Raw genomic sequence first — 144,179 nt, 5'->3', positions numbered from 1 at the left:
GCATTGAGCTAGATTCAAAAAAGATAACCATTAAAAAATATGGCCTTGTATACTGGGGAAAATAGATGCAAAAACATACCCACATAATCTCCTAAACTGTAGCAAGAAGCAACTAAGAGAAGGCACAGGTTGCCATGTTTACAAAGATACGTGAAGTTTGAAGAAAGCTCAGATAAATAAATGTGGAAGATAAACTAAAAGTTAGCTAGGCACTAAAATAATGTCAAGTAGAAATATAATGCAAGTCACATATGTCACTTAAAATTTTCTGGTAGCCACTTTTAAAAGAGTGAAAAGAAACATTAATTTTAATAATAATTTTACTTAATCCGATATATTCAGTATATTATCATTTCAATGTGTATTTGATATTTAACAAATGTAATGAGATAATTTACATGATTTTTCGTACAAAATCTTCAAAATCCAGTGCGTTTTAGAATTACAGCATGTCTTAATTCAGTCTAGCCACAACTCAGGTATTGGATAGCTGCCTGTCGCTAGAGACTACCCTCATTTGGACAGCACGCCTATAGAACTGGCAAACCAATCTCTAATGACTGAAAACCAATCGGTTTTCAGGGGCTAGAGTGAAGGAAGAGATGAACTGTAAAGGGGCATAAGGAAAAATCTAGGTGTTCTATATTGATTATAGTGGTGGTTTCACGGGTGCAAAACCCATTTAATTGCACACTTTTAACTGGATGCAGCTTGCTGTGCATACATTTTGCCTCAATAAGTTGATTTTTTTTAAGTCAGCCAGACAATAAAGATGAAAAGACTGTTCAACATATTTAACACTTTCAATTGACCTGCCCCAGCTGGTACTGACTTTTATTCCCCTGTGAGAGAACCAGTTTCACCCTGCCCCAACCATGTCATCATTTTCAATTTCTTTGCTAAATTGGTAGCTGACAAGTGGCATTTTATTGTCTTGATTTACATTTATTAAATAATAAATGGGGATTTTCATGTTTATCGAACATTTACATTTTTCCACGTTATGTCTAGGCTCATACCTTCGTGATGTTTATAGTAAATACCTGAAAGAAAGAAAGAAGGGAATGAAGGAAGGAAAGGAAGGAGAATAGAAAGGAGGGAGGAAGGGAGGGGGAAGGAAGGATGATTACAATGTCATTACTATAGGTACATTCATGAGTACCTATAGTATGTGTGACACCAGTTATAACCTGAGAAGACATATGAAATGGATAAAAATCACTGCTCCAAATGTAGAATTCCCCCCACCCAACACACACACACACACACACACACACACACACACAACCCATGAGCACTAGAAAAAACAAGTGGGTTAATGTTACCACAGATCATATAATAAAGGATTAAATACCACAAAGCTAGGGATGATTTGTTCATCACTCTAATAAATTAGAAATGAGGCATGTTGACTATGCACGCCAGTACAGTCTGATTCCATGTGTCCAACCTCTCCCTGCTTCTGTCACCACCTCCCTCAACATTCCAACACGTCGGCAAACATATCTGACCCCTTCAGGTATGGTTGGCAGTTCTTGGGTACTCTTCCGGGCTATGTTTTGTTTGTCATCCTAACGTCCATCCCTCTACATGGTTCTCGTTTCAGCAAACTGAAGCCTCAGCTCTCACTAAATGACCATCTCAATATTCTTGAAGAGACTATTCGGAGGCTGCTTCCCCTTCCACCTTTGGAAAAACTCAAAGATGAAGGCGAAACAGATAAGGACAAGGAGCACATCCATGTACGTGGGGGTGAGGCCTGAGTAAAATCAAGAACTACAGTGGGACTCTACTCTCCCGCTGGAGCCTGACACTCATGCTCACTTTGGATTTCAGTTTCTCTACGAACGATCCATGGATGCTCTGGGAAGGCTGCTGAGGACCATGATGTGGGATAATGTGAAAGCGGAGGACTGTCAAGAAATGTTCAATGTGAGTAGGGCCACTGCTCAAACTGATTCCCACATCCCCTCATCTGTGCTGCAAGGTGACACTCCAGACTCTACCTCATCCTCTTCCCAGGGAGATGTCCAGCCTGACCCATTTAACCCACCACATAGGGCCAGTCCTCTTAAAATTGTTTGTGGGAGGTGAGCACCGTTACAGAAGAGGCAGAGACAGCAGGAGCCAGAGAATGAGAATGAGTGAATATGAGGAGTGCTAAGGAAAGGACATTTATTCTTTGACCAACAGCTTCTCCGAATGTGGCTTGTTTCACAAAAAGACTGGGAAAGAGAAAGAGCCTTCCAGATCACCGCACAAGTGCTGACAAATGATGTGGAGGTAAGTAATCCCCAGCAGTGAATAGATTTCATCCTTTGCTGACAGTAGGGATCAGCTGAGGCCTCTGGAATCCCAAACTTAGGCATGATGGATCTCCAGTCCCAGAATGGAGTGCTTTCCAGAGAAGCACCTGAGAGGTGTCGCCTGACCCCAGAGTGAGGCAAGGACACTAGGATTAAACTATCTGGCTGCCTTTACATGCTTGCCGGCTCACTTTTCCACTGCCCTTGAAGGGAAAGTCCAAGATTCAATTTCATTCTAAGGACCTTTAGGGGGAAAATAAGAGACTTCATCTCCAGTGTTGTTGGGAATATCCTGGGATGTCAAGCCTCCCCATCACCTTGCGCCCCATCTCCTTTATCCTCCAGGCTCCAGAACACTTTAAGATCGGCTCACTCCTCGGCCTCCTGGCTCCTCACTCCTGTGACACCCTGCCCACCATCCGTCAAGCAGCTGCCAGCTCCACGATTGGTCTGTTCTGTATAAAAGGTGAGGGAAAGATGAGAAACCCACAAATGAAGAGCAGATACCTGTTTTCTTTTGTTCTCGGTTTTCCTCTTTGTTCATCGATGTCTCTCTGTCCCTCTCTTTCCGCTGTTCAGTCGTTTCGGCATTCTAATGCATTAATTATGTATAGGATTTGTCTCTCTTTTGGATCTTTTTTCCCCAATAGCTCTGTTTTTTGCTATTTTTAGAAATAAAGATAATGACACAGATGCATTATAAAGGTCCATTGGGGTAGGTGAAAATGTTTTGAGAGTGTCCAGTTTAAATCACTGAGCACTTAGGCGTATTAGCAATGCTTCTTCTATCACAAGGTTTTCTTCAGGAAGAAATAGCACTATTACTAAAGTTCTCTAAGAGAGACAACTTTGTGGAGGTTTTTCCAGCTTCCAGAACAGAAACTCTGCTCTCCAAGTACATGTGGAGTGTCAATATCAGGAAACATAAGGAATTTTAAAACCTCAATCTCGGGCTGAAACCAACAAGCAGGGCCTCAGGTCCAGGTTCAACCAGCAGTGGCTTCACAGAGGATGGCCTTGCACTGCACATGCGCAGTTCTGTACAGCCCAGGCGTGGCCAGGAACATGGGTCTAAGTTTTAATTATTTTTTTAAATGTACATCCAAATTAGTTAGCATATAATGCAACAATGATTTCAGGAGTATATTCCTTAGTGCCCCTTACCCATTTAGCCCATCCCCCCTCCCACAAAAAATCATATGACAAAAAGATGAAAATAAGGGAAGGGAAACAAAAATAATATAAAAACCGGGAGGGGGACAAAACAGAAGAGATTCATAAATATGGAGAACAAACTGAGGGTTACTTGCGGGGTTGTGGGTCTAAGTTTTCATGCCATCTCACACCTGTGTTCCACTCTCTTTCTTTTAAGTACTCAGAAAATGTTTATTAAACACTTTCCATGTTTCAAGCATTTCTCTGATGCTGGAGACACAGAGATACTACAACTGTAAAATTCACATAAAAAATGTGTTAAAACTAAAAGGTGGGATTTGGCTTGGGGGAGGAGGGGTGGTTAGTCAGTGGAGAAGAAAAAATAATGTTCAACAGAGTCAAACTAGGTATGAAAGTCCCTTGGGGTATGGGAAGATAATTCACTAAGGATATTGCTTGTACCAAGCCACAAAATAAAAAATGAGTTAAGGAGGTAAGAACTAAGAGGCCATCCCAGGAAGAGAAGAAACGTACCAGAGAGGAACCTCGTAGGAAGATAGGAATTTCAACTCTATTATTGTTCTACCTATTCTTCCTTTAGTGTACTTTATTTTCCTGAAACATGCAAAATTCAGGTTCTCAAGTATTCTTTGTTAATAAAAAAAAAAATCCCATACTTCATTATTTACTTTAACTCTTTTCCTCAATGGATCGAATAAGCATGGCAGAGAGAAGGAATATGATTATGAAACACCCGTTGAATACAAGTAACAAGTGTGATGCTAAATTAAATGCCCATTTAATAATCAGTTTTGAGATGAAGAGACCTGAAGTTAAGAAACATAGCCATCCGCCGTGCGCCTGGATGGCTCAGTTGGCTAAGTGTATGACTCTTGATTTCGGCTCAGGTTATGATCTCATGGTTCATGGGATCAAGCCCCACATTGGGCTCTGCACTGACAGTGGGGAGCCTGCTTGGGATTCTCTCTCCCTCACTTTCTGCCCCTCTCATTCTCTCTCTCTCTCAAAATAAATAAACTTCAAAAAACTTTTCAAAAAAAGAAAGAAATGTACCCATTCCAGCAAGTAGTGGAGCTGGGCTGTGAGCTCAGGTCTGTCTGACTCCAAAGTCCATGTGTGTTCTGTTGGGCTGGGATGCCTGCCACAAAATGGTTTAGGTGGTAGTTTCCACAATTACTATACATTCAAACAACAAGCAGAAAATCGTTACTGCTTAGGTCTGGGTTTATAAATTGATTCCAACAATCATTTACAGAGTTGCTGATGTTTTTATTGCAATAGTTACCTTTCCATTTTCCCCAAAGTGGCTGGCTGCAAAATGGAACTCCAACAGAGAGAGCAGCATAGCAGAGTAGTCAGAGCCTAGGCACCGAAGTCAGACAGACCAGGGTTCAAATTCTGACTCTGCTATTTTTAGTCGCTAGATAACCATGGCCAAATGACTTTATACCTTTCTGTCTCATCTTTCTCATCTGCAAAAACAGGAGTGTCTACCTCAGATGATGTTTATGAGTAATAGATGAGATCATTGTATGCAGAGTATTTAGCATGGTACTAAACCACCTGTACATGTTTGCTTTTATGCCTGCCCTTTCAATATGGCCAACCTCTTCAACCCCATCAGGTCTTTAAACTCTTGCATATGTCCCCCCTTGTGGATTTTAGGCATTCACCCAGAGGTGGAAAGACTGCAGGATTTGCAGGAAGGGCTGCAGTGTGATGATGTGCAGGGCCAGATCAAGATTTCTTCCAAAATAGCAAAGGTAATAGATATGGAGGACCGGCCAAGGGATGTAAAGATAGTTCTGGGTTGATTTCCAAATAAGTAAGCTGTGTATGCCCCACCACCAAGGAGAGCAGTGATCTAGCCATTCTTTTAGGCTATCATGCATTAACCCTGGGTGCATGCGCCCAGTCAACACCTGCTGCTTATATTTCATTCTCTGAGAAATATTGTGAACCAAGATTCTTCAGGGTAAGGGAGGCAGTGGAGTGGAGTAGAAGCAACAAGAGCTTTGGAGTCTATTGAACGCATTCTGTGTGCACTGCTTGAAACCCATTCTCCTCATCTTAAAAAGAAATGCATAACCTACCTCTCAGAGTTGTTCTGAGAATTGGTCAATGAATTCATTCATTTATTTAATCATTTATGCATTCGCCTACTATGTTCTGTGCACCTATCATATGCCAGACTTTGTTCTAGGCTCTAAGAATAGAAAAAGACAAAATGCCTGCCCTGGATGACCTTGTATCCTGGTGGATGGAGTCAGCCAAATAAATATGTCAGGTAGTGATAATTGAGAAAAATATAGTCAAGTAAGGGAATAGAGAGTAAGGGAGGGGCGATTTCCTAGAAAAGGCCACTGTGAAGGGGAGACCATGAAGACTGAGGGAAAAGAACATTCCAGGCAGAGGAGAAAGCAAGTACAGAGGCCCTGAGGTAGAGAAAGAAGGAGGTAGTGAGATCCAAGAGATAGCTCAGGAATGATTCAGTTGCCTTCCAGGTCTTGTTAAAGACTTTGACTTTTTTTTTTTTTTAGTTTATTTACTTATTTTGAGAGAGAGAGAGATAGCGCAAGTTGGGGAGGGGCAGAGAAAGAGTGAGGGAGACAGAGAATCTCAAGCAGACTCTGCACTGACAATGCAGACGTGGGGCTCAAACTCATGAACCTTGAGATCATGACCTGAGCCAAAACCAAGAGTCAGATGCTTAACCGACTGAGCCACCCAGATGCTCCAAAGACTTTGACTTTTACTCCAGTTGGAAATAAAAGCCAGCACAGGGTTTTGAGCATAAGTCGGGGCACTATGTCCAATTGTGCCAGATACGAAATGCACAAGGGCCTCTTCATGTGAGGCAGCATCATTCTTAATGTAAACATTGTAGATATTTATGTATTTTAAGGTAGTTATCCACAGATGGCAGCAAAAGGTCCAACAAAATCAGTCTTTATGACCATATACTTACAGAGAGAAGTGAACTGTCTTGAGGACAGGTGTCTTTTCCTAATTTGCACAAGCCCTGTATGGGCTAGGTGTGTTCCTGCAAGAAGGAACATGATCAGACTTCTATTTCAGAGGGTCATCTGGCTGCTGTGTTCATACTACAATACAGGCCAGCAGGAGTGAAATTAATGAGGTCAGTTTGGAGGAAACTACAAGGAGGTGGCTTGGACTAAAGTGACAGCAGCAGAAACAACAAGAAAGTGTCCAGAATAAGGGAGAGAGGCCAGTTGAGGGGCACGGAGGAAACATAGGTCAAATGCCTAAGAAAGTGTCTAATGCATGATAAGTACCCAAAAACATGAGTTCCCCTCCTTCCTTTCTTGCTAAACCATCATCCATACCAATATGAGGAAAAAACAGATAACCATTGAGTTTGGAGCCCAAGCAGGTATTTGGTGTTACATAGAACAGATGCGGCAGTCTGGTCCCTTGATCTTGGAACAAAAATGACTCAGAAACTGGTTGAGACATGCAACTATTCATGAAAAGGGACTCATTTCCTTTCAAGAACATTACTATTAAATATCAATCATCAGGTCACTTAATGCAGAGGGAAGTCAGTTGTAAAGAGTAATGTTTTCATACCTACAAACTCATAATCACAACCATCTTGCTTGGTTAAAGCCCCAGACAATGTTCCTGGAATTCATTCAAACTGCTAACTTTTCACCTGCCTGCCTGCCTTTTCATTAGGACTCATGCACGCATGCGTATGTGTTCACACACACACACACACACACACACACACATGCACACTCATACTCACACACTGCTATCACCCATTCTGTATAGTTCTTGTACTTAGAGACCAAATTGCAAAGTTTTTATTTTCTAGAACTTTTGACTACTCTTAATTTTGAAACATGAAAGAGTAAAAGACAGGGATTATAACAATTCATACTTTTATGGAAACTGTGAGGCACCTGTTATTCAGCATGGCACTTAGTACCTGGTGATAGACTTTCCTAAATTCCCAAGCCTTAGCTATTCTTTGGCATACCTAAGACATATTTCTGTGATATATGAACTGTATGCTGAAGTAATTTATATCATATAAATTGTTATACAAAATTTATACATTATTTTTCCCTTGTGGAGTACACTATAAGCTTGGAGAAGAAATTGCCTCAGGAGGCTTGGGTTTCAATAAATATAAAATGATAAAAGGGCAACTGTAGGAAAAGTTTACCTAGAGGTTGTAGGGTATTGTCTCTATCTGTTTTAGTAGTTTCTATAGTTCCAATCATGTGCTGTTTGGAAATTCCAGTGGTTTCCAATATCTTAAAACAAACAGTAGCAGCATGTTGTATGAAGTGAGGTGATTGATAACATGAATCTTTCTGGGTACATTCTCAGATTGTCAGTAAACTCATCCCAAATGAAGAAATTCTAATGTTCCTGGAGGAAACCCTGGATGGTCTGGAGACCCTTAACCCCACCTGTACAAAGGCCTGTGGCATATGGATGGTTGCTGCCCTGAAGGAGCAGGGAGCTGCTTTGGAAGAACAGGTGAACTGACAGCCAGTTTGACCATTGAGCAGAATTCTAACACTTCTGAAATGCCAAGTTGATTGCTACTTCCCAGTTTGTCCTCTGTTGGGAAATAAGCAAGAGCATGCATAGCCTCGGGAGGCCTCAGCAGAGACCCAACTTGTGTATTAACAACCAGGCTCATGTTGTCTCAGCCTGTCTCAATTGCCTCTCTAGTCTGTGATCAAAAAGTCTTTCTCAACTGTGACTCTTTGGCCAGAGACAGCAGCTCTGAACCAAGGGCATTTGGATTCTGGAAAACTGGACTGTTAGATCTATAAGGATGAGGGTGACTGTGTGGATCACCTTTGGGATGACCACTGAGGATCAGTAGAGTTTCTAATTCCACTGCCTCTCTTCAGGCTTCTCTTCCACACACCTTGGGGTTTGTTTTCTGGTAAGGAAGGTGTCATTGAAGAACTGATTGAGGGAAAGTCCTTAGTCCTTACTCCCAGCTGGAGAGTTAGGCAGAGTGAAAAGGATTTGAGCTCAGGAAGCTTGGTTAAGAGCTCCAAATGGGGATGCTCTAGCCTTTCTCTTGAGGTTGGAAACAAAATTCAGGCAATTCAAAGATTAATAAGGAGGAAGAGAATCTTTAACTCAATGAAGGCACCTCCTACAGGTGAAAGAAGTTATGGTCCCCATGTCCCGGAGTCAACCACCCTAAATTAAAGAATTCTCCAAAGTATGACCTTTAGAAATTATTTCTGTGCTAATTACTCTCCAATCAGTTTTTTAAAAATTTTACTGAGTGTGTACTATGTGGCAGGCATTATACTGGACATGGGAAGATCAAAGCTTCATAAATTTGGAATGTTGTTGTATTTGTGTGTTTGGCATTAAAAGGGAGCAATAGGGACCTAAATCCTCCCCTAATGGGACTCTGTGGTAATCATATTTGCCAGATATTTATGTTTAAAGAATTTTAATTCAGAGTAAATGTCATGTTTAACCTAAAAATATCTATCCAAAATAAACAAGAGAAATATCTACTAGAAGCAAAGCTACTAGCAGATAGATATGCCCTTCTCCACGTCAAAAATCCAAATGTATAATATCATTTCCTGCTGCCCACAGATTCACATCCAAATTTGGAAGGTGACCTTCAGTGTTCTCTCGGATCTGGCTTCATCTTTTCTGTCAAGTTATCTTCTCTTATCACCCTCATTTTCTCTGTGTTCCAAACTGGACCATTCTCTTGTTCCAGAAATGTTTTCCATATTTGCTTGGGCCCATGCTCTCATGCTAGTTTATATATATATATATATATATATATATATATATATATATATATATTTTTTTTTTTTTTTTAGAGCAGTTTTAGGCTCACAGCAAAATTGGGCATAGAGCCCTGTACCTCCTCTCCCCACACACATGTATCCTCCCTTACCATCAACATCCTACAACATGGTGGTACATTTGTTACAATCGATGAACCTACATCAACACATTATTATCACTCAAAGTCCACAGTTTCCCTTAAAGTTAACTGTTGGTATTGACAAACGTGTAATTGCACATATCCACCATTGCAGTAACATACAGAATACTTCCACTGCTCTAAAAATCTTTTGTGCTTCATCCATTATCATGCTTTTTTATTTTACATCTTTATCTATATTCTTCTTTGGGATGAGGATGACTTTCCCCACCATCCCCACCTTGCCTTTTGAAATTTCTATATATCCTTCAAGACCCACATCAGGTGTCCCTCCAAAGTGACCTCAGTTACTTCTGGGTTCCCTCACAATCTTGCGAACCTCTTGTGTACCATTTGCCATATACTGCCTGGCGCACAGGCCTTTGGATATATGGCTGGTATTCTTTCTTAGAACATTCATTCCTTTTGAGAAAGGGCTACATCATATTCCTCTTTGGTAAATCCCCCACAATGCCTAGCACAACACTTGGCATAATGCAGTCTTTCACTAAATATTTGCTACATTGACTTAGGAATAAATACCCAATATACCTACAGCCCTCGTGAGTAAGAGATAGGCCATGCATAGAATTAACTAGTGTTTCTAACATTATTATATAATTCATCAACTACCCATGATTAACATGCTGACTATATGTGTCCTAAGCCATATAGTAGAGGGAAAATGGCAATTTAATGTTTGATTTGGACTTTGTTTTTTTTTTAGCTGTTGGAGATCTTGAACATGATTTACTATCACATGCCAGTCCTCAGACAAAAGGAGGAAAGTTTTCAGTTTATGCTGGAAGCCATCTCTCAGATAGCCAGCTTTCACATGGATGCAGTTGTTGCTAACCTTTTACAGAAGCCTCTGCCCTTTGACAGGTAGATTCTAACTGAGCTCATTCCTTCTCCCAGGAAATGCTAATCCGCACTGAGGAAGAATTTGTGGTTTGAGAGAAAGAGAGTAAAAAGAAAGGTTGAGAACATCTCACCTAAATAATAAGTTCAAAAATGGTGTTTAAATCATAAATAATGTTTTTCCAAGTGTTTTTCATATACATATCCTCCTAATATGATAAGATTTCTTTTTTTAAAAAAATACATCATAGGAATAAGTGAATATTAGAAAATGAGTATTTCTCTTCTTTCTGGTTGCCTTGAATTTCACCTATGTGAGAGGTTTGTGCCTTAAAGGACATTAACAAACCTCAGTAACCCAAGTCCAGAATGCTGGACTGTTAAATAACACATCCTTATCATCTCCGGGCATGTTAGCATCGCCATCTGTCCTTGAAATTTTGATTAGTCATAATGTGGTTTTAGAGGGGAACAGATGAAAAAGCTCATATTCCAAAGAGTTGTTTCTTATCAGCTTCCTGGCTTACCACCCTAGGGACACAAGGACATTGTGGAAGGCTCTGGCTGAGAACACAGCCTCCAGCGGTAAGCTCTTGAGAGCCTTAACAGACAAACTTGAGAATGAATTAGAAGATGACGTAGCTGGGCTGGAGGCGATTTCAGTGAGTTGGACAACCCATCACATACCTGGAATTGTGTCCCACTCCATGGTCTGTCCCCACCTGGAACTTGGTGATGCAGCATTAATCATACTTCTTCCCCTCTTATACCCTGATTTTAAATCGGCTCCAGTTAATTGGAGTTAGTTGGACAAATATGGCAGCAATTTTGTCTGTGGCTGATCACTTTTAGAAGCAAATTTCTCATCCTCCCAAAGAAAATCTGTGGGTCTGTATTTACAAATTAGTCTTAAGATAGCCAGAGCACCCCTTTGAAAGACCTCAATGCTGGAAAAGATTTCATTTCACCTGACTGGTGCCCCCTAGAGTTTGGAGTTGCCGAACATAACAGTCCTGAGAGAGAAACATAGTATGAGCTGAGAAGTTTCCAAACAAATACACCCTCTTTTCTGGCATTTTTTGTGTTTTGTTTTGGTTTGGTTTGGTTTGGTTTGGTTTGGTTTCGTTTCGTTTCGTTTCGTTTCGTTTCGAGTATGAGTGCGGTCAACTTGGAAAGCAATCCTTTGGGGAGAAAACAACTTGAAGGTCAGACCAGGGAGATGTCCTTGGAGGACAGGAGCCTGCTTGACCATGAAGTCCTTTCTCCCCTCAGGCGGCCTGTGCTATGTATGAAGTGGTATCGGCAGGCACCCCTGTCACAAGCTTGTACCCGGAGGTGTTCACTCTTCTCCTGAAGTTGGTCAGCTGCACACTGGGCCAGAAAATGCCCACTTCCACCTTGAGCCGCAGGCGGCGGGTGATGCCACAGGGAGAACGGCAGCAGACCGCAGACCCCTGCAGGTAAATGGCCAGGCCAGAGGGCCTGCCAGAGCTGTCTGGACCCCAGACTCTAGACGAGGGGCTCTGTTAGTCAACGCCTATGCCTCCTGGCGTGGCCTCAACTACCCATGAGGCAACGAGTCTCCACACTGCCCTTGAGCCCTGTTGCTCTTCCTCCCTGAGCAGTACCCAGCACAGTTGCCCAGAATGGTCACATAACAACGAATAGCAGCTCTGTTTGCTTCCATAGAGAGCCTGTCCTGCTCCATTTGTTTTCTTTCTTTGAGACCCTTCAAAGCAAGCTGGAATTCTGGGATAGTCAACGCCACCAAGGAAAGAAGAAAAATAGAAATAAATACCATATTTTATTAAATTTAAGATATCACCAATTGAAGGAAGCAAAATTATTTTGTGCACTATTGAAAAAGAAAGAAAGAATCCTGATTAAGCCATGAATCAATGCTTTGTGATACTTTAAATTTTTTACTATGTATTTATTCAAAGAGCTCTTTGAGAATTATTAGGTGCACATTTTGATCCTACATCACAACGCTCTGTTTCTGTGCCCTTTTGCATAACTTTTCATTCCAATGTCAAATCCACCTTAGTTTTTTTTTTAATCTTTTTTTTTCACGTTTATTCATTCTGAGGAACAGAGTGTGAGTGGGGAGGGGTAGAGAGAGAGGGAGACACAGAATCCAAAGCAGGCTCCAGGCTCTGAGCTGTCAGCACAGAGCCCGACGCGGGGCTCGAACTCACAGACTGAGAGATCATGACCTGAGCTGAAGTCAGACGCTTAACAGACTGAGCTACCCGGGCACCCCTCAAATCCACTTTGTAAAGACATTTTAAACAACGGTTAGACCCAACACATGTAGTTCCAATAACACAATGTTGCCAAAATGACAACAGTATAAACAACCGTGCCTAAATCCATGCATGTTCGTGTGCACGCACTGGTAATAACAACTACACCACAACTGCTGTCTGGCCAACTGTCATAACACACTATCCATTGCAAGCCGCATCCTGCTTCTGAAGGGCTGTTTCAGAATCAGTGAAATACAGTATTTGGCACTTTCCATCTTTAGGGCTTTATTTTCTCATGAGAGGTTAACAAAATTTTGTGGCATTATTTACTGGTCCAAATCACCTCAGTGTCCCCTTTGGCCCCAAAACTGAAGTGTGAGATCAGGCTGTCTGGTTTTTTCCCTCACACAACATCCATTAATCCAGGGTGAAGCAGCCTTGTGGGGAACAGAAAGAGTGAACTTGGGATTCGCAACTCCCTGTATGGGGTTGACTTACTTTTGTGGTGCCCACTGTCTCCTTCAGGCTCTCAATCACAACTCTGAAGTGTGTGCAAGCCCAAGCCATGAAAGAGGGCCTTGCCAAGGAATCTGATGAGGGGGACAACTTATGGACCTTTCTCAGCAGCCCCAGTTCCCACCATGTAGGAGTATGTGCACTGGCCAGGTAATGTGTGGACATTCGAGAACTGGATACAAAGGAGAAAAATTAAAAACAGAGTAAAAACTGCCATGTAGGCAACTTTACTGGAAGCAATGGACTCACCAAGGATCTGTAGTCCAGGGGAAAAAAGAGGGAAGAAAGAGCAAAGGCAGATGGGAAGGGACGGTGGGAAGAGCCCAAATCCTTAGTGCTCTTTCATGGAACATTCCTTTTGAGATCATTTATTTCCCTGAGAGAGAAATAGACTAAAATCTCCTCCATTGTTTAGAAAGAAAAAAGTCTCTGCTACAATTGGAGCCTTGCATTTTCTAGGAGCATGGCGCTGTGGCAACATGGAGTCATACTAGACATCATGGAGCAACTGTTTGCATCTCTCACCTCCTCCTCGGAGAACTACCGGATAACCGGCACAGCTTTCTTCTCTGAGGCAAGAGAGAACAGTCATGTCACTGCCCAGCAGGCTCTCTGGGTCCCCTTGGGGGCATTTCTCTTAGGGTCAGCAGTTCAGTGGGAGCTGGAACCACAGAAGAGGGCCCTTCAGGAGAGCTTTGGTAGTACTGAGATTCAGCCGCCGCCAGAAATACAGTACCTGAGAAGGGAACGAGAGAGGAAAAAGAACTCACCCAAACCTCTTCCTTCACTCCAGTCTGCCGGCACCAACCTCCCAGGACAGAGAAGGGTGGACGATAGATATGACAGGGACAAAACAAAAAGTAACCAAGAACTATATTACTGTCCCCTCACACCCTGCCATAAAGGTTGTCCCAGACAACCCGGAGAAAGAACATTGCCAGTAACTCCCGTTTTCCTGTTTTTCCATTTAGATTAGAGACATCCTACTTAACTGGGTAGTGTGGTTCTCATCACCATGTAACCTTGGTCTGTGGGCTGCTCAAATAGAGAGATTCCTTTCTGCCAGACTTGCTGATTCACCTGAGGGCTTTCCCCCCTGCTCCAAGAGCAGCCGGGTGCTAGTCTTTAACTGTAGTTATGATGCACTTATCATTCTCCTGAAGAGAGGCCACTCCTTTAACTAAAGGGGTGAAGTGGTTGTTTTCAGCTCATGAAGGAGCCGATCCTTTGGAAGCATGGGAATCTACGGGAAGTGCTGATCCTGATGGATCAGAGTGCCTGGGACTCCAACGCCATTTTGAGGCAAATGGCCATCCGAGGGCTTGGTAATACAACTTCTGGAGCCCCTCACAAGGTAAAGGGAGTTGGGGTAGGTGCGGGGGACACTTAATCAGAGTTTAAAATAATTATTTACTAACCCACATCTCGTGCTTGTATAGCAATTAAGTAAAAATCCAAAAGAAATTGCTACAGTGGTATCTCTGGAGTTGAAGTGTATGTGACCCTAACAGAATTCCAGTTTCCTTGGGAGTCTCCTACCCTATTCTAGATGCACAGAGAGCAGTTTTCAAGATTACGAGACCTTATTTCCAAATAGGTGAAGAAGCATAAGCAGATGATACTGGAATCTATCATCAGAGGCCTATATCACCTGGCCCGCACCGAGGTTGTCTGTGAAAGCTTGAAGGCTCTAAAAAAGATCCTGGAGCTGCTCACAGACCGGGATGTGAGCTTCTACTTCAAAGAAATAGTGCTGCAAACTAGAACCTTCTTTGAAGACGTAAGTGAGTCTGTTCAGAATTCTGCCCTCCCAGGAGTGAGTGAACAGAAAGAGATTCAGGTGGTGCTGGTAGCAGGCAATGCTGGTGTCCCATCCATATTCCTTGGCCTTCCCCTGTGGTCACCCGCACACAGGTCACCTGCACAGAGGTCACTTGTACAGTTCTTATGCAGGCTGCTGGCTTCTTGCCTCTCTCTCGGCCTGCGGGTACTCTCTGGCCTGGGAATCAGGATTGCTCTGAGCAGGGTGGGCCAGACAAATGAGAACAAACAGGAAATAAACAATAAGAAACACAAGTTTGCAAATAAACTTCCCAGCTTCCTCACCCATCACAAGGATTGAGCTCCACTTGCCCATAAGGGCAATACCCTCACGTATATTCCCTTTCACAGCTTTCCTCTCTCTCCTGTGTCATTCCCAAAAATTACCACAGAACTCAACACAGAACAAAGGCCCCAGTAAAGACCTTGTCATCTCCAACACTCTTTTCCACATCAAGATTCAAAGGTTCAAAATGCTTGCGTGGTTCACTTCATCGAGGAGTCGGTATAAACTATAGCCAGTGGGCCAAATCCCGCCCCGAGCATCTTTTCATAAATTAGGTTTTATTCGGAGCACAGCCACGCTCACCGGTTACATATTGTCTACGGTTGCTTTCACACTTCATCTGCAGAGTTGATTAGCTGTTACAGAAACCATATGGCCCCCAAAGTCTAAATTAGTTACTGTCTGGCCCTTTACAGAAAGAACTTGCCAACCCCCAATCTAGTCAATAGCCTAGAAATAAATTTCAAAAAAGATCAGTTGGTGACCCTAGAACAGAGGAAAGTCATTTTCCTTTATACCTTCCAGAAAACTAGATTTTATTATTATTTTTGGCTTATTCACCGTCATCAGTGTAAAATCTCTTTCACCTCCAACTTATATCTGTTTTTTATAATCGAAAACTGTTTCCTCATGTTTGTTGTCAGAGGAGATGGAAAACTGCTGGTTTCCTCCTCTTAAACATTAAGGCTTGATTAAATTACCTTTCTACCTTCTAGTCTCCAGACTGAAAAGTCTTCATTTCCTTCATTATTCATAATAAACCTAATTTTTCAGCTCCTTAAATATTTTACAAGCCAGTGACTGTGTTGTATCTCTAGATGTGGCCTGCAGAGTATTGAATGCAACCTGAAGAAAAATTACCTCTCAGGTCTGATTTTTTTTATTTATCCACTCCAATTTTTTTTTTTTTAACTCTTGCCCTTTCCTCCTGACTCTTTGACAATCCGTTAACTGTATAGACTTCTGGATTTTAGTCTGTAATATATACCCACAGTCAATAATTCTCCAGTTTTGTATTTTTTAGTTTCCTTTGACAGCAGCTTTCTGCTTGTTTCCAGCTACCTTCTCCAATGTTACCAACATTACTTTTTAATTCTCATCTTGTCCTCAAAACTGCTTTCTTGGCTCCCACTCAATGTTGTATCTTCCAATGATGTATCTTCTGTAAAATAACAAAGATATTCTTTTCTCTTTTTTTTCCATTACACAGATCATTGATGACAATCTTCGACAACAAAGAGCTGAAGCAACCCCTTCAGGGCCCCCACCTGTTTGTTAGGTTCCCCAGGCTGTTGTTGGTCCAGTGATGATAATTCTCTTGGATCTGAGCCTGCAATAATCACCTATGAGTTTTGTGGTCAACATAATGTTTCTCAGGCTTATGCAAAAGAAAAAAAAAAAAACTAAAGTCTTGCTGGTTGTTAGGTTAGCACTTTCTCATCCTTAATAGGTATTAATTCCATCATATTTGTATAAAAGTGAAGTTTGATAAAACTTAGGTCTTAGTAATGCCATGCTATTTTTTTCTCTGGCAATGCTCTCTTCTCACAAATAAATTTATACTCTATGAAACCTTGCCCATGCAGTTTTAATCTATATATTAAGCATAAAATTCTATAATCTCCAAACTTCTTCCCCCCTCCATTTCTTTCAATATTTAAGCACTTTGTTGGAATTCTTAAAACATGGTGACACTTCAGTGAAGGGGCAGAACAGAAAATATGGCTGCCATGCCATGCTCCATTCCCTGCTTGCGCCCATCCCCGTCCCTGAGCAGCCACCTTACTCTCTATAACTCCACTCTCTCAACTTGAAACAAGGACACTAAACTCTAGGATCTTTCCCAGCACCTACAACAGGTTCATTGCTTCTTTTCTGCTTTTTCATCATCCAACTGGTTGATCATTCCTTAACCTATCATTAGGTCCTATTATTTGATTTGGGAAAATTTTAAAGATTTTGAAAAAAGTAAATACCTTTTTAGGTATTTTGTTATTCATTTGCTTTCTTTTTTCTAAAAAGAGACCTTTTAGGGAGCATAGCTGGTTCAGTCAGAAGAGCATGCAACTCTTGATCTCAGGGATATAAGTTCAAGCCCATGTTAAGTGTGGAGATTACTTGAAAAGAAAACCTTTAGGGGCACCTGGGTGGCTCAGTCAGTAAAGCGTCCAACTCTTGATTAGGTCATGATCTCACAGTTTGTGAGTTTGAGCCCCACATCGAGCTGTCATTGCAGAGCCTGCTTGGGATTCTCTGCCCCTCCCCAACCCTCTCTCTCCCTCTCTCTCTCAGAATAAATAAACTTAAAAAAAAATTTTTTTTTCTAGTACATCGAAATTTCTACTTCTTTTTCCATTATACAAGGTCACGTCTCATGTATTCATTTAACTTTTCTGGCCTTGTCCCAACCAGCCGTCTTTCTTTTTTCTGGAAGATCTTTATTAACTTCCTTTTTTCTGTCATTTTTGCTTCTGTGCCCACTTCTGATACATTCCATCTTGCCACCAAAATTAATACTTCTCTATCTTCTCCCCCTCATATTCGTGGGGATGCTTTTCAAAAGTTGGCCCTTGTTTATCGCTAATCCAAAATATAATATTCTGCTACTCAGAACAACTTTTCCCTTCATCACTCTGCCTTTATATGGGTATCTTAAACTACTTTTCTGGACCTGGGAGGAAAAAAAGAAGAACCTCCAGAAAATCCATCAGTGTTTGTTAGAGCTATGAACAATATCAGCAAGGTTTGGGGGATGATAGAAGACCATCTTTCTCCACCACCTCACCCTTTGGTTCTTAAAATCATTGTCTAACCATCCTGGACAACAAGCAAGGATGTTCCAGAACTTCTTATATGCAAGGGTAGGGCTAAGCACTATTTGTTTATTCTCTGTCTCTGAGACCAAGGATCTTCCGAGTTGCCTTTCATCATATTGGAAAGTATTTGGGACCTTGGAGAAGACCCTTAGGCCTTGGGCAATTTAGATTTGAAGCCCCATAAGTCTAGGCTAGTGGTGCAGTCGGGCTAATTTGTATAAAATACATAAGCAGGAACCCTTCCTGGCCTGTTTACCATCCCTGTGGTCATGTTTCCCCAGTAGCTACTCAACTGACAGAAACCAAGTCCCAGACCCATGGTCATTTAAACTCGTGGAGTGTGAGTGCAGAGCTTCTGGAAAAGAAAGAGTGTTCTTGGCACACATGAGGGCAGTGACTGGAGCGCACCAGTGCCCGGGGCACAGCCTCCCTCTGCTGAAGTGGGACAGGGCAGGGTGGGGGGTGGACAACGGCTGGGAATAGCCTGTGATGGGGACTCACCCATGACATGCATCTGTCGTCACAGGAGCAGGATGATGTGAGACTGACTGCCATCTTCTTATTTGAGAATCTGGCATCCCTAACAGGAAGAAGGTGGAAGATTTTTTTTGCGGAAGAAATAAAAAAGAGCATGATTTCATTCCTTCTCCACCTCTGGGATCCCAATCCCAAGATTGGAACTGTAAGTGGTGCTTGCACAGACACCCGCACCTCCACCCCACCCCTTTGACCCCCCACCCCTTGGCCAGAAGTGCCAGGAGAGCTGGTCGAGCTGGACCAGAAGCCAGATCTGAGGCCACCACTCCCAACTAGACCTGAAAACTGCTTCTCCAGCCCTAGGTTCTTTCTTGCCCTCTCTCTCAGATTGTTCTTCCATCCTTGAATCTGGGAAGGTGCCAGCATAGATCGTAAGCCCCTCACATTGCAGGCATCCACTACCACTCTCCCAGCCCTAGGCAGCACCCCACTCTTCCAGAAGACAATCCAGTATTCTGGACTGTGACTCAAAGAACTCTGTTTCTTAGGCTTGCCGTGATGTCCTGATCATCTGCATCCCTTTTCTGGGCCTTCAGGAACTCTATGGGGTGTTAGATCATCTCCTCGATGGTCAGGATCTACCAAGGGCCAGAGATTTCTACCGGCAACTCTGTGTGAAACTGGTGAGCATGCAGTAAATGCTGCCTGCAAAGCCATAGCCAAGAGTCCAGGCAAATCCCAGACAAGCAAACAACACAGCAAGGATCTCTGGCCAGAGTCAGAACTGTCTTGGAGGGACAGCAATGATTCTTGGTGTCCTGCCACATTACTCTCTGCTCTTTTCCAAGTCCTGACTGGGATCTGTTCTTCAAGATTCCTGAAACCCATCTGTTGATTAGTCCCAAAAGCCCCAGGACTTTTCTTTTTTATAAGTTTATTTATTTATTTATTTTGAGAGAGAGAGAGAGAGAGAGAGAGAGAGAGCATGCCTGTGGGAGGAGCAGAGAGAGAAGGAGAGAGAGAATCCCAAGTAGACTCTGTATGGGCAGCATGGAGCCTGATGCAGGGCTCGAACTTATGAACCATGAGATCACGACCTGAGCAGAAATCAAGAGTTGGATGCTTAACTGACTGAGCCACCCAGGTGCTCCTACCCGCCCACCCCCCCCTCCCCCAGTACTTTTCTGATTAAATTCAGGTTTGAAATGGCCAGAAGACATATCCCAGTAAAATAATGGCTCTGTGAGTGTTCACTGGTCTTTAGATTTCCTTTTGCAGGACCTAGAGGGTGCCAAATTTCACACAGAGTCACTTTCCCTCTTTGTCCTCTTTGTAAAATACATCTCTTTTAGGCAAAGAGAAACCAGGAAATCCTGTGGATCCTCCACACACACTCTTTCACCTTCTTCAGCAGCAACTGGGAGATGATCCGGAGTGCTGCTGTCAAACTCACAGGTGAGGGCACATCTGCACTCCCTACTCAGTTATGTTGCTCCTTCCCATCCACTTTTGCTTTGACTGGAAGCTACTCTAGCATGAACACAAGTATGACTGGTGTGACCAAAAAAGAAATGCCAGAAAGGAATTCATTTTACCTCTTGGAACATCTTCCCTCAAAGGAACCAACTTGTTCTCTTTTGCAAACATCTTCTGACTTCCCAACACCTCCTCTCCTCCTACTAGACCCTCCTCCCTACTGGGCCCTCATGCTTCTCTGGTTCCAAGTCATCACTCTTTCTTTTGCCTGAGTTTTTGCTCCCAGCCGGCTGCCACTGCCTAAATGGTTTCTTTTGCATTGTCCCTTAACATAAGCCATGGTAAACCTTTTAAGCTCAGTTGAAGCTGAGAGTTTTAAATTTTTTTTTTCAACGTTTATTTATTTTGGGGACAGAGAGAGACAGAGCATGAACGGGGGAGGGGCAGAGAGAGAGGGAGACACAGAATCGGAAACAGGCTCCAGGCTCTGAGCCATCAGCCCAGAGCCTGACGCGGGGCTCAAACTCCCAGACCGCGAGATCGTGACCTGACTGAAGTCGGACGCTTAACCGACTGCGCCACCCAGGCGCCCCGAAGCTGAGAGTTTTAGCAGCAACATGATAAAAGTGGAAAGTGTGTGGGTCAAGAGGCCAGCAGACCTTGGCTCTGCTCTGTGATGCTGGACAATTCACTTAAATTCTCTGTGTTGCCTTTTTGTCTGATCTATAAAATAAAAGAGGAAAGTAAGTGAATCCCTCAGGATCTTCTATCATGAAATTCTAAAATTTATCCTGAAGCCAGTTCCAACTAATCCAGCCCACTGTGAATGGGCCACCTGTAAGACTTAGTTAAAACATAAGGATTCCTTATTGGATCATGTATATGATCCCCCCAGCTACACTGTAAACTTTTTGAAGACAGGGATCATATCTTACACACGTTAGAAACCCTGACAACAACCGGCATGCCCTGCGAGGACACCGGGTGAACTTTCCCAAATGCACATTGGCCGAGGGACCACTTCCACACATGACACTTAACACCCAATAGACATTAGCCCAGCATCATTCTGGGGGCACAAAGGGAGTCATAGAGTTTGCTCATTCACTAGCCAGACCATTTAACTTCTGACCAGGAGCAGAGCCTAACCTGACCAGTTTTTCATGGCCTCTTCCTCTATAACGAAATTAGCACCTGTTTCTCCTGTTGATTTTAGATGCCATTGTTCTCAATCTGACCAACCAATATGTGCAGTTATTAGACAAAGAGCAACTGACCACACGTGAGTACCAACCCTAGTTTCTGCGCAGCCTGTTGTCAGAGAAATATCTGTGAGAAGGAGAAGTTAATTATGCACCAAGTTCCATGTGAGCCCAGAAACTGAAAATCATAGTACCTCATTATTGTCTCTAATGCTCCCTAGATCCTGGGATTTCTCCAGAGTATAAAGCAACCCCCAGCTCCAGCTCTTTGCAGGCATCATTCCCAACAGACCATTATTTTCTGATTGTCTATAAACCTACTGATCACAAGGTCAGGATCTCCTCTTCCCCTATGTCAGTGTTAAAATAGATCCTCACCTTGCAAATCCAAATCCTACCTGTTGGCATGGAATGTAAGCATGGACCCAGGGCTCTGCATAGAGCTAACCCTGAACAATGGAGCCTCACAGGGAGGCAGAGCTTGAGCCTTGGCTTTCCTCATTCACTGAACTTCGCTATTCTTTGTTTCAGGGCTCCAAGCACTTCGGCAAGACCCCTGTATCAGTGTCCAGAGAGCAGCCGAAGCTGCCTTGCAGACGCTCCTGAGGAGGTGTAGAGAGATAAGCATCCTTCTGTAAACCACCAGGAAATAAACTGCTAGGCTTTTTCTACAACTGACTCCTGTCTTCATCCTCACAACCTACAGACTTGCAGCATTTTGAGGATAGAGATGGCGCCTAGCATAGGGATCTTGGAGTAGTGATATATTCCTTACCCTCCATGGTCTCCCTGCCACCTTCCATTAGTAAAAAGTAAACCCCACAAATTCACTTGAGGGATAACCTGTGATTTCAGTAGTGACAGCCACATAGCTGGAATATTATGTCCCAGCAGATATCAAAAAATGACAGAACTGGAAACAATTCTGCTGCCATTAAGAAAAGGACTACTGTTATTGCCACACATAGCCCTGTTCTGTATTATCTCTGCCAGCCTTGAATTACTACCCACACGCTTTACTTTCTAAAAAGCAGTCTTACAATAAACTTGAACCTGTGTGTTCTTTCTCAGGTTGTAATTTTTGTGTCGAGGCTATGCCCGATACTTTTCTACAAAAGACCCATTCTGGCATTGTATTAAATCTCATGGTTTTCTTTCTGTCATCCCAGAGCACTCCTTCCTTTGAATAGCGTGTGTGTGTGTGTATGTGTGTGCATGTACGTGTGTGTGTGCATGCATGTGTTAATCTTCTTCACAGCATCTGAATCATAACTCCTGACCCTTTTTCACAATGCCTACATGAAAGGTTACATACATGAAATCATGTACACAACAAGAAGTTTCTAACACAGAGGCTGGTACTCATTGGACACGACCAAACCATCACGATCATTCATTAGCAACATTATTAAATTGATGCATCCCTTTCCAAATTCCTGTTACCTATATTCTAATCTCTTCCTCCTCAACCTCTTTGGGGAAGCATCTTTTGTTCCTACCGATCTCCTAGGGACCCTAGGAATTTTTTAGGTCAGATATTTTAGGCCAGAGTCCACTTATTCATTCATTTAACAAATATTTATTGAGTGCCTAAAATTTACAAGGCATTGTTATAGCTACTAGGGCTACGACTATGAACCAAAAAAATAGAAAATTTCTACCCTCTTGGAACTTATATGCTATGAACTCTGTGTCTAAATTCTAGAAGATGGAGCCAGCCTCCAAGATGGCCTCCAGCGATTCTTGTCTCTGATATTCATCTTGTCCCCTCTCACAATGAATAAAGATGACCTGTGCAATCAATACAATATTTCAGAAATTACAAAGTGTGATTTCCCAGGTGAGATCACACATGGTATTGAACTCTCTTGAGTCACTTACTCTGGGGGAATCCAGCTACCAAGTGAGGGGGATACTCAAACAGCCCCAAAAGAGTTCCATGTGGCAAAGAACTGATATCTGCTGCAAACAACCAGAGCTAACTTGCTAGCTATGTTAATGTGCAATCTTGGAAATAGATCCATGAGCCCTCCCCAGGTCTGAAGGTCTTCAGACGATTAAAACCTGAGCTGACACATTGACTGGATTATGAGATAAGATACAGAATGCCCAATTAAATTTGAATTTCAGGTGAACTATGAGTATTTTTTAGTAAAGTATGCCCTGATTACTACATGAGACATACTTATACTGAAAAAAAATATTTATTGTTTATTTAAAATTAAAATTTAACTGAGCATCTTGTATTTTTATTTACTAAATCTGGCAACCCTACTACAATCTCATAAGAGTCCTGAGCCAGAATCACTAAGCTGAACTCCTCCTGAATTCCTGAACCACAAAACCATATAGTATATCTTTGTTGTTTTAAGCCACTAAGTTTTGGGGTCATTGACTAAGCTCCAGGGGGTAAACATTACACAAAGAGTCCATGATACCACCGATGTTGTATGCAAATTTCTGTGTATAATTGTGTAGGTGCATTTTCAGGGTAATGGCTTTCATTAAATTCTTAATGAAGTCAGAAGCTGTTCCCAAGCATAACATATATGAAACAGAACAAGAAAAAGAAAATAAGAGGTATGGGTTTAGTCGACGTCTTTTGGCAGGTTATTTCAAGTCAAAAGACTTTTCAAAAGAGCACCGTCCACTAGAACTTTCTGCAGCGATGGAAACGTTCTATATCCACACTAATATGGTAGCCACTAGCCACATGTGTCAACTGAGCTCTTGAAATGCAGCTAGTCTATCTGAGGAATTAAATTTTTAATGTTAAGCTTAAGTAGCCATGTGTAGCTAGTAGCCACAGTATTGTACAAGACAGTTTTGAAACGTGGGGCAAAGAGTCAGAATTTGAGCAGGGCCACCTCGGAATTGTAGGATATTCTCAACATGAGTATAAACTCACTGACACAGGACTTTGTCTGATACTAATTTATATATCTCCACCACTATTCTCCATCCCACCTAGCATCCAACAAAGAGCCTTCCTCATCACTGATCGATAGAAATTAGGTAGAACATGGTACTGTAATAGTGTTGCATGATGACAAATGGTAGCTATGCTTACGGTGAGCAAAGCATAACATACAGACCGATTGAATCACTATGCTGTACACCTGAAACTAATAGAACATTGTGTGTCAACTGTACTTCAATCTAAAAAGAAAAGAAACTAGGTAGAACGGGCACATGAAACACACGTTGCCACTGAAACTTTATCTCTCTAAACCCTAATCTTAGGATTCTCTCTTGACAAGAATTCCCAACACATTTTTTCCTCACATCCCAGCAACTCTCCTTACAAGTTGTGTAACTTGGGGGAAAACATCTAACCTCTCTGTACTTCAATTTCCACATCTGTAAAATCAGGGTAATGATATCTACTTCAAGGTGCTATTGTGGGGATGAAGTGTATTAATGTATATGTAAAGCATTTAGAAACCTAGAATAGAATCATTGTTAAGTAAATGTTACCTATACAATATAAATGTTTTTTATTTTTATTTTTATTTTTTGGAGAGAGAGAGAGAGAGGGCACAAGTGAATGAGGGGTGGAGAGAGAGAGAGAGAGAGACAGAGAGAGAGAGAGAAGCAGGGCTTACCGGAGGTGGGGCTCAAGCTCACCCAAAGTGGGACTCAAATTCAGCATGAGGTCATGACTTGAAGTGAAGTCAGATGCTTAACGACTGAGCCACCCAGGTGCCCTATACAGTATAAGTATTAACAATATGAATAAATTTATCATTAGAATCACAAATGTTAATGTAAACTCAGCAACTGTCATATACAACTAACTGATTATACCACCTCCATGGGGCTGTGTTCCTGATCCTGTGAATGCTGCTGCCCTCCTTGGGGGGCTGAAAAAGAGGCGACCTCTCCATTCAGAAGATCCCAGCTCAGCAGCTGGCGCTCCTGCTGTGCCTGCCTCACAGTCCCTGCAGTTGAGCCACAGTCGGGTTGTGTGGCAGGAGAAACGTAGATCTCTTTGTTCTCCCCAATTATTTCTATTAAGCCCTCCCAACGACTACTCTTCCCTCTCAGAATTGCCACCAGCCCCCCCTGGAGGCCTCTCTTGACAGTCAGTCCTCCAATGGCCCTCTGTGGTTCACCTTTATGGTTCAAACGCAGGCATATCACCCAAGGGAGAAATACTTGTGGAGAGGTCTCAGGGAAATAGAGTTACAGAGGAAAAGCATATTCAAGTACTATTGAAGAAATCAACAGATTCCTCCTCCTGTTGCTTGCCTTACTATTATTTGTACATTTAATCATTTCTCAACTCATGTTTACTTTAGGATAGAGTGCTTCAGGGACTAGAACTGCTTTAAAGGGCTCAGGATCACTGTTTTGCAATTCTGTACCCTGCCCTTTGACCCCATAGTGAGAGCCAGGGCTCTGCTGGTAAATCAGGGACATTTAGCTTGGCTGACCTGGCTAAAACAGTTTTACCAGAAAAGAGAAGAACAAAGATCACAGATGGGAAGAAAGAAATAGGCTTCCAGGGAAAGAAGCCAGGAGGATTGCTTAATTGGAATTGTCCCTGCACAGCCCTAGTTTTAAAGCATAAAATACAAGACCAGGCACTTTTTCTGGAACCCTCAAGACACTCTGAGATTGTAACAAAGATTTTCTAATAGTGTTTTATTACTACTAGATTTAGTCTTCAATCCCACCATTATCCTTCAGATTACCTAAGTGTGTGACTAGAGAATGCACAGTCATCTGGATACAGTGGTAACCTGTGAGCTAATCGCGAGCTTTCTTCCAGGCCCCTGACAGAGAACAACTTTCTGATAAGCAATTTTGTATGGCTGCACTCTGGGAATGATCACTTGTTGAATTTCTCTTTCTTACTCATTTTTTACAGGTATCCCTAAAACTGGGACAATAGAAAACATGGATAGAGTCAAGAACAATATGAGAGAAAGACAATGGGATTCATTATGTGTGTGTGTGTGTGTGTGTGTGTGTGTGTGTAAACTTGCCAAGTCATGACATGAGAAATGGCATTTGCTTCTTCATTTTACTTTAAGTAAAAGTCAAACTTTATTTTCTCAACAAAACGTCCTTACTTATTTGTATTTCTTCTGGACAAACTGTCCTGGATTTTATTTATTGAATTATGTGGTTATCCTGAAAGCAAGATAAATTTGGAGAACACAATTTTATAAATACATGTGACTCATAGCTTCTTTTTCAATTTGGGAGCCACCAAAAAACATAAGATAAGGAATCCTTCTACATTACCTATCACTTCCTCCAAATAGTCTCAGAGGTAAATCCAGAGGATTAAATTGACCAATGCCCTAACACCTTCCTAAATGCACAGTGGTCAAAAAGAAGCTCTATCTTGGAGCTGGAGAGCCTGGAAAATTGCTTATTATTAGCCTGAAGGATAGGTTAATGAGGACTTGTTTTTCAGAGAGTAGGGGGGCAGTAGGAATTTATCTTTACCCTGATCCCAGTGGAATCATAAGAAAATCATTAATTACCTCACATCCAACGCTCAGAGGTTCTGCACAGGCCTGTGGATGAGGGTAGACAGGCTTATGGCAGGACTTGTGGCCTAGTCAGTTCCCAGTCTATAACATTCTGTAATGTTTTATTCTGTAAAAGAATAAAACCCTATCGGACTATAACAGAAATGTTTTATTAAGAAATAAAGATGGTTAAATAGCAGAGGGCCAAATGTTGAACGACAAATCAAGTTATACTGTATCTGGAAGATAGTGGGTAGCCAAAAGAAGTTGTTGATCAAGGTAGTGAAATGATAAAAGCTGTACTTTGGCATGTGATTAACAGAGTAGATAAACTGGTATATCAGATAGTAGTGATAGGCTTTTGGACTAAGGAAATATTATGATAATAAATGACAAGACCAATTACTAGTAAGAAGATTGAATTAGTCATCAAAAACCTGCCAACAAACAAAAGTCCAGGACAAGACAGCTTCACTGGTGAATTATACACAACACTTAAAGAAGAATTAATACCAATCCTTTCAAACTCTTCCAAAAAATAGAGAAAAGAAGGGAACACTTCCAAAATCATTTTATGAAGGCAGAATTACCCTGATACCAAATCCAGAAAGGAAGCCCCAAGAAAAGAAAATTACAGACCAATTTTCCTGATAAACATAGATGTGAAAATCTTCAACAAAGTATTACCAAACCAAATTCAACAGCATATTTAAAGGACCATATACCATGATCAAGTGGAATTTAAGTTGTAATTTAGTTCACCGAGATCTCAATCACCTTTCTCTTCTATATCACACCAACTCATTGCGTTGATGACATTACACTGATTGGACCAAATAAGAAAGAAATAGCAGCTAGTCCAAACCTATTGGCAAGACATTTGCATATCAGAAGGTGGGAAAGAAATCTGAATAAATTCAAGGACCTCAGTGAAATTTTTAGGAGGCCAGTGCTAGAGCATATCAACATGTCCCATCTAAGGTGAAGGATAAGTTGTTGCATCTGGCCCCTCCTACAACCATGAGAGGCACAATGCCTACTGGACCTCTTTAGATTTTGGAGGCAACATGTTCCTCAATTGGGGATGTTACTCTAGTACATTTACTGACTGACCCAAAAGCTGCCAGAGCTGAGTGGATCCTAGAACAAGAAAAGATTCTGCAACAGGCCTGGGCTGCTGTGCTACTTGAGCCATATGATCCAGCACATCCAGTGGTGCTTGAAGACTAGCTGCTCTTTCTTTCTTATTTGGTCCAATCAATATAATGTCATCAATGCCTCTCTGGGATAGCCCTGAAGGACAGTGGTGAAGGGAAATCCTCCCAGAGGGCAGAACTTTGAGCAATGCGCTCAGCTGTTCACTTTGCCTAGAAGCAGAAATGGCCAGATGTGTGATTATATACTGATTCATGGGCTATGTCCAATTATTTGGCTAGAGTCACCTGCCATCTGGCCACTTTGGGCTCCTTATGCCTCTGAGTCAACAGGAAGAGAAGAAATAACCATGCTGGATGGGGCGATTGATCATGATTGCCAAAGGAAAATTGGACTACTACTCCACAATGAAGGTAAAGAAGAATATGTCTGGAATACAGGAGCTCCCTTAGTACATCTCATAGTATTACTATGCCCTGTGATTAAGGTCAATGAAAAACTACAACAACCCAATCCAGGAAGGACTACTAATGGTCCATACCATTCAGCAATAAAGATATGGGTCACTCCATCAGGTAAGAAAACCACAACTAGCTGAGGTGCTTGCTGAAGGTGAAGGGAGTACAGATTGGGTAGCAGAAGAAAGAAGTTATAAATGCCAGGTAGAACCACATGACCAGTTACAGAAATGAGGACTGTGACTGCCATGAGTATTTCCCCCTTATTCTGTTACAAGTGTGTGTTGTGTATTTGCAAATATCATTATTTTCTTTGCTATCTCTATATCATGCAACATAAAATTATTGACTTTATATCATAGTATTTAAGTATTATTAATTTTACATCACAGTACTTAAGTTATAGAATATCAGGAAGGAGAGTCAACATCACTCAATTTCTTTGCCTCCTCTCTGAGGAAGGAGTTACTATGTTTTCAGTTATATTACGTTAGGTAGAATTATGACCTTGTTATTATCCTTCTTTGGAGACTAAGTACATTTTGGAGATGCGTATAGGTGCCACGTTTACCAGGAGTGGACCTGTGAGTTAATTTTATGTGTCAACTTGACTGGGCCACAGGATGCCCAGGTATCTAGTTAAACATTTGTTCTGGGTGTGTCTGTGAGGGTGATTCAAGAAGACACTGGCATTTGAATCACTGAGTTGAGTAAAGCAGATGGCCCTCCCCAGTGTGGGTGGGCACTGGCTGACTGCTTGAGCTGAGACATTGGTCTTCTCTTGCCCTTGAATGGGACTTACATCATTGGCGCTCCTGGCTCTCAGGGCTTCAGACTCAGACTAGAATTTATACCAGGGTTTTCTGGATCTACAGCTTGTAGATGGTAGATTGCAGAACTACTTGAGCTCCACAATCACATAAGACAACTCCTCATAATAAATATATAATAAACATATTTTATAGATAGATGATAGATAGATAGATAGATACATAGATAGAGTCTGTTTCTCTGGAGAGCCCTGATATACTCTACTTATATATATATCACTTATATATGTTACTTCTATACTAGTCAAAGGAAAACTGGTATAGCTATATTAATCCAAAGTAGACTTCAAAACAAAGGATACATCAGAGATAAAGAGACACTTCATGGCAATAAATGGCTCAATTCATCAAGAGGACATAATGATTCTAAAAGTTTATGTGCCTAATAACAGAGCTTCAAAATACATAAAGCAAATGAATAAATCCACACTTACAGTTGGAGATGTCAACACTCTCAATAACAACTGATAGAACAAGCAGAAAATCACATTTAATGAATTCTGTGCACCATATCCATAGTACTTCAGAGGGCTCCTTATTATCATACCAAACTATTTAATCCAGTAGGGCTGTAATCATCCACTTAGTTGGCTTGTCCAGTTTTACATCATGCCTGACCTCAGGAGTTTCTCTTAATACTTAGCATCTGTGCAGAGAAGAGTTTCCAGACTTAGAGTTCTATTGGAGCCATTTATTAAATACTGTCATAATACACTCGTGGATTGTATAATAGTCTAATAACACATCAATGCTGAGCCTTTTGTGTTAATCACTTTGTCTTGAGGATGCCTGGGAAACTTAACCTTTGATGAGAAAAATTCCATTTCACAATTATAGAAAATTCCTTGACCCCTCTGTGTTCCCAGCCGACTTGATCAGCTGATTATTACATAATGGACACTCATTCTGTAGCACATACACTTTATGCCTCAAGTCAATGCATCTCTGTCTTAAACATCACTGATGTGTTGTGTACCTAAAACCCCACCCCTGGAATTCAGTGCAAGTCTCCTCTCCTAAGGACGCGCGCAAATGGCAGCAATAACAGGACAGTTCTTTATGTTTGTCCTTTCACAGGAAATTGTCCTCAGCCTGTAAATCAAAAATAACATTTTATTGTCTTTCTTCTCCTACGCATCTAGTCACCATCAGCCCATTTCTCCTCAAACAACGACAGTCTTTCTATACAGTCTTGTTAACCCTTGGCTTGGAAAAGCAAATTTCCTTACATGATTGATGTTTTGAGTGTAAATCTGGAGCTTTGCCTGACAGGAATAAATAAAAAGACAAATTGTAAGTGCTTTGGTTGTCACGGCAGGGATTCCTATCATGCCATCAGCTTTCCTGTCCCCGAATGTGTGAGCTGCCTGAAAGACCAAGGTAATTGAAAGGCATGCATATACCTCTGGTTTCTCAGATATTAACGGAAATTGCCTCCTACTGTGGTTGCTTTCTGGCTCGGTGTTCTGAAAAAGAAACAGGTCATTCCATTTCTAGCACAAGTGTTCAATACACTTTAGTCCATCCAGAAGGAAAAATCTCAGTGGACTGGTAGGTAGCAAGGCAAATGTGGCTGTTCATTTCTGCTAATCCTGTACTAAAAATGATTCTCTCTCCTCTCTTTCATTTCTTTTCTCTTGTCTTGTCCCTTCCCACCCCTCTCCTACCTCAGAAAAAGAACAGGTACACTTGAACACCTACTTCATTTTGTACCCAAAGTACATAGCATTTCAGTTTATCTTCAAGTTTATGATGACCACTTCCACTAGCTATTAGAAATAATCTAAATGCCAGGGCACCTGGCTGGCTCAGTTAACTAAGCATCTGATTTCGGCTCAGGTCATGATCTTGTGGTTCATGATTTCCGGCCCTGTGTCGGACTCTCTCCTGTCATCACCGAGCCAGCTTCGGATCCACTGTCCCCCTCTCTCTGCCCCTCTCCCCTCATATTCTCTCTCTCTCTCCCCCCCCTTTCTCCCTCAAAAATGAACATTTTTATTTATTTTTTTTTAATTTTTTTAAATGTTTATTTATTTTTGAGACAGAGAGAGACAGAGCATGAATGGGGGAGGGTCAGAGAGAGGGAGACACAGAATCTGAAACAGGTTCCAGGCTCTGAGCTGTCAGCACAGAGCCTGACGCGGGACTTGAACTCATGGACCGCGAGATCATGACCTGAGCCGAAGTCGGCCGCTTAACCGACTGAGCCACCCAGGTGCCCCAAAAATGAACATTTTTTTACAAAACGAAGTAACCCAAATGCTTATGGTGGGTTAGTGAGTGTGTGGGAGTAAGAAATTTTGGTATCCACAGAGAGAAAATATAGAACAGATGATAAGCTATGGGGTTCAAAAGTATTCCTTAATACACATATTTATCTTAACCCAAAGGTAAAGGCACATAACAACCTGTTTTAGGGAATGTTGGTTATACCATCTGCCCAGCACCTGCAGCTCAAAGTGACTACTTCACAACAGAATGGGATCATAATTTTCACATGAAGCTGAGATTAGTCATGACCTTCCCAGCTGAGAAGGGGAGCCCTCGATCCAATTAACCAGTTAGCTGGCCAGTTGCCAGGTAACTCAGAGGTCCGGGGTGCATTTGTCAGATACTTCTGCTTGCCACCCCACACTCCCAGTACCCCGCACCTGAGTATAAGAACCTTCCTCTGTTTCAGGAGATTACAAGTGTCCCAGATTGTTGGTGGAAGGGAGGGAGGTTATATGCAGAGCAGTCTGGATGAGGTTCACTAAATCTGAGGGCATTGATAAGCAGCACTTCCATTTGGTCAGTTATTAGGAAATGTCACAAGAAGACACTCTCCAATGTGATCAGATCTTCCAAAGCAGCTTCTCTGCCTGGGTGACTTGCTGTGTCCACTTAAATTGTGAGTGATGACGTGGAGGATGAGGCTTGGCTCCCATGTACCTCGCTGAGGCTAGGAATGGTTAATGCACCTGCCAATTCCCTCCTCTTCTTCTGTCCCCCACTAGGTCCAGAGGCTTTAATTCCAGCACTTTCTGCCTTCTCCTCCAAGGCTATAGCCCTCTCTAACCCAGATGACCCTCACCTGGTCCGAGGCAGCGGGAAGGGCAAACGGGAGGAATTCTCACACTCCCTCTCTTCTCTTTGCAGTCAATTTTCATGGCATAAACAGTGCTCCTAGCTTTCCCCTGAGCCTTATATTTAGATGTTCAAGAGCTTATTTTCAAGTTTCAAAACACTTTAAAAGACTTAATGTTGAAAGTTACTTTCTCCTTGCAGATTTACTGCAATGATCCTAATACTCTTATAAGCAATCATGAACATCTCTAACTAGAAGAAAGGTTGAGTGTAAGAATGTTCAGAAAAGAAAGAAAGTACAAAATTTAATACTTCAAGATGGCATCTCTCTACCTCATTCCTGCTCCCTCCTTCTCCACCAACTGTTCACTAACCCCTTACTTCTCCTTCACTAAGTCTGTGAAACTTCTTTCTCAAATCTTAGTTGTCAAATCTGCTAATTTCTTTGCTTCAGACCTCATTTGACCTCTCCTATAGCATTCGATAATGTTTACCATATCCTCTGTATCAATTAGGAAGGGAGGGTGGTAGAGCACAAGTAGTAGAAATTTAACCTTATACTAGCTTAAGACAAAAGGAGAAGTTATTGAAAGGATACTGATCTCTTCCTCCCAAATAAATTACTTGTTCAACTTGGTTTTTGGATCTGCATCTGGGCCTGCAATTTCAAATCTGTCTCCCTACCCAGGGTAGAAATTAACTCCCTTATAACCTCTAACAAATGCAGTTGGCCTCAATTAAGCATTTCTGAACATTATTGTTTTCAATCTATTTAAACCTGCTTCCTTATAACTTCCATATATTCTATCTGACTCTTCACTCAAGGGACAATGTGGTATATAAAGCTAGACCTGGATCCTACGTGGATTTCAAGTAGGAACACATTGAGACAGCCATTGTGGAAAACAGTATGGAGGTTCCTCAAAAAGTTATAAATAAAACTACCATGGGGTCTAGTAATTCCACTTCCGAGCAAATATCCAGAGGAATTGAAATCAGGGTCCCAAAGAGGTAGCTGCACTCCCATGTTCATTGCAGCATTATTCGCAACAGCCAAGATACAGAAACAACCTAAGTGTTCATCCAGGGATGAATGAATAACGAAAATGTGGTACATTTTCCATACACACAATGGAATATTATTCAGCCTTTCATAAGGAAGGAAATCCTGCCATTTACAACAATGTGGGTGGACAAGAATGTGGACACTACGCTAAATGAAATAAACCAAACAAAGAAAGAAATTCTAGATGATCTCACGTATAGGATGATCTAAAATATTCAAGGGATGCCTGGGTAGCTCAGTTGGTTGAGTGTCTGACTCTCGATTTTGGCTCAGACCATGATCCCAAGGTCATGGGATTGAGCCCCACGTAGGGCTCTGGACTGAGTGTGGAGACTGTTTAGGATTCTCTCTCTCCGTCTCTCTCTCTCTCTCTCTCTCTCGCCTCTCCCCGCTCCTCTCTCTCAAATAAATAAATAATAAAAGTCAAATTCATAAAGCAGAGTGTAGAATGGTGGCTGCCAGGGGCTGAGGAGAAGGGCATTCGGGGATGTGATGCTTAAAGAGTGCCAAGGTTTAGTTATGCAAGATGAATAAGTTCTGGAGATCCACTACATAGCATTGCTGTAGCTATGTGCTATAGTGCCTATAGCTAACAATCCTTTCACATATACTTAAGATTTTCTAAGAAGAAAGATCTTAGGTGACATTTTTAATAAAAATAAGTGAGAAATAAGAATAAATAAGAAATAAGAAAGATAATAAGAGAGGTGGGAGAAAACTTTGGGAGGTGATGGATAGGTTTATGGTCTTGATTGGTATATACTTCTCCCCAGACGCATCCAGTTGTACATATTAAATCAGTACAGCTTTTTACATGTCAATCATACCTCAATAAAGTAGTTTAAAGAATAAAAATATATTTAAAAAGAACACATTAGCCATTCTTCATGGGAAGATTCTTTAAAATTAAACATGATACAGATCAAAAAATTCCAAAGGATAGTATCTTTAATGAGATTTTAATCACTGTCATTTTAACTAAGGTTTTGCTGAAATGTCTTTATCAGTATCAGAAAAGTACACAGATATTATTTGTATATAAAAGCATATTTTAAATTCCATTTAAGCCCACTCATGTCATCTCCCACAGCTAGTTTTTTGTTTTGATGAAAGATGAATAAGGAATAAATAGAAGGCCAATGTCTCACACTGATGTACCTGTATGGCCCTCTGAAAAATCCAAGCATGTATTCACATTAGAGAAAACTATTCTGTCAAATATATGATCACTCAACAGCCCAGGCATGAACTGATGTTTCCTACAGAAGAAAAGGGGAGAAAGTGGGCAAATTACAGTCCTCGTGTTTGACACACACTAAAGAAAAGCCCCAAAGAGAAGACGGGATTGTGTTTGTTGTTCGACAAGAAGGCAGAAGGTACCACAATAAACTCGGTTCTGAAATTTCAGCGGTTCCATTTCCCAGTAAGATTTAAGGATCCTTACATGTGGTACTGGAGTCCACAGGGCCAGGCGAGAGATTACTCCTTGGGATGGATATTTGTATCTGTCTTTTTCCATTTAAGGTCCCGTTTGCATTCAGCTTCACTGAGAGAAGCCAACCTCTCTAATCTTACCGTTTTCCTAATCCTTTTGTACAGTGTTTCGGGCCCATGGGTGGAGTCCATCATACTTAAAAGAATCATAGGGCTGAAGGGAGTATTCCAGGCTCTCCGGTCTAATCCTCTCATTTTCAGATTAACAAGTCAAGGTCCAGGCGTGTCAGCAATTTGTCCAGGAACACACAGCTCACGCAAAGGTTCGTGCGTACTGTTCATCCTGACTGGCATTTTAAATAGGAAGAACAGGAGCATCTCGGTTCAGGTTTGGCAGAACGCCAGGTCGGTGCTTCTACTGGTGGCTGGCAGTTGGGAGAAGTGACCGTATGTACGTTTTACCTCAGCCACGGCAGCTGCGGGATTCGGAACCAGCCAAGGGCCACGGGAGCCTACGGGGTCCCCGCTCCGCAGGGCCGCGTGCTGGTGACCCTGACGCCCTGCCCTTGGCACCTGAGTGCGCCGGCCGCACACTCGGTCATCGTCTGCTCCACACCGTTCACTTCCACGCAGACGCTAAGGCCGCCTTCCTCGCACTCCGATGCTTCTCTGCAGACACATTTGCTGCTCTGGGCTGGAAAGAAGAGCGGCAGAGGCTTAATGGCACATGGAGGAGGTGGGAGAGTGAAGTCACATTACCTCCAAAGTCCCGATGCCCTGCGGAGATCTCTCCAAGCTCCTGCCTGGAGGCATCAACTCTCCCCTGGGAGAGGGGGAGGGCCAGGGAAGCCCAGCATTGCGCTCCACTCAGCATGAGGAGGGTTCTAGGCTGGCACCAGGCCGCCCGAGGGGGGGGGGGGGGGGGGGGGGGGCCCGCATGGGCCAGCCCTCTCCAAATCAGGGGCACTCCCTCTCTCTCTTCCTCCTCTGGGCTGCTGGCTAGGGGAGCCAGAAGCTGAGTAAGCCCTCAACCCCTGACCAGATAAGGAGACCTCAACACAGACCAAGTTGACTCAAGGCTCAAACAGAGACAAAGAAAAGAACTCAACTTACTTTAAGAGAGAGGGCATAAAACACAGAAGACAACATATGGGGTGCGGGGACAGTGGGGGGGAGGGGGGCGGAGAACAAGTCTGGGGCGCCTGGGTGGGGTTAAGTGCCAACTTCGGCTCAGGTCATGATTTCACAGTTCCTGAGTACAAGCCCTGCATTGGGCTCTGTGCTGCCAGCTCAGAGCCTGGAACCTGCTTCAGATTCTGTGTCTCCCTCTCTCTCTGCCCCTCCCTGCTCACAGTCTGTCTGTCTCTCTCTCAAAAATAAACATTAAAAAAAATTAAAAAAAAAAAAAAAGCCAGAAATGAGTTGGGAGAGAATTCACAGTGTGCACTTAGGTGTCAGGCTGGAATGCACCAGCCAGGTGTCTCCAAAAGGAATGACAAGCTCACTGGTGACAGGCGATCCTAACCCAACCCAATGGTTTAGAGTTCAGTATGTCATCGCCTGGGTGGCCAACAGTCCAGGAGCGAGAGAGCAGGGGCCCGGCTGGCACAGGCCATGGGGAGGACCTGAGTTGCTGGCAGAGATCTCACAGATCACATAGTCCGGCTCCCAAATTTACAGATGGGGAAACTGAGGCAGTGACTTGGCTGCAGCCAGCCAGGCTTTCCCCCTTGATAATATACCTGAAACTGTGGGAGGTAGGCCATGCAGGGGTGCTGTTCAAGATCACTGTAAGTGCTATATGGACACAGTTGACCGGCCAATCTTGAACCACAACTTGAAAGAGTAACTCCTTTTTTTATTCTCTTCAAATTCTTTTTATTACTTCTAGGAGAAAGTGTCACCTTGGCACTGATATGCTTTTAACACCCCCTAACACTTGCTGAACTCCCTTTATCCCAAAGAAGCAGCATCCCTCAAGCTGCCAGCAGCATCTGGCTAGAATCTACAACCTTATTTTGTTTCATATGTATTTTTGTGGTCATCTAATATTTATGGCAAGTGATGCTTCTTTTTAAGAAATGATAAAATTTCCTTTTTTAAAAAAGTTATTTTTATGTGAGTCCATTTTTTAAAATGTTTACTTATTTTTGAGAGGGGTGGGGAGGGGCAGAGAGAGAGGGAGACACAGAATCTGAAGCAGGATCCAGGTTCTGAGCTGTCTGCAGAGAGCCCGATGTGGGGCTCGAACTCACAAACTGTGAGATCATGACCTGAGCTGAAGTCAGACTCTTAACTGACTGAGCCACCCAGGCACCCCTGTGAGTCTATTTTTTTTTAATGAGTTCATTATATGGATACTAGGAGGACAGAGCAAAAATCATGAAGGTGGAATGAGAATCACCAGTGTTTGGGAGGACATTCAAACCATCAAGAATGTCTCCTTGTCTTCTTAGATACTTGACATACCCCATTCCCCAAGGAGGACTGTGGATAAGAACAGTTCACTCTCAAACCAGCCTGAGACTTTCATGTCCTCAGGGATCTGCTTGGATCTGCTGCTAAACTAGAAACTACCATTTAAAAGGCCTCAGTACTGGGGCGCCTGGGTGGCTCAGTCGATTGAGCCTCCGACTTCAGCTCAGGTCATGATCTCACAGCTCGTTGAGTTCGAGCCCCGCATTGGGCTCTGTGCTGACAGCTCAGAGCCTGGAGCCTGCTTTGGATTCTTTGTCTCCCTCTCTCTCTGCCCCTAACCCACTCACAGTCTGTCTCTGTCTCTCTCAAAAATAAATAAACATTTAAAAATAAAATAAAATAAAAGACCTCGGTACTACTACCTTAGCACTGTTATAGTTACAAATACACAATGCCCCTTACCATCGCATTTTCCCCAGAGCGGACAGGCACCACAGGCTTTCTGGGCTGCGACAGGCAGAGTGCAGCTCTCCCTATCAGCAAGAGTGTAATTTCTACCCTGACAGTGGAGAACGTGCAGCTTGCAAACTGTCAGAGGCAGTATCCTTTTGCTTCTCTCATCTTGCGCACATACATCCAAGGAGGATCTGAAACAAATTTTTTAAATTACATTATTTAGAAGACTTTCCTTCTTACAAGTGGAGGATGTGAAGTGAAAGGCGAGGCTGGGAGCTCAGGGCCTCAGATGTCACCACCCACAGGAACAAGATGGAGCAAACACTCAAATCTCCTTCATTGCTGGGGCTCACCCTCCTCAGATCTTCGAGATGAACAAATTTTGCTCTGTATTTGCTCCCAAGTTTTACAAGCTGAGATATCTAGTGTTGATCTTGTTTCATCTAGAGCAGATCAGATACAGCAACTTAGAAGAGAAGGCAAGGTCTGCTGGGGACACGGGTGGGTTGACAAGCAGGAAGGAGACAGAAAATCAGCAAAGATCACACATTCAGAGATGGCAGTCCTGTGGGACCATTGAAGGCAGGAGAAGTTAGCTCCTCCCAGTCCGGTAGCCTGGAGAGTTCCTGTCCATAACACGGCATTGTGCAACACTTCATGACCGATGCTTCAAGGGAAGATGAAACTATTTTTCAATAGGATTTTTTAAAGTATCTATGTTTACAAAATAGTTTAGAAATAGTTCTAGAAAAATTATTACTTTTTTTCCTTAAGCACTGGTACTCAAATGGTGAGATTCAGCTTTGTAGAAATGTCACTAATAAAAACAAGGACATTTCTGAATGTTGATGGATAAGAAAAGCATTACTATAGTGAAACCTTAGACAACAAAGTATTTTTGTATAGTAGACGGAGTCTATATTTATGTTTATATATGTTTAGCTCTCATACTTTCTTCAATGGCCAAGAGCTAAACTTACTTGGAGTTGTTTACATCACAAAAACAAATCCTTATATCTTTCTTTTATCTGTTTATTTAAACCTTAAATCGAACTACTCAGAACAGCTTGAAGGGCAGAGACCTTGTAAAGCCACCTGGTTATCAGTATCTGATAGAAAGCTCACACCAAGTCTCTAAACAGCAGGCTGCAGATAAACTAAATGAATCAGAGAAGTTGGAAAGAGGATGAAAGTGAATCAAAGTCAACAATGATTAATAAAAAATAACACCACAGTCAGAATATTCTGGGCTGACCACCACTGCCATTTACACTATTTAGCTATATTTTTTTCTCACAAGAAGTTACATCTTATAAGATGCCACCAGAATCACCATTACTCCCTGTGAGTGTTCAAGGAGTTGGATATGTGTTTTGATGACAATAATAATTGAAAGCCAAGTATAGTTGATCCGTGAGCAACATTGGTTTTAACTGCATGCGTGGGTCCACTTATACATGGATTTTTTTTTAATGTTTATTTATTTATGTAGAGAGTGCGCACGCACTCGAGCAAGGGAGGAGCAGGGAGAGAGGGGGAGAGAGAATCCCCAGCAGGCTCTCGAAGTAGAACTCAATCCCATGAACTGCGAGATCATGACCTGAGCTGAAACCAAGAATTGAACGCTTAACCTACTGAGCCGCCCAGGTGCCCCTGGGTTTTTTGGATATAGTATAGTACTATAAATGTATTTTCTCTTCCTTATGATTTTCTTAATAGCATTTTCTTCTCTCTAGTTACTTTATTATAATAATACAGTAAATAATACATATAACATAGAAAATATTTATGTTATTGGTAACATAACATATGTTATTGGTAACAGTCAACAGTAGGTTCTCAGTAGTTAAGTTTTGGAGAAGTCAAAAGTTATATGTGGATTTTTTTAGGGGCGCCTGGGTGGCGCAGTCGGTTAAGCGTCCGACTTCAGCCAGGTCACGATCTCACCGTCTGTGAGTTCCAGCCCCGCGTCGGGCTCTGGGCTGATGGCTCAGAGCCTGGAGCCTGTTTCTGATTCTGTGTCTCCCTCTCTCTCTGCCCCTCCCCTGTTCATCCTCTGTCTCTCTCTGTCCCAAAAATAAATAAACGTTTAAAAAAAAAGTTTAAAAAAAAAAAAAAGTTATATGTGGATTTTTGACTATGCGAGGGGATTAGCACCCCTAACCCCCCATGTTGTTCAAGGGCAAACTGTAACTGGTCAGTAAATTTGTGTTTTGATTCTTAGCCTTAAAGATGACCAATAAATGTCTTAGCCTAGATATCTCCCATTTGTGTCTCCAGATTGGTTCTCCACTCTTCCCCCCGCTGCCAGGAAGGCTGAAACTATGAGCTATATCCATAGACTTCCTTGTCCTCTAGCTTCAGGTGAATTTGAGCAATGGCAGGAGATTTAAGGGATATTTACTGCCCTGACTCACTCCAGGGCAGTCTCTGAGGTCCCTAAAATGAGGGACTCCACTCTTCCTTGGCTGCCATCTGTACAGAATCTTCCTCTGTCTCCAGCTTTGCATAAAAGCTCTTCCTGTGGAGCACCTCTTCCTGTGAGCCTCTGACTCTTGATCTCAGCTCAGGTCATGGTCTTGCTGTTCCTTGGGTTTGAACCTCACAATGGGCTCTGCAGTATCAGTGCTTGGGATTCTCTCTCTCTCTCTCTCTCTCTGCCCCTCCCTTGCTCACACAGCCTCTCTCTCTCTCTCTCTCTCTCTCTCTCTCTCTCTCAAAATAAATAAATAAATAAATAAATAAATAAATAAACAAATAAAACTTAAAAAAAAAAAAAGCCCCTCTTGTCACTCTGCAGGCCTGGGGGCATGGATTTGTACCCTGGTTGTTTGCAGTCTGGGAGTACTGCCCTGTGGGAGTCCTGCCAGTTTCTTTCACTCTGCCCACACTTCTGTAAACTGTCCCCCTAGGGAACCTCCTCTTGTCTTAATGCAATCATACAATCTGTCCAACTAGGACCATAACATAGACATCTAGTACCTACTTCAGATATCCACCCACGGTGGAGTGATTTCAAGTTGGGTGGAATTCTCGTAATGCACATCTAGAGACACGGACATTTCAGAAACCAGTATCTCTATTGGTACTGCATTAAGAGTGTATCTTTGGACAGCTGGGTGGCTCAGTTGGTTAAGCATGGACTCTTGGTTTCAGCTCAGGTCACGATCTCACAGTTTCATGAGTTCCAGCCCTGCATTGGGCTCTGTGCTGACAGCACGGAGCCTGCTTGGGATTCTCTCTCTGCCTCTCTCTCTGCCCCTCCCCTGCTCGTGCTGTCTCTGTCTCTCTCAAAATAAAGAAATAAACTTTTTTTTAAAAAGTGTATCTTTCAAGGGAATTTCAATCCTAATCTTTGTAAGCTCTAAATCCTCAAGTTTTCATGTTGCCCCATCTTATGTAGAAAACTAGCAGTGCCCAAGTCCTTCAGCCTTTCTCTAGACAGAGTAGAACACTGCTTAACACCACTGGTGTCAGCCCCAGAGACCCAGGCAAGTAACAGACAGCAGATGGGCCAGATTAAAATGCAAGCAAAAATCTTTAACCCTTGGTAAGCAACACCCTGGATCAAACAGAGACACTAGCATCTACCAAAACATTTTTTATCTTGAGTAAAACAAACCAGAGAGAGGTGAGCAAAGACAGAGCTTACCCACATTCATAAGGCATTTTACAAACACATCTTGAATTCTTCAGTTTCTCCCAGGGCTGACATTCAGGCACTGCCAGGGTTAAAGTGGTTTCTAAAAAAAAAAAAAAAAAAAAAAAAAAAAAAGGATAAGGGAGATGCAATCATTAGAAGAGCTTCTTTGTGGTAAACAAACTATTATTTTAATTGTTGAACCAGGTTCTGTAATATTCTCAACTGCTACAAATTTGTACAGTAAAAAAAAAAAAAAAAAAAAAAAGCTGTAAAGCATTTTACAAACAACAGTGTTCCTAGAAGAAGCCTACAAATAATTTCAATGCTACCATATCTTGAGCATTTACTACTGTGGGAACAGTGGCTGTTGTGATATTTAATCCCCCTTAACAAATGCCCACTTCAGAGTTAAAGAAATTAAGGGTCAGAAAAGTTAAGAAACTAGTGCTAGTTCACACATTTAACAAATTGGTCAAGCCAGGATTTAAGTCCATGTTTGTCTGAATTCAAGGCCAGTGGAGCAGGCAGCCTTTCATCAAGCAGTCGGTGCTTATAAACTGTTTGTTGTTTGGACTGCATGTTGCCCCCTCTGTCTATAGTGGGGCAGAAAGCACTGTAACGTGATCTCCACATGGAGAACTCCCTGGTACCCCAAGATCTGTTAACAACCTCTCACATGTAAGTGTCTAATTGGTCTCCTTTCAACAGTGAGTAAATATCTAGAGGTACTTACGTTAATTATACCTTTTCCATTCCTTTATGTTTTCTACAAATGGATCAAAAGTCAACCATCATTCCAACTTTGACAGGAAAACACCTTAGGCCAGCTTACAAGAGCTTAATTTAACTGTCGTCTCCTCAGCTATACCTGATTACAAGGTGACTAACCTAAAACATCCTGTTATTCCCACCTCCTTCCTGCTTCATGACAATGGAATTCAATGGTATATATACTTTCCCATCATAAAACTAGTTCTCTGTTGGATATATTTATAAAGGTAGTTTATCTGAAAAGCATATTTTTACGGATGCACAAACTATGCGATACTTCCTCACTTTGGAAAACCTAAGAGCTTTAGACAAGACAGTAAAATCTCGGGGACAATTCGTAACTTGTAAAAATGGTAAATATGTGAACTGTAGTCTGCCAGGTTCAGCAATGTGTATAATAAGTACTCATTCTTTAAATACTCCCCTTTATAATAGTAGTATCCTAAATGCAATGTAGTATCCTGAATTGGATCCTAGACCATTAAAACAACATCAGTAAAGGGGTGCCTCAGTGGCTCAGTTGGTTAAGCATCCGACTCTTGGTTTTATCTCAGGTCATGATCTCACAGTTTGTGGGTTCAAGTCCCACAGTGGGCTGTGTGCGGACAGCACTGAGTGTGCTTGGGATTCTCTGTCTCTCCCTCTTTCTCTCTCTGCCCCTCCCTCACTTGTGCTTTCAATCTCTCTCAAAATAAATAAACATTAAAAAAAAAAGACATTCGTGGAAAACCTGATGATATATAAATAAAGTCTGTAGTTTAGTCAATAGTATTGCACTAATATTAATGTCTTAGTCAACCCACTAAATTATGTCAAGTTATATAAGATGTTAATATTATGAGAACATGGTAAAGGGCATATAGAAACTCTATTTGCAACTTTTCCGAAATCTAAAATTATTCCAAAATAAAATGCTTTTTAAGGTGGTGTTATCTAGATCAGTGCTTCTCAAGCAGGGGCAATTTGGCAATGTCTAAATATCTTACAATGCACAAGACAGACTCCCACAACAAAGAGCTCCCGGGCCCAAACTTCCAATAGTGTTGGGGTTAAGAAAAGTCTAATCTAAATGTACCAAAACTAAAGTTCTATGATAAAGCCATGCAAATGAGCTCTTCATTGTGCTTAGACGTTTATTTGCTAGAGATGAGGGGAGGGGGAGGGGAGTGGAAGAAGGTGGCCGAAGAGTACAAAATTCCAGTTATAAGAGAGATGAGTATTGGGGATGTAATGTGGTTGATGCTGCTCAATGATATACAGGTAGAGTGTTGGAAGAGTGGATCATAAGAGTTCTCATCACAAGGAGAAATTTGCTTTTTTTCTTTTTTTTTTAACGTTTATTTATTTTTGAGAGACAGAGCATGAGCAGGGGAGGGGCAGAGAGAGAGAGGGAGACACAGACTCTGAAGCAGGCTCCAGGCTCTGAGCTGTCAGCACAGAGCCTAACATGGGGCTCGAACTCATGAACCATGAGATCATGACTTAAGCAAAGTGGGACGCTTAACCGACTGAGCCATTCCAGCACCCCTCTTTTTTTTTTTTTTAATTGTGCTTTTGTGAGATGACGGATGTTAAGCAGACCTACCGTGGTCATCATTTCACAGTGGATGCAAATCAAACCATCATGCTGTATACCTTGAACTTCTACAGTGATGTATGTCAATTATTTCTCAATAAAACTGGAAATGATATTTTTTAAAAGTTTATTGGTTAATCATTCATAAGAATGACAGTTTAGATTTTAAATGTTTTCCAGAAGTTATTACAATTTCTTTATGAAAAATCATGGGTAGAATCAGCTAGACCGAAGACCTTTGCGTTTAAGAACACAGCTTTCTTGGGGCGCCTGGGTGGCGCAGTCGGTTAAGCGTCCGACTTCAGCCAGGTCACGATCTCGCGTGTCCGTGAGTTCGAGCCCCGCGTCAGGCTCTGGGCCGATGGCTCGGAGCCTGGAGCCTCTTTCCGATTCTGTGTCTCCCTCTCTCTCTGCCCCTCCCCCGTTCATGCGCTGTCTCTCTCTGTCCCAAAAATAAATAAAAAAACGTTGAAAAAAAAATTAAAAAAAAAAAAAAAGAACACAGCTTTCTTAACTTCCTATATCTTTATGTCAAAACTACATACTGATGGAGGGAGGGACAAATCAGTGGTTAGTGTTTAATGAGCACAGGGTTTCAGTTGGGAAGATGAGAAAGTCCTGGAGATGGATGGTGATGTTGGTTGCACGATAATGGGAATGCACTTAATGCATTGAACTGTACATTTAAAAAAAGCTGAAATGGTAAATTTTATGTTATGTTTATTTTACCACAATTAAAAAAAAAGACTAAATACCGATACATCAGGTATTGAAATAGCTCAACCTCGGAGGCTGACAAACCTGGAGTTTGTTATTTGTGATAGACATATTTTAAGGGTAGTTACTATTAATATTCATCATGACTTCTGAAAAACACACAGGCCTGAAAAATACCCTTAATTAAAACTGTAATAGAATTTGCTACTGTGTAGGAGAAAATACATACTGAATTGTGCTACAAAATGAATGAAGGAGACATTTTAGAAAGATAAGTATATAATATCTCATTCGGAATAAAAGAGCAACCTCATCAAGTGTACATTGTTCTCTTTAATTTTAGAATTCCTGGTACAGGTCCATTACTTCAAACATGCCTGATAAATTCCTATTTATGCTTCAGCGCAGTAAAAAACAAAGCACTTGTCCCTGCTCTGGACCTCTGACTGCTAACGAGCACGTGGGAACCAGCACAGCAGGCACACCATTGGCCATGCTGCCCTCCTGTTTTCTGTCATCAGCATCTATGTTTCATACCACAGCCCATGCCCGCCATCAGCCACAGACGGCTCTGTGCAGCCTGCCCCCTCTTAAGTTGTGACCATCTGATCCATCTGATGGTATCACTCATGAAATCTAGTACTTCATACTCACTGTAAAAGGCAAACTTCAGCATTGAATTAAATAAAAGTCATACACTGGAGGGGCTCCTGGGTGGCTCAATCGGTTAAGCGTGCAACTTCGGCTCTGGTCATGATCTCACGGTTTGTGAGTTCAAGCCCCACGTCGGGCTCTGTGCTGACAGCTCAGAACCTGGAGCCTGCTTCAGATTCTGTGTCTTCCCCTCTCTGCCCCTCCCATGCTCATGCTCTCTCTCTCAATAATAAATAAACATTAAAAAAACTAATAAAAAATAAAGTCATACACTAGAAAAATAAGAATACCATACAAAATTGAATGCAAGTGAGTTTTCCTTCTTTCCTGTTTTTTAATTGTCACAAACATGTATTTTCCATTTGTTTAAAAAAATGTAAGTAAAGAAGAAATAGGAGGTTATTTAAAAAATAAATCCATCCCACCTTAAATATCTCTAAAAAGAAATAGTTCGGCTTTTTAAATCTCTTCTTAACCATAGCTTCTTTAAAGACCATTTTAATTTGCCTGATGTTCAAAATACTGGATTTTTGGATTTCCACTCTTAAAAACGGCTTCACAAGCCACAACACTTTGCTTTAAATAACTTCTGCTCTGCAGTGTTAAATGTAAATGCTTTTAAGTTTTCTATTTCAATAATGCCAATAAACCCTCTGAAAACCCAGAAAGGAAACATACAGAATGTTTTTAAACTCGGTACTTAATAAAAGTACATTTAAAAAATCAGGAAAAAAGCCAGAAATCATCCTTTGAAAATCCTTTATTTTCTTGGCACCAAAACAGATACAAAGCTAATCTTTGATAAGGATTTAAGTTAGTTTCAGAACCACAGGGCTCTTCTTGCTTTTCCTTGCTTTCCATGAATCTATCTATGCCATGTGAAACAAAGTCTGTTACCCCATCTATGAGCCGACCTTCTTGTAGGGGGACAAGGACAGAGGGAATAACTCACAGTTATGGCCATCCAGTGCCATAAAGGACCGCCACAGGGACCCTCACTCACCTGAGTGCAGGTGTCCTTGGACAGACCTACAAGCTACTCACCTTTCTGCACACACTGAACATTCTTCATATCAGGACTCCACTTAAGGCTGGATCCACAGAGAAATGTCGAAGGACCTTTTAAGGACATGTCACCCGAACAGGAAATGGTCACTTTCTCACCAATTGCATAGAAAGGTTTGTGGGGATGACTCTGTATGCCATCCATCAAGGCAGGTAGAACACAGGCAATTTCTAAAGATAGAAGAAAACAGAATACAAAGGTCATTGCTTTCCTAAGCCATCTGTTTTTAAAAAAGACAACTTCGAATAGTGTTAATACACATGCTCTGCTTTTTCACATTACAGGACAAAGAGGAAGAGGTAAGTTCACTCCTAGGATGCCCGGAAAGACATGTCCCACAGTGCCCGGCATGTAATTGACCAATAAAAGACTGAAGACCAAAACAGTTCCCATCCTCCACTCCTGCCCTCAAAGCAATGTGACAACATAAAATGAATCAGCCTTATAAACAGAGACCTAAAAAGCCCAGGCTGCTGTCAAAACTAAACTTTCCATCGCTGCCACTTATCTCTCTGGTCTGATGAAGTCCTACCAGAATTTTCCCAAGAAAATTTGCATATTGTTTGCATACCATTAGCATATATCCAATTAGATATTTTTATTATTTGAAAGTTTTAAAGAACCACCTTTAACCTTGAAACCATACAAGTATTAAATGTTCTTTGGTTTTCCATCTCTAGTCTTTCTCAGTTACATTCATTACCTCAAATCTTCTGCTTGAGAAAACAGCAAAGAGAAAAAAGAGAAACATGTATACTTATGGGAAGCAAGTCAGAATTCATGATTTGAAAAAAAAAATTGGCAATCTCTCTAATGGACTTCGGACAATATTCTACAAAATACTGCTCTGTTTCTGTACCATTTCCATCAGAAATTCCATTCACTCATTAATTCCAAAACAGCATCTATGGAGTGCCTATATTTAACGAAGTACGTTGTATGCTGCTAGGGATTTAACAAGATACAAGTTACATATCCTGCCTTCATAAAGCTAATAATCTAGCATCAGATTTGTTTGTTTCTGGCCATGACGCAATCACTGGCTTCACAATCATGCTCCCACAAAGACAAATAGAAAAGCTATACAAAAGTAAAGGAAAAAGTACTTCCGAAAGCATCAGAGAGATACCAAGGCCATGAAAACTTGAAGGTACAAGATTCTAGCGAGAAGTCTAAAGGGGTGATTACAACATTTGGTAATGCCTTTCTCCTTGAGGTATTTGTTAAGTTTGAAAACAAAATGCTTAAAGGCTGCTAAACTAAGGAGGAACTATAGCTCGTGGCTGAAAAGCTGAGTAGAGTTTTTAACAGTCTAATTGGGCTAGGGGACAAAGAGGTAGAGTCCAGTCCTGTCACAAAGGAGGGACCTAGGAAGATATCTCAGACCTTCCACTAGGATCCCTTAATGGTTACACCCTAGGAATAAAGGTAAACTGGACATAAAACAGCCTCACTGTTTGCAGGAAACAAAATCAAGTCTTTTCTAGAGGAAGAGAACATCATCCAAAACCTCAGACTATTCCATTATTTTTTCACACATAAAGTCTGGCATTTAATCAAAACTATTCTGACATTTAAAAGGAAAAGAATTCACCAAAATCCCAAAAAAGACAATAGAAACAGACCCCCAGTAGGTCCAGAGAATGGAATTAACAGCCATGGACCCTGAAATAACTGTGATTTACATGTTGGGAAAAAATTAAATGACAAGGCACAGAATTTCAATGGAGAAAAGGAAAGTATAGAAAAGTGGACAAATGAAATATCTAGAATTGGAAAATGAAATTAAGAACTCAACAGAGTTCTTAAAAGCAAATTATATACAAGTGTACAGAGAATTAATAAACTGGAAGTTAGATCAATTAACAAATATTTAGGATGAAACGGAGAGAAGAAAAAATTATGTAAAACAAAATAATGTAGTAATATATACAATCTAAAAAAATATATCATTTGTGTCTTGTGAGGAAAAATGGGCAAGAATTGGACAGAGGCAATAATTGAGGACACAATGGCGAAGAAGCTCCTGAAATTGACAAAAGACATAAAAGCACAGATTCAAGAAGTGCTTCAAATATTAACCAGGGTAGAGACAAAGAAAATCACACCTCAGCACATCACTGTGGAGGTGCTTCTGAAACCCAAAGACCAGAAAAAAAAGAGAAATTCCCAAAAGTGTCCAGACATAAGATTTCCAAACCAGAAGTGGTATGACTAAGAGTGAATGTCTCACTAGAATAAAATCTTTAAAGAGCTTAAATAAAATAACTGCTAACCTAGAATTCCTTACCCATAAAAACATCCTTCAAAAATGAAGATAAAACAAAGACATTTTAAGATGAACAAAGACTGGGTCAACTTCTTATCAGCAGATTCACAATAAAGGGAAAAAAATCTCTTCAAGCAAAAGCATCTTATTAAACGTTTCAAAGAACCAACTTTTGGCTTTGTTACTGTAAGCTAGAAAATGTTTATATTCTATTTCAGTAATTTCTGCTCAAGGACTCCAGGCGAGAGAGACAGAGAGACAGATAGAGACAGAAACAAAGAGGAAGAGAGGAGGTCCTACAAATAAGAAAAAGACAAACCAACAGAAAAGGGGAGCTAAAGATTGGACAGTCACTTCACCAAAGAGGATATGCAAATGGCAAATAAACATGAAAACAGGCATCATAACATAGTCACCAGGAAAAATATAAATTGAAAAGTCAAAATTAAAAAATAAGATATTGCTACACACTCATCAGTATAGCTAAAATTTTTTAAAGATTGTTGATACAAGTGTTGATAAGGATACAGAGCAATCTTGGCTTCTCAGATCCTGGTAGGGATGTAAATTAGTACAACCATTTGGGAGTCTGGTAGCATCTACGAAGTCTAAATGTATGTACATCGTATGACTCAGAGACTTTATTCAGAGGTATATACCCAAGAGGAAAAAGATGTTCACGTGTACACTAGGCTTTTCTCCATGGCCTAGACCAACTGATATAGCAAAAAATGTATCTCTACAGCTCTATCCATCTGCTGAACCAACTAATACTGCAGGACAATCAAGGAAGTACACTGATTTGGTCACATCCCTAGAAATTGAACTATATGGGATGTTCTGAAGGTCTTAGCCAGAATGGAGCTCCCTGGCCTATTCGAATTTGCACCAGAAACATTAAAATTGCAGTGAAATGAGCCTCGCCTAACAGAAGCACTATCAACTAGAGACTGCTGAGGGCTTTTTCAAGACACAGCTGAAACTTGAACAGGAGCATATGAGCTTCTCAGGAAAGGAATGTCAAGACACGGGCCACACAGTGAGCGGTTATTCATCTTGATTCATTCCCTTCCACATTGTTCTCTCATCTTAAGTTATATGCTACAACCAAGTCCACTCACTCTGACAATGCATTTCCCCAACAAGCCACTGTAAATCTTCTCCACATCTGGCTACAGGGTCTCCAATTAGAGAGTAACCTTCATTGCAAGTATATACTATGTTTTTCCCAACAGGAAACATGGCACCTTCATCCTAAAGAGAAATAGAAGAGAAAGAGAGAGTATGTCTATTTTGCATTAAAAAAAGTTTCTTTAGATATATTTGGGCTATAAATGATGCCTTCTTTTAGTCATCAGGCAAACTAAGTTCAAATAACTAATTTAAAAAATTATCTGTAAAAACAATTTTCCCTGTATGGTCCTAGTCAACAACACTGGTACTACCATTAACTAAAATAAAACCATTAATGCCACATATAATTTATTAATTGTCCCCAAATACCAAGCACTGTACTAAGCATTTTACCAAAATTACTTTTGTGGACACTGCCCAAGTCCCTTCCCCACCGGCCCCTGCATGTTCCAGGAAAAGACAGTTGTTGTCAGATCTCGGAAATGTACTTGTTAGTCAGTTCTTCATAGTAAGACGTCATGGGCTGCTCATTGGCCATACCGCCTAATAAAAGCTGGTAGGAACAGACAGAAATGTGCAAATCCTATCAGCATGTTTATGAAAGTTTAAGTTTCTCACTGATGACTTTTAGAGGGAGTGTAATGCTGATCTTCTCCCATCCTAAGCTCCAGCCCCTACCCTGTAAGGGAAGGGCCACTGTGGCTGGGCCAGATTCAAGGACATGCCAGGAGGTGAGCTTTCATGGTGAAGCAAGGAAGAATTTGAAGCTGAAACTTAAAGGGGTAATCATGCTCTTTCGGGATCTCTATTAGTTCCTTTCCTCACTCTTGGGGCTCTCTGCCACCCCAGGGGTGGTAAAGAAAATCGGCCTGGGGAAGGGCTGAGAGCTAGGCATTAGCACCTGGCTACTCCAGGCATTAGAACCAAATCCCAAGGTGCCTTCTACTATTCACTGTCAGTCCTGGTCCAGTCTGGCTCCAGTTGGTAGGAAACAAAGGGCCCAGGTTAATACTTGAGTTTGAATAAATTGGGAAAGCACAGTTGATTTGCTTTGGTTCTAGCCAATAGGCGGTCTGCCTGACAGAAGGGACTGTTATAACAGTGTCCAAACTTGGTTCTGTACCAGAACCACTAGTAGCAATTAAAAAAAAAAAAAAAAAAAAAAAAGGCCCAACTCTCAGGCTCTATCCTAAACCTACAGAATGAGAAAGAAAAAAAAAAAAAAGGAAGGTAAGGGGCAAGCAGCAATCTCTATTCTTAAGTTCTCTGGGTGACTGTGATGTAGCCCGTCCATGGGGCAGTGTTCAGAACCCCTGCCCCTTACAGGACACCACATGCACTGGAGTTTGGGACAACAGTTCATGGTTTGCCGAAGTATATGAGTTTGTTTGGCCTTGTTCGCCAAGCCTGTGTTTCCTTCAGGAACTTAGTAGATTGTGGTGACTGTATTGGGACAGAATGAGTGTTAGAGATGCTGGGCTCATTCCCCTCTCTCCACACACACACACACACACACACACACACACACACACACACAGAAGCCCTCTTCCATTTCCCAACAGTATCTACATTTGGGGAAACTTCAGCAAAATGTCAGTGTGTGTGTTTAAAGGCCTAGAATTTCAAAGGCAAACCCTTTGAGAAAGCAAGGCTGGCGGCACTGAGAGGGTCCTGACAAAAGCCTCCTACGTGAGCCAGTAGGAGACTTCATTGGAGCTTGAGGCCAAAGCCTCATCATAACAAGCAGTGAGAAGAGCAGAAATTAATATGGCCTCAAGGCCAAGAAAATTCCCTAGAATGACAAGTGGCAGGTGATTTGTGTTCCTTCCTAAACAAGAAAATCGCTCCAAGTATAATGACCCATATCTCACCAATGCTGGCAAAATGTCTTATCGGCTTCCGGAATAAACCCAATATTTCTTCCCAAACCCAACATTTCCGAAAAAAAAATTTTAAAGACATTTCTCAGGACACCTGGATGGCTCAGTCAGTTAAGTGTCTGACTCTTGATTTCAGCTCAGGTCATGATCTCACAGTTCATGGGTTCAAGCCCTGCGTCTGACAGCACAGAGCCTGCTTGGGATTCAATCTCTCCTTCTCTCTCTGCCCCTCCCCTGCTCTCTCTCTCTCAAAAATAAATAAATAAACATTTTAAAAAAATCTTTAGAAAGACATTTCTCAGTGGCAAGAATAGAGAAAGTCCTCTTTGCTGCAGAACTTGCTTATGGATTCTTATTTTAGTGTTAAGAATGGAAATGTTTAACAGCCTTCTGGCATGATTACATTTCTAATTTCATTGGGCAGCAGTATTGATTTACCTTACTGCAGAAGATACACTGCCTTCTGCAGAATTCTAATCACCTTGGCCAAAGAAGTAAAGTCACAAACTAAAACCCTTACCACTAAAACTAAAATGCACATATAAACTATTTGTAGCACTATTTCATCATGGAAGAAGGAAATCGATTATGGCATTAGGGAGAGAGAGAACTTGGAGAAAAGAGCATATGCAGAGGAAAACAATATATCTTTCATAACCAACTTGAACAAATCCATCTTTCAAGGCAGGAGGTGATGGACAGAATTCTTTTGGAACCAAAGACAAAGGAAAACAATGTGGTTCAAGCAATCTGAAAGGAAAAGGAAACAAAACATAATTAATGTGATGGATTTCCACAGCATAATAAATATTTTGCACCACAGCGAATTTTTCATTAACATCTGAAAGAACTCCATTCCTGTAAACATGCTGATGTGCTATTTTTGTCATTCTCGGGATCAATATCTGATCATATCCTGTGATAGAAAACTCAAACATAAACTACCAAAAAATAGCTACTAAGTCAGTAGTAAGAAAAACAAAGAGAAAGAAAAGGAAATAAAAGTCTCTGGACAAAACACCGACTTCATGGGATTTCTAGAGGTCACCTGCCTCAGACCTACTTTTTCTTCGGCTGTCTGGTTCTGAAGTGCCTTTAACATGGAATTGATTCTGGATTAAAAATAAAGGAATTCCTGTTAGTGACCCTGCAAGAAAGGGAACATCTACTCTGTATAGGCACCTTGGCAGTTGCTCTATAAATACGCAACATCTCAATGCACCTTCACAGTAACCCTATGAGGTATGTGACGAAAAGAAAGTTTGAATGACTTGTCCAAGGTTATAAGGTAATAAATACCAAGGCAGCATTCATGTTGTAGTCGGTTCGGCTCCTAATGTCATGCTCTTTCTACCTCCCGCAAGGCAATCTCTAGAGGAAGCTCATAATAATGGTAATCCCAGTGACATCCATCATTAAACAATAGTTTTATGGCCTCTGAAGCCAACGTGCCACCAGTATTACCTCCACTCTAGAGATCTGAAATCTGAGGGAAAGCATTACAGAATAGCCGGTGAATGTCGCCTTCTTCTCAACTGAGTTCCTTATACGCTTTCCACACTTTGAGGAAACTCAGAAATGTGAAGTATTGATCATGATTTTCCTCTTTGTACTGGGCAGGAAGAGGAGAACATTCTCTCCCTCCAAGCACCAAGAAGAGTGAGAATTCCTTCAGTGCCTCCATAGGATGCTCCTTTCCTTCCAGCTTCAGTCCATAGAGGCCTCCTCTGCTGGAGACCCTCATCCTCCCAGAGATATGTGCCTCAAAGGTAGCTTCTCCTCCTACAGTAATTCCATATGCTCACCAGCTTCCTAGTCAGGAGACTTGATGAATTTGCAAGGTCCCGGCAAATGGGAAGTTGGTGGGCTAATCAGTCAAGATATTAGCCATCTAGAGCATCTGGCTTTATGCTTAATCCTGAATGAATGAATGAATGAATGAATGAATGAATACAAGAATACATGAATAAATGAATGAATAGGATTGGTATATCTGAAGAGTAATACAACTATTAATCAATGCTTACTATGTGCTGGGCACTGTGCTAATCACTTTCTATGCTGAATCTCACTTAATTCTGACATTTTACTATTGTTTTACCTTCTATGATTATACTAATTTTAGAGGTGTTACCAAGGTCACACAGCAAAGTGGCAGATCTGCTTGATGCCAAAGCTGCTGCTCAGATCCCCTTGGCCAGATGACCTTCTAGTTACCCAGCCTTTTGTAACATCTGTATCAGAAAAACTTGAAACACACAAGTGCAAGCTGTCCACACATGCCTTCTTCCTTCAACTGACCCCACTGCTAAAGGCAAAGTCACTGATAAAAATCGCCATTTAATTTTTAAATCTTTTAATAGCAGCAATCACATATTCCACACTTCCTGCAGGGGGCACTCTATTCTATGCAATTGCCAGGAGATCTGGTCACCATTACCGCAAATGCTGGAGTTCCTCCTCCTCGCATTGCCTGCTTTCTGTTGGCTCTCCAATACAAGACTGCCCGCCTCCACTGGGAGGTGGATTATTGCATTCTCGGCTCCTTGATTTCTTCCCTTGAATGCAGGGGCCCCAAGAGGACCAGCAACTCCAACCTCCATCAACCCCTCCTGTAAGATAAGAGAAAGACTGTTCAGAAAGTACTTGGAGAGAAAGATTTCAGAGTCTAGTATTAAGCTTCATGCTCAGGCAGTTATTGAGGGAGGGGACAGTCTGGGCACATACTACCTTCACTCTGTTCAGGAGGTCTTCTTCAATGACCATAATGTCTCTGCACATTGACTGGGTTTGTTGATATTAAGTCTGCATCAACGAACTTCTTGCAATTATATCTTAAATTTGTTTATTATTTTAGAACTGTTTCAGAGCATTTTGTCATACCTCATGCCATTCATTTACTTCTCACAAGAATGAATCCGGGTGGGCAGGAAGTCTGTTACCATTCTCATTTGATAGGTATGGGATCTAAGGCAAGGGGGTTAAATGTCATGTCTGGTGCTGCAATGGCTGCCAAGAGTCCTGTCCAGACAGCAACATGGTCTTATGGCCGAGTCCAGGCTCCTCTCATTACAGCAGTTCCTACTGTTAACATTTTTATTGGAAAAGCCATGGTTGGGCATGAGAAGAACATAATCTACTGGGTTCCAGACTGCCAACCTCAGAGCTGGCACTGTACAAAATGAGGAAATGCATAAGAAGGAGAAATGCTTTTACCTCCTGTCAACATCCTTCAGTCTGCAGGCACTTCCTCAACCCAGCCTGGCCACCTTCCAACTCAGGGCCGATTCATGACCAGCGGTGCTTTTAGAATTTTCCCCCATCATATACCTTGGGGTAGGCAAGAGAGAACTTGCACTATATTCTAAGAACTTGGCTTTCCTGGTTACAAACAGATCTCAGAGACCATGCTCCTGAAACATTACTTCCAATTGATAGATGGTTTTGTTTACTGCTCCTTACCTATTTCTACCGTGTAGCCTACATCCGTCTCTCCTCCACTCGGCACCCACCCCTGAGTATCATACTCACCAAAACTAAACTAATGTGATTATATCTTCCAATGAGTTTCCTTATACTTTCTTCCATAATTAGAAATTGAGTTAATAAAGTAGTCCTCTGAGTATATTAACAGGGGTAACAATAGCTTGATATATTATGATCACTACCCCAATCCTTACCAGCAGGGGGAGCTTCCATTTTATCAAATAATAGGAAATCCAAGCCACAAAGGAATGAAATCAAAGTGGTAGAATTTCAATTTACCAGACAGGCTACTTGGGAAGACATTTGGAGGCAAGGAGGCTTTCCTGACGCTTGTCTACAAGCAATCATAGTTCAGTCATGTATTCATTCATTCATCAAACATTTGTTAAGTGACTTCTATGAATCAAGCCTTGTTGGGCTCTGGGAATAAAAAAAAGGAATCACAGCCCTGACCTTAAGAAATGAGTTTTCTAGAGGAGAGAGGCATATAAATAAATACAAAACTGTCCCACACTTTGTCTACTCATAAAGTCAAGCTTCACACAGTTCTGTGTGAACTGATGTGCCTCTAAAGCACCAAGCCTTCAGTTGAGCACATTCAGCAAATGTTCAGAAAGTATTTGTGAGTAATTGATTGATAAAACATAATACAAAATAGAAATAGAGATATTTCAAAGAGCTTGCGATTGGAAAGGTTAAGCCATGTGCACACTAGCTGCACAGACCTGTTACGACAAAACCTCAATGAGCTGACTATGGCATAAAAGAGAGGCGTGTTTTAGGCATTAATCTATTCTAATGGAGAACAGGGAATGGAGGGCATGTGGGTCTATTCATTAAGACAGGAAAACAGAGACAGCAGAGGGCCTTAACCCCCTTGCTAGAACCCAGAAGTGCAATAGGAAGGGAGACACTAAATTAATACACAAAGAAGCATGATCTCAGGGATCAGCGGAAAAGAGTGATTCCTTTTTCACAGTGCCAGCATAACTAGCAAAAACTCAGCACACTGACCTGCTTCATTTCCCACGAGGACTCCTTGCTCACAAGCCACACCAAATGTGTATGGTTTGCAATGGCACTGACACTGGGTCCCCTCGACGGTGGCAATGCCACCATTTTGACAAGGTTGGCAATGGCAGGGGTCAAATTCATCCAGATATTCCTCAAGAGCCCGCTTCAGGTATAGTCTTTTCACAGAGGCACAGGGTACTTCCTTTACCAGCTCATACAGAGGGGTCAGCTATACAGATAAAGACATCATGGTCAGTAAATCGGGGTTTTAGGCAAGAATATTTTTCTCCTGGCATTTAGGCTGAATCTCCATTAAAATAAAAATCAAAAGCCACTCTCATCTTAATTCCAATTATTTCTTCTTCAAATAAAAAGAAAGCAATTCACTTTCTTTGCAAGACAAAGGGAAAAATAGGAGTGAACAGGGAAGGAATATTTTTTGTATCTTGCATAAAATTTTTCAAAACCAACAGGACATTCATTTTCTAGTTATTGAAAGATTATTTTGAAGGAAGTACATTTCTACCCTTGCAGAGGGCAGAAGAAAAGGAAATGCACTTAAATTACAGTGAAGAAGCAAGTGCAATTAAATTTAAGATTAAATACCCAGCTCTAAGAGACTTAACATGTCTCTTAGCAGAGACCATGACTCTTTCTTCCTGACAAAATTTAAAACAGACAGACATTACTTCTCTGTGTTGAATATGTCTGATGAAAAGCAGCTTGGAGCCCCTAGATGTGCTGGCTAAGCTTTAACAATCTGCTCTCCTAAGAACAAAAATGCTCTGATTTGTAGCATTTGCCAATTTCTGCAGTATAACTACTCTTCCCATGGCCGATTTCAGGTTGCCACTGGGATGCCAGTGACCATGGAGTCGGGCAGAGATAGGCACCTTTGGCTGTTATGAGGGTCCATCTTGAGCTGGCTACAGCATACCACTGGAGTAGGAGGATAACTTACAGACCCAGCCACATCTCCCTCCGTCTCTGCCCAAACTCTCTCACGCTGCATTATAAAAGAACTGACTGGATGGCATTGCGTGGATGTATACCTATAATAAGTTAGCACAGCTATGATAGTGACAGTCCTATGTGGAGAAATGCAGAGTTGAGAATGAGAAGGAATGTCTGATCCTCCCTAATCAACAACTTAGAATTTTTTAAGATTTGTAACAGGGCACTGGCACTGAAAATAGGTCATTGTGAATATCGATGGTGGCACGTTATGATAAGACCTCCCAGGAAAACTGGCCTCTTTCTTTTACCCTTACTTAGAGGCAAATGGGTGGATATGGTGTTGGGAGGGTGCTTAAGAAGCTTTTGTAATTTGGGGGGGGGGGGCGGATTATAAAATGTGTCCAAGTCAAGTTCACCTGAGACATTTCTTGACTCCCATGACAGAGAATAGATCATAGGATCAGTTCTGCCATAGCACTTGTTTTGAAAGGGTAAATTTGTTCCATTGGGATGGATGTGTTAGGGAACACCATGAGCATATCACAAATTTCATACAATTTCATCCGTAAGAAAAACCAGGTGAACCCAGAAAAGTGGACACAACTGAACCAACATAGGAATACACAAAACACACACACACACAAACACACACTTCAAGCATCCATGCAGTTCACTGCCTGTGTAATATACTACACCCATCCACATCTGATGCAGAAACCGTCTGTCCTCTGGCAGCTCTCCTCCTACCACTTCCCAATAAGTCAAAGGCTCTAACCCACCCAGCACCCAGCAAGCTTCCAGTCTTTTTCTAAGAATTGTGCTACATTAATATATATGCGTTTCTTAACAATTTAACACATACAAAGCTATACTATTGTTTTTACTGATGCCTATTTTTTTTAATGAGTGTCATAGATCAAGTTTTTGAGTATTGTGTCCTTAATCCATTTTCCCCATAAGCCAGGGGGTCTTCATTGTGCAATTCTGTCTAGCTGTCTGATTTTAGGAACACATACGTAGCATTATGACAGAAGTGACTGTATCAATAAAACATCCTAAAATTCTGCCAGTCAGATTTGTTCTATTTTAATTTACATGTCTCCAAGAGCCTACATGCCATGGCCAGAGGAACAGAGGTGATCTGATGAGACAGTAGACAAGCCTAAATGCCTTTCTCTTGCAAGAACCTATAATTCCTCTGAATTAGAGACCAAGGAAAACATAATCAAATTTAGGTCAAAAGCTTAAAATGCAAATTTTGTTACTAATTTCCCTTGGGATTTACAAGACATTTAACCTTTACAATTGAAATATGGACATGCAAGATAATGAATCTTCTGTTTCTTATTATTATGTATGCACTCATTTTGCTATACAAAACATAATTGGGATACAAAAATGCTAATTACAGCTGTCTCTGTTTTACCACCTTGATTTAATCTCATTTTCCCAATGCGAATAAACATGTCTGCTTTGTGTGCTTTCAACAGAGCAGGACGTACCTTTTGTTTTATGACTTGGGGAAGACCAGTCACAGATTCCGCCCACGAAGCATATCGCTCTTTGTTTCCAGCAGGATTGTCCAGCTCCAGGAAACTGAGGCCAGACACGAAGCCCGAACTGCCCCCCCTGACAAATGGGTTCCCTCGCAGAACATTGCTTTGAGTTCCTATACGAGGAGAAATCAAATGAAATAGGTCAGGATGCACAAAGGAAACAAAGAGAAGAATAAAAAAGTGAAATGTCTCTCAAGTACTAAAACACAACCCATCCTATTCTGGTAAAGGACAAACTATGGACACAATGAAAACATCAGTGATTGCCAGCAGTGGTGGGTGGGAGGAGTAAATAGTTGGAGCACGGAGGATTGTTAGAACAGTGAAATTGCTCTACATCACACTATCATGGTAGACACATGGCATTATACATTTGTCCAAGCCCATAGAATGTATAACACCAAGAAGGAACCCTAACATAAACTATGCACTTTGGGCAATGATGATATGTCAACGTAGATTCATCACTTAGAACAAATGCACCCCGTGGTGGAGGATGCTGAGAGTGGGGAGGCCTTAGTTTCTGACAGGGGTATATGGAAACTCTTCGTACTTTTTGCTCGATTGTGCTGTAAATCTGAAACGACTCTCAAAAATATCTATTAAAAGGAAAAAGAAAAGAAAAACACAATCATTACCTGACAGTAGATGATATTAGGGAATTATTGTTCATATTCTTAATGTTCTTAGTATAATAAGAACGTTATGTTATACAGGAGACTATCTTATTTCTTAGGAAATAAATATATATTTTGGGATGAAGCATCATGGAATGTGTTTCTAAATGGTTCAACTAGGGGCGCCTGGGTGGCTCAGTCGGTTAAGCGTCCAACTTTGGCTCTGGTCATGATCTCGCAGTTTGTGATTTCAAGCCCCACATAGGGCTCTGTGCTGACAGCTCAGAGCCTGGAGATTGCTTTGGATTCTGTGTCTCCCTCTCTGACCCCACCCCTCTCACACTCTCTGTCTGTCTGTCTCTCTCAAAAATAAAATAAACATTAAAAAAAATGTTTTAATAAAAATAAAAATAAATGGGGGGAGTTCATTGCATCTGGAATATTAACTAAGCAAAAAAAGCTATTAATTAACAGGCATACATTAACACATGAAAAGTGTTCTAAACAGTAAATACCAATTAAATTCTTTTCTGCATTTAAGTGCCTTATAATTTCAGAAATATTTTTGTCTCCATTTGTAATTGATTTTTATGCTGGTCATGACTGGAAATTCCTAACTTGCAAACCAGATTTGGGGTGATCTTTAGTTCATTTCTTTTAATGAAAATTTGCAATTTCGTAAAATTTTGCAAATTCAAAAACTGTACATTTATCAGAAATTATTAAAGCCTAGGGTGCCTGGGTACCTCAGTCTGTTAAGCATCTGACTGGCTCAGGTCATGATCTCACAGTTTGTGAGTTGGAGCCCCGAGACAGGCTCTGTGCTGACAGCGCAGAGCCTGCTTGGGATTCTCTCTCTTTCCCTCTTTCTCTGTCCCTCCCTCTGTTTCTCTCTCAAAATAAATAAATGAACTTTAAAAAAAAGAAACTTTAAAAAAAAGAAATTATTAAAGCCCGGTGTTTTTGACAAATTGCTGGAGTGCATCCTCATTGTCATTGTTAGCTCCGGTTTTGATATGCACATAGTCACTCTTTTAAGGCAGCTTATCACAACTAAGTTCAGTCCCTCCGCTGCTACCCGGAGTGACTACACATTTCTGAGCTTCAACACCCGCTAAGAGAACAGCTGGGAGGAGAGCCTTGGAACCAGCATCTTAACAACTTCCCGGGTAATCCCCGCGTATAGTAAAGTTGGAGAAATCACCGCCTGCCCTGGCACACCTGTTTATGAATTACAGATTCTGAGAAATCCATTTTAATTTTCTTTTTAAGCCGGTAGCCTCTCTCTCCATACCTCAGGGAGCTCTCTGCTCCCTCTGGCCCTCTTCCCCCAGACAAGCAGCATGGTGTGACAATCAGGAGCCCAGACTGTGAAGCCACACATCATGCCTTTGAATCTCATGTCTGACGCTTACCAAACGTGATCGTGGGCAATCTTTCTGTCACTCAGAGTCCCTGTCTGTATAATGAGAATATGAATAATACCTAGCTATGTGTGCTATGTGTGCGTTAAACACAACATCAAATAAAATCAGTGAGCAGCTTCCAGTAGCCAGCCCAGCTGATAACTGATGTCTCTATCTTCCCAAAGCTCCCACTCATCTCTATTTCCAGATCACCATATTTCCATCTCTTTCAAAAGCATGTCCTCCTGGGACACATGGGTGGCTCAGTCGGTTGGGTGTCCGACTCTTGATTTCGGCTCAGGCCATGACCTACCAGTTTGTGATTTCGAGCCCCACATCAGCGTTGGATTGGGATTCTTTCTCTCTCCCTCTCTCTCTGCCCTTCCTCTGCTCATGAATATTCTCTCTCCGTATCCCTCTCTCTCTCTCTCTCTCAAATAAATACACTTAAAAAAAATTAAAAAAAAACAAAAACAAAAACATGTCCTCCTCCTCTGTCATGCCAACTCCATGAAGACAGCCATTTTCTCCGGCATGTCACTGCTTGTACCCCAGTGCCTAGAACAAATCCTTGCATGTACCACAGGCTCCATAAACAGCTGATGAATGAAGGAAGTGAATGAGTAAATACACCTGGTTTCATTCCTCTGTCTTCCTCCTTCCTACAGTCATCTGCCAATATCCCAAGAATCCCCACTTCCTCAGGAAGAACTCTGGCATCTGGGTCAGTCTTCACCTTTGCCCCAATTTATGCTGTCACCGAGAATTTAAGCTCTAGTACCTGCTCAGTCCATTGCTACCACACTAAGAAGTTCACTGTAAGGCAAGTTAAGTTGTAATCACCAAATTCAATGAACAGTCTCCAGCCCTTCTCTTACTTAACTTCTGTCTAGAATTTCTCTTTATTAACTTCTCTTTCTCCTTTATTTTTAATGTTACTGATCTTTTCTGGTTCTTTTTTTTTTTTTTAAGTAGGCTTTTTGCCCAAATTCACGACCCTGAGATCAAGAGTTGCAAGCTCTACCAAACTGAGGCAGCCAGGCACCTCTTCGCTGATTCTTATCCTGTCAGATTATCCCTTCTCAGTCCCTCTTCTTTCTCTACAACTTTATCTTTGTAACCTTTCATTTAATCACTTCCTGTACTAAATCCTTTAATGGTACCCTCTTGTTACCAGAATGAAATCCAAATTCCTTAACAGGGCATCTGGACACAATCTAAATCAGTTTTTTTTTTTTTTCCAGTTCCTTTCTAATCACTCAAAGAATAGCACACCACCTTCCCCACTCCCTCTGCCATCGCCACGACCACCACCACCACCAGCAGCAGCATCTGAGCATCCATGTCAGAGTGGAACTAAATCTCTCCTGTTGGTGTCCTTTTTCTAGGCTGGATTGCCAACTGTCACTGCAGGTGGAAAAGGTAGTATATGCTGAGGACACATCTACAGTGCACAGGAGATACCCAGTGAACTTTCCATGGCAGTGTCTCACTGTCATGACATATGAAAGAGAGAGCAGAGGCAAAAATAACCAAATACATTTTTAAAAACACAAGATAGAACACCTGCTAAAATTTCAAAGGACCTTGAGGCCAGGAATTAACCACAAGAGAGAGGGATGGAGATTAAGCTTGTAATGCAAATTGCCCCCTTCTTATTTACCTGAATCTGATTTTAAGGCATCTTCCAGCTCCTTGCATTTGCCCTCTGATGACGAATACAAAAATTTGAAACTTGATGAAGTACATGTCTTTATATCTGTTGAACTAAGACCTGAGGGAAAAGTTTTAAAGGTTTTATTTCTGCATTTGTTAAACACGTCTTTTGAGATGCAGCCAGGTGGGAGGATAGGGATACTCTACTATTGTGGCCATCTAATCAACAGTGATATGATAGGGACATTTTCAAGTGCTGTAGGAGGATCAAGGGTCAGAAAAAGGAATATTTGTTTTTTGTTATTAAACAAAATAACACATACATGCATACACTTAGGAATGAAGCATCGTGTGTCTGAAACTTACTTTCAAATGATTCAGCAATTTTGGCTTCTATTATCTTGGATCAGAGAGAGGAGACTGGGGTGATTTCTACATGAAACAGTGGAAGGAACACCCGGAACAGTGATATCTTTGACCCACATACAGTCAGCTTCTCAAGTATGAAGCAAACAGATAAAAGTAGGCATGTGATGGCCCCAGTCCACCTACTGGAAACCCCAAAAGCTGGGTTCTGATTCTATAGTAATTAATTCCTAAAACCTCAGGTCTACTGCCTCAATCTCTTGATTTTAATATGTTTACTATCTCTAGTTTCTAACAATTCCTTCCCATAACTCATAACCTCAGAATGTAACAATTTCTACTCATTATCAAATGGAGTTTTGCCAATGCATTTTTTAAAGAAGGATAGAAAATAATAAGTGTGGAAATATATTTTTCTTATATAATTTTGCTAACTGTATTGTAATAATCTCAATATTTCTTAAGGAATAATTGGGGGGATCTATTACATCTCAGGAGTTTTGATTATGTTTCAGTTAGAACTTTTAGGAAGGACAGAAACTTCTCAAGAGTAAAATTTTTACTTAAAAAATATGCTTTGACCAAATTGGAAACCTTTAATAAAATTCTCCCCTATTTCTTTAAGTGCTAAGGAATAAAGGTTGGGAGGCAGTGAAACTAAGTTTAGATCAAGCCACTTGCTGGATTAATTTTCCAAAGAAATATTGTCCCTGTCATTGCTACAAAAAAACTTGTGCTTATACATCATTTCCAACCAGGGAAGTTAGAAAAGTTCAAATTCTAGTTAAATCTTAACTGGTAACAAAAAAACTAAGCCCATTGGGGGGAAAAAAAGCCAATGGAAACATAGAAAAATATTGTAATTCACCCACAAGGGAAGGTTACAAGATTTCCTCTGAATCTCATGTAGTAAGTGTTATTCTCCTCCAAGGTTGTAAGGGAGCCTTGACTGAAGAGAAAGACCCCTAAGAGGTGATTTGGAATGGAGAAGGAAGTGTGGACATCAGCTGAAGGACAAAGTTGGGAAGAAGTAGGTTTGACTTAGAATATTAGTAAACCAGCCAAAAGGTCTTTGGAGAGAAGGAATGGACACTAAGACACCACCCTCTACCCTCCCACATCGGGACACATGGTGAGGACTGTCCTCTTAGTAAGAGGGGTCCAAAAAATCATGAACTCCGTGGTGTGCACTGATTCTAACAAAAATCAGGCCATTCTAGCAACAACATAGCATAAGGAAAAAGTTCAGCTGACTTGGGAGCAAGTTAGACCTCCTTACAACCCATATGCCCTTGGGTGAGTCTTATCTAACACTGACTCTCCATGGCTCAGTCTGTGGGACAGGAATTATAGTGGCCATCTCTCTGGGTAGCAGTGAGGATCATTGCTAACATGTAACTTGCCTCTTGTAAGAAAGGCATCCAATAAATTCAAGCCATTATTATAAGAATTAGGTAGTAAGCAATCTTGTGACATCCAGAGCAGGTTTTTTTTAAAGGAATGAGTGGCAATGAACAGAGGTAAATAAAATACTTCTTTAAAACATTTTGATTTCTGAAATATAATACCTTATTAGCTTTTCCTCAAAGAATATTACTTAAGCTGAGAAATGGAAAACATTAAAAAGTATTCTAAAAATCCAATCAATACCTCCTGGAGACAGCCAGTAATGATGATGGTTATCTCACATTTCAGGGTACTAGCCAAAAGAGTAGGCAGTTTGAAGAGCTTGAGTAGATTATAATGGATTCACACCACTTTGGATTCCTTTGCAATTTAATCTCTATTTGTCATACTTTAGATCTCTAAAAGTTTAAGCTAACTACATGTTATTTCCCCCATTAAAATTCCTGCAATGTTTGTAGTTAATAAATTTTTTTAATACTCTACCGCTTTCTTTGATTTTTTCTGGGTCCACGTAAAATAGAATTGTGTACTCTCCTCCTAAGGACCCAGACTGCAGATAATGTGTCCCATACTGGTCGATTAATCTTCGGTAGGCACCGTAGTCATACAGAGAGGGAAGGTAGGAGAGTTCCTTCCAGAAGGGCTCAGCAAGTTGTAAAAATTCTGGATTGTTATTGATAAACTGAGCCACTTCCACAGTGTTCTGGACAACCAACAATTGATGACTCTATGGGAAGAAGGAAGAATAAAAGGAGTTTTAGTTTGAAGATAAAAAGTCAGTGAAATTACTTTCCTGTTCAATGTCTCCATCAACTGCCACCTCCAACCCAAACTATATGAATTTTTATTTTTGATGCATGATGAGGTCTTTTCTGGGCTCACTCACCTGAAGCAATCTAAAGAGTTTTTGGAATGCCAAATAGGAATATCTGAGTGATACGTAATTTCTTACATATATGGCCTTTAAAATCTCAACTAGAAAAAAAGCATCATCTTCATTCCCTACTAAACAAGCTCACAAATAGGTATATAAAATAATGTGTCCCTAAGGAGTATACATTGACAATGACTTATAGGTAAGGTGAACATATAATTTATATCTCATACTATGGTTCCTCACTTTATAATGAGGCTTTTTTTTTAATTTTAGTGTAATTTACATACTATGTTATATTAGTTGCAGGTGTGCAATATAGTGATTCAACAATTCCATATGCCACCTAGTGCTCATCACAAGTGCACTCCTTAATCCCCATCACCTGTTTCACCCATCCCCCCCCACCTGCCTCCCGTCTGATAACCATCAGTTTGTTCTCTATAGTTAAGAATCTGGTTTTTTGGTTTGTCTCTTTTCGTTGTTGTTTGTTTTCTTCTTTTTTTTTTATTTTTTTTTAATGATTATTTATTTTTGAGACAGAGAGAGACCGAGCATGAACAGGGGAGGGGCAGAGAGAGAGGGATACACAGAATCTGAAACAGGCTCCAGGCTCTGAGCGGTCAGCACAGAGCCTGACGCGGGGCTCAAACTCACGGACCATGAGATCATGACCTGAGCTGAAGTTGGACGCTTAACCGACCGAGCCACCCAGGCGCCCCTGTTGTTTGTTTTCTTAAATTCTACATGTGAGTAAAATAATATGGTATTTGTCTTTCTCTGAATGACTTATTTCACTAAACATTATACTCTCTTGATCCATCCATGTTGTTGCAAATGGCAAGATTTCATTCTTCCTTATGCCTGAGTAATATTCCATTGTATATATATATAATATACCTTCTTTACCCATTCATCTATCAATGGACACTTGGGTTGCTTCCATAATTTGGCTATTGTAAATAATGTTGCAATAAACATAGGTGTGCATCTATCTTTTCGAATTAGTGTTTGTATTCTTTGGGTAAATACCCAGTAGTGGATATGAGGTCTTTGAAACACTTCCTAAGCATCTTTTAATGATGTCCAAGACAGATCTACCTTATATCAAATCCTCATTTCTGTGAACAATAATACAAATACAATAAATGTTTATACAATTCTTATTCCCACAGTCAGATTCTTAGTCACAAAACAAACAAAATCAATATTCCTTTATACCTCCCTGTGATTTATTAATCAAGTTACTGACTTCAAGAATGAGATGAAGTATGCAGATTTTGAATGATGGTCAACGTGAAAATTCATCAGCAGTAGGTATACATCAATTAGTACAAGTCATCTCAACTGTTCAGATTGCCCAAGATAAAAATTTTAGTATCTCAAAACAACAAACTATCTAAAAATAAGATTTTTAACTTCCTCAGATAAAAATTTTGGTATCTCAGGGCACCTAGGTGGCCCAGTCACTTAAGCGTCCAACTCATGATTTCAGCTCAGGTCATGATCTCACAGTTTGAGAGATCAAGCCCCACATCCAATTTTGTGCTGACAGCACTTAGCCTGCTTGGGATCCTCTCTCTCTGCCCCTCCTCTTACCCCCGTGCCCTCACATGCATTTTCTCTCTCTCTCTCTCTCTCTCTCTCAAAATAAATAAATAAATAACATTTTTTTAATGTGGTATCTCAAAAGTAACAAAGTGTCTTAAAATCTTTTAGTTTTATGCACCTTCTAAGAAAGATTCTAGCATTACTGTTTAGAAAACATATATTAACAGGATTTTTTCAATTCTATAACACATATAATCATGTATAGTAATCATAAATTAGAAATTTAAGAAAATTTTAACTAGTAGATTTGAAAGTAATGCTTTTTTAAGATTCTCAAATAAGAACAAATACTTTAATAAGAAAAACAAAGTATAGGGGTGCCTGGCTGGCTCAGTCAGTGGAGCATGAAACTCTTAACCTTGAGGTCGTGAGTTTCAGCCCAAGGTTAGTCATAGAGGAAAGAAAGAAAGAAAGAAAGAAAGAAAGAAAGAAAGAAAGAAAGAAGACAAAGTATTAATAGATATATTATCCAAGAGAATTGACAAGATACAATGTTACCTCTTAAGGAAATATATTACATTGTCTCTTTGAAGAAGATACTACTACCCTAATTTAAAAATGAAAGCTGATCCTTTTGGTAAATACACTTTTGTTAATGTTAGAAATACTTAAGCAGTAAAATATGGAAAAGTTAACTCATGTTTCATACTAACCTTTTGCTTTTGGATTTCATTGCTATGTGAAATATGACTATACGAAGAAGATGCTGAAGATCTAAAAAAGGAGCGTTTCCTACTAGATGATGTATATTCTGCTGAAGTATGTTTAACATAAGACCAGCTACTGTTGTAAAATTCATAATTAAAATCATTATTTATCTTCACCTATAAAGAAAATGAAAAGTTTTGTTGTGACTAAATCAAGGCCTTGGGTATAACCCAAAATCTTTTGCCATGGATCCTTTAACGTGAATACTTTCTTTACACAATCCTCTCCAAAAAAAGGAAGCTCTTCATTGACACAAAACAACTGTGGCTCTCATTGTGACCAGGCCCATATAAATATAAGGAATAGAGTCCATTCTATAATTATTCTTTGTTAAGCAGGAGACATGGTCTCAGTAATGGTAATCCCAAGTGATTCACAGAATACATTTGTGTACAAACATCTCCCATTTTGTTTAATGTCAACATCTAGGCCAGAAGTCAGAAAATTAACAAAACCATACTAGCAGAGAACTGAAAAGCACTTGGCTCTTGATTTTTCATCTAATAAAAGGGAACAGAAATGCAAATCGGTGATCTGAAGCATTTAGATCTTTTGGACTTTGGGAATGTTCTATGTGATCCAGTAGTAGCTATAACTTTCTAATTAATGCTGAAACTGGATTTTTTTTCTGTGATAGATAGTAGAAGAAAAGGCCATCCCACAAGAATTTTGAAGCAGGCAACAGGATAGTCACATGTGGCTAACAGAGTCATGACAGCTCCAGCACTGATGAAGAAGATAATCATTTATTTATCCCTTACTTTATCCTAGATCAAGTGTCAAAATAAAATGCCTACAGGGGGCTGGCAAGTAATATAAATGTTGGAGGCATCCAGGGGAAGGCAGGGTGATGAAGTGAACACACGCACTGTGGAAAAGGGGTACCAACGCAGGAATCCATCATACAGTTACCATGTGTAACTACAGGTTCTAGCACTGACAAGTGATCTGTTTTCAAGAAAGGAGATAAATCTGAATCTTGACACAAAAATCTCGAAATTTTTAAAAGTCATAGGCCATTAATTTGCTAACAAATGCCAATCACCGCGAGAATAAAAGAAGACACGCACGAGGACTCCCTCTCACAGTGTCTGCTCCATATAAAATAGTCAAATCAGTAACTGTGTTTCCACGAGCATTTGTGTTGTTAGCATATATCCATACACATCTGTGTTTGAGATGGAAGTATAAAAAAGCACAGGGAAAATTAAAATGATGGGTATGATATACTTTAAACACAAACCTAAAAGGAAAGAAAATGGCAGACTATTATGCAGTCATTTTAAATGATGCCTATGAAGAGAAATACTCATGTTAAATGAGAAACTGTTATAAATGTAATAATCCCGTTAATTACATCAATGCAAGTATATTCCCCAGTCAAAAAAAAAAAAAAAAGACTAGAAAGAAATTCATCAGGAAAATGCTAGAAAATATTATATTACTTTTCTCATTGCCCATGTTCAAAATTATGCATGAATGTTAAGAACACACCACAAGATACGAAAAGATAGATTTATTCATATCTTTTATTAGGGCATTATTTTCATTAAATTATGAAATGGATCTATTTCAAAGTCAACTGCATAAGTTTAGCTCAAAGCTGAGATGGAGAATATATGTATTATTATTGACTACAAAGAAGACGTTAATAAGAATGCTATTAGAGATTTCTGCAGCCACTAAATACTGTTTTGGTCCTATTAGGGTTTAGACAGGCACACAATTTAATTTTTTTCTCTCTCTCTCTTAAGAAAGAGAAGTTATCTATCTTCCTTTTGATGTAAAAAAAAAAGAAAGAAAGAAAGAAAACCTATTTTCCCTCTTCAGATCTACAATTCAAATACTCAATTCATGCAAATAAGCCTCTTAGATGATTTAGTTCGGCACCTCCTCACTCTTGTCTGCTCTACATATGGCTGCCAAATCATCTTTTTCAAGCTGATGTGATTTTCTTAAATGACCCTGAATTGATACTCTCTTTCCCATCTAACTTTGAATCCTGAATTCTCTCAGACTGATCCTTCCTCTAAAATCACAAACTCAAATATCCTACAGTCTGCCACCTATACTCTTTTGACTCTCATACTATCATCACCAGAGCAATTATTCAACTTCGTAGAAACAAGTTCTTCAACTTAGTTTCCTTTCTCTCTCCCTATCAGCACCTTCATTTTTTTCACTTCTTTCTTTTTCGGATTGCCTTCATGGTTCATGACTTCAACAGTTTCTCATCAATGAACTTAACATCCTCGCCTAGATAGACCCTGCCATCATGCTTGCCAGGCAGAATTCCAACCTGGTTCAATGCTCACAGCCAAGCTACTTAGCACTACAATAGAAAAATCACACAGCTATAGATGGGTACCACTGTAAGTCCATTCATGATTTCTGATCTCAGGGGAACCCTCAATGCAGCCCAGCAGCCCTATATTTCTTTAGTCCATTCTCTTTCTTTCCCATTTTCTACAGTACCTATTTCAAAATTTCAACCCCTACCTCAATCCCCCAATCTTAGAACCACTTTCCTCACTTTCAGAAAATGACCTTAACCTCTTTCTTTACAAACATTCCCATTACCAGACAGAGGATTCCTAAATTTCTGGCTAACAAATCGACAAACATATTTACATTTCTCCTCTTCCTTTCTTCCACAGGTGTCCCTCCTCCATCTAAAGCTAACTTCTCTGATTGATCCCATTTACAATTGCACAAGAACCATAAAATAGGAATAAACTTAGCCAAAGTTGTTTAAATATCTGTATGCTGAAAGCTATAGAAAACTTATGAAGGAAATTGAAGAAGATATAAATAAATGGAAAAACATTCCATGCTCATGGATTGGAAGAACAAATATTGCTAAAATGTCACTACTATCCAAAGAAATCTACACATTCCATGCAATCCCAATCGAAATTGCACCAGCATTCTTCTCAAAGCTAGAATAAACAGTCCTAAAATTTGTATGGAACCACAAAAGACCCCAAATAGCCAAAGTAATGTTGAAAAAGGAAACCAAAGCAGGAGTAACCACAATTCCAGACTTTAGCCTCTAATACAAAGCTGAAATCATCAAGACAGTAAGGTATTGGCACAAAAACAGATACATAAACCAACGGAATAGAACAGAGAATCCAGAATTGGACCCATAAATGTATGGCTAACTAATCTTTGACAAAGCAGGAAAGAGTATCCGATAGGAAAAAAAACAGTCTCTTTAGTAAACGGTGCTGGGAGAACTGGACAGCAACATGCAGAAGAATGAAACTGGACCACTTTCTTACACCATGCACAAAAATAAACTCAAAATGGATGAAAGACCTAAATGTGAGACAGGAAACCATCAAAACCCTAGAAAAGAAACCAGACAACAACCTCTTGGACCTCAGCTGTGGCAATTTGTTGCTCAACACATCTTCTAAGGCAAGGGAAATAAAAGCAAAAACGAACTATTTGACCTCATCAAGCTAAAAAGCTTCTACACTGTAAAGGAAACAATCAACAAAACTAAAAGGCAACCGACAGAATGGGAGAAGATATTTGCAAATGACATATCAGATAAAGAGTTAGTATCCAAAGTCTATAAAGAACTTCTCAAACTCAACACTCAGAAAATGAATAACCCAGTGAAGAAATGGGCAAAAGACACAAATGGACACTTTGCCAAAGAAGACATCCAGATGGCAACAGACACATGAAAAAATGCTCAACATCACTCATCATCAGGGAAATACAAATCAAAACCACACTGAGATATCACCTCACATTGGTCAGAACGGCTAAAATTAACAACTCAGGAAACAACAGATGTTGGCAAGGATGTGGAGAAACAGGAACCATCTTGCACTGTTAGTGGGAATGCAAACTGGTGCAGTCACTCTGGAAAACAGTCTGGAGATTCTTCAAAAAATTAAAAATAGAACTGCCCTATGACCCAACAATAGCACTACTAGGAACTTATCCAAAGGATACAGGAGTGCTGATTTATACGGCACATTTACCCCAATGTTTATAGCAGCACTTTCAACATTAGCCAAATTATGGAAAGAGTCCAAATGTTCATCAACTGATGAATGGATAAAGAAGATGTGGTTTATATATACAATGGAATACTACTTGCCAATGAGAAAGAATGAAATCCTGCCATTTGCAACAACATGGATGGAACTGGAGGATATTATGCTAAGTGAAATAAGTCAGTCAGAGAAAGACAGATATCATATGTTTTCACTCACATGTGGAACTTGGGAAACTTAACAGAAGACCATGGGAGAAGGGAAGGGGAAAAAATAGTTTCAAACAGAGAGGGAAGCAAACCATAAGAGACTCTTAAATACAGAGAAAAAACTGAGGGTTGATGGCAGAGGGGCAAAGGAGAGGGCGAAATGGGTGATGGATATTGAGGAGGGCACTTGCTGGGATGAGCACTGGGTGTTGTATATAAGTGATAAATCACAGAAATCTACCCCCAAAACCAAGAGCACACTGTATACACTGTATGTTAGCCAACTTGACAATAAATAATATTTTTTTAAAAAAACTGAGTTATCCTCCAAAAACAAACAAACAAACAAACAAAAATAATAAAGCTAACTTCTCTGTCTCTTCTCTGTATTGCATTCCTTCCCACCTCTTCTAAGGACTTATTAAATTCATTATTCATTCCCTCTCCCACAGCTTCCATTTTTCTCTCTCTACGGTTTCATTCCGTATATATCAAACTCATATATATTCCAACCCCACTTAAATATAGTGTGTTACAAGGGTTCTGGAGACACTCTTGTGTTCAGAATCCATGTTTGTTATCTATTACCTCTATGATTGTGGGTAAATCATTCAGCATTGTTTCTTTCAGTTTCCTCAACTGTAAAATAGAGATGACAGTGCCTACTTTTTTTAGGTTATTATAAAGAAAAGAAGATCCATTAAGCACTTGAAACAGTGGACAGTATATAATGTATGTGAGCTATTTTTTGATCATCATTTAAATGATTCCTGGTTTAAAAGGTAGATTTAGGAATCTCAGATATCCAGGGATGCCTCAGTGGCTCAGTCGGCTGAGCATCCAACTCTTGGTTTCAGCTCAAGTCGTGGTCTCGCAGTTTGTGGGATGGAGCCCCACATCAGACTCTGTGCTGACAGCAGGGAACCTGCCTGGGATTCTCTCTCTCCCTTTCTCTGTCCCCTCCCCCATCTGTATCTCTCTATCTCTCTCAAAATAAATAAATAAAATTAAAAACTAAAAAAAAAAAAAAGAAATCTCAGATATCTAGATTCAGACCAACAGAGGAAGCAGAGGATCAGATCATTAATCATTAGTTAAAATAACATTAGAATATAATTTTGTGATTCTTATGTGATATACACTAGTATCTCTTTTCCCAAAATATAATGAAGTGCATTCAAAACTGAATACAGGAGGATCCAAGAAGTAATTCATTTTCTCCACCCTAATTTTTACTCCCATCTGTGACTCATTCCAAGTTGACAATGAACAAAAAGTCTTTCGGCAGCCTCCCAGACAACTACAGGAGGGGCACCTTCCAAAGCGACCATAGAGCAGGAATGTGCTTGTGTGTCAAAGGCTTCCTCGTGGGATGAAAAATATGAGGAGATAGAGAAAGTGCATGGCATCAAAGAAAGTGACTTAGTCAACAAGAGACCAGGTTTGCCCTGGATAAACTACAATGCTCAAAACTGAAACAGAGATCACAAGAGAAATTAACTGATTCTGTTCTGTGTTTACTTACTAATGTTTATGTTCCGACAAGTCAGAAGTCATCTTCCACTCAGAGGTAGCTGAACACCCAGTGGCCTCAGGTCTATCTGCCTGTGGAAGACACTTACCACCTGCATATCCACATGGGGTTAGCACTTCAGGGACTGACTCATTGCTTCCATCTCACTTCCCTCAGGCTGGATCCTCAAAACATCTCTATAATTTCCCTCTAACTCTGACAAACTCCTTCAAATTCAGTGACTGGAAAGGCATTTCAGATGTCAATCCAAAAACCAAGCCATGCTGAGGGAAATGAATGTCAGGATTATGCTGTTATTAAATTATTTCTCTTCTTCAGAAACTGCAGACTTCCAGCATGTCTATCCTCCAACTATGTCAGAAATTCTCTCATTATTTTCTCTGCTCTGTAACATTCTAAATTTGATCCAAAAATATATATGCAATTATCCCTCTTATAATTATGAAGAATTATCAACCCATCCTCCTAGGAATAGGAGAAAAAAAATTTCTACATATGCCTATGTCACATTCTCCCTTCTGGCCAATGGTTAAATTACAATACATATTATACACCGTATAGAATTTAGAGTTGAAAAAGCAGTTAAATACAAGATACTGGGAGAGTAAAACATACTAGAAAAACAAAGGGCTGTGAGGTCTGACAGGCTGGATCCAAGCTGTACTACTTACTAATTTGGCGATTTAGAGCAAGTCAGCTGGAGTCCTCTGAGCCTCAATTTCTACATACATACAATAGTAAAATATTACTTACCTTCCAAAGATGTTATGAGGATTAAACCTATACAAATTGCCTAAAACAGTACAGATGCCAGAGTAGGTAATCAAAAATTGGTACCTATTATTATTTTTCAGATCAGTTTCACTTTCCATTTTCATGATACAATAACTCTTAAATATAACTTATTCTGTTGTAAGTCAGAGGATGATGCTGTTTGCTGTTTATAATCAAAATTGCATTCTGATGGGGGTTTATTTTGGTAAACGAAAAGCCCTTCTATCTGAACATCCCAATAGTTTTAGTTTACAAATTCGGGACTAAGAGATAAGAAGCACTGAACTGGAAATTTTTAGAATTCTGGGAAGAAGGGAGGAAAGAAATGAGAGAGGAGATCCTGGAAGAAGAGAACAAGATGCCAAAATGAGATGAGACCAGAAATCTTGATCTGTTGAGGTTCTAGAAAGACAGATGTTTTGGATGCCTGAGCAGCTCAGTTAACTGAGCATCCAACTCTTGATTTCGGCTCAGATCATGATCCCAGGGTCATGGGATCGAGCACTGCATTGGGCTCCATGCTGAGCATGGAGCCTGCTTAAGATTCTTTCTCCCTCTGTCCCTCTCCCCTACTGGCACTCTAAGGACAGATGTTTTAAGACAGAGGATGTCCACCATTTTTGTGGAATGTGTTGGCACTACTCCAACAGAATATCCCCTTCCAATGTTCAGGATTCTCCCCCTAAAGCCATAACTGTTTTTTGTGTGAGTGGATTTTGTGTTGAAATCATGGAATAGAATGAGGTTAGGCATGTGTGACAGAAACAGCTTGCAAGAAGCAGAAGCCTGGAAAGAAGACCCTGAGACCTTAAGGAAAATTTAAGAGTCTAGCAATACAGACGTTCACAAGGATATGGAGCACAGGCCACCCTTCCACATTGCAGATTGGGTATTAATTGATGATACATCCATTTTGGAAACTTTACTGAGTAAAGTGTAACCTATGATAACCTGCAAGGCAGCAATCCAAGTACCAGGTGTATGCCCTAGAGAAAATCTAGTTCATTTGCATGGAACTCATGCACAAGAATGTGCAAGGCAATTTCATAAGAAAAAAGTAGAACCAGCAATAAAAACGTCATCTAGATTAACATGAATAAATTTCAAAACTGTGATTTTTGAGGGGGAAAAAAGTCATAGAAGAACATATACTATAAGATTTACTTACGTAAATGGCAAAAAATAGATAAAACTAATCACAAATTTTTATGTAGGGACAAATACATATGAGATAAACATACACAGAAAAACAAAGAAGTGGTTAATACAAAACAGAAGATGGTGGTTTGTCGGAGTGGGGAGGATGTGACCAGAGAGGGGTAGATGGGAGCCTTTAAGTCATTGGCAATATTCTATTTCTTAAGGTACGTGGTTGGCATATATGAGTATTCATCTAATTAGTTTTCTTCAAACTGTATGTTTATGTTACTTACACTGTTTTGCATATATGAAATAGTTTACAATTTAACAGTAAAAGCATTTTTAAGTGAGCTGACACTGTGGCAGTGGTGAAGAGATTATCATGACCAGTCATGGCCAGGGCCTTGAGTTTTGACACTGTACAGGGACAGACCATCCTATTTGGGGCCCATGTGGTCCATGGACTTGAAAATGAGGCAAAAGAATATTTCAGCTTAAATGAGACAAATTAAAGTATCATTTCCCCGTACCCCAGAGTTAAAGAATATGTGTTCTTTCTAAGCCCATATAAATCATTTATAAGAATTGATCAAATATTAGGCCACAAATAAATTCTCAACAAATACCAAAACATCAATATCACATAAATAATGACCTCTGGCAATAATTCACAGATTAAAAATAAATTAAATCAATGAAATTAAGTACCTGGAATGTATAGGAGAGGATATTTCCACTCAGTCTATAAAAATCTCTTCCATCCCCACTAAACACCTTTCTGCATTGACCACCAAAACTTTTAGTATTAATGACTTTGTTCCTAAACTGGCCAGTGAGTTCGTTGTAACTGTTTAAAAAAGAAAAAAAAGGAAGGAAGGAAGGAAGGAAGAAAAGATGGTTAGAAATCAGAAATAGCAGTTTCTGAAAAAGAACTTCCAGAAATTTTTGAAATATAGTGAAGTATCTCTTTGAGAGAGCTCAAATAAAAAGAACAATGTCCTAATGCATACCATATATTATCCAACCTCCCCTGGGTGGTATAATAGCTAAAACTAATAACTGGAGAAATCCAACATCCTTCAGCCTAAGAACATGTTTGGAAAACATAGCCCTTTTGTATTTATGGCAACAGCTGGTTTTGAGTTGAATCTATAAATAAAACCAATACAATTAAGATGACTGTTGAGGAGGAAGAACTTTCTACAACAAATTTCAACTAATTTGCCTCTTAGTATACTGAATGGTATACTCTTTAGAGTAATTTTACCATTTTTCTGTTAATGAATTTTAAACTATGATAGGAAAGCCACTTCTATCACTCTAAAATAGACTGTTTTAAAGTCTTGAAATCTTCAACTTGGATCTGACCCTCAAAATTCCTCAGAATTCTTTTTGGAAAGACAAACATGGGATTGTCTTCACTTCACTTGAAATGAAAGTTCCCAGCCAGTTCAGACAATTACGTTTCAAGCCTCAATATTCCAATACGTTACTTTCTCTCTTCTTTCTCTGTTCTTACTCTATTGTCTCTTCATTCTCATAAGGAGCCTCACATCACTGTCATTGAATCAATTCTCTCCCTCTGTCTCTCTCTATTTCTACCTCTCTCCCATAGGGTGACCAACTATCCAGGTTTCCCCAGGTCTGAGGGGTGTCCCTGGACATAGGACCTCCAGGGCTAAAAGCAGGACAGTCAAGGGACAATTGGACACTCTGCATTTACCACATACATTTTCAAGTATACAGGTATGAATGAAAAAATGTTTCAGGATGTGGCAAAGAGCTCTGAGCCAAAGGCTGAGCTATTAGGTGATTTGTTATCAGACTTACCAAACCATAAAATAAAACAAAACAAAATGAAAAGCTACTATCCATCAATGTGCACAGAAAACTGGCCAGCACCTTACCCATTTCCAGTAAGTTCTATGTTGGGAGGAGGTTTATCAAGGTCACACGAAGGTCTGCTTTCTAAGTCCTCACATCTGTCTTCATCAGCGCTATCCTCTTCACAGTCAGAATCCCCATTGCAAACCAAAGATTTGCTGATGCACTGGCCTGTACACAAGATAAGCCCCATAAATGAATGAATGAATGAATGAATGAATGAATAAATAAATAAATAAATAAATAAATAAATAAATAAATAAAAGAGGGAAGAAGGGAAAAACTACCTGGGATCAAAAGGGTTTTGCCTTTGATTCCCAAAATTGTACTAATATTCTAATGTGAATTTGAGATCAGTCCTCAAGATGTCTAGGAAAAGACTGGTGATTATTTGGGTCCTCATATTACAATACACAAAACTGATTCTGACCTCAGCTGGACACAAAATTGAAAATAGAAGCTGAATTCAAATTCCAGGCTCTCACCCATAACCAAGCAGTTTGTCTGAATCTTCCAGAATCAAACAGTGCCGACCACTGGGAAGATAGATTGACATCCTGCCCTTCAACTTTCAGTTTATTTTTTGCCATCACTGACCAAGATGTCAAACCTCTGCTTCTTTTGGTGATTTGATGTGTAAGCTTTTGAGAGCATAGAAACTGGATCAAAAGGTTAACACTCATCACATCTTTAGCATATACTCTGTGCAAGACACTCTTCCAGGTGTTAGGTACAAATATAAATAAAAATGGTATGCTGGGCTTTTCATATACTTTACAAGCTAATAGAAAGGACTATGAAGACATAGATCATTATAATTCAGCAACGTAATTGCTATGATAGACATACATCCCAGGAATCAAGGAAGCACTGGAGGGTATCAGATGATCTAACCCTTGCCTACCTCCCCAGCATCATCTCCAGCCATTCTCCTACCAGCTTCTGATGCAACAGTCACACCTGCATGAATAAAAGGCCAGGCTTCTGTCATCTCCACTGACCTTGCACTTATGGTTCCCTCAGACTAGAAGGGTTTCTCTACCTGTCACCAACCTGCCCTTCAAGAACCAAATTCAACATCATCTCCTCTTAGAGACCATCCCTCCTCCACAGGCTATAGTGCATGTCCTTCCTCTGTGTCTTCATAGTGTGCATTGCATGCAACTGTCCTGACGGTATAGCATGCATCCCACTATGCTCTCACTCAATCCGATCCAGTGTTGTGGACAGTCTACTATGTACCAAGTATTCCAGATGCAAAAATTAAAGCAACAGGGGCACCTGGGTGGCTCAGTCAGTTACGCATCTGACTTCGGCTCAGGTCATATCTGGTGGTTTGTGAGTTTGAGCCCCACATCAGGCTCTGTGCTGACAGCTCGGAGCCTTGAGCCTGCTTCGGATTCCGTGTTTCCCCCTCTCTCAGCCCCTCCCTGCTCACACTCTGTCTGTCTCTCTCTTTCTCAAAAGTAAATAAACATTAAAAAATTAAAGCAATATAATCCATATCCTCAAGGAGTTCACTGTCTCCAAGAGAGATAACCAGGCCAGTAAATTCTCCAGATTACAGATAGTACAATGTATTTAAGGAACACAGAGAAGTGATTTGTTAATTATCTCTATCAATTGGGAAGTTAAGGAATGCTTCTGAAAAGAGGAGTCACCTGATCTGGGTTTTGAAAGTAAAATAGGAGTTTGACAGGTCTTGTTGAGGAGCACTTCTAACACGGAGATCAATTATGAACTATTCTGTGCATAAACTTTAATATTTTTCAGGGAAGAGACTAAGCATTTCATTTGTATATCCACAATCCTTACCACTGTATCTGGAACATAGTAACAATAATGAATATTTGGTAAACGTTGTTGAATTAACTTCACTGCACAAATGATACATAAACACTAGGTCAAATAATACTCAATGCCAAAACTTGAAATTGTGTTTCAATCACCCAGTGTATAGGAGTGACCTGTATTACTCCTTGATTAGCTAATTAGAGTTGCTTCTCTTGTAAACATAATGATAATTTGGGCAGTAACATTGTTTTTGCCTAATCTCGGTGTACCGGACTCACTCTACATCTCCACCAACAATGCAATGTCAAGAACTGTTTGGGTCTGGCAACAGCCATATTTCTTTTCAAAGAAGTGAGCAGTATCCTTACCTTTCTTACCGGATGCCTCCTCTTGCATTCTAAATAATGATAGCTGAGTATGTAATTAATATGCCAATAAAAATCCTACTGATATTGGCCTGAAATTAATTTTAAGGCCGATACACATTCAGTAAAAGTCAACAAACACATACTAAGCAAGTTAACCAAATAGCATTTGAAATTACACCCTGCCTGCCAAGCCTATGAAAACATACCTGAAAAACACCTGAAACGCTCTCCACATCCCTCTTCTGTTGGACATCCCCGGGTAGGTTCACACGATTGTGTTTCAAATGCATTTCCGACACAAGGATGGCCACCATACTGCCCGTAAACAGCTATTGACCGCCTGCGAGTCTAAACACAGAACAGGTAGTACTTTCTGATATCTCCTTTCCTTTATCGGAGAAACAAATCTGAGAGAAATTAATGCAATTGAAGAAACAGGGTTCAGGAAATTGTTCTGGTGTTCCACAGATGTAAAACCTCCCAAATCAATGAACCCACAGACCTACTTGTCCTGGAGTGGGTGACAAGTGACACTTGGATTATTATTTGTGACGTTCTCCCAGCTATGTATTTATTTTCAGAGTTGAGTATTAAAAAAATAATAGTAATAAAAACAGTGGCTCTTAAAAAAAGCAACTTGAAAAAGTTAGCTGGGTAGACATATAAGCAAATAGGTTACGATATAGAACGTTTAATGTTTCTGCTCAAGCTGTGTGCCAACTAGAAAGGAGAAATGGATTTTGTCAGAGGGCGGGAAGGATACTGGGAACAATGGTTAAGAAGTAAAGTTAGAGGGGCGCCTGGGTGGCGCAGTCGGTTGAGCGTCCGACTTCAGCCAGGTCACGATCTCGCGGTCCGTGAGTTCGAGCCCCGCGTCGGGCTCTGGGCTGATGGCTCAGAGCCTGGAGCCTGTTTCCGATTCTGTGTCTCCCTCTCTCTCTGCCCCTCCCCCGTTCATGCTCTGTCTCTCTCTGTCCCAAAAATAAATAAACGTTGAAAAAAATTAAAAAAAAAAAAAAAAAGAAGTAAAGTTAGAAAAACCTTTAGAGGGGTACCTGGGTGGATCAGTGGGCTCAGTGGCCGACTCTTGATTTGGGCTCAGGTCATGATCTCAGAGTCGTGAGACTGAGCCCCATGTGGTGCTCTGCACTGGGCAAGGAGTCTACTTGAGATTCTCTTTGTCTCTCCCTCTGCCCCTCCCTGGCTCGTGTATACCCAGGTGCACTCTCATTCTCTCTCAAAAAAAAAAATAAATAAATAAAAAATAACTCTTAAAAAAAAAAGGAAAAAAAACTTTAGAAAAATGGTGGCAATTGATTTGAGCTGAATGTTAAGCCTTCTTCAGGAAGGCAATGCAAAATAAATCTGGAGAGAAAGATGCTAATATGGAAGTCAAATTTACAGCACAGAAACCTCGGTCATCCAAAGGTGAAGCTACCTCTGCAACGGAATTTTACTAGATAATAAAAATCACTGGCCTCGGAAGTGGGAAATATGTCAAAGGCAAATCTCTGGGAGAGAAAGTATGGGAAAATTGAGGAAATCATCAAGCCAACCGAGAAACACCTAAGTCATCCTAAAGTTCATTTTATCAATGTGAACACATATATCTAACACTTAAACAAAAAGAAAGGTCCACAAAATCCTTTTCCTGCCCAACAGCAATCAAAGATGCATCACTTAAGCCTCTTCCTGTACTCACCTTTTCCCCATTAAAAAAAAAAAAAATAGAATCTGACATTCCAGAGAATTTAAACCTTGAGCAAAGATCAACAGGGAAGACTGGATCTACAAACTGATGTGGGGTCAGAAGCGAACGGTCAAGAAAGAATTCTTGAGCAACTACATGGATGGAACTAGAGGGTATTATGCTAAGTGAAATTAGTCACTCGGAGAAAGACAAAAATCATATGACTTCACTCATATGAGGACTTTAAGAGACAAAACAGATGAGCATAAGGGAAGGGAAACAAAAATAATATAAAAACAGGGAGGGGGAAAAAACAGAAGAGACTCATAAATATGGAGAACAAACTGAGGACTATGGGAGGGCTTGTGGGAGGGGGGATGGGCTAAATGGGTAAGGGGCACTAAGGAATCTACTTCTGAAATCATTGTTGCACTATATGCTAATTTGGATGTAAATTAAAAAAAAATAAAACAAAATAAAAAAGAAATTAAAAATTAAAAAAATTAAAAAGGAAAAAGAAAAAAGTAAAAAGTAAAAAAAAAAAAAAGAAAGAATTCTTGAGACATTTTTGGTGCAAAAAGGTGCTTTTATTATAGCACGGGGACAGGGCCCGTGGGGAGAAAGAGCTGCACTTTTACTGTGTGAAGATGGTGGTTATTATATTAAGTGCTCAAAGGGGAGGGGGTGTGCAGGGAATATTAAATCATAAATGTCTTTTTCAAATTTCTACTCTTAAAAGTAGTTTCACAGGATTTCTCCGATGCTTATCATTCAGCTTGATATTAACAAGTGAGATGAACAGTCATGAGACTCTAAGAATGCAGCAACCAGTACATATTTGATACTTATCGGAACTACGCAGCTATAGGTCAGCCTTCTGGGCTAAATGCGAACACATTTTTGCTTCTATCCCTCATCACAAACCAACGTTGAATCTCCTCATCCATCCTAAACTGGGTTAGAAGTGGGGACTCATTGGGACAAAGGGTCACGGTAATGCAGTTTGATCTCTGAGCAGCTGTGTGTCAACCTGGGCCTGGTGCTGGCACCTTCCATTGTATCTGAGCAGAGGAGCCATGGAGGAATATGAGAGGGGAATAGAACTCAGTGCAGTTCCTTCATAAGTTTCTAGTTTCTGTATTTGATTGATGAAGACGCCTCTCATAATGTCTTATTAAATTGTCCTTTTCTGAAGTTCCAAAGCACAGATTGTGTTGTTTATCTAAGTAATGCTTCCCTCTCTCCACATACCAGTATGACCTCGACAGCTGCCCACTGTGAGCAGCCATATTCTCACCTGACAACTTCTTTTTTTTTTTTTTTTTCAACGTTTATTTATTTTTGGGACAGAGAGAGACAGAGCATGAACGGGGGAGGGGCAGAGAGAGAGGGAGACACAGAATCGGAAACAGGCTCCAGGCTCTGAGCCATCAGCCCAGAGCCCGACGCGGGGCTCGAACTCACGGACCGCGAGATCGTGACCTGGCTGAAGTCGGACGCTCAACCGACTGCGCCACCCAGGCGCCCCTCACCTGACAACTTCTGATCTTATGACCCCGTTTCCATTTTCACTTGTCTCTCTGTGGATGAAAATGTTGTCGTTACCATCTAGGGATGTAATCATTGCATGATGACCTTCATGCAAAGAAAAAAAATTACTAATATGAAAAATACCTCTCATCCCTTTCTATTTAGTGTTCTTTCTTAGCTTGTTTTTAAATTATAAAAATGTTTTCTGTGGTCGGTATTTGATTTTTTGCCTTGTTATTCATGGACCCATTTGCCTGTCTGTATTCAGAGTACTCATCTACTTGCCCAAAGCCAAATTCCACATTCGAGTAACTGGTTTTGTAAATACCACTCATGTAGGTACTAAATGTTTGATGAAAATGATGATTATGATGATGCTTCAAAACAGAAATTATCAGGGCGCCTGGGTGGCTCAGTCGGTTAAGCATCCAACTTCAGCTCAGGTCATGATCTCACAATTTGTGGGTTCGATCCCCTCCTCAGGCTCTGTGCTGACAGCTCGGAGCCTGGAGCCTGCTTCCGATTCTGTGTCTCCCTCTCTCTGCCCCTCCCCTGCTTGCGCTCTGTCTCTCTCTCTCTCAAAAATAAACATCTAAAAAAATTGTTTTGATAAAATAAAAAAAATAAAACAGAAATTATCTCCTATAATACAGTTCTGTTATTTCAAGAATTAAAAAGTGATTTTTAAATACACATTTTTATTCAAGCTGAACCACCTTTAAAATATTTTGCAACTATAGAATCATGCTATAGACCTGAAACTAATATAAATATTATGTGTTAAGTATATCTCAATAAAAACACTTATTCATTCAAATATTTAGAATCTTTAACATGAACATTATATTTGTGGAAGTTGTCCTAAGAAAATTATCAGAAAAGAGGACAGATTTCTATGTACAAAAACATTCACTCAAGTTTCACTCAAACAAAAATGTAGATAATCTAAATCTCAAACAATATGAAAGTGGATATATAAGATGGGTATATTCATATAACGGCAAATAATACAGCTGTTAAAATTCACGCTGAGAGTATCATGGTAATATAGTAGAATATAGGGGTACCTGGCTGGCTTAGTCCGTGGAGCATATGACTCTTAATCTCGGGGTCATGAGTTTGAGCCCCACGTGTGGCATGGAGTTTACAATAAAAGCAATTTTTTTAATAAACAAATAAAGGGGTGTCTACATGTTCAGTCGGTTGAGCATCCTACTCCTGATTTCGGCTCAGGTCATGATCCTAGGCTCGTAGGATTGAGCCCCACATTGGGCTCGGTACTGAGCATGGAACCTGCGTAAGATTCTCTCTCTCCCTCTGTCTCTACCCAGCTTGTGCTCTCTCTCTCTAAAAGTTTTAATAAACAAACAAACAAAAATTTTTAAATAGTAGAATATAACACTTTAATCAAACAATTGTATTTTTAAAAATTATAAACATAGAGAAAGAAGATAAATTGAAAGAATAAATACCAAAATGATGGTATATTGGTTTCTTTTAAAAAATTTTTCTTAATGTCTATTCATTTTTGAGAGAGAGAGAGAAAAAAAAAAAGAGAGAGAGAGAGAGAGTAAAAGTGGGGGAGGAGCAGAGAGAGAGACACACACAGAATGTGAAGCAGGCTGCAGGTTCCGAGCTGTCAGCACAGACATGTGCCCATTGCGGGGTTCAAACTCACGAACTGTGAGATCATGACCTGAGCTGAAGTCAGACACTTAACCAACTGAGCACCTCTAAAATCTCATGCTTTTTTTTTTTTCAAGTGGGCTTCATACCCAGTGTGGAGCCCAATGCAGGACTTGAACTCAGGACCCTGAGATCATAACCTGAGCTGAGATTAGGAGTCAGACGCTTAACCAACTGAGCCATCCAGACACCCCTGGTTTCTTTTAAATGGTAAAATTGTAAATAGTGTTTTCTTTATTTAGACCTTCCTGTTTCCTCCAATGAATAACTTATAAGGAAAAAAAAAAAACACTTTTAGAAGTACTTTATAATCTCCAGATCAAGTCCAGTATTTTATTTGTATTACTCAGAAATTAAAGTTTAAAAAGTTTAAAAATACAGGGACACCTGCCTGGCTCAGTCAGTAGAACAGGTGATTCTTAATCTTGGGGTTGTGGGTTCGAGCTCCACCTTGGGTGTAGAGATTATTTAAATATAAAATCTTTTTTTAAAAGGTGCAAATGCTTCATTTTTCATGATCATTCAGCTCATTAGGTAAAACAAAGTTTTGCTACTCGTTAGCGTTCCTTTCAAATAAGAAGAAAAGTTGAACCCAGTAAATATGAAACAGATTTTGAATTACCTACTATCTTCATTTCATGCTACTCTATTCCTCTAATTAAAGAGTTCTCTAGTTAAAGAGTTAGTGAATTGCTATACCCTGTGTATATGTCTAGGCTCAAATGTAAGATTTAGAAAAGTCCTGCAAGAAAAATAGGAAACGCAGAAATTACTTTATTACATTATTAATCACTAGAGTCATACTTTTCTCCCTTTAAAACTACCAATTATATTTTCAACATAAAAAATAACATTCAAAAGCTAATGTCATTTTGTCCATATGTAAGCTATTTCTGCATAGGAAACAATAAATACAAAGTTTTGTATGGTCCTACCTGAGTCTTGGTACAACCACTGCATTCTGACCACAGGGCATAGGAATCCCACTGGCAATTGACTGGAGAGGAAGCACTGCCAAATTATGATAAATCAGGTAGAAAGATAATGGGGGGGGGGGGCACAAAGAATAGTCAAAAATATTTCAAAAAAAATAATTGCTTTACAATTTTTTAAGAGACATCAAAAGTATCCCAAGATCTATAAAAATACACGTGGAAGGAACCAACTTTTCTCAAGATTAATGCTTATCAAGCATCTATAATGTACCAGGCACTATTTAGATACTAAAGTTGTAGACACAATAACAGAGAGATCACTGACGATTGATAGAGAAGAGGACAAAGACACATATGTAAACAAATAATTATAATATAATAATACAAACATGATCCATAATGCAATGTACCTACTTTGATCAATTTCATAACAAAAATGTATACAGTATAATGTGTTATGGAAATATAGATAAAGGAGTGTTCACAGTTGGAAGGGTAAGTGAGAACTTGTAGGAGGAAGGTATACGGTCTTTGAAAGGATTCAGAATAATGAACTGAAGAGTTATAACAGAAACTCTTAAGTGGAAGACAAAAGTCTCTAAAAAGACCCTATCAGAAGAGAAAAACTAAGAACTGGCAAAGATGAAATGGACAGAAATTGATTTTTAAATATTCTCCCTGTGCATTTAGGCTACTCCTCAAGAACACATCCAAGTAGCGTCCATTTGAGCTTAAACAATTCCACTCCACTAAAATACATGAAGAATGGAGAATCTGTTGTGTGATGCTTAACTCCAGCTTTGTAGAGAGCATATCATGACTTCATCCTCAGCGATTAAGGAAGTCTAACTTAAAGCATATTTTACAAGGGGTAAAGGAAATCAGAATCCTGATTTCTGGATTTTGAGCAGATTCCTAGCCTTGGGACACCTTCAGTCAAGGTGATTTGTGCTTATCTTAAGCCTATGAGGTGATCCTGAAGGTAAGAAGTTTGATCTGAAGTGCATGTGCCTCTCATGCTTTTTTTCAAGCCAAACTTGCTAACTTGTAGTCTTGACATGGTGCCAATGATCCAAATGCCTCACTGTTTTTGACCCTTAAACAATCGGAACTTGCTATTGTTCTATGTTGTGCCCCAGGGACAGGCAGAGACCTTCCCCAAACACTGAGGTTTAGGAAGGGAAGCCAGCTTGGTCTCGTCTCTCTGTGCTCCCACAGTATCCCATGCAGCCCTCTCCCAGAGGCCTAGCACATTTATATTGACATCAACTGTTTCAAGATCTGTATCACCCAGTGGACTCTCAGACACTTGGCCCCCTTTGTGTCCCCAGTCACTAGCACAGCCCCTGACACATATTCTGATAGTTTGAAAACATGAACTGACCTGGTCCTATCCCATCAAACTGACAATGAAAGCAAGAGAAAGCCATGAGTAAATGATGGTGGCTTTTTTCCAGGTCTCAAGAGTCAGCACACCTATTTTCTTAAAAAAAAAAAAAACTCTCAACCAGACGGAAGTTACCCTTGTGGGGAACACAGCATAATGTATAGACTTGTCAAATTACTATGTTGTACACCTGAAGTTAACATAACATTGTGTATCAACTGTATTTCAATTAAGAAAAAAAAAAACTCTCAACCTTTAAAATCCAAAGAATGTTTTGCAATGACTACATTTAAAGATCACATTCTACTCCAAGATGTGTTAATTCTAAGGTCGGTGCAATTCTCTGAATTGCAAGTACAATCATGGTACTGGGACAAGAAGAAAACTTTGAAGTAGTTTTAGTCTTCAAATTTCTTCCTTATGGGAAATAAAATAAAGTAAAATAAGAATGAGAATAAAACAAGCTTTTGCTATCATTGCCTTTTCTCGAAACGCAGAAAGATAAGTGTTGAAGGGAAAAAGACGTTCAGGCTGCAATGTTAAAATCAGGCCATATGATAAAGAACTTCCTAAAAATAAAAAAAATAATAATAATTTTTAATGATCTCCAATACAATCCAAAACATTCTCACCTTGAAAAAATTTGGAACTCTCCTGCAAATCCCACCAAGATGAAAAAACTTATTGCCTGGGGGGGAGAATAAAGCATTGCTTTAGTTTATATTTCTTTAATGAGTTGAAAGTGAATACATTTGTGCAAGTCAAGATTTGTGAGTTGTGAATATAAAGAAGGAAAGAAACATGGAGAAGGCTCCCTGACTCTGTTTGTCCTTTAAGTTTCCATTTTAAATAAAAGTTTAATACAATTCTGTTGAGCTCACCTCTTACTATTCATTTCTGTAAAGAAGGCTAGGGACTGGGGAATGTCATAGCCAAGCAAATAGAAAATGTAGCTCATTAGAGCATTTCTTTAAGGACCCATCATCTTTTCATTCCTTTCTCTACCCTTCTTCACTCTAACTTCAACACATATGAAGACACCCAAAGAGGATGAAGCCTGGAAGAAAGACCAGCCAAGAGTGAGAAGTTAGAAGGGAAGTAAGTTTCATAAATGAAGAGTCAACCAAAAGTTGAGGCACATCCCCAGCCAGAGGGCCCAGGATCCTCACCCTGCCCGTTAGTTCTATGGGCAGCTCCTCTGGTTTTTAAAACACCTGTGAGGCCTGTTGCAATCATCTGTCCATGACAGCACCAGCCTAAATAATGAAGGTCACAAAATTGTATATAAAACGGGATTACATTTTGTTTGAAAAGTCAAACATGTATTAAAAACAAATCTAGAAAGAAATATAATAAAGGATAATAGTTCATTTCTGGTAATGAAATTATAGGTAATTTCTATTAACTTTTTTTTACTTTTATGTATTTCCCTACTTTGACAACTGAGGGTGTCTGGGAATATCATTCAAATCTTTCCTGGAGATTCTCCAAGGATATCAATTGTATTCAATATATAACCCAGTGTAAAAGTCCTTAAAACCATCTTACTCCATATTTTAACAGGCCAATATTCTTTCTCTTCTCCCTGACCTCCTCAAACCTTTTCTTTCCATGTATTTGTGGAGTGGCCTCCCAACATTTTTTCCAGATCCTTCTCCCTGCCTTCCTAGATCACCTGCCATCTTATTAGGTATCTTCCTTTCAGTTGTAAAGTCCTAGTTGCCCACTTCTGTCTTTTATTGTTCTCAGAAGCTTTTAGCCTATTATTCTGATTAGCATAACCAAACAGCTATGGGCATCCTGGAAATGAGTGGGGGGAGGTATGAATACTTATGTGATTTTTTTAATGAGCAGGTAAAGCACATAACATAAAGCAACACCTTCTACAGGTTTTGTTTTTAATTAAAAATTACAAGGATTAAAAACAATTAAAAAAAAAACCTACAAGGGTTTGGGTTAATTTTTCTGTTTTTCAACAATATATCTTTACTCCATGCTGTCAACTTCTTCTTCCGTCCCTGGGAAAGGCTATCTCCATAGCTTTATTAGTCACTCATAGGCACTAACAGATAGTCACATTTTTGGAAAACAAAGATTCTGAAACACTCTAACAGTCAAATTTCAATTCAATATCCAATTTTAAGTGTCTCCTGGGTCCTGGATGCTCATAATGGGAGTGGGGTGGAGTCTGATTCCAAATTCCTCCTCCTTGTTCTGCTTTTCTTCCCCACATCCCCAGACTGCCTCTGTCTTCTTCAAAGTCACAGCAGCAGGAGAGGGACAAGAGCCAAAAAGGGTCTTGTGTGACTAATCCAGCTGGAGTCCATAATGGTGACCCAGGATGTGGTGAATATTTGAATGCCAAGTCTTTATCTCCCACTGTGTTTTTGTGGTTCTTTGGATGGCCCCCATTGGTGATCTACAACCACTATGCTCTTGGCAAAAATGATTCATCTCTTTGTTTATCACACTTGACTCTCCCCAGTGCTTGCCTCCTGGGACTCCTTTTCCATATGGATGCTGCCTGTTGGAGTTGCTTCATCCTGCAGGCAGTTTCTCAGGCAGAAGCCCTGACAACCCAAGTCTGGCTCCTTTCTAAAGGTCCACATTGTGTCCATGCAATACCTGCACACATCCTTATCCTGTCAGACTCTGGATGTCCAGAATGTAACCAATAATGCTGTGTTGATTAACTCTGTTAAAGGCAGGCTAGGGAACCAGCCTGTGCCTTTAGATTTTCCCAGACATGACTAGAGTATGATTTTCTACATCCCCTATACTCTAAGGGGCACGATCCTATATATTCTGGAGGATGGGGATAGCCAAAGGTCACTAGACACTATCCTTTTGTAAAACTGCTTTGAATGTCCAGTATCTATCTCACTTTAAAATGTGGGGATGCTGACCACTTATTCTTCTTGGCCTTTGACTCTCAGCCAAAGCGGGCATCATGAAAAAATTCATTCTTAACAGTCTATTATTACACGTGTTTGAAAAGAATTTCAATCAAGCTTTAGGGAATATACATTTTTTTCAGCAGTGCCTTTGCCAACACCTTCCCCATATACATACTCCTTATTGTAACTTCAGAAGATCTGCCTAATTACAAGGCAGTTCTGTTCATGAGTTACACAAGCTGAATCTATTAACCAAAAGAATTTCTTGAATTTGCTAGCTAAGTCCCTGAAAACAAGTCATCAAGTTATCATTTCCTACCTTCAGAAAGAGTATCTTAACAAATGGACAAGATAGAACAATCATAAAGTAATAATAAATGATACTTGGGGCACCTGGGTGACTCGGTTAAGCAACTGACTTGGGCTCAAGTCACGACCTCACAGTTCATGGGTTCGAGCCCCGTGTTGGGCTCTGTGCTGACAGCTCAGAGCCTGGAGCTGCTTCAAATTCTGTCTCCCTCCCTCTCTGCCCCTCCACTGTTTGCACTCTGTCTTTCTCAAAAATAAATAAACGTTTAAAAAACTTTTTAAAAATGATACAAAAATTGGGGCACCTGTATGACTCAGTGGGTTGAGTGGCCAACTTCGGCTCGGGTCATGGTCTCATGGTTCATGAGTTCAAGCCCCACATGGGCTCGCTGCTGTCAGGGCAGTGCCTGTTTAGGTCCTCTGTCCCTGTCTCTCTCTGCCCCTCCCCTGCTTGTGTGCACTCTCTCTGTCTCTGTCTCTCAAAAATAAATAAAACATTTAAAAAATAAATAAGTTGGAGTTGAAGTTACTGTCTTTGGTCCTGTATTTAGTTGAATAGTAATTTTTCTAACATTTGGCTACATTGCACTGGGCCAACATGTACATTTGGTAAGCCTTTCATTGCATTCTTCTCTCTGTGTCTTCCACTCTCACATTCCTGACCCTTTGGTCCAGGATTCCAAATTCTAAAGTTCCAAGTTTCCGAACTCACTTTTCTATAAAGCTCTTAGATAAGTCAGATCATGGGGACTCATTGCATAGCTGCAAATCAAACAAACAAACAAAATACACGACAGGGTATTTTTCCCTAAAAATAACAATGGCACTATTATATTCCTTGATGGCTCAGTCAGGACTTTCATAAACATAGTCTCCACTCTCATTTCCATACCTTCGAACCACTAATTTTACTGCAAAACAAGAAAAAGGAATTCACTTTGTCTGAATTGTTAAATATATTTAAATAAGGATTTTTTTAAGTTATCCCCATATCTTTCTCTTTCCTATTTCCCCATGTCTTCTCCTTATTTGAGCCATTTCAGTTAAGCCTCACTCCCTTTTGAGATTGCTTCACTTACAAAAGTAATGAAATTATTTTCTTACCTTCATGTTAGGGAAAACACTCAGGGCAGAAGAAAGGAAGAAAATTTCCACTGAGCGCCTGGTGAATTTTCAACAGTGGGAAGAGCCCAGCAGTGGGCTCTGTCCCTGTCTCTTCCTGCTGGGGATTAACTTGGCACTCACTCACAAACACAGCAAGTGGTTCTGAGACTTAGTTCCTACCCCAACCAGATTCTCTGGGGACACAAAGAGCCTGCCCCTGTACTTAGTTGGTGTCTTGAAGCCAGATGCTTCTTATCAATTTACACAGGCCTTAGCTACAGCCAGCTGGGACTGTTCGGCAATGTAGTTCTAAGAAAACATCTGTAAATCAAGAAAGGCAACAAATGTTCTCAGTTCAATGTTTAAGTGATTTTCAACCAAAGGAGACCCTGTACAAGGCAAAGGATAAGCCTCCTTCCTGTTTCAATCTTCTAAATGAAATAGATGTTTTCATGATTCTCTTAAAGTGTGTTGTACACCAAACTTTGAGATGATAGGATTTAAATGCAGTTCTGTCACTCAGGAGGTAAATGGAACATTCTGGAGTAGAATTTCCACACCTCCCCCAACAAAAAGAAAGGAAAACAAAACAAACAACAACAACAACAACAACAACACACACACACACACACACACACACACATATATATACATATCCTAACACAATATTACATCCATGACTCACACTTGACTTTCACAGATGGATAAAAAAAAGCATATTTTGCAAACATATTTAAAAGCCTCACTAATTTTTCCCAAGTGCTTTCCCTATTCCATTGACTTACAGATCACCATTGGAAAGTTCCTATCATGGTCATTAACTGTCCATTTTCCCTTCTTCAGTTATTGTCTTGTCTAACTCTGCTAGATCCTTGTTCCCCACAGCTTTGCATTTATTCTAGCAGTTCCTAACATCACTTCCAGAGGTTTCATGAATGCTGTATTTTATTTTTTTGCAAGATTTCAGATTTTCTATTTGTGAGAAGGCAGGGAGACGATTCATTTTCAGAAGAACCAAATAAAAGCTGTGCTGTCTAGGGCCAGCTGGGTGGCTCAGTTGGTTAAGCATCTGACTTGAGCTCAGGTCATGATCTCATGGCCCCTCGTCAGGCTCTGTGCTGACAGCTGGGAGCTATTAACCTATTAACCTATTAACAATAGGTTAATTTCCAACCTATTGGAAAATGTACAATACCCCCCCCCACCATGGAGTCCCAAATCCTTAGACATTTCACTTCCTGGTTCTTTCCCTCTTGGTTTGGCAAGGTTACTTTCGCAGTCTTTGCAATGAGCATGTGCCGAAGAACTGAAGTCTCTGCATCACCTCAAGGAATGTACATCTGTGCCAGTCAGACTACTTTTTGCCTTACATGGGCATAGGCATTGTCTGGGTAAGGCTGTAACCTCTGTAGTACTCAGCCAATGAGGAATCAGGGGAGGGACCTGCATAGTAGGAGATAAATTGTCTGCTGTAACCGCCCCGAGTGTGTCTGTCCATCAGACACCCGCTCTTGTAAGAACATTGATTAAAGCTTTGCTTTACTGTGCCCCGAGTCCCCACATCCCTCCTTTGATTGGAGCAGTGGGCTTATTTCTCACACTATTAAAGCTGAGCTAGGTTTTATTCACACAGTTTGGCCAAATATTCTGACACTTGCTACTAGGGTATTATGAGTGGGAAAGACATAAGTGTTGAGTGGGAAAGGATTTTCTGAGTTGAGTGATTTTATAACTAAATATTCCATTAGTGAATATTTCCCAGTTTTAATGATTTATTTCTTTCTTTATCCAAAGAGCTTGAAAATAGAGAACAACCCTCACCTTTCCCTCATAAATTGACAGTGGGTTTCCAAAGATAGTTTACACATCTTTTGTTAAAACCATTAGTAATTTGTGTGGAAGAAATTTTGCCACAGAGAAAATGACCTCTAATTCCTGAAAGTTTGTTTGTTTGTTTGTTTGTTTTATTCAACTCCAATTGTATGACTTCCAGATGTTATGGACTCTTCTTACGTACTCAATGCGCAATTCCACATTTGGGGGCTTAGTTTGTGTTTGTGTTCCTCCTGAAAGCAGATTCTGAGAGAGGAAATCAATTGAAAATAGGGTTTTGGTTTTGGTTTTGTGTGTGTGTGTGTGTGTGTGTGTGTGTGTGTGTGCACGCGCGCACTTTGGTTTGGTCTTTTGGCTTGGGTTTTGGTTGGGTTTTTTGTGAGGTTTTGTTCATTTTTGTTTTGTTTTCCGTTTTGAGAAGTGATCCTACAAAGCATTGCTGGGAGATGGGAAAGCGAGACAAGGAAGGAGGGGTGGTCAGTAAATGGTACTTTATCATGCAAGATACCACTGTGGGAATTAGAACTCAGTCTCAATGTGGAAATATGAGAGATGTTGCAGAACGCTTCTCAGAATTATTCTGACTAAAGGAATGTATCTACCAACATCCTATCATTGATTGAGGGTAGTTCCTAGACTCATCAACTCTCTGACACTTCAGTTTGCTCTGGGGGGTAGCTGAGCACACACCTGTAGCTAGGAGGGAAAAAGCCTTCAAGTATATGGTTGCTGGTATTAGCAGTATTTGCAGACATTTGCCTTTGTCCTGTAGCAATGAGTGCTAAGGGGATATAAGCAGGATACCAACAGCACCTGCCACAGTAGCTTGTCATTCATGCATGAATGCGTTCATTAATTTTTTATTCTAAATTCAACAAATATTTACTGAGGATGCATAATATAACAGGCTATAGATTTTGACAGAAGCTTTGAGCAATATCCTTTATTATTTTCATTCCTTACATGCCATAAAGATCATATGAGCCCATTTATAAAGTATCCTTAGTCTAGAGGATGAGTCACACGTATACAGTGTGTCTACAATAACGTAGAAATTGAATTGTCCAGCTCGCAGACATTGTATGCCAGAGATCATTTAAAAAGTTAACAAAAACTTCCTTTCCCCAAGTGCTTTTCACTCTCCCATCTCCACCACATCTTTACTCTCACATAAACAATGTTTCTTCAACAGGAGGAATGTCAATGGAGAAGTCATTGGAACAAAGGCTTTAACTGTAGGTAGGAGCCGTACTGTGGCAAATTTGACTGCTGGCATGCGTTGTGTGTAATTTATTCAAAGGACAATGGAAACTCACTCAATGGAAGTTTTAAAGAAAGAATCAAAGTGATGTTTTCAGATGATCCAAACAGTGGTAATATGCAGACCACATAGGTAAGGAGGGGAAGAAGGACATGTAACTTGGAATTCATTTCAGTAGTCAGACGAGTGAATCAAGGCCTCCTCTAAGAAGGGATAGACAAAGAACCACAGGGCTGTGATTAAACGTGATTTCATGTCTGATTGAGAAAATTAGAAGAATGTAAACAAATTAATAAAGGACAGAAATAGGAAGTTGAAGAGGAAGAGGTGATTTTGGAGGGGGGACATTTTACTTTGGAGAAAATAACCAACACATAACCAGAAATGTAGATCTTTTTGGAAAGAAATATAGGAAATACCTGGGACAAGGATATAGGTAGAGCTACTGGCATGAGGACACATAAGTGAAATCATGGGAGACTGATCACAATGAAATATAAAACAATATGATATGCCACTACTCAGGGAGCAGAAGGAAGGGAAAGAGCCAGAAAGAAGAGAGAGAGGTTACAGAAGGGGGAGGAAAACCAAAACAATGCAGTGTCCAGCCAATTCAGGAGAAACATACAGAGAGGTCAGTCAACAGTGACAAGTGCCATACGGAATTCAAAGAGAAATAGTATTGAGGGAAAACCTCACCACTTGGCAACTGAAACATAATTAAAACATTGTGGATAAACTGAGGGCAGAGTTTCCCCACATATTTTCCACTCTGGTGCTACAAGATATCTCAAGAAAAAATAATTAATTTTATGTTTAATTAATTGTAAGAAGCTGTATGTATTATAGAGAAGAGTTTCTTAACCTTTGAATTACTGACCTTTGGAGCATGATCATTCTTTGTTGGTAGAGGAGGTAGGCGAAGCTTGTCCTGTGCACTGGAGGATATTCAGCAGCGTCTTTGGTATCTACCCACTTGATGCCAGTAACACTCTTCCCTAGACAGTCAAAAATGTCTCCAGATATTGTCAAATGCCCCCTGGAAGCAGAATCATCCCTCCTCCATTGAGAACCACCATTATGATGTCTACTCCTAGCCAGTACTCAGCCTTGGATTCACAAAACACATGCCACAATGCATTATAATGCATTAAATGTTCTAAAAATTGTACACGAAGTAAAATTTCTTAAAAGTTTTTTCAAACCAGAATTTTCCAAATTCATGTGACCCCAGAGCTTGTATTTCTGACAACCTCAAAAACTGGTATAGCAGATGCACTTCAGCAAACGTCTAAGCCAATACTGAATCAGTGGAAGAGGAAAGCAGATTTCTGCTGACTAGGGAAGGGTCCACAGGGGTTCAGCCCTCTCCCTATCTCCTTATGACACACTCCCTATTCCCCATTAGTCTTCACTTCTCTTGGTAACACCTCAAAAACCTTAACATCCCAGACTCTAATGAAACAGATCACTGATGATACCAAGAAGCTGTTATGGTCCACCTTGGGGAGATATATGAAAACATTTTAACAAGCCAATTTCATTCTGAATTGTTCCACTGACTCTAGCAGCATAAGAGGAATAAACTTGCTGAGGAAGGATGAAGCCTCCTTTTCTCTCTTCTGTTGAGTCTGAGAAGGTCAGAATTGAAACTGCCAGAAGTTAGAGCAAAAAGCAACAGCATCCCCTAGTGGCAGGCATGCTCCAGTCCCTTGAGTAAGAGAAGAGCATTAGGCCCTGGAGTTAAACCACTCAGGAGTGAAAAACATTGAATCTTAGTCTCCAAGTCAAGTGCTTGTTAAGCTAATAAGTACTCCAGGTAGTATCTCTTTTTCCATTAAAGTGTCACTGTGAGAATAGTTTGAGAATGAAAAATGGCTGCTAGGCAATACCTTATCTAAAGGAATTTTTCAGCAAAACAATGATTGTTAAATGCTTTATCATTATACCTGATAGGATGCTGCCCATCAATACTGATAGCACTGCATTAAATACTGTGATTTGTGCATTAATTTATTTATTTTCTTATTTTTTAAAAGAGAAGTTTATTGAATACACTGCAAGGAAGCAGTGGGCAAGACAGCAAAGGAAGAGACTGTCTGCCTGCAGTAATTTACAGCGAGATCACTAAATTGGCATCCAATCCCTCATAAGAATGATGTTTAAGGTTTAAATAGATTAAGAAGTATTTCCAGGTCATCATACTTTCTTTTAGGCCATTGTCCTTGCCCTTTACAACACTGGACAAGCCTTTGCCCTGGTGGCCGCAGATGGCAAGGATAGCAAGGATCAAAGTACAATCAGGAAGCGGTAAGACACTTTGTCGTTATGGTTTTCAATAGTGGCAGGCACTTGCTAAATTTAGGAGAAGGCCTGGATTTGTTCGGGTTTCTAGCTGTCAGCTGGGTTTTTCAGTTATCTGCAATGCACATTGTGGCAGTAGCCTGCAATTCGAAGATACATTTCATTTGGTTTAAATTTGAATTAAGTCAAGCAGCTCTGAGAAGGAAGACACAAAATGCTAAGATTCTCATGGTTCCATAACTGAATTAAGACCCGCAGGGGAAGGGTGACTAGCAAAGGACAAGGTCATTTATCTGATCTGCACAGTAAACTCGGAGTGTCTACACAGAGAGTTGTTTGTTGTGTTGTTGTTTTTCCAGATCAAGAATCCAGCATATTATAACCATAAAATAAAAAGTAATTGCTTTCCCAAAATGTCAGTCTGTGCCATAATTTTAAGCTTTACCTCCTTAAGCTGCCTTTACACAGATATATTTTGATGTCAGATGTATCATTGCATGTTCCAAAGGCCAAGGAAAAATAAAGAATGAGTGTGTGGAAATAAAATCCTGGGGCGCCTGGGTGGCTCAGTTAGTTAAGCATCCCACTCTTGGTTTCGGTTCAGGTCGTGATCTCACGGTTTGTGAGATAGAGCCCCAAGTTGGGATCCATGCTGACAGTGAGCAGTCTGCTTGTGATTCTCTCTCCCTCTCTCTCTGCCCCTCCCCCACTCATGCACGTGTGAGTGCACACTCTCTCAAAATAAATAAAATTTTTTTTCAAAATACAATTTTTTAAAAAAGAAATAAAATTCGGAATTATACAACTCTTCAAATGTTTGTGATAAAGTTTTAGAAAACAGTAAAGCACAGTCACAAACACATAACTAGAAACTTCTTAAAAGTAGGAATTCCCCTGAAAGCAAAAAGGCACTAATTTATGTACGAATATCTGCCCTAAAGGCAGAGAGTCTGGGTTCAAATCTTGGGCAAGTTACTCAGCCTCTTTGTTCCTCTTGTTTCCTCACCTAAAAAGTGGAAATAATATTATCTAACTGATAGGATTGTTATATGAAATAAATCTAAGTAAAGCAATTAGCACTTGCTTGGAATATACTAAGTTTAGTCCAATAAATGTGAGCTAGTATGCAAAAGATTAGAAACAACCCAGGGGTGCCTGGCTGGCTCAGTCAGCAGAACATGTGACTCTTAATCTTGGGGGTGTGAGTTCAAGCCCTATGTTGGGCATAGAGCGCACTTTAAAAAAGAAAAGAAAAAAAACCAAAAAACAAGTAATCCAGTGAAGAAATGGGCAAAAGACACGAATAGACAGTTTTCCAAAGAAGGCATCCAGATGGCTAACAAACACATGAAAAAATGTTCAACATCACTCATCATCAGGGAAATACAAATCAAAACCACAATGAGATACTACCTCACACCAGTCAGAATGGCAAAAATTAACAGCTCAGTCAACAACAGATGTTGGCAAGGATGTGGAGAAAGGGGAACTCTTTTCCACTGCTGGTGGGAATGCAAACTGGTGCAGTCACTCTGGAAAACAGTATGGAGATTCCTCAAAAGATTAAAAATAGAGCTACCCAGGGGCGCCTGGGTGGCGCAGTCGGTTAAGCGTCCGACTTCAGCCAGGTCACGATCTCACGGTCCGTGAGTTCGAGCCCCGCGTCGGGCTCTGGGCTGATGGCTCAGAGCCTGGAGCCGGTTTCTGATTCTGTGTCTCCCTCTCTCTCTGCCCCTCCCCCATTCATGCTCTGTCTCTCTCTGTCCCCAAAATAAATAAATGTTGAAAAAAAAAATTAAAAAAAAAAAAAAATAGAGCTACCCTATGACCCAACAATTGCCCTACTAGGTATTTATCCAAAGGATACAGGTGTGCTGTTTCAAAGGGACACATGCACCCCAATGTTTATAGCAGCACTATCGACAATAGCCAAAGTATGGAAAGAGCCCAAATGTCCATCAACAGATTAATGGATAAAGAACATGTGGTATATAACACAATGAAATATTACTCGGCAATCAAAAAGAGTGAAATCTTGCCGTTTACAACAACATGGATGGAACTAGAAAATATTATGCTAAGCGAAATTAGAGGAAGACGAATGTCACATGACTTCACTCATATGTGAAATTTAAGATACAAAACAGTTGAACATAGGGAAAGGGAAGCAAAAATAATATAAAACCAGGGAGGGGGACAAAACATAAGAGACTCCTAAAAACAGAGAACAAACTGAGGGTTGCTGGAGGGGTTGTGGGTGGGGGGATGGGCTAAATAGGTAAAGAGCATTAAGGAAGACACTTGTTGGGATGAGCACTGGATGTTATACATAAGGGATGAATCACTAGATTCTACTGCTGAAATCATTATTGCACTATATGCTAACTAACTTGGATGTAAATTAAAAAATAAAAAATAAAAAGAAATAAATAAAAAGAAAAGAAAAGAAACAACCCAAACACTCATCCATAGTGGATTGGTCAACCAAATTACAGTGTACACATTACATTGAACATTATGCAGCTATAAAAAACTGAAGTGGTTCTCTACACACTGACATGCAAATATAAAATACACTGTTAGGCAGAAAAAAGAAAAGTCCAGAGCAGTAGTTACTTTGGGGTTGAAAGGAATATATATTTACATTGGTTTATACTTGCATGAAGAAACTCTGGAAGAACAAGAAAGAAACTAATAAAATTATCTCACGGGGCAAATGTATGAAAAGGGAACTAGGTGGAAAGATGGAAATAAGATAGAAAAAGAGATGAGACTAAGGCCTTTTACCTTACACTAGTTTATATTTTTAGTACATTAATGAATGCATTACCTATTCAAAAAACAAATTGTAGATTACTTAATTGTATTTCATTAGCTTCCATTATTTTATTATTCTAACTATAGAATAGCATCCTAAAGATTCTCTGCCCTTCGCTGGCTTGTTTGTTTATTCATTTGTCTGAAAGAGCTGGGGTATATAGTAAGGATGTACATTGCAATAACAGAAACAAGAATTTTAATGAAATGCTTCATGAATACCAGGGCCAAAGGAATGGTCTGGATGCCAGGTAGATCTGGTGATTGATAGATCTTCACTTCAGTGCACTGTTGATATATTTCCACAATTTCTATGTGATCATGTTTAAAAATGTATCCTATTTCATTTCATAGTGAGCAGATAAATAAAGTACACTGACCATGTATACTTAAATACGCATGAAGATGTAATAAGGTAGTTTCGCTCTCTCTTTGCTCCTTCTTCAGCTTCTGCTAGTGTGGGCCTGCTTCTTGGGAGAACATGGCTTGTCAGAAAGGACATCAGACAAGTCTGTGTCAAATTTAGGCTTTTACCACTCACTGTAAGTGATATCCTCTTAACCCTCAATTTTCTTTTTTTTTTTTTTAAGATTTTATTTTTAAGCAATCTCTACACCCATTATGGGGCTCAAACTCACAACCCCTAGATCAAGAGTCAAATGCTCTACTAATTGAGCCAGCCAGACATCCCTTAACCCTCAATTTTCTAAAAAAAAAAAGAAAAGAAAAGAAAAAAAAAAGGATAAATGAGACCTTCTTGGTGGGGCTGATGAAATTCAAAATACATAAAATGCACACGAAATCATCTTGAGTACATATAGATCTCCACACCCTCCTCACCCATGAACAATAAATAAGTTTTAAAATATATGCATTGGGCGCCTGGGTGGCTCAGTTGGTTAAGCGTCCAACTTCGGCTCAGGTCATGATCTCGCCGTTCGTGGGTTCAAGCCCCGTGTACTGACAGCTCAGAGCCTGGAGCCTGCTTCAGATTCTGTGTCTCCTTCTCTCTCTGTTCCTCCCCTGCTCACACTCTGTCTCTCTCTCAAAAATAAATAAAGATTTTAAAAAAATTTTTTAAATAAATAAAATATATGCATAAACAGGGACACCTGGGTGGCTCAGTCGGTTGACTATCCAACTTCAGCTCAGGTCAAGACCTCGTGGTGTGTGAGTCTGAGCCCCACATCAGGCTTGCTGCTGTCAGCACAGAGCCGGAGTTGGATCCTCTGTCCCCTCTCTCTCTGCCCCTCCCCCCCCATGCTCTCTCTCTGTCTCAAAAATAAACATTAAAAAATAAATAAAATAAAATAAAATAAAATAAAAGTAAAATAAATACACAAACAAATATGAGCCAAAGAAAAATTTTAGCAAAACAGTTTATCTGAAGATATTCCTCCAATGATACACAATTTGACTGACTTCCTGAGAACAATCAGTCAACTTGCAATTAATCAGAAGGTACCTGATTAATAATTAATTACCAGGGAAATCACCAACTATGTGACATCAGATTCTTAGGAGTCTGTGAAGATAGTCACCAGGAGACCAAGGGCTATTTTACTGACCAAAATTTACATGAACTAAAATGAGAATGTACAGATTTATCAAACTATCAAGATCCTTTTCTCTAGATTCAAATGATATCAACTAGCATTGTGAGTGACAGTGCAGTTCATACCAGTGAGAAGGTCCAGTTGGCAGTTGCATTATTACAACTTTGGTTGAGCAAAAAGTGAAATCAGTTATGTTAACAAATGCTTTTATTGTTAAAAAAAAAAAAAAAAAAGTCTTCCAAAACATGTGGCCCAAAGCAAGGTGAAGTGAAGACAGCAGACAGCACCTCTTTGGGGAAAAGTTGGGAAGAACTTGACAGAACATCCAACACTTAATGTGGAGTCAACAGAGGTTAGTGTTTCTCTCATCAAGACTAAAATGGGGAAACCTCAAAATTGTCCAAACACAGGACAAACTTCTCTCTTCACAGGGGAAAATGAGCAACACTCTTGAATTGCATAAAGCAGACCCATGAAAATGGAAACCTTTGTTGTTTTATCTGAAGTGTGTCTGAAACTGCCACTTACTTCCCCTTCCCCATAGAATGGACCCAATGTATTTAGCCAAGGTAGGTTGAAGAACATGTATTCTAATGGGATGGGCAAATACATAAATAAATCAATGAAACACAAGGTGATAAGGCACCTCTGAATTGCTCGATTTTTCCTCCTTCTCACTGCTTCCCACACCCAATCATTCAACAAGTTCTGTAGAATATTCTTCTGATTTATACCCTCTGCATTCATTCATACTGTCAGTGTATAGTCATGCCCTCCATATCGTTTGCTCCCTTATTGCTTGTCTGGTGTATTTGTTTATTGGGATATAATTCACACACCATAAAACTCACCCATTTAAAGCACATAACTTAGTGGTTTAAAATATATGTGTGTGTGAAGGGATTGCCACTATCTAATTCCAGAATGTTTTTATCATTCCCGAAAGAAATCCTGTATCCATTAGCTGCCACTCCCCATTGCCCACAACCACAAGCTCCCGGCAGCCGCTAATCTACTCTCTGGCTCTATAAATTTGCCTCTTCTGGATATTTCATACAAATGGAATTACACAATATGTGCCCTTTTTTGTCTGACTTCTTCACTTAGCATAATGTTTTCAAGGTTCATCCATGTCGTAGCATATATCAGTATTTCATTGCTTTGTATGGCTGAATAGCATTCTATGGATATACCGAATATAACAGTATTCTGTGGGTATATATCAACAATATTCTGTGCATATACCATTTCAGTTGTTTTGAAAATATACAGGCATAGTTCAGAAATATTGTGGGTTCAGTTCCAGGCCATGGCAATAAAGTGAATGTCACAATAAAGTGAATCAAAGTTTTTGGTTTCCCAGTGCATATAAAAGTTATATTTATACTATACTATAGTCTTTTAAGTGTGCAACAGCATTAAGTCTAAAAACACAATACGCATACCTTAATTTTAAAATACTTTTATTGCCGGGGCGCCTGGGTGGCTCAGTTGGTTGAGCATCTGACTTCCAGCTCATGTCATGATCTCACAGTTTGTGGGTTTGAGCCCTTCATTAGGCTTCAGGTTCTGTGTTTCCCTCTCTCTCTGCCCCTCTCCTGCTTGCACTCTCTAAAAATAAATAAATAAACTTAAAAAAAAACAGAAACACAATATCTGTGAAGCACAATAATGTGATATGCAATAAAACAAGGTATGCCTATACCTAGCTAGAATTACTGCGTCATATGGTAACTCTTTGCTTAACATTTTGATGAACTACCAAACTGTTTTCAAAATCAGTTACACCATTTATATTCCAATCAACCATGTATGAGAGTTCTAATTTCTCTACATCCTCATCAGCACTTCTGTCTATCTTTTAATTATAGCTATCTGAGAGGGCTCAAAGTGGCTTCTCATTGTGGCTTTCATTTTCACTTATCTAATATATAATAATGTTGATCATCGTTTCATGTGCCTTTGGTTATTTGTATTTCTTCTTTGGAGAAATGTCTTTTACCTACTTTCTTAATTGAATTTCTTGTCTTTTTGTTATTAGGTATAAGAGTTCTTCATATATCTTAGATACTAAAGCCTTATTAGTCATATAATTCACATTTATTTTCTCCCATTCTGTAGGTTGTCTTTTCACTTTCTCAATAGTGTCCTTTCATGGACAAAAGTTTTTAATTTTGATAAAATCCAATTTACCTAACTTTTTCTTTGTCTCCCTTGCTTTGGTGTCATTCCTAAGAATCCCTTGCCAAAATCAAGGTCATGAAGATTTAGCCCTATACATTTTTCAAAGAGTTTCAAAGCTCTTTTTAAGACTTCATTCATTTTGAGTTAACCTTGAATACGGTGAGGTAGGGGTCCAACTTCATTCTTTTGCACATGGATATCTAGTTGTCCCAGTACCATTTGTGAAAGAGAAAGTTTTATTTACCCATTGAATGGTCTATCTTTGTTTAAAATCAATTGACTATACGGGGCGCCTGGGTGGCTCAGTTGGTTAAGCAGCCAACTTCGGCTCAAGTCATGATCTCACGGTCTGTGAGTTCGAGCCCCATGTGAGGCTCTGTGCTGACAGCTCAGAGCCTGGAGCCTGTTTCAGATTCTGTGTCTCCCTCTCTCTGATCCTCCCCTGTTCATGCTCTCTCTCTGTCTCAAAAACAGATAAACATTAAAAAAAATTTAAAATAAAATAAAATAAAATGACTATAGATGTATGAATTTATTTCTGGACTCAGTTCTATTTCATTGTTCTATGTTTCTATCTTTATGCCAGTACCATACTGTTTTGAGTACTGTAGCTTTGTAGTAAGGTGTTTGGTTTGGTTTGGTTCTGTTCTGTTCTGTTCTGTTAGTTCTGTTCTGTTCTGTTAAGGATGGAAGAAGAAGCTGTAGTAAGTGTCAAAATCAGGAATTACAATCCTCAGTCAGGCAGTCTAGCCAGGAAAGGAGCCTCTGCCCCAATTCTCACCCCTGGAACTAAACTAGTGTCTTCTGAGACACTGGAGTAAACATGAAAATGGGTGATATTTTGTGGCAGGATCAAAGGTCCTTCTCGGCCCCATAAGGGCTTGGAAGAATCCATCCCAGGCTTAACCATTCTTTGCTTTGCATGTCAGTCCCCTATGACATTCCTCTCTCATTCATCTTGTTAAGTTTGTCATTCAATCTTTCTTCACTGGCTTCAATTTAATATTAATAACTGGGATAGTAGGGATAAGTAGCGGGTGTAAAGGGGAACGTTGGTGAGTGTAACTTAGACTGAAAAGAATCCAAGACTTCTTACATGGAAAAACTTGTGGATAGCTAGTTTATACTTTTGCCCTCATAGCGTACCTCCAATATCTATTGTCTCACAATCATTCTTAACCAATGGCTTCCTTTTAAAAAAATTTTTTAATGTTTATTTATTTTTGAGAGAGAGCGCAAGTAGGGGAGGGGCAGAGAGAGAGGGAGACAGAGAATCCGAAGCAGGCTCCCACGTCACAAAGCCTGACGTGGGGCTCAAACCCACGAACCATGAGATCATGCCCCGACCTGAAGTCGGACCCCCAACCAACTAAGCCATACAGGTGCCTCTCAACCAACAACTTTCTTATTTCATTACTTTCATCAATATTTCACTTTCTTATTTCAATAATGCCATTTATTTCAATAATAAAATGGAATGCATTATAAGAGGACTTCCATATGCTCCCATTGTGCATCTGCCCACCAGGATCTGTGCCCCAATACTCTGCCTGACCCTTTGTTACCACAGGTGAACTCTGTGTGCTCCTAACTAAGCCCAATTCTTCCACTTATTGACCAGATCCCATCCTGTCCACGTGCAGTAAGAACCTAAGGATCCAGCCTTCATTATTCTTAAAACTCTGCTTGGAAATAACCCTGCACTCAGTGAGACTGTATCCCCATTCCCTTTACAATTAAGTATTGCATGATGGAGTGATTGCGTGACCCTTGTTCCAGGCGAGATATGTTTCCCCCAAACAAGTGCATTTCCAAGACCCAGTGACACTCTTCATTTGGATTCATAGTAGGTGCTCAGAGTATTTTGCAGAGTGACAGTCATACATACAACCCCAGATCCTAGGTCTGCAACTCCAGCCAGAGTTTCTAACCCTCTCAGGAAAAGTTTTGCCTAGTTAGTGTTTGATCAATTATTGATACTTGATTGTACTTGATTGATATTGATTTGTACTTCTGATAAAGTACAAAAAGTATATTGATTAGGCCTATTTCAAGAAACAAAACTTATTATACTTTCTAATCCAATATGTTCCCCACACCTTATGCTGGGGGAGATATTTTTCATTCTCATAACCACTGAGTGCTCTACTGAGTGATGTACCCTTTTGGTTTAAAAAGAGAGAGAGGGCGAGAGATAAAACTGACCTACTGTTCACCCCAAGTCCCTTCAGCAAGAATATAAAAAATATGATGCTTCCCATAACTAAAATTGGTTTCTAAAGTATTTTATATTCCATCTGAGAGCAGCCTTCAAAAATATCTGGAAAGAATGCCACTGATGAATTATGCTCCGAGGTAATGAAAGGAGCTATTGAGCCTGACTCTTTAGATAGATCAAGTGCAGTAAAGCAGTGTTTCTCCTGAGTTAGCAGCAACACTAGTGCAAAGACTTTTCCTATGCCCCAACCTTTGTCTTCTGCCCTCGCTTTTTTTCACTTCTCTTTCAACAACAACAAAAAATCCCCTGTGCCAATTTTCACGCACTTATTCAGGACACATTTTCCAGATACCTTTTACCCAAATATTTATCTGTCATGAGACCTGAAATTATAGGTTTACCAATTTATTCTTTGCTTAATATAATCCTTCTCCAGGGTGGACCACTTGAAAGTCCTACTTGAAAGGGGAAAGAAAAAAGAAAGACAAGGAAAAGACAGAAGAAAGAAATTAAGCAACATACTAGCCTTTCAGTCCCAGCGGTAGCAGGGCCGAGCCAGCAAAGCCCACACTCCTGGCTCTCAAAGCACCCACTCTGGCCTCACCTCCTCCTCCAGCCCATTCTGCTGCCATGGCTACTCAGGTCATCTACTTCACCAAGGACTTCTTGACGACACCATCACCAGTGTCACCTCCACAACTGCAGGGTCCAATCAAGCAGGAGAAGTTGCTGTGGTGGATGCAACATGTGAGCCACCAAGTGGCTGCTGACTCCTTGTACAAAGGCAGAGTGGATTGTATAGTCCACCTTCCCAAAGCGCAAGAGGTGTTCTCCTTCTGGAAGGGCACGATGATAAGTGTCAACAGATCTTTCCTTGCTCAAGCCCTTCTCTTGGCCTTCTAGGGTAACTATGAGCAGGTGTTCTTAGGAAGAATAGGCAAGCACACACAACACCAGAAGTGTTTTCCTGGCAAGTTGATCTCTGGTAGAGCAGCTGTAGTTACTTCAATCTTTTTCACCTACCCGGCAGATTTTCCCAGAACCCATGTGGCAGCTGATGTTGGAGAATCTGCCAAGTAAGCACAATTGAAAAGACAAGGCAGTTTCCTACTCCTGCAATACTGCAAGCCAATGGTTGATGTTGCAATGTGGGCACAAAGGAGCTGACATCATGTATACTGGGCCCCTCAAATGCTAGAGGAAGATTTCCAAACATGCAGTGGGAAATCCTTTTTCCAGGTACATGATCCAAAATTCTCAAAGGCTAGATGGAGCCCCTTTTAGTGTTCTGAGACTCAATTTGAAAATGGGGCTGGGAAAACTTTAGCATCTACTACAAAGCTGAAATCATCAAGATAGCATGGTATTGGCACAAAAACAGACACATAGACCAATGGAATAGAATAGAGAACCCAGAATTGGGCCCACAAAAGTATGGCCAACTAATCTTTGACAAAGCAGAAAAGAATATCCAATGAAAAAAAGACAGTCTCTTTAACAAATGGTGCTGGGAGAACTGGACAGCAACATGCAGGAGAATGAAACTAGACCACTTTCTTACACCATACACAAAAATAAAATCAAAATAGATGAAGGACCTGAATATGAGACAGGAAACCATCAAAATCCTAGAGGAGAAAGCAGGAAAAAAACCTCTCTGACCTCCGTTGCAGCAATTTCTCACTTGACACATCTCCAAAGGCAAGGGAATTAAAAGCAAAAATGAACTATTGGGATCTCATGAAGATAAAAACCTTCTGCACTACAAAGGAAACAATCAACAAAACTAAAAGGCAACCAACGGAATGAGAAAAGATATTTGCAAACGACATATTGGACAAAGGGCTAGTATCCAAAATCTATAAAGAACTCACCAAACTCCACACCCGAAAAACAAAGAATCCAGTGAAGAAATGGGCAGAAGACATGAATAGACACTTTTCCAAAGAAGACATCCAGATGGCCAAGAGGCACATGAAAAGATGCTCAACATGAAAAGATACTCAATGTCACTCCTCATCAGGGAAATACAAATCAAAACCACACTGAGATATCACCTCACGCCAGTCAGAGTGGCTAAAACGAACAAATCAGGAGACTATAGATGCTGGAAAGGATGTAGAGAAATGGATGTGGAGAAACCCTCTTGCACTGTTGGAGGGAATGCAAACTGATGCAGCTACTCTGGAAACCAGTGTGGAGGTTCCTCAAAAAATTAAAAATAGATCTACCCTATGACCCAGCAATAGCACTGCTAGGAATTTACCCAAGGGATACAGGAGTGCTGATGCACAGGGCACTTGTACCCCAATGTTTATAGCAGCACTTTCAACAATAGCCAAAATATGGAAAGAGCCTAAATGTCCATCAACCGATGAATGGATAAAGAAGTTGTGGTTTATATATACAATGGAATACTACTTGGCAATGAGAAAGAATGAAATATGGCCTTTTGTAGCAACGTGGATGGAACTGGAAGTGTTATGTTAAGTGAAATAAGTCATACAGAGAAAATATAGATACCATATGTTTTCATTCTTATGTGGGTCCTGAGAAACTTAACAGAAGACCATGGGGGAGGGGAAGGGGGAAAAAAAGTTACAGAGAGGGAAGGAGCCATATCATAAGAGACTCTTAAAAACTGAGAATAAACTGAGGGTTGATGCGGGGGTGGAAGGGAGGGGAAAGTAGGTGATGGGCATTGAGGAAGGCACCTGTTGGGATGAGCGCTGGGTGTTGTATGGAAACCAATTTGACGATAAATTTCATATGAAAATTTTTCATATGAAAGAAAGAAAGAAAGAAAGAAAGAAAGAAAGAAAGAAAGAAAGAAAGAAAGAAAGAGAGAAGAAAGAAAGAAAGAAAAAAGAAAGAAAGAAAGAAAGAAAATGGGTCTGGGAAAATCTTCCCATACAACACCGAGCAATTCTAGGACACAAGTAGGGTGTCTGAGAATTCAACTCAATTCTGACATTATCCACTAGGAGATAGCACCAGATTCCACAGGTTCAGGGCTTGGTCCCATAAGACTGCCCCCACACTCACCCCACTTCAGCCTCCAGTTGTAAGTCCCGGCTGTTACTTATGTTCCAACAAACTCACTATAAAATGGAGGTTCCAATGACCCCCTCTGACTTGGGATACCAACCTCAAGCCCAGGTTGTTTCCTATACTTATGACTGACTGGTTATAAATTAAAGGTTCCTATCACCCCTTACTCAGGTTCAGTTAATTTGTGAGAGAGGCTCACAGAACTCAGAGAAACATCTTACCAGATCACCAATTCATCATAAAAGTATATATGACTCAGGAATATCCAGATGGAAGGGATACATAGGACAGGGCATGAGGAAAAGACGTCTCCAGATGCACCACTCCCCCAGCACCTCCACCAGTTCACCAACCCGGGAAGTCTCCAAACTCAGTCCTTCCGGGTTTTTATGAAGGCTTCATTACATAATCATGATTGATTAAATTATTGCCCATTGATTCAACCCCCAGTCCCTCTCTCCTCCCTAGAGGTCAAAGGGTGGGACTGAAAGTTCCAAATCACAGGGTTGGTTCCCCTAGCAACCAGCCCCCACCCTTAGGTGGGGTCGGAAAATCACCGCATTAACATAACAAGACATACCTATAAGGCTTTCATTGCAGGAAATTCCAAAAGTTTAAGGACCTCTGTGCCAGAAAAGGGAAGAAGACTAAATACATATTTCGTCTTATAAATCACAATATCACAGAGCTCTTGTGCTTGTCCTGTATAATAAACTGAAGAAAGTCATCTAGCTGCAGTCTAACTAGAAATAGCAAACAAGGGATTCGTGTAGAATACTCACCACACTTACCACATGAACCACTCTCCTTTGAGAAAATTCTGGTGTCTTTTACCCAAGGCAGCTCATATTTGTATGATGATGGCATGGAAAGCTTTAGGAAAAGGAACCAAATGTGATCACACCCAACCATTGGCCCTGATGCTCCCACATATTGGTTATTTGAGTTTGGCCAGGGAAAGAATGATTGTTATTTGGGATCCAGACCAATCAGATTTAGAAACCATCTAATCAAAGTACTATTTTGTAAGACCCCAAATTATGTCTAAGTATTTATTTGGACAAATTATGGTTCCATTTGTACTTATATCCTACATACAATGTTGCACAACAGAATATTTTCAGTTATGTTCTATACTGGATATTGTGTTGTAAAATAATAAACAGAGAACACATTTTAGAAAAGACCTATGGAAAGGGAAAGCATGAGTTTTGACAGAGAAACTGGCTTCCTCACCATTTTGCCAATGATTGGCCATGGATGAAAGAACTCTTTCTTCTTATCTCTCTTGCCCCTTCCAAATGAGAAAAAATATGTGAAAGTCTCTAATCAGGTGCCTGGAATGTTGCCAGAAATAAACGTTAGTTTCCTTTTCTTTTCCATTAAGCTTCACCTCCCCAGCCTACCTGGTATGCTTTGGAATATATTAAAACCCATAAGTAAGCTACAAAAATAGCAACCTTTGGAACACTAACTAGAAATTATAAGAGAGGTAAACTATACACAGAAGACTTGAAACAATTAATGTTATTCCAACTAATGTCATTGAATAACTGGATTTGAGACTGTTTTTGGTCCCCTTATGTTCATTCTCCCCTTTTTATGTAGTAATGGAAGTTTAATGTGGCAACTGGGCACCTGATGATGTGGCATTAAAACTACATTTTATAATCTCCCTTGCGGTTAGGCAAGGACATGATGCTAACCTCTGGCCAAGGAGATTCCAGCAACAGCAGTGCGTGCAGCTTCCTGGAAGAGACCTTACTTCAGTCCCACCCCCAAATCACAATAAAACCCCAAGCTGGCCTCTCTCTCTGTTCTCATGCCATTCTTGGCCCACCTGGGAAGCCTGCCCAGGAGGTTTTCTATCCCCCAAAACTTCAGTATGTATTTTTTATATCCTTTTGATACATACATGGCATACGTGTACCAAATTTTGGGGGTGCATTCATTAAGATATAAAAATATATAATGAAGCTTTTTGGGGATCTACTTTTTTCTGGTATCTAAATGTTTAACAAGAAGTTTTCATAACCACCAAGACTTGAGAAACATTTTTCTAAAGCATACAAATTATACAGAATGGCAGACCAGTAGTAGGCCAATGATGTCACAGTCAAAAGAAGAAAAGAAGAACAAGAAAAACTTCTGGTTTCTCAATCTAGTTACTAAATGTTTGCTGAGCATTTAGTCTGAGCTGTGACCTATGTCTCGGGGTGTAGCAGTAAACAGAACAGACAAAACTCCTGTCTTCATGGGTCTTATGCCGCATATTAGTGTGAGAACATTACAATACAACTGAGAGTTTTCAGTGGAAGGGTGGTGGGGGAAGGATGCTTGTCAGTGTCATTCGGGGAAACACCTACCCTTATTTCCTCTCAAATAATAATGACGACAAGAATTATCATCAACATTTTGTGAGTAATTATTCTGTGCGAGGCAGTGTGCTTAGCACTTCATACATGTCACCAGGAATTTCAGTGCAGGCATTGGCACCGATTTGTTCCCCGTTTGACCCATTTGGGCATAATACAAAGAGCACTGTATATGAATTCAGAATTACTTACACTCAATTCCTGATTTAACCATTTGCCGGCTGTGTGATCTTTGGAAGTCACTCAGCTGTCCTTACTCTCTATTTTATTAAATAGGAAGGAATATTGCCTTTACGCTGTCTTTCTAGAGTCATGGAGAGGACCAACTGACATCTCCCATGCTAACCACTTAGGTAGCACTCAGCACATAGAAAAGACTTGATAAATATCAGTCATTATTACTAAACTATTTAATATTTTATTATTAAATAGAGAGTAAGCAAAAAGACATTGCACTATAAAGTTAGCCTCATGGTATGGATTTCACAGGGCACCACGGTTTTCTTCGTGTTAGTTTAAATTTTTCCTCAATAGAAACCACACAATATAACTTACACTCAAATTATTTTTATCTTATTTATTGTATTAGATTATGAAGCTAAGATTATACTTTATTGCCTCATGTTCCATTCTTAAAACTCTGAGTGTATCATTCTTTTAGCGGCAGAAATCCACATGTAGATTTTGCTACATAAATATCTGCTAGTAGAAAATTGGAAAAGAGGGATGCCTGGCTGGCTCCGTCAGTTAAGCCTCTAACTTCAGCTCAGGTCATGGTCTCACCGTTTGTGAGTTTGAACTCTGTGTCGGGCTCTGTGCTGACAGCTCAGAGCCTGGAGCCTGCTTGAGATTCTGTGTCTCCCTCTCTCCGTGCCTCTCTCTCTCTCTCTCTCTCTCTCCCTCCCTCAAAAGAAAATTGTAAAAGAGTACTTATTTTATGTAGTGTCTTCCAGCTCTGGGCCAAGATATTTTTTAAAAACTTCTTTTGGGGCACCTGGGGCTCAGACAGTTAAGCATCTGTATTAGATTATGTATTCAATTATTAGATTAATTGAATTTTTTCAAATTAACTAAAGAAATAATTTTTTTATTTTTTTTAACGTTTTTTATTTATTTTTGAGACTGAGAGAGACAGAGCATGAACGGGGGAGGGGCAGAGAGAGAGGGAGACACAGAATCGGAAGCAGGCTCCAGGCTCTGAGCCATCAGCCCAGACCCCGACGCGGGACTCGAACCCACGGACCGCGAGATCGACCTGAGCCGAAGTCGGACGCTTAACCGACTGCGCCACCCAGGCACCCCCCCCCCCAAGAAATAATTTTAATTATACAAAGTTTAATATGTCAGCTCAGATCATGATCTCACAGTTTGTGAGTTCAAGCCCTACATCAGGCTCTGCACTGACTCCCCCTCCCCCTAACTCTCAAAATAAATCAATAAACTTTAAAAAATAAATAAATAAAACCTCTTTTAATATCAGTTATTATTACCAGCATAACTGCAACATTATTGTCAACCAACTTCATAAAATCACATTGCGTAGGTATCATATTTCCTTAAGTATTCTAGATTTTTCTAGTCCTTTATAGACAATGTGAGATTGTACATTCTTTACATATATATCTTTGCACACATCAACAAGAATATATGTAGGACGATTTCATAAAGTAAATTTACTGGGCCAAAAGTTACACGTGTTTAATTTTATTTCTAATATATGTACTCAAATGGCTTTCCCAGAGGTCTGCAATAATTTATACTCCCACCAACAGTGGAAAAGCCTTTTTACCTACCACCTCTATTAACATAATCTTAAAAACTATCATTGGAAGAGGGTGAAATTAATGGCCAAAAGGTGGCTGCTGAATTACTTGTAAATTTTAAGTATGTATCTTTGTTTCCATCCCCTCTATAAAAAATAAATAACTGATCTCTGAATACATGTAACTTTAGCCTCCACATTTGATATGTATTAAACTGTTAAAGAATTTTTTCAATTAACTAAAGAAATAATTTTAATTATACAAAGTTTAATATGTCAGCCCTAGATTGGAAAGAGCTGGACAGACCTGGTTTTAAATTCTCTGTATTGTTGTTGATGTGTTAGCTTTCAAAAGGTCCAGAAGATGGCAGTATAATGATGTTTTTCCTAAATTTTTAAAGAAAAAATTTAGTAGGAAAATCTGAAAATATATAGATTGTTCCCATTTTTATATTCTCTTTTCTTAAAATGATGCAAGATCACGAGTTTCAAGCCACTAAGAAATGAGCACAAGAGCCTTCACACATAGGAAAGAGGAAGAGTGACCAGGTGGGAAGGGCACCCAACAGGGAATTTGAGGACTCCTGCTTTAAATTTCGGCCCTTTGGGCAAGTGCCTTACTCTCTACATTTTTGGGGCATCTGGGTGGCTCAGTTGGCTGAACATCTGACTATTGATTTCTGCTCAGGTCATGATCCCAGAGTCATGGGATCGAGCCTTGTGTCAGGCTCCACACTGAGTACAGAGCCTGCTTAAGATTCTTGTTCTCTCTCTCTCTCTCTCTCTCTCTCTCCCTCTGCCCCTCTCCCTTGCTCATGCTCTCTCTGTGTCTCTCTAAAATTAAAAAAAAAAAACATTTCTTGTAGGTGAAGTCATCTAGCAATGCCCACCTCACAAAACAATTGTGAAGGATTAGCTGCAATATATAAATGTGTGCAGCACCCTGGAGCACTACAAATGAGTGAGCATTCTGGTTACAGTACTTTATAATTTTTTTTATATTTATTTATTTTTGAAAGAGAGAGACAGAGCATGAGTGGGGGAAGGGCAGAGAGAGAGGGAGACACAGAATCAGAAGCAGGCTCCAGGCTCTGAACTGTCAGCACAGCTCACAGACCTCAAGATCATGACCTGAGCTGAAGTCGGACGCTCAACTGACTGAGTCACCCAGCTCAACTACTGAGCCTCTGGCTACAGTACTTTTAAAAATCCTTCTCCATTAGAGATACCTACTGAGATATTTATGGTCGAAATGATATGGCTATCTTGGGTTTGCTTTTAAATACTTTTTTTTTATGTGAAGGTGTGAACATAGATAAAACAAGATTCACAAATTATTGACCACTTTTGGAGCAGTTGTGATGGGGTGGTTATACTACCCTGTTTGTGGGTATGATTTTACTTATTTATTTTTATTAAAATTTTTTTAATGTTTATTTTTGAGAGAGAGACAGAACGTAAGTGAGGAAGGAGCAGAGAGAAAGAGGGACAAAGAATCCAAAGCAGGCACCAGGATCTGAGCTGTCAGCAAAGAGCCTGATGCAGGGCTAGAACCCACAGACTGTGAGATCATGACCTAAGCCAAAGTCGGATGCTTAACTGACTGAGCCACCCAGGTACCCCTTGTGGGTATGATTTTTAAATGGCCATGTACATGCACACACCTCACTGTGGCTGAAATGCGCAGAACAGGTTCCAGGGAGGCAATGGCAGAGGCAGAGAGGGTGGCTGGTCTGTGTAGGAGGTGACAGTGGCTTAGGCTGGCCTGATGGTAGTGGAGATGTTACTCAAGTGTGGGGACTCAGAATACTATGGAGATCAAATTGACCAGACTTCTTGGTGACTTGGGGATGGGTGCGACAGAAGCACTTCCAGGAGAAGTCCTGGAATTTTAGCTTTATTATGATGAGTGGGGTCGAGGGTGGGGTACAGCTTTGGGAAGAGTTCTCTTCGTCCAGTTTGAGATTCCTATCAGGCAATATTATGGAATTGTCAAGTCTGCAACTTGGTGGTGTTCATGGCACAGATCAGGCCCGGAAATGTAGATCTGGGATTCAGAGTCATGTGGATAACATTTACAGGGGCACTGAGTGATGTCACCGAAGGAGTGAAGACATATAGAAGGAACCTCAGAACAGATGTTTAGAGACTGAGCATCAATATTCCCATGTGTATAACAGAATCATCATAGCGCTATTGGAAAGATTTCATATGATTTTTGTTTGCAAAACACGGTGAGTGAGTGTTCAATACCTCATTCATTGTTAGCAAATGACCTCTCCTACTTCCCTGTAAGAAGCAGAAAACAAAGGCCATCAGGAGGCTACTGCCCTGCCTTCAAATCTGCTTGTAAGTCTATCATTCATTCTCTTTCCTTCCAATGTCATAAGGAAACAAATTCCCTTTCCTCTTCAAAGTCCATTTTTCCCAACAGGCTGTCAGTTCTATCCCTCCCACCACTTCTGGGACATTGCCCTACCAATTATGACATTCTGTTTTATACTTTGTATTCTTTCTCCTTTATAGGCTTTTCCTCTCAGTCTACAAGCATGAGTGGATTCCACCTTTAAAAAAAAAGTCTTCCTTATTGCTTTTAATGATTTTTCTATAGAACGTGCTTCTCTGTTTTTATTATGCATATGAAAATCAGGGGATCTTGTTGAAATGCAGGTTGATTCAGCAGGTAGAGAGGGAGTGCAGAGCTGAGATTCTGTTGAATGCTGATGCTTGTGCCACTGGTCCACAGATCATACTTTGAGTAGCAAAGTCCTGGAGCAGTTCTCAACCTTGACTGTATACTGGAGTCACCTAGAAAGCCTTAAAGAATGTTCATACCTGGGTGCCATGTCTTTGACATGGGCTGTGGGCTTGGCATCAGGCTTTAAAAATAAGTCTCCCTAGAGGCCCCTGGGGGGCTCAGCTGGTTAAGTGTCTGACTCTTTGATCTCGGTCAGGTCATGATCTCACGGTTTGTGAGTTTGAACGCCTCGTGCTTGGGATTCTGTCTCTCCCTCTCTCTGCCCCTCCCCTGCTCTCACCTGCTCTCGCAAAATAAATAAATAAACTTAAAAAAAAAAATCTCCCTGGATGATTCCAATATGCAACCAGAATTGAGAACTCCTGCTTTCCAGAGGGTGGCATTACAAGGAACTTCCAACATCATCTATTTCCAACAGTGTCTAAAATCTTTACCAATACTATGTTAACTTGGATGCAAACAAAACAAAACAAAAAGGAAGATGGATCAGAAGAAAATAAGGGGGAAAGAAAAAAAAAAAAGGAAAGCATGGGAAGAAGGAAGGGGGAGAAGGAGGGGAGAGGATGAGAAGAAGAAAGGCTCTTCTTGGCCAAATAAGTAAAGCACTTTGCTTCTCAATCAAATTTCCTGAAGTGTCCACTTCCTCACTTTCCATTAACACCTTGACCCTGTTCAGCCTGGCTTCTGTGCCTTTATCTCCCTAAAACTGAACTGACACCGAGCACACAAGGCAAGGGCACATGTCTCAGTTCTTACCTTACTGGTCTTGCTGACGTATTTGACACTATTAGCCACCACTGGAAGAGATCCCACAGACCTGAAGCAACATGCTGGCACTCATCATATTACTATGCTGTTTTTCTTCTTTCTTGTGAGCTACAAAAGAGAATAGCAAATTGTGAGTGATTTTTGGTTATCTTTAAGCTTTTTCAAAGCTCTTGCAAAAAATTCTGCGTTCAAAATCAATATGTCCAACCTAAAAAAGATAATTAAAAAGGGCCAAAGCACTTTTGTCCCTCTTTGAAGTAAGCTCTCAACACTAGGGACAAAATTCAACAGGTCCGCTTTCTCACACAAGAGTTGAAGGGGGAGTAGGTGAGTCCACGACCAAACAGACACTTGTAAAAAAGAAGAAACATTTTTCACAAAGAACTTGCGGCAGTTCAAGTCCTTCACGACGCATAGGCTAAGATAGCATTCAAGCGCAGGGAAAGCCTGTGAAGCAAAAGGGAGATAAGAGCAGGAGTGGGCAAGAAGGGTGTCCCACCACCCTGAAGGTCTGACATGTGGAAGGCAAAACGAGGGGGCAGGACTTGGATGGGGGCAGCAGTTGGGGCAGGGTAGGGGGAGAGCATCAGACCACGGTGCAGCTCAGAGAAAGTCTCAGAGCCCAGAGCAGACCGAGGTGGCCCGCTGGAGCGCCCCCGCGTGGCCAGGACCCGCCCGGCTCTAGCTCCCCTGCCCTGCAGAGTCACTGGCTGAGAGCAGCCGGCCCGCGTGTGCTTTGGGGAATCCTGCAGTGGACCCTCAGGCAGCACAGGTGGATCCGCGGTGAGCGGAGAACCGAGCAGCACACCCCATGGCTGCCCAGGACCCAAACTATATGGGCAGTTCTTCGGGTAGTTTTCAGTATGATTGGGATAGCAGAATAATCTTTGACAGGTCTTCCTCTTAGCTTCTCAAACTTTCATCTCATTCCTGATCTTCTTAAAAGCATCCAAAGTAGGTCCAGTCTAAAAGCAAGGAAATTGGCCCCGATTTGATAAAATGCCCAAGACAGACCTCGCTATCCTCTGGAAACACACCCCAGCCAGGGTTTAAACCACACCCCTCTTGGCTCTCCTCCATCTGGTCCTCCTCCTGGCGCTCTGTTCCTGTTGAGATGGGATTTGAAGTACTAATTAATATGTTTTTTTATTAATAGTTTTTCCTCCTCTCTTACCTCATCCCTTAACCCAATCCAGTCGTGAAAAGTGGGACAGACATTAAAGGTACACAGTATTTGGGGCGCCTGGGTGGCGCAGTCGGTTAAGCGTCCGACTTCAGCCAGGTCACGATCTCGCGGTCCGGGAGTTCGAGCCCCGCATCAGGCTCTGGGCTGATGGCTCGGAGCCTGGAGCCTGTTTCCGATTCTGTGTCTCCCTCTCTCTCTCTGCCCCTCCCCCGTTCATGCCCTGTCTCTCTCTGTCCCAAAAATAAATAAACGTTAAAAAAAAAAAATTAAAAAAAAAAAAAAAAGGTACACAGTATTCAAATCTCTCTTTGGGTTGTATTGCTCATCCGCGGGGCCCAGAGGTGGGAGTGGGGAATTTGCCAAGAACTGGGGGTAGGGAGCAAGGACCAGTCTGGGGGACACACACACACAACTCTCAGTATCTTGACTATTCTCCTTTCTCTCTGCTTTTGCCATCCCGGAGAAGTTTATCTAGTTTGTGAGGCCTAGAGACATGGGAGTGTCAAATCAAGACCCAAGCCCAAAATCATCTGCATTAATCCCTAGCAAAGTCATTTTGCCATTAGTGAAAGAATAATATGATCTATACTGGTGACATTGGGCAAGAGGAAGAAAGGACTGAGGCTTGATGCGAAAAAAAGTCATGTCTTAGCCATGCAGCAAAGAGAAAGAAGCACATTTTGAAAAGTAAAAGGACATTTTTAAATTTAATCAGGTACAAAACTTGCAGACAAAATGTGAAGTGTTAGATATAGAAACCTATAGGTAGAACAGAACAGTCCTAATCTTAAATGGCTAAAACTTTTTACCTCATTATCACCTCCTTCCAACAGCTCTTAAGTGCACAATTTTCCAGCAGGAGATGAACAATGAATTTAATGAGAATGATAAATGAAGGGAAATTACCCCAGACCGGATTCCTGGTCCAGATGAAAATTTCTTTCCCTGAGCACCTGAAAATGGGTTTGCAGCCTGGGCCCTCTCTGGGTTTTTCAGAATGTGGCCCTAGGATCTTCTGCCTCAGTGGGAGTCCCTGTTAAAAGGCCATTCCTCAGGCTTACCCCAGACTTACTGAGCCAATCTGTAATACACAATTTTATTATTATTATTATTATTTTTATTTTTAACGTTTATTTTTTTTTTGAGACAGAGAGAGACAGAGCATGAGTGGGGGAAGGCCAGAGAGAGAGGGAGACACACAATCTGAAACAGGCTCCAGGCTCTGAGCTGTCAGCACAGAGCCTGACGCGGGGCTCGAACTCACAGATCGAGAGATCATGACCTGAGCCGAAGTCAGACGCGTAACCGACTGAGCCACCCAGGCGCCCCTGTAATACACAATTTTAACAACCACGTTGGGTGATTGTTATGCATGCTCATGTTATACAATCACTACTTCTGAATTTAAGGAAACTTGCCAAAATAGTGTGAAGAATGCTAATACCTGGGATAAGGGAATAGTCTAGTTTGTATTTCTATTATAGAATAATAGAAAACATTATGGCCCTTGTGTATAATTTAGGATCAGGAGCAGACAATACCCAGATCACAGTAGCAACCTTATTTTATTTAAAAGTTTTTAAGGTTTTTATTTATTTTTGAGAGAGAGAGAAACAGAGCATGAGTGGGGGAGGGGCAGAGAGAAAGAGGGAGATACAGAATCTGAAGTAGGCCCCAGACTCTGAGCTGTCAGCACAGAGCCCAACACAGGGCTCGAACTTGGGAACAGCGAGATCATGACCTAGGCTGAAATCAGATGCTCTGCCGATGGAGCCACCCAGGTGCCCCTGGGCCTCTGATGTTCTTGATATTCTGTGATATTTAGGCAAAGTGCTGCTTCTTCTCTTCTTCCTGGATGCATGGCCACCCACCTGGTGACTGCATTTCCCAGCCTCCTTTCCAGCTACATGTGGCCATATGACCAAGTGTGGGCCAATGGAATGTGATTGAAAGACAGTACACAATTTCAAATCATCCCTAACTTAAGTCAGGCTACTCTCTGGAATATGGCTTTTCTCACATTCTGTGAATTGCATCAAGGTAACGAGAGTGACTTCAATCATACAGAAAAGGACAATGTCCAAAGAAATGGAGTAACGAGGTGGTAGGAACTTAGTTCTTGATGAGCCCTGTGGAGAAGAGCTGCTCCATCAGCTTAGACAGACTGTATTGTTATATACACGAAAGAAAAATTAGCTCCCATATTATTTAAGCCACTATATTTTTTGCCTTGCCTTTGCTATCACAACTTACTTAGGCTTTACCCTAACAAACACTAAGAACTACCCTTAAGCAATTACCACTTAGAAGCACCCATTAAATCAGATTTCTAAATCCTTGGCAGTCAGTGTCATGTTTATCTTCCCCAACAGACACTTTGCTTACATGGACCCTGTATAGCAAACATCAGAAAGGGAGCTATACCTTACCAAGAAGGAGACTATAAAAAATTCTAAGACATAAAGAAATGCAGAAGTCACCACGCATGTAGGTAAAACACAGATTTATGAGGCTAGTGTGATTTATGAGGCAGCTTTTTCCCTATGGCCAGACTTTGTATGACATTGGAATATACTCCTTTCCAGCATCTCAACAAAGAACACACTCTTTCAATGTTTTTTAAAAAAGGTAATCTTTATTGGTTTTCTTGTAAAAAATAAAAATTGACTTAAGGTGTTTAAGAAAGGATTTTCAGGTGTTGAAAGAGGCGTCATTGGGTAGACTCTTCAATCTGCTAATAGCAACAACAAAAAAAGCCAAGTACAAATTGCATGCTCTCAATTTAGTAAATGACACACATATAAACAAGTGGTTCTGAATTTTTGCACATTTGACTTATAACACTTGAACTTGTGCATTATACAAAGATGCCCTTTAACTATATTTCATGTCCTGAATTCAGACTTTCTTAAGTCTGGAAAACCAATATTTTACACTATTTATACTGCCTGTCCCAAAACAGACTATACTTATACTGCCTGTCCCAAAACAAACTAGACTATTCCCTTATTTGATTTTGCCACATTCAACCATAGCATAGACTTGAATATGTAACTGAGTGCTGTCTATAAATATACACAAATAGAAAAAATTTATGAAAATCTTATTAGTGAGTCAGAGGGCTACATTACCCTCTGAGTTAAGAGACTGCAGACTATTTTTATATTCCTTTTTCTATTTTTGCATTTTCAAAACTATATATAATTAGCTTATAGGTTTTTTGTGGGGGTTTTTTCATTTTATTTATTTTAGAGACAGAGCACAAGAGTGAGAGGGGGAGAGGGGCAGAGGGAGAGAGAATCTTTTTTTTTATTTTTATTTAAATCCAAGTTAGTTAACATATAGTGTAATAATGGTTTCAGGAGTAGAATTTAGTGATTCATCACTTACATATAATGTCCAGTGCTCATCACAACAAGTGTGCTCCCAAGTGCCCATCACCCTTTAGCCCATCCCCCCACCCACCTCCCCTCCAGCAACTCTCCGTTTGTTCTCTGTATTTAAGAGTCTCTTATGGTTTGCCTCCCGCTCTGTTTTTATCTTATTTTCCTTTCCTTCCCCTATGTCCATCTGTTTTGTTTCTTAAATTCCTCATGAGTGAAATCATATGGTATCTTTCTCTGACTTATTTCACTTAGCATAATACCCTCCAGTTCCATCCACGTTGTTGCAAATGGCAAGATTTCATTCTTTTTGATCTCCGAGTAATATTCCATTGTGTATATATACTACATCTTCTTTATCCATTTGTCAGTCGATGGGCATTTGGGCTCTTTCCATAATTTGGCTATTGTTGATAGTGCTGCTATAAACATTGGGGAGGGGGCATATGCCTCTTTGAATCAGCATTTTTGTATCCGTTGGATAAATACCTAGTAGTGCAATTGCTGGCTCGTAGGGTAGCTCTATTTTTAATTTTGTGAGGAAACTCCATACTGTTTTCCAGAGTGGCTGCACCAGTTTGCATTCCCACCAACAGTGCAAAAGAGTTCCACTTTTCTGCGTATTCACCAACATCTGTAGTTTCTCGAGTGGTTAATTTTAGCCATTCTGGGGCGCCTGGGTGGCGCAGTCGGTTAAGCGTCCGACTTCAGCCAGGTCACAATCTCGCGGTCCGTGGGTTCGAGCCCCGCGTCAGGCTCTGGGCTGATGTCTCAGAGCCTGGAGCCTGTTTCCGATTCTGTGTCTCCCTCTCTCTCTGCCCCTCCCCCGTTCGTGCTCTGTCTCTCTCTGTCCCAAAAATAAATAAACGTTGAAAAAAAAAATTAAAAAAAAAAAAAAAAAAGAAAAGACAAATAGAAAAATCTACATGCATAGTCCCTTCTTTCTTCATCCTTTCAATAACCTTTAGAGATTTAGCACCCTCTAAATACTCAATATTAATTGCTTAAAACAGGCACAAATGAAGGATACCTATTATAGCATGAGAATGTTCTCAGAGATTAGTTATTCCTTTTTAAAGATCATTTCTTAACTATGCATCATTATGATTTTTTTCCCTTGGTGTCCTTGAAGGCAAAAAAGAAAAAAAAAAAAAAAAAAAACCCAGGAAAGACAAGCAGGGTTATTTTAGTACTTAAAAATTAGTATTAATTTTTTAAAAATCAAAATCCAAAAACCAGAGGTCTTAATCCAATTTACAAATCTTATTATTTTATTTCTACATCTAGTGAATTTTAACATGAATCTTTAAAGTGACCTTTTAATAATATTTGATGTCATTTACAATTAAACTTTGTTTAAATATTCTAAATTTAATACATTCCTTTTACTTATCCTTCTAATTAGCAGAACGTACCTGTATGTTTAGGATAATAATGAATCCAATGAATTAAAATTGTAAATTTTGTAAATCTTAAGTTCTGTTAAACATTGCAATGCTTTTTACAAGCTTTGTAAACCTATCTTAATCTTTTCAACTTAAAAAGTCACAACTCTAAAATTAAAAACTCAAGTATACATTTTAAGTTGGAATCTTGAGGACAATGTATAAGATCCTCTAATAAGCCAAATTATCTTAACTATTACAAACATTTTAAGTATAAAACATAGTCAAATCATACCCAAGTTAATGCAAAATAATTTATATCATTGGTTGTTAGTTCATTATTTCTATATGTAAGGGTCAAATGAGAGAGTTATATTATCCAAGCAAATTGGAACTATTATCACAAGTAAGTTGATTTAAACATCCCCCAAACAAACAAGGTTATTTGCTTAGTGGCTGATATTGACCACAAACTTTTGACCAAGACACCTCTGGAGCAGCCAACATTTAGAGCAATTTTTGTTGCAACAATCAGGCAGCCTGAGCCTTATTTTATGGGGTGGTCTCAACAGCCCCATTCCTCGGATTCAGGTTATATATCACCTAATACTCAGGGATGGATTTAGTTCATTTATTTACTCCTCGATTCTACTCTTAATTGTTTCATATTTTTCCTGTTGGAAAAAATCATTCTTACAAATGTTTTAATGATACCGTTTAGGTTGTGTATATCTTTTCTTTTTCTGTGTCATGCTAATAACAGTGGTCTCTTACCATGACTACCACTCTTCTTTAGGTTACCACATGATAGCAATGGTCTGGGTTAAGGATATGTTTCATAGGTCTCTAGAGTAAGCACTTTAATGTTTCCCAGCCTTCTTGGGCCCTGCTCTTGCATGGTACGCCTTAGCCTGTGCAGGACTAGTCTTAGATGACTTGGGTTGAGTGGCCCTGGGCTGAGAAGGCTTACACTGGGAGGACTGGGATGGGCATGGTTTGGGCTGAGTGGGTTTGGGTGGACAAGGTTTAGCGTGGGAGCGGTGGCACTCAGTGGGTTTTGTTTGAGTGGGTTTGGGTTGAGAGGGCACAGGTTGAGAGTGTTTGACCTGGGATGGCTTGGGCTGACTGGGTTTGAACTGAGAGCTGGGTAAACATTTGCTACTGGACCTTTGGAAGGCTGGATTTAAAGGCCCATCCTGTGTCTTCAGTTTGGCTCCTTGATGAGAGGCAGGCCTTAAAGGTTTTTTTGTGGCTCCTGCTGGTTGAAAGGCCTGAGGGTAAAAACCTTCAATATGGGATGTCGTTTTCATAGGTTTCCCAGGTGCCCCTGGTGGCTGTGTTCTATGGGTGTAACCTTGCTTAGGCTGTGGCTTCCCAGCTGCTTCTGCTGGCTGCAGACCCAGGGAGTGGGAGTGACCTACCTGGGAGACCACTACCCCAGACCTTTCAAGAGCTCCTGTTGTCTGTGGTCTCTTGGACCAGGCGCGTACATGCTGAGACACAGGTCTTGGTAGTCCTCCAATTGTTTTAGTCATAGGATGTCCCAGAGCAGTTCTTGAAAACTTTGTGAATCTTTCAGGTGAATAAAATCTCTGGGGCTGGAAGTACCGAAACCCAAAACTTTTACCTCGACCATAGGCCCTTGTTTTCTGAAAGGGCCAGGGACGGAACCACTTAGACCTCTGCTCTGACCAAAAGTGGGAGCCCGTAACCGAGGGGGCTTTCAAAGAAACGTGGCTAAAGTTCCCTCCAATTCTGGTTGGTAAAGGACAGTTTTCTAGACGAGGCGTGAATCCTGGGAGGAGGTAGAAATTCTGGAGATTCTGGCTGGCCCCAGATTCTCCAGGCATCACAGCTGGGCTTTCACATGAGCTTTCTGACTGACTGGGTCTTTGTTGTCTCTCATCTTTAGCTGTTCCAGACAAATTTTCACTAGGGGGAGTTTGAATCCCCTGAACATTCTCAAAGTCTTGGTCTACCTGGATTCCCAACTCCCTGGCCAGGGAGCCCATGTCCTCCATAGACACACATCTGAGCGAAGAGGACATCACTTCCTGGAGAGCAGCTTGAAGACCCTCAATATTCTTCCCTGTCTCCCCAGGTGCCTCCCCCTTCCAAAACAGTAGCTGTGATGGCTTCAACTTCAGAGTCGTCTGGAAAAGCTGTGTCTCTTCACTCTCCTGGGCCTGGGGACTGAGGACAAAGTAGAATCTCTCGGTGGCAGCTTCTCCTAAAAACATTAGCAAGTCCCACTCCTTCTCACCTAGGTAGTCAGTGAAAAAAAACACAGCTGAGGAAACTTCCACCAAGAAACCAAACTGTGTCCAAAAACTTTCTAGATCTCCACGAAGGTTGGCTAGAGCAACAGGCTTTTGGAAAACACTAGGATTTTCCATTAGACCATCGCTATCAGGAAAATGCCACATTATCTCTACCAGGCCGTCAGAGATCTGCCGGGGAAACACCGGGCCAGTAAAATCCTGATGGAGAAAGATTTTGTGTGATTTTAGTTGGTCAGAGACAAGCAGTGTGTTGAGGATTCTGGACTTGGAGAAGCTACAGTATCCTAGGCGCACAAAAGAGATGACAGGCATCTTCATGAGAGTCAGGCACTTTTCTGTATCCCCTGTAGGCCCTCCTGAAGATTGTGCTGACCACTTCTTCACAATGCCCTTCATAGCCCCCAGCATTAAGATGCTTCTGTTGTTTTCTGCATCTGGCAGGAGCAGGGGAAGAGCAAACCGGCACTGATACATGTTTGACATGACCTCGCGTTGCAACGAGCTGTCTGAACAGAGCATAGATGCACAAAGAACATCAAAGGGATTAATGGTTTGTATGTCTCTAATTTCCAAATTCTCTACTCCAGTCAGCAGTTCCTCTTTGTTACCCTCACCCAGAACCTTGTGTCTGAGGATTGTATCTCTGGCCGTGACATCCAGCGCTTGAACTTTCATCAGGAAATTCCAGGCTAAGTCTCCTGGAGCCTCAGGTGTCCACATACATCCTCGATCTAAGGAGAATTGTTTAACAACATCTGGCAGAAGCTTTCTGCTCCTATCCATGTTCAAACATGACAGGACATCTTTAAATACCTTTTTTCTTTCTGTAGGGAAAAAGATACTCAGTGAATGTCACATTCAGAATCTGACTTTTAAAATTAAGTGAGTAATTGACTTTTTCGTTGTAAGAAGATGGAACGATACAAATACAGTGAAAGTTCCTTTTTGCCAGTCTGCCAATTCCATTTTCCTTCTAAGAGATGCCAATATGTTACGTATATTTGCTTCCCATCCTTTTTCTATGCAAGTATATAGGTAATGCATGAACACAGAGAAATATATCATTTGGTTCACTGGATGCTATTTTATTTTTACATAAATCATATTATCCTAAATAAATGATTCTTCAACTTCGTTTCACTTAATGGTATTCTTTGCAAATTCTTCTAAGTCAGTTCATACACAGATTGACTTAATTCATTTTTAGCTAATCCATCGTACTTCATGATTTGGATGGACCATTACTTATTTAACCATTGTCTACTGATGGTCATTTAGGTTTTCCAATTTTTTTGGCTAATGTTTGTATGCAATGATGAAAAACCTTGCTAATATTCCATGATATGCACACGTGTATGAGGAATTCTCTAGGATGATACTGATTTGTTTTTTTAATATTTTTTAATGTTTGTTTATTTTTCAGAGAGAGTGTGTACAGGGGAGGGGCAGAAAGAGGGAGACAGAGGATTCAAAGTAGGCTCCATGCTGTGAGCACAGAGCCAGATGCAGGGCTTGAACTCAAGAACGGTGAGATTATGACATGAGCCGAAATCAAGAGCCTGCTGCCCAACTGACTGAGCCACCCAGGCACCCCGATACTGGTTTCTTTTTCTTTCTTTCTTGCTTTCTTGCTTTCTCTTTCTCTCTTTCCGGTTTTTAATTTCTTTTTTTAATGTTTATTTATTTTTGAGAGAGAGACAGACAGAGGATGAGTGGGGAGGGCAGAGAGAGAGACAGAGAGACACAGAATCCGAACCAGGCTGCAGGCTCTGAGCTGTCATCACAGAGCCTGACACTGGCTCAAACTCACAAACCCCAAGATCATGACCTGAGCCAAAGCTCGACCCTTAACTGACTGAGCCACCCAGGTGCTCCTGATTTCTTTCTTAAATGTATCTCTTGTTACAGTTTGGAGAAATGAAAGATTTTATGTCCATTAAAGTTTCCTCAGAATTTATGTGCTGTACCTACTTTCTCTTAATCTCCCATTTCCTAAAATACCTCCTAACCACTTCTTGGGAATACAGAGATAGTGCTTAGAGAAAGAAGGTCAGAGAGCACTTTTTTTTACTCCTGGTAGTATTTACTCCTGGCAAACGAGCATAAGCTTCTTGGATCCCCTATAAAATTAGCCTGGTAAGAAACAACAGAAGTGAGAGAAAGGTATGGATTTCAAGGATTAACAAAGATAACTAAGAAATCCTTGGACAGACTAAAAGTTGCTTCAAGTGGAATATGTGTTGGGCTAAGAAGGTAAGGGAGGAGTTGGGGCTAGTAAAAAGGGATCCCAGGGGAGGCAGTGAGAGGCTAGGTTTCAGGAAAGCTTTTAGGTCCTGCTCTTGCCTATCACCTATTTTGCCTTTGGACAACAATCCTCTGTTTCTTCAGCACAAAAACTGGTACCCACACAGCCCAGGCCAAGTACTGACAAGGTAAGGACTTGTTAGTCTTTCCTGACTACTACAGAGCTCATCTGGATACCATACCCAGAAGCAACAGAGTAAACAAATATTATACAGAGCAACAATGATACAATCAACAAGCACAAAAATGGATAAAAAGAAAAAAAGTTAAGAAGCAATAATATCTAGAACCCAATATATGTTTGTAAACTTAAAATTTATGAAAATACCCCAGCTAAGGCAAAAAGAAATGATTTTAGCTGCCACCTACTGAAAGGAAATTCTTGAATTTGAGTCCAATGTATAAAGCCTTAGAACCCATGGAAGAGTAATAAAAACTTTAACATATATGTACTTGAAGTGTCAGAAAGAGAGGAGGGAACAAGTGGGACAGAAATATATATTTAGATAAATAATGGCTGAAGATTTTCCAAATTTGGTTAAAAAATTTTTTACAGATTCTGCAAATCCTAAGGGGGATAAAAACAAAGAAAATCATATCTAACTATATAAGAGTCAACTGCTAAAAAAAAATTTTTTTAAGTAAGAAAATAACACTTACAGGGAACAATGATAAAATAACTGTAGACTTAGCATCAGAAACAATGGAAGCCAAAAGACAGGAATGGCATCCATGAAGTGCTGAAGGCAGAAAACCTGTCAATCTATAATTCAATATCTAGCAAAAATATCCTTCTGGAATGAAGGCAAAATAAAGACATTTCTCAATAAGCAAAAAATAAGAGAATTTCCCACTAATGGACCTACACTAAAAGAAATTTAAAAATAATAACAATAAATAAAAATTCTTCAGGCTAAATGGAAACAACATCACATTAAATCTTAGATCTTCAGGAAGAAAGGGCACAGGAAACGGTAAATATATGGGTTCCTGCCACTGGATGAACTCAACTGTAAGCTGGAAGGGAAGGGAGCTGATTGCTATAGTCTATACACAAGCTGACCTTATACAGTGCAGAGCACACAAAGCAACACCATAAGCCTTCCTGAGACTTAGATTTGACACTGTGATTTTTTTTGTCATGAAATTTAACATAACAAAAAACATAATGATGTTTCTCCTTTGAATCAGATACATTTGGATTTTTTTTTTTGAGTTCCTAGCTGCATAGACAAACAAATATTACAGAGGAAAAAGACAGAGTTAGCCTCATGCCTCCAGCCAACTAGACTGGATTGGTTAGCTACTAGAATTACATTGCAAGTCAGAACTACATTATTACTGAAACTTTCCTTGACATGTTTTACTAAAGGTGCTAGATTAATTGCAAAAAATAGCCCCAATTCATGGTTTTCTGGATATATTTTGGATTTCTGCAATATTACTTTGTAAGAAGTGGTATCTGTTTTTCCCCAACTCTTGAATCTGTTTTCCCCAACTCTTGAGTATGTCACAACTGTCTTTGTGTGACATACTCTGGCCAACAGAATGTGGCAAAAGTGATGGTGTTATGGGTTGAATTGTGCTCCCCCCCCTGCCAAAAAAAAATTGTGTTGAAGTCCCCAGTACCTCAGAATGTGGTCTTATTTGTAAACAAAATCTTTAAAGAGGTCAAATTAAAATGAGGTCATTAGGGTGAGCTCCCATGAAGTATGGCTGGTGTCCTTACAAAAAGGGGAAATTTGAAAACAGAGACATGAACAGAGGGAAAGTGATTGAAGACACACAGAGAGAAGATGGGCATTTAAAGCCAGGAAATTAAAAAAAAATAAAAAAATAAAAAATAAATAAAAAATAAAAAAGCCAGGAAATAACTGAGGCTACCAGAAACTAGAGAGTACTGGAACAGCTCTTTCCCTAATGCCTGCAGAGAGCCCTTGACCCTGCTAACACCTTGGTTTCAGACCTCTGGCCTCCATAACTATGAGACAATAAATCTCCCATTGTCCTAAGCTACCCTTGTGTAGTGCTTTCTTCAGCCCTAGGAAACTAATTCAGATGGCATGATAGTACTAAATCTAAGCCTTCTCTTCTGTCTCTTTCTCTCTCTCCCTCTTGCCTTCTCTCATACTCCTGTGTCCTCTCCATAAGAATATGCCCCCATCTAGTCCGAGATAAGTCCAGACTAGACTGCCAGAAGACGACACACTAGTCTATAGCCAGCTGACCACAGACACATGAGAAAACTCAGGAAAGACCAGAGGAACTGCCCAGCCAACTACAGACACATGAATAATAATACACACTTATTGTTTTAAGCAACTGAATTTTGATAAGCTCTATTATTACACTAAATAACTGACATAGAAAAGAAGATCATACAAAGTAAACAGTAACATGCAAGAAACACATCATAATATTAGAATGTTACCTATAGAATAAGGGGAATGGGGAATAAAGAAAAAAGGGAATAAAAAGACATGGGGCTTTTCACAGTATGATGATGATACTATGCAGTGAATAATTAAGTCAACCCTATATGATAAGTGAAATATGTAAATAAATTTTAAAAATTAAGAATGAGGCCTAGGGCGCCTGGGTGGCTCAGTCATTTAAGCATCTGACTTTTGATTTTGGCTCAGGTCTTGATCTCAGTTTGTGAGATAGAGCCCCGTGTCAGGTTCCATGCCAGCAGTGCAGAGCCTGCTTGGGATTCTCTCTCTCCCCCTCTCTCTGCCCATCCCATCCTCATGCTCATGCTCTCTCTCTCTCTCAGCATAAATAAATAAACTTAAAAAAAAATGAGGCCTAAAAATGACTATGGATTGGGAAGGTATGAGGGTGGAACAAGAATTGTGTTGTAAATGGAATATTACTCAGCCATTAAAAAGAATGAACTCTTGGGGTATATGGGTGGCTCAGTAGGTTAAGTGTCCGACTTCAACTCAGGTCATGATCTCGTGGTTCATGAATTTAAGCCCCACGTGGTGCTCTGTGCTGACAGCTCAAAGCCTGGAGCCTGCTTTGGATTCTGTGTCTCCCTCTCTCTGCCCCTCCCCTGCTCATGCTCTGTCTCTCTCTCTCTCTCTCTCTCTCTCTCTCTCTCTCTCAAAAAGAAATAAACACTAAAATATTTTAATTAAAAAAAAAGAATGAAATACTGTAATTTGCAGTGACATGGATGGAGCTAGAGTGTATTATGCTAAACGAAATAAGTCATTCAGAGAAAGACAAATACCATATAATTTCACTCATATGTGGAATTTAAGAAACAAAACAGATGAACATATGGGAGGGGAGAAAATAAAAAATAAAAAAGAGAGAGGGAAACAAACCACAAGAGACTCTTAACAATAGAGAACAAATTGAGTGTTGATGGAGGGAAGTGGGCAGGGGATGGGCTAGGTGGGCGATGGATATTATTAGTAGGGCACTTGTTGTGATGAGCACTGAGTGCTGAATGTAACTGATGAATCACTGAATTCTACTCCTGAAACCAATATTACATTGTATGTTAACTTACTACAATTCAAATAAAAATTTGAAAAGAGGGGCGCCTGGGTGGCGCAGTCGGTTAAGCGGCCGACTTCAGCCAGGTCACGATCTCGCGGTCCGTGAGTTCGAGCCCCACGTCGGGCTCTGGGCTGATGGCTCAGAGCCTGGAGCCTGTTTCCGATTCTGTGTCTCCCTCTCTCTCTGCCCCTCCCCCGTTTATGCCCTGTCTCTCTCTGTCCCAAAAATAAATAAACGTTGAAAAAAAAAAATTAAAAAAAAAAAATTTGAAAAGAAAAAAAAATGTGTTGTAGGTTACATTATGTATCCCTCAAATTCCTATGTTGAATTCCTAACCCCCAATGCCTCCATGATTTTATTTGGAAATAGGGTCATTGCAGATATAATTAGTAAAGATGAAGTATTAGGGTGAGCCCTGATCCAATATGACTAATGTCTTTATAAAAAGGGGAAATGCACCCCTAGAGAACCTAGAGACCTAGGGACCTAGAGAAATGCACCCAGGGAGACAACTATGAATGCAGACGAGAGGGATATTTTTACAAGCCAAAGAATGCCAAAGATGTCCAACAAACTGCCAGAAACTAGGAACAGATTCTTCTTTACAGCCTTCAGAAGTAACCAACCTTGATTTCAGACTTCTGGCCTCCAAACTGAGACGCCACATTTCTGTTGTTTATTGTTTAAGCTACCTCCTTTGTGGCACTTTGTTACAGCAACAGTAGCAAACTAATACAAGGTGTGATGAGGAGGACATTACTCCTCTCCTACCTAGAACTGGATGATGGATCCCCACGATTTGGACTGAGTGTGAGACAATAGCTATGTTTCTTTCCCTTCTCTGCTCAGAAGTTGGTGATATTTATTTTCATAGACAATATCTCTCCAAATGAAGCATTTCTAACATTTTGAATTTTCACTCAGAAATATTCCAATTCAAGATACCAATATAATTTCCCTTATCAAGATGATAATTTATGACTGGATCAAGCCAAGTACCAATATTTTGGGATCTTATCCAATTATTATAAGCTTCTCTCTGATTTTCACTTCAGTAGTTAGGCCCATAATCTCCATATCCCTCTGACTGGTCACAAAGGCACTGAAATGACTTAAGAGGCTTAATTTGAGGCTTAATTTGAGCAAAGTTAGTGGTTAGCAACTTATATATACCATGGAGGTGACTGCAGAAACCTGTAAGCTGACAGTCAGTATTTATTTTTGCTTATATTGTCCATCATTTTGTAGGGCCTAGGTCTTCCTCTCTGTCAACCCCACCCATAAGGAAATTCCAAATTAGAGAGGCATAAGGAATTTCTGAGTAGCTGCTTTTCTGGTGCCTTTCCTTACCCCTTCTCCCCATTGTGTCGTGGAAACCTAAAAATAAGTTGTGGCCCAACTACCACATAGTATGGCCATACCTTCCATCCTTTTCTCCTCCTCCGCTGCAAATGACATGCCAGTTTCGGAATCCTCATAACTCTGTTCTTCATCAGAGAACTGTGTGGTCTCTGAATACGCAGTGCCCTCTTCGCCATCATAAACACCGTGCTCTGAGTCATTATAATCCTCTTCTTCCACAGAGGTTTCTCCATCTTCAGAGTGCCCAACAGATTCAAAATATTCCTCTTTTCCTAAGTACAAAGAATCATCTGGCTCCTCGTATCTCTGTCCATCCTGTAAATACTCAATGGTTGCTGGAATTTCATATTTAACGTTCTCAACTAAATGTGGCAATATGCCTTTTGGTGTGTTGTATTCCTCCTCATTTTCCCTTGAGGACCAAGCAGCTTCCTTATAAGTAGTTTTCGTGTCCCTGAAGCACTCAGAAATTCCCATATCCAGGTGTTCTTTCTTGTTGAAGGACACTGTGATTTCAGGATTCTCGGGCTGTTTCTCTCCAGAGGAAAAAACATCTTCTGAATTCTTGCTTATCCCGATAGCTTGAAGAGGTTCTATATTCTCATGTTTTAAAAATTCTGAAAAGCACAAGAAAGTTGGGGGGGGGGGTATTTTGTTTTTTCAAATTAACAAAAAGACCTCGAAGCATCATCTCTCTTCTTTATTTCAAAACTGGAGGATAAGAATACCTAGCATCTCCCAGACAAACAACAAGTCAATTGTCATTCTTTCTCTCACTGGAAAAAAATCAGATCACATTCCTACCTTGCTCAAAAGTTTGGCTCTTCATAGCAAACTCAAAGAGTACATGAGTGAAACAGAAAATTTGAATCCTATGAATAGTGCTGACTTGTGGATTTACTGTGACCTAAAACCAAGTCAGATTTCCTAGGGCCATTGCTGATGAAATCTGATCCTAATAATTTCTAATTGGGAAGCAAATAGCTCTAATTTGGAATAGTAAGTTCTAGAAATAATAATATCTATTTCTCTAAGCACATGGGTCTTGTCCTACATTACAGACTGTTAACATGAACCTTTTTGGCTGAACCTCTACCTCTCTAATACCTCTTGAAATAATCTTCAATATTTTTTAGATTTTTAGAAAAAGGAGCTACATCTGTCTCTGGTAGTAATGTACAGAGTCACTAAAAAATCCATTCTGGAAGAATTACTCCCTCATCTGCCACTAATTATCTTTAAACATTGAAGAATTAGCATTTGAATTGTTTCAGAAGAGTAGGCTTCTGCAGGTATTCTTATCACAGAAAAAAAATGAAGTTACTGATCCACCATATAGGTGTGCTACAAAATCATGTTTCTGATATTTCCAAAATGGCTATACTAAGTGAAAGATGCAGCATTTGGTCTTGGGGATGTAAAATATCCATGAATTTACTTATTGAATAATAAGCAGTTTATACTAGCACTAAAAAACCGCAAATTTTGGATACAGTTTGAACAAAAATTTATCAATCCCCTAAACCAATAAAATACATTGTTCCCTGCTTTTAGAATCCTAGACACTTTTCCCCTTTTTCATATGCTAGTGAAAATTATCTCCAGGAGAAAGACAAATGAAAACAAAAGGCAATAATGTTCTTTTTTCAGGGAATCTGCCTTGTCACTCTTGCCCCCCAAAAAAGTACAGAAATCCAACTTACCGTTTTGTAAGCCACCAACAGTAGCTGACTCTGGAAAAGTACTAAGTAAACACTTGAGAAAATGCTGACAGCTCACCTCTCCCCTTTTCTGTACCAAAATTAACAGCTTTCGACTTTTCTTCAGGGGATCTGTAACATTCTCCAGAGTCTCATACTCTTCCTCAGAAATCAGCCCCCGAGAGGTTAACGAATCTAAGACAGAATCAGGATCATGTTGGAGGATTTCAAGTAACTTTTTTCGTTCTTTTTCTATGATCTCTGAAGGAACACTCCTGGCAGCCATTGTTCCTGTGTCCTCTAGACCAGGAAATGGATTTTGAAACCGTTCCAATAGTAAATAAATACAGGTTTAAAAAAATGGCAAAGAGTAATTCTATTCAGCAAAGATTAAACAGGTCAAAGATATCTAGCATTGGAGAGGGCAAGTACAAACAAGTGGGGGGTGGGGGGTGGAGCCAGCCCTAAACCCAGCCAGGCCTGCCTCCCTATAGATTATTTATCTGCTCTTTTGCTCACTTGACTCAGTCTCATTTTGACTCAGCCCCAGTGTCAATTCCTCTGAGAAGTCTCTCCTGAAATTTAGTTTGGACTAGGTATTCCCTGCCTGGAGCTCTATTCGTGATAAGAATGAATTGATTAATTCTTTCTGGAGAGAAATCCTGCAATATGCAGCAATAAATAAATAAATGCTGATAGATAAAAACACAAATTAAGGGGTGCCTGGGTGGCTCAGTCGGTTAAGTGTCTGACTTTTGATCTCAGCCGAGATCATGATCTCAGTTCCTGAGCCTCATGTCATCAGGTTCTGTGCTGGGCATGGAGCCTGCTTGGGATTCTCTCTCCCTCTCTCTGCTCCTCCCCTGCTTACACACACACACACACACACACTCTCTCAAAATATATAAACACTTTAAAAGTAAAAAATAATACAAATTTATACCTTTCAACTCAGCAATTTCACTTCTAGAAAATTTCTTAAGGAAATAATCAGACAAATGCCCAAAGATACATGTGTAAGAATCTTCATGACAGCATTATTTATAATAGCAGAAAATTTTTAAGTAACCAAGATTTAAATAAAGTGGGAATTTGTGGAATAAATGTTGATACATCAACAGTGAAACAGAAAAGAACAGCTTACAAGGACGAAAGCAGGGCATCTGTCAGGCTTAGCAGAGCATGCGACTCTTGATCCCAGGGTCATGATCCTGATTCCCACAGTGGGGACAGAGTTTACTTAACAAAAAATAAATACATAAATAAGTAAAAAGGATGAAGTGAGTTATACATATTAACAGCTAGTAATACCCATGATATATCATTATGAAAGATAGCAAGTTAAGATCCCATTTTTGTTTAAAAAATTAAAATGTGCATAGCATACATATATTATATGCATATGTAGATATAGATTTAAAAGAACACAGTCAGGAGAGAGATAGCCCAATGGTAACACTGGTTAACTCTGAGGATATGATGACAGGGGGATTCATACTTTCTACTTTAAACACTCCTGTTTATTTTAATATTTCATAGTTTTTGTTTTTATTAGCAGACTTCATTTTGATTTTTCTAAAAAAACTACCTGGGTGGTTTTTATTTATAGGTATGTAGTTCACAAGAACCTGAAAACAAAACAATTTAAATAACTATCAACAGGATACTGGATAAATAAACTCTAGTGTTGCATTAACAGTATACACCATTCAAAAAGAATGACCTTCAGTGACCCAGAAGATAACCATATATTAAGGGAAAACTTTAAGTCCCAAAAGATTATACGCAGCAAGACACTCTTTTTAAAAGTTGAATGTGTACCTGGGTAGCTCAGTCAGTTGAGCGTCGACAGCTCTTGATTTCGGTTCAGGTCATGATCTCATGGTTCATGACTTTGAGCCCCATGTTGGGCTCTGTGCTGACAGTACAGAGCCTGCTTGGGCTTGGGATTCTGTGTCTCCCTTTCTCTCTGCCCCTCCCCTGGTCACAATCTCTCTCTCTCAAAAATAAAAAAATAGAAAGAAAAGTCAGCAGTAATTTCATTTACTATAGGTGGGGGGGGGGGGGAAGGAGGGCTAGTGCCAAGTTCTGGTGGTCAAAAGCCTTGGATTGTACCAGAATCATGGATGCAGTGTTTACGTAGTCTCCATCATTCTCTGCTGAAAGGCAACATGTCATAGAGCAAATACCTAGGTAGCAGCATATATCATGTTTCAGAAGTTCATTTACTCCTGACCTAAACATGGCATTTGGACAGGAACCTGGAGGTTCTGAATTGGCTTTGCAGAGCTAAGGGTTAACCTGACTAGGACCGAAATAGCGTGGAATCAAGCACACCAAAAACAACTACTTTACATCAAAGAGCAAAAATATTTCACTTTCCCTGTCTACAACTGGGAGAGTAAAAAAAGAATCTCACACAGTGCCAGTCATACTGTTTTGGTTCCTCAGTGGTTGCCACCTGCCCTACCTTTTCTAATCTCACTTATTCAGACACCTGTGCTAGGCAGAATGCCACCCCCCCCCCCCCCGCGTCTATGTCCTTATTAACACAACCTATAAATATGTTAGGTTACATGGCAAAGGACAATTAAGGTTGCAGATGTAATTAAGGTTGCTAATCAGCTGATCTTGAGCTAAGGAAGTTATCTGGTGGGGCCAATGTAATCACAAGGGGCTGTTAAAAGATAAACTGAGGCATATTTAAATTTTGAAGAGTTTGAGCAAAAGTGAATTCTAATAGGGCAGTGTCAAATCAGAAGTGGTTAGGAGTCTCAGACTTCAAGAGCCTGGGAAAACAGAAAGTGCAGAAGCAAAGAAAGGCAAGGACTTGACTGGGTGTAACTTTAAGCCTAGTTTTAATTGGTTGTCCTTAGTGGTTTTGTGTTTGTTTTTTGTTTGGTTCGTTGTTTTTTTAAGTCCTCTCTACGCCCCACTCAAGACCCTGAGACCAAGAGTCGCGTGCTCTGACTGCCAGGCATCCTCTCCTTAATGTTTTGCTTTCCCAACGTGGAGGTATTTACGGGCTTAGATTTGTTTGCTTACATAGGTCTCCACGGCATTAGAGCCACCTCAGTGGCTGTCACTTGTGAGATATTAGCAAAGGTAATGGAATAACTGCTAGCAGAACAAAATGAACTCTAGAAATCAGACATTTAATTTGAACAGGTTAACAATCGCTGTAGAAGTACTAGACTCTTTTCTAGGGGCTGGGAATAAAAATGTTCACAGGGCAGTCTCTGTCCTCGAGATAGTGGCAGATCGGGGATGAGGGGTCAGCAGCCAAGGGATAAAGAGGAGGCCAACATTTAAGTGCTCAGACTAAACTGCAATTCCAGGAACTTTCTGCATTAGGTGCTGTTTCTTACTACGGTTCTAATAAGTTCCTACAAACTTAAGAGGATTAAAACGAAACAAATTAGTGGTGCCTGAATGGCTCTGTCTGTTGAGCAACAAAATACGGATTTCGGTTAAGGTCATGATCCCAGAGTAGTGGGACCACGCTCCAGGTTGGGCCCCGAGCTGAGCCTGCTGGGGATTCTCTCTCTCCCTGCCTCTGCCCCTCTCCCCCACCCTCACGTGCTCTCTTAAAAAATGTTTTTTAAATAATAAAAGTGCTTAAGTACAGACTGCCAGGCCCTACCTAAAGGGGCCAAATCAGATTTCCTCACATCAGGGTGCAGGAAACTACATCTACAAGTTCCCTTGACACAATATAATTTTAGATCAAAATACTCGCCACTAAATTACTACAGCTAGAAAAAAACATGATTCGCCTTTGTTTTTAGATTCGGAACCCAGCTCTTCAGAGGCCGGTCCGTGTTCTCCATACCGCTGACGACCTCTAGGGAAGAACCGGCTCAGCCAAGAGCGTCTAGCCAGAAGCGCTAGTTTCTCCCAGCTGGGGATTCCAGTCCCATCCGGAACCCAACACCTCACTCCGGTAGCGCAGGGTCAGCACGGGCACCCCTAGGTTCCCCACTGAAATCTGCGGTGTGGCCACAACTCTGAGAACCCGAGAAGGTGGAAGGGCAGGAGCAGGAGCACAAAGAACGCAGGTCTGGCGTGAACGTTGCTCTCGGCCAAGGCGGGTCCAACGAAGTCACGCCCATTCGGACACCAGGAAGCTGTGAGCCCTCCCGCCACCCGGCCCTGAAACCCTTATTGGCCCCGCCTGGCTCTGGATCCTCCTCTAGACCCACCCACACTGCGCTACGGGCGTTTGAGAACGGTGCACCGGTCCCGCCGGAAGTACTTTCCTGGGCGGAAGCTTCTGAGCCACCATATAGCGGAAGTGCCTTCTTTTCCGGCCTCTTTGGTCTCGGTTGCGGAAACGAGATGGTGAGTTTCTTCCAAGGGTTCATGGAATCGCCTTCCATCCTCATCCTCTGCGTTGTCCCCCTTGCCATCCTTAGGGGGCCGGCAAGGCTCCTGATAAGGGGAGCGGGTGGGCAGCAACGGGGCCAGTAGAATGGCTCCTAACTGTAACTGGGGTACTTAGTCTGCATCCGTGGAGCAGGCGCCACTCTCGGTCCCTTGCTCCCTTTGATTTTGGGGGAACTCCCACAGCCCTGTCCTCGGATGAGAACTGGAAAAAGCAGCATGTTTTGGGAGTGTTTGGCTCTGTAAACAAAGGAATTCATTGAAGGGGAAACCTGGCAGGAGCTCTTAGATTTTGGGGGTCGGAATACGTAGGAAAACCACCACCTTATTTCGTCTTGCGACTGTTTTTTCTTTAAAAAAAAAAAAAACGTAGCTGATTTCAAAATACAGCAACCCTTGTAGAAGGCTTTAGGTAACGTGAAATGCTGGTAGTTAATTTAGCATTTAAAAAGTTAGAAGCTTCCGCTGCAGTTTCAGCCGTAGATTGTCTTTAAAAATCTTAAAGAGTTAGTTTTCTTATCCTGAAAACATCGGAATTCATATAGAAATTATTAGATCTCCGAATCGTTCATCCCCTTTGCAGACGAAGGGGACGTCATCGTTTGGAAAGCGTCGCAATAAGACGCACACGTTGTGCCGCCGCTGTGGCTCGAAGGCCTACCACCTTCAGAAGTCGACCTGTGGCAAATGTGGCTATCCTGCCAAGCGAAAGAGAAAATGTAAGTTGATTGATGTTTCAACACAACTGTATTAGCTGTTGGAAGGGATGTTAATAGTCTGTTTGCGTTGTACCTAAGTGGGCATGGCTTTGGGCAGTACTTGGTACTTAACGTAAAAGCGCATCTGTATGTGGACGAAGTGGATTTAAAAAACAAGGCACTTTTTAAAGTATATTGACCGACAGTGCGTACAACGTGTGTAGGAAAAACCAGTTAGAACCTGACCCGAATTTATGTTTTAGATAACTGGAGTGCCAAGGCTAAAAGAAGAAATACCACTGGGACCGGTCGAATGAGGCACCTAAAAATTGTATACCGCAGATTCAGGTACAGTTTTTGTGTTTCTATCATAATTGGTTCTGTGAGCTTAAACAAGAACCTCTTTATTTACTGTAAACTAGGGTAGGGATACTACCCTGGTCGGTGGGAATGACTCATTGGAAGGGTTTTTTTTGTTTGTTTTTTTGCTGCCACTGTAAACTTCAGATCAGTTAATCTGCATTTTGTTAATCTTTCAGTGAGCAATAGTATAAGCTATAAACGTGTAGAGTGATTTGAGCTAGACTCTCTCAAATGTAATAATACCAGGGATAATCTACATCTTTCTCACCAAAATTTGTCAGGACAGTAGTGGTGAATGAGGCCTGGGGTCAGGCCTTCACTTCTGTGGCTTTGAGCAAATCTGCTATAGAAAACTGTCATAGTTATTGCATTAGTATAGAAAGAAAGATACCTTTCTGTCTTGTCAAAGCCAGGCTTTAAGAGTTGGAATGCAGAATTTCAGCTCCAATCTGGACTTTCAGAGAAACTGCATTTTAATGGCATCTTTTAAGGTGTCTTAGGTCTCAACTAAGATCATTCTGTGTTGGGGAATCCCTGGCCTTTGCCCCCTCAATTCCAGATTTTCTAATTTTAAAAGATAACAAGGAATTTTGAGGCTTTGTAAACACCACACGCTTACATGTGTTTGTGTTCATGTGCTGAGATGACCTTTCTTTGCCCTTAAAAGCATTATACAGTAGTGTGGGCTTAGTATTGAGTGGTCTGCTAGTTTAATGTCAGTTTAAGAGCATGAACTGATCAGAAGTCTTTAAAAGGGGGATAACTACAGCTGTTGCAGCATCCAGTTCATCTTAAGGATTTCAACCATTAGTCACACAATAAATGTTCTGGTTTTAAAAAATATGTGGTGTGCTAAGGTATTTTTAATTGCCTTAGTGTGTATGCATATTAAAAGTTAAAAATGTAAAACATAGTTAAGCAGTTTAGAAAATATCCGCCATTAAACCTGCTCCTTTTTTGCCTTGGTTAAAGGATACTGCCCAATAGCCTAGGGACACATTTTCACAAATAACCTTAGGGCTCTTAATCTGGAAAGAAGTACTGGCCCAGTGATCAGTACAACCAAATAAATTGTTGACCTTTTTTCCAATTGCAGTTAAGTATATGCTTAAAATGGGTGATTTGATGCAGAAGTAGTAAATAAAATGTTGCAGCTTATCCATGATGTTGTAAAAATAAATGTCTGAACATATGAATTTGATACTGATTTCAGCATTCAACTGAGATAAGCTCATTTAAATCTGTATTAGTAAAAGTTGAAATGTAAATATTGGAGTTGCTGAAGTAATGGTTTTGTTTTTAACATTATGCAGGCATGGATTCCGTGAAGGAACAACGCCTAAACCCAAGAGGGCAGCTGTTGCAGCATCCAGTTCATCTTAAGGATTTCAACGATTAGTCACACAATAAATGTTCTGGTTTTAAAAAATATGTGGTGTGCTAAGGTATTTTTAATTGCCTTGTATCAGTGAATTACTGTAGAATTGGGGATAGGACAACTTAATATTAGAGTTACTTGTTAAGTTACTGTTCTGGGGCACTAGTTTTGACCTGGGTTTTGACCTGGGATTTGGAGTACCAGTGAGAACATGAAGGACGGGTGTTGAATGAGTTTTGGAAAGGTGATGTTAGCTCATCGAGTCTCCAAAACGCTTGGTTGGTGTCTAGTATACAGGCTTATGTGTTATTTAAGGTGGCCAGCTAAGTGAATACCTGAAGCTACTTGCTAGGTGGCAGTCCAAAAAACACTTGAGTGGGGTGGGTTAAAAGAAAGTATGTAGGGCCATATGCAAACGCAGTGGATCGAATAGAAAGTAAAGGAAAGCGAAATATGTAAACGTGGATTTGTGGACAAAAGGCAATGATAAATAAGGTCCCCAGTAGAATTTTTGTAACCCTCAAATGATCATTGATCTTTCTGTGTTAAAGTGCTCTGAAATTTTTTACCATGCTTTCCCAGCTCTGGTGGTTTATTGTCTGTTATTTGAAATGTGACAAGGCCAACTTAGTTGGAGTGACAGCAGAGAAGATTAAGTGGAGCACGAGTGTTCGAACAGTCACCATAAAATAGAGTGGTCAAGTACTGTCTAACTTACAGCTTTCATTGATTGCAACTTGACCTGTGGAGGATGTTCATGATCTTCAGTGCCTTGCTAACCTTACTTTACTGCACCCAATAATGCTTTGCCAGGATACTAGCTAAGTCTTGCCCTCCTGATTTTCTCTTTAGCTCCTAACTCATACTTCAGATCACAGCTTACAGCCAGTTGTACAGGAGCCCCTGCTGATAGAAACCGATATTGGGCTTCCTGACACAAGATCTGAAATGACAGAGCTCTGTACTTTAGGGATCTATTAAGAGTATGGTTCCTGGAGCTTGGCTGCCATTTGTTAGTGTGATTTTCCTAACTTCAGTGCCTCTGCTCACTGGTAAACTAGAAGGCTAATGGTAACTTTCATGTGTTTGTGAGCACAGTCAAATAGTTAAGCAAAGGTGCTTTTACAGTAGACAACTGAATAATTAGGTTCAAGTTTATGAAATTGCTTTTGATCTAAAACATACAGGTGGTCCTTGAACAACCAGGTTGAACTGTCTCAATAAATGCAGTATAGCACTACAGACATCTTCCTGATGATTTCTTCACATTATATCTAGCTTGACTGTAAGAATATGGTGTATGATACATATATAAAATGCATGTTGACTGTTAACTAGTAAAGCTTCCAGTCCATTGTTAAGTTTAGGGGGAATTGAATTTACACATGGATTTTTGACTGCATGGTACGTTTGCATGCTAACCCTCCATCGTTCAAGGCTTAGCTATACTTTGGCTTGAGAGAACTGAACTGAAATAATCTGACTTGATTGCAAAGTCTTTCTGAAATCTTCCAGTGTTACTACTAGTTGGTTCCTGAATGATGGAGGGACCCATTAAGATAGGTAATGGCCAGTATAGAATAACTAGGCTTTGAGGCAAATGAGCACTGACCTGAAGACCTGTGGAATTAACTGAATACTAGGTCAGGAAAAGCATTGGTGCAAAGGGGAAGGGGGTGTGGGGACTGGTGGACAGGGATGCATTAACAAAGGCCTGTGTTGGAGTATAAAGTGAGCTTACTTCATTTGCCAACGCGTGTGACCCTTAGCACAGAGTAAGTTTTGAAAACTACTCTGGCTCCGTGGTAATTCTCCCCACAGACCATGGAAGGCACATGGACCAAATGAAACCGCTCTGATGAATTAGAAGTGATTTTAAAGCCCAGGGAGAAGCAATGGGAAAGAGATGGGGCTGGGTTGGCACATTCTGAAGAGTGTAAGCAGGTGTATTCAGTTGAGTCAGTTTGCAGAAGTTTATGTCTGATGAATTGGATGATATCCTGAGGATTGGTTGAGGTTTGGGCAGTAGGTCCCAGTCTGACAAAAGATGCCCCACTTAATTCTATTGAGACAGTAAAAGGGACACCTGAGCCACCTAATCACCTTACTGAACTGCTGAGGAATTTGTTTCTTGGGCAGAGGCTACTCAGGACCAGATGAGTATCACCAACGTGTGGCTGAAATGAGAACCAGAAATACTGAGTGCCTTGTGTCATGTATTATTTACTTGGTCCTTTAATCACAGTGTGGTTTGTCAAGAGAGGGAAGAATCTAGAGGTGTAAGTAAGCTGTGAGCAGATGAAGAAAAGTTTCAAGTAGTAATTAAAGTGCTAATGTAATGAGAAGTCATTGAAGGTTTTGGACCCCCCAGTGGCACTAAGGTTAATTTTCATTATCAAGATAAATGTGGAAGGTGGTGATGTGGAGGTCATGAGTCTTGAAGCTGGAAAATCAGGAAGCAGGTTCTGAAATGGTGTGAAAATGAGGAGTGGGCTAAGGTAGTGGCAGGACTGGCTGTATTAGGGAGGTCTCTAACGAGAATATCTAAATCAAAGGGAGCTTCCAGCCCCCCTCCCATTTCCTTCTGTAACAGGCTGTGTGAACATTCCATGAGTCATATATGCAAAAATATTACCAGGGAGATAGGAATCTTTGATGACAGTTTTCTGGCCATGGCAAAGAGGTGATTTGTTCATTTCACTGAGGAAGTAGAGTAGAATGGAGGCAAGAGGGGGAAACACTAAACTCGGGTTTTGTTGCAATGCCTGTGGGACACCATGAAGAAGTGTTCAGAAGGAATTGAATAAACCTGGTGGCAGTTCTAGTTAGAAGGCTAGGCTGGAGGGGCGCCTGGGTGGCTCAGTTGGGTAAGCATCCGACTTCAGCTCAGGTCATGATCTCACAGTTTTGTGAGTTCAAGCCCCGCATCAGGCACTGTGCTGACAGCTCAGAACCTGGAGCCTGCTTCAGATTCTGTGTCTCCCTCTCTGCCCCTCCCATGCTCATACTCTGTCTCTGTCTCTCAATAATAAATAAAAATTTTTAAAAAGGTGGCTAGACTGGAGCTCTATAGTGGAAGTAGTTAACTTAGAGTTGTGAAAGGGAACATTTTAGGCCGCCTAGGCAGCTCAGTCAGTGGGGATTCCCACTCGTAATTTCAGCTCACGTCATGATCTTGCTGTTTGTGGGTTTGAGCCCCTCATGGGGGCTGTGCAGAGCCTGCTTGGGACTTCTCCCTCTCTGCCTCTCCCCACTCACTGTCTCAAAATAAACTAAAAAAAGGGGGGGGGGCCTATTTTAAAGGTTAGAATGGTGAAGATAATTTCCACAGAGATGGGAGGTGATGGTGAGACCTAGTGGCCATTTAGAAATGATGGATGCAATTTCTTGACTGAGGAACTTCAGTAGCCATCCTTCAGACAGTAATGGTTGAAACTGAAAAGATACAAACTCAAAAAAAAAAAAAAAAAAAAAAAGACGGTTTAGAGAGGCTCAAAGAAAGATGTGGGGAAATGTCCATATACTAGAGAGAGTAGTTCATTTGTTCACCATACAATCTATGTAGTAATGTTCCTACTATGCGCCTTCCATGTTAGAGGTGCAGTGGGAACAAAAATGTGGTTGAAGTTGACAGTCAACTCCAGTGTTTGCAGAATAATGAACCCATGAACTAGGACAGGGTTGAGTCAGAAAGGGGATTTGACAGGGCATTCAATCACCTGGCTGAGGTCAAGTAGAATGAAGTGGTGGGGGGGAGGGGGTGTTTGTTTTTGAAAATGAAGATTTTAAAAATAAAGATTTCCAGATTTGGCAAAATTTGGGTTAGTGTTTACTTTCCATAAACTTTATTTCAGTAGAGTATTGAGAATAAAGCCAGTTTTCTAAGGATTCAGCAAAGATGGGCAATGAGGAATGGAGAGTTTAGTTTTAAAAAGATGCTTTTGGAAAGATACTGGAAATTCTGTGGTTTTCTTCATTTCTGTTGATATAGTGCCCCTTCTCATATATCAAATACCTGTTTAGTGACCTCTGTGTGCCAGAAGTAGTTCCAGGTCCAGGAGATATGTAGAAAATGACAAAAGGACCCTGCTCTGACAGATTTCATTCGTGTGGACTAGGCTTGTGTGTGTGTGTGTGTGTGTGTGTGTGTGTGTGTGTGTTGGAGGTTGACCATTAGCAAGTAGGCAATTTCAGGTAGTGCTAAGTGCTGTGAAGACAAAGATGCGAAAGAGAATGGGGGTGGGGGTAGAGAACCCTTCTTAGAAAGGTGGTTAAGAGGGGTGCCTGGGTGGCTCAGGCACTCAGGTCGTGATCTCACGGCTCGTGGGTTTGAGACCTGCTTTGGGCTCTGTGCTGACAGCTCAGAGCCTGGAGCCTGCTTCAGATTCTGTGTCTCCCTCTCTCTCTGCCCCTTCCTGACTAGTGCTCTCTTCTCTCTCTCTCTCTCTTTTTTTTTTTTTTTAAAAAGGTGGCTAAGCTAAATGAAAAGGAGCCACCCCCGCAAAGACCAGAACAGTCATTCAGGCAGAGATTATACTCTGCCTTTTTTGAGTTCTGGATTGGTTGCAAAATTTAGCTTAGGCTATAATTAGCTGAAATTTTGTAATACTGTATATTCATGTAAGAAAAGCAAAGTAACAGGGTGCCTGGCTGGCTCAGTTGGTAGGTCACATAACTATTTTTGGGTTGTGAGTTCAAGCCCCATCGTGGGTGTAGATATGACTTAATTAAACTTCTTTTTAAAAATGTTAAAAAGTAATGCATTATAGAATTGTTTTATTTCAGAGAAAGCTTTCTTTTTCACAGCACATATGGATTATATTTAGTTTTTTTTTCCTCAAAACAAAAGTAGTTTGAATCATAAGAAAAGCACAGGGTAGAGACTATCAGTAAACTTAGGAATCAAGAATGGAATCTGAAGCAAAAGTGTCCTTGTACACTAAGAGAGGGATGTTTGTCAAGGAAAATTCCATTGAAAAAATGGTTCCTGTGTATGCAGGTGGTTTGTAGAATAAGCATGGTAAGTGGATTGAGATAAAAACCTAACTTTTTGTGTCCTTTCTTTATACAGTGGGAATATGCTCCAGTGCCCCAGGATGAAGACTTGGTCTGACCCATGTATTTTTAGAGCACTCACAGATAATAAAAAATATTTTCCAGCCATGGTTAGTTGTAAAAACAGTTTTACTTCAATAAGTAAAATGTCCAATCCTTTGTAA

At 40.4% G+C, this 144,179-nt stretch overlaps 4 protein-coding genes, 1 long non-coding RNA gene and 1 other non-coding gene across 9 annotated transcripts in view; 3 read left to right on the top strand and 3 right to left on the bottom strand.

The window, feature by feature from the left end:
* Positions 1 to 22,209, top strand: part of MROH2B (maestro heat like repeat family member 2B) — a 67,755-nt gene extending 45,546 nt beyond the window's left edge. The window contains exons 22-39 of one of the 2 annotated variants that reach the window (XM_040496091.1): positions 1,607 to 1,742; positions 1,837 to 1,932; positions 2,194 to 2,283; positions 2,652 to 2,772; positions 5,148 to 5,245; positions 7,845 to 7,997; positions 10,166 to 10,323; positions 10,835 to 10,961; positions 11,572 to 11,759; positions 13,074 to 13,214; positions 13,524 to 13,638; positions 14,272 to 14,418; positions 14,662 to 14,844; positions 18,514 to 18,669; positions 19,013 to 19,147; positions 19,817 to 19,919; positions 21,157 to 21,222; positions 21,674 to 22,209. In XM_040496091.1, the coding sequence (XP_040352025.1) occupies positions 1,607 to 1,742; positions 1,837 to 1,932; positions 2,194 to 2,283; positions 2,652 to 2,772; positions 5,148 to 5,245; positions 7,845 to 7,997; positions 10,166 to 10,323; positions 10,835 to 10,961; positions 11,572 to 11,759; positions 13,074 to 13,214; positions 13,524 to 13,638; positions 14,272 to 14,418; positions 14,662 to 14,844; positions 18,514 to 18,669; positions 19,013 to 19,147; positions 19,817 to 19,919; positions 21,157 to 21,222; positions 21,674 to 21,780 (2,320 nt within the window). In that variant the 3' untranslated portion in view covers positions 21,781 to 22,209. Of the gene's footprint in view, positions 1 to 1,606; positions 1,743 to 1,836; positions 1,933 to 2,193; positions 2,284 to 2,651; positions 2,773 to 5,147; positions 5,246 to 7,844; positions 7,998 to 10,165; positions 10,324 to 10,834; positions 10,962 to 11,571; positions 11,760 to 13,073; positions 13,215 to 13,523; positions 13,639 to 14,271; positions 14,419 to 14,661; positions 14,845 to 16,381; positions 16,494 to 18,513; positions 18,670 to 19,012; positions 19,148 to 19,816; positions 19,920 to 21,156; positions 21,223 to 21,673 lie in introns of those variants that run through there. The other variant, XM_040496102.1, reaches the window with a different exon arrangement.
* On the bottom strand, positions 16,081 to 21,148 carry LOC121044111 (uncharacterized). Its single transcript, XR_005797136.1, has 4 exons — positions 20,600 to 21,148; positions 18,489 to 18,567; positions 16,440 to 16,549; positions 16,081 to 16,333 (listed from the first exon to the last, which is right to left on the bottom strand). It is a non-coding gene; the product is annotated as an uncharacterized LOC121044111 (long non-coding RNA).
* Positions 22,210 to 34,040: 11,831 nt separating the features above from the next.
* On the bottom strand, positions 34,041 to 90,324 carry C7 (complement C7). Of its 3 annotated transcripts, XM_040496059.1 has the most exons (18): positions 90,137 to 90,324; positions 86,459 to 86,514; positions 84,440 to 84,515; positions 78,805 to 78,946; positions 76,460 to 76,607; positions 75,261 to 75,399; positions 66,825 to 66,995; positions 64,170 to 64,413; positions 61,921 to 62,031; positions 58,181 to 58,347; positions 55,722 to 55,950; positions 53,662 to 53,833; positions 51,884 to 51,971; positions 49,329 to 49,461; positions 45,917 to 46,108; positions 41,164 to 41,254; positions 37,518 to 37,702; positions 34,041 to 35,331 (listed from the first exon to the last, which is right to left on the bottom strand). In XM_040496059.1, exons 1-18 carry the CDS (start codon positions 90,140 to 90,142, stop codon positions 35,150 to 35,152), a joined length of 2,532 nt encoding a protein of 843 aa, XP_040351993.1. In that variant the 5' UTR covers positions 90,143 to 90,324; the 3' UTR covers positions 34,041 to 35,149. The 3 variants fall into 3 exon arrangements, with proteins under 3 accessions (XP_040351993.1, XP_040352004.1, XP_040352013.1); XM_040496070.1 differs by lacking the exons at positions 84,440 to 84,515; positions 90,137 to 90,324 and adding an exon at positions 86,996 to 87,145; XM_040496079.1 differs by lacking the exons at positions 84,440 to 84,515; positions 86,459 to 86,514 and having other exon boundaries at positions 90,137 to 90,322.
* A 30,512-nt stretch (positions 90,325 to 120,836) lies between these two features.
* CARD6 (caspase recruitment domain family member 6) lies at positions 120,837 to 132,885 on the bottom strand. The gene is made up of 3 exons (XM_040496048.1): positions 132,142 to 132,885; positions 130,498 to 131,055; positions 120,837 to 124,083 (listed from the first exon to the last, which is right to left on the bottom strand). The coding sequence occupies exons 1-3, from the start codon at positions 132,422 to 132,424 to the stop codon at positions 121,838 to 121,840; spliced, it is 3,087 nt and encodes a 1,028-aa protein (XP_040351982.1). The 5' UTR covers positions 132,425 to 132,885; the 3' UTR covers positions 120,837 to 121,837.
* A 3,380-nt stretch (positions 132,886 to 136,265) lies between these two features.
* Positions 136,266 to 139,013, top strand: RPL37 (ribosomal protein L37). Its single transcript, XM_040496041.1, has 4 exons — positions 136,266 to 136,479; positions 137,105 to 137,240; positions 137,483 to 137,567; positions 138,896 to 139,013. The coding sequence occupies exons 1-4, from the start codon at positions 136,477 to 136,479 to the stop codon at positions 138,963 to 138,965; spliced, it is 294 nt and encodes a 97-aa protein (XP_040351975.1). The 5' UTR covers positions 136,266 to 136,476; the 3' UTR covers positions 138,966 to 139,013.
* On the top strand, positions 138,735 to 138,814 carry LOC121017058 (small nucleolar RNA SNORD72). The gene has a single exon (XR_005784603.1). It is a non-coding gene; the product is annotated as a small nucleolar RNA SNORD72 (small nucleolar RNA).
* Positions 139,014 to 144,179: the final 5,166 nt, after the last annotated feature.

The sequence above is a fragment of the Herpailurus yagouaroundi genome, unplaced genomic scaffold (assembly GCF_014898765.1).
Source record: "Herpailurus yagouaroundi ecotype Mexico unplaced genomic scaffold, PumYag 29, whole genome shotgun sequence".
NCBI lineage: Eukaryota > Metazoa > Chordata > Mammalia > Carnivora > Felidae > Herpailurus > Herpailurus yagouaroundi.
This window is presented reverse-complemented; position numbering and strand designations above follow the sequence as displayed.

Coding starts and splice junctions, on each gene's coding strand:
- C7 (XM_040496059.1), bottom strand. Junction 76,608..78,804: donor GCGTTTCAGGTGTTTTTCAG/GTATGTTTTCAT, acceptor TCTTGTGTACAG/GCCAGTGCATCAGCAAATCT. Junction 35,332..37,517: donor GCTCTGGGGAAAATGCGATG/GTAAGGGGCATT, acceptor TCTTCTTTCCAG/CCCAGAGCAGCAAATGTGTC.
- CARD6 (XM_040496048.1), bottom strand. CDS start 132,424: ATGGCTGCCAGGAGTGTTCCTTCAGAGATCATAGAAAAAGAACGAAAA. Junction 131,056..132,141: donor TGTTGGTGGCTTACAAAACG/GTAAGTTGGATT, acceptor TGTGCTTTTCAG/AATTTTTAAAACATGAGAAT. Junction 124,084..130,497: donor GGAGGAGAAAAGGATGGAAG/GTATGGCCATAC, acceptor TTTTCCCTACAG/AAAGAAAAAAGGTATTTAAA.
- RPL37 (XM_040496041.1), top strand. Junction 137,241..137,482: donor TGCCAAGCGAAAGAGAAAAT/GTAAGTTGATTG, acceptor TTTATGTTTTAG/ATAACTGGAGTGCCAAGGCT. Junction 137,568..138,895: donor ATTGTATACCGCAGATTCAG/GTACAGTTTTTG, acceptor AACATTATGCAG/GCATGGATTCCGTGAAGGAA.